At 41.6% G+C, this 140,157-nt stretch overlaps 4 protein-coding genes across 5 annotated transcripts; 1 reads left to right on the top strand and 3 right to left on the bottom strand.

The window, feature by feature from the left end:
- Positions 1 to 4,363: 4,363 nt before the first annotated feature.
- Positions 4,364 to 19,108, bottom strand: myl7 (myosin, light chain 7, regulatory). Its single transcript, XM_043681353.2, has 6 exons — positions 19,001 to 19,108; positions 10,846 to 10,921; positions 10,255 to 10,359; positions 6,918 to 6,996; positions 5,949 to 5,997; positions 4,364 to 4,676 (listed from the first exon to the last, which is right to left on the bottom strand). The coding sequence occupies exons 1-6, from the start codon at positions 19,034 to 19,036 to the stop codon at positions 4,572 to 4,574; spliced, it is 450 nt and encodes a 149-aa protein (XP_043537288.2). The 5' UTR covers positions 19,037 to 19,108; the 3' UTR covers positions 4,364 to 4,571.
- A 6,055-nt stretch (positions 19,109 to 25,163) lies between these two features.
- gck (glucokinase (hexokinase 4)) lies at positions 25,164 to 64,219 on the bottom strand. 2 transcript variants are annotated; one of them, XM_043681349.2, is made up of 10 exons: positions 64,084 to 64,219; positions 48,105 to 48,267; positions 47,075 to 47,229; positions 46,482 to 46,601; positions 46,000 to 46,095; positions 39,836 to 39,935; positions 37,023 to 37,206; positions 34,980 to 35,135; positions 29,662 to 29,895; positions 25,164 to 26,976 (listed from the first exon to the last, which is right to left on the bottom strand). In XM_043681349.2, exons 1-10 carry the CDS (start codon positions 64,126 to 64,128, stop codon positions 26,844 to 26,846), a joined length of 1,386 nt encoding a protein of 461 aa, XP_043537284.2. In that variant the 5' UTR covers positions 64,129 to 64,219; the 3' UTR covers positions 25,164 to 26,843. The 2 variants fall into 2 exon arrangements, with proteins under 2 accessions (XP_043537284.2, XP_043537285.1); XM_043681350.2 differs by lacking the exon at positions 64,084 to 64,219 and adding an exon at positions 63,702 to 64,059.
- Positions 64,220 to 68,697: 4,478 nt separating this feature from the next.
- On the bottom strand, positions 68,698 to 94,311 carry LOC122543094 (V-type proton ATPase subunit B, brain isoform). The gene is made up of 14 exons (XM_043681345.2): positions 94,161 to 94,311; positions 90,899 to 90,954; positions 85,186 to 85,284; positions 83,006 to 83,099; positions 81,967 to 82,044; positions 80,133 to 80,272; positions 79,411 to 79,512; positions 78,168 to 78,265; positions 77,061 to 77,184; positions 76,305 to 76,455; positions 71,999 to 72,081; positions 71,571 to 71,675; positions 70,821 to 70,950; positions 68,698 to 70,322 (listed from the first exon to the last, which is right to left on the bottom strand). Exons 1-14 carry the CDS (start codon positions 94,276 to 94,278, stop codon positions 70,180 to 70,182), a joined length of 1,521 nt encoding a protein of 506 aa, XP_043537280.2. The 5' UTR covers positions 94,279 to 94,311; the 3' UTR covers positions 68,698 to 70,179.
- An 8,276-nt stretch (positions 94,312 to 102,587) lies between these two features.
- slc18a1 (solute carrier family 18 member A1) lies at positions 102,588 to 138,766 on the top strand. The gene is made up of 16 exons (XM_043681346.2): positions 102,588 to 102,659; positions 103,526 to 103,679; positions 105,439 to 105,793; positions 107,355 to 107,413; positions 111,680 to 111,763; positions 117,093 to 117,185; positions 117,951 to 118,040; positions 119,513 to 119,556; positions 120,057 to 120,117; positions 121,941 to 122,036; positions 122,147 to 122,225; positions 129,575 to 129,626; positions 129,739 to 129,802; positions 133,699 to 133,818; positions 134,900 to 135,033; positions 138,185 to 138,766. Exons 2-16 carry the CDS (start codon positions 103,553 to 103,555, stop codon positions 138,296 to 138,298), a joined length of 1,572 nt encoding a protein of 523 aa, XP_043537281.2. The 5' UTR covers positions 102,588 to 102,659; positions 103,526 to 103,552; the 3' UTR covers positions 138,299 to 138,766.
- The last annotated feature ends 1,391 nt before the right edge of the window (positions 138,767 to 140,157 follow it).

Here is a 140,157-nt window from a genome sequence, read left to right as displayed (position 1 = left end):
CCCATTTTGTGGAAACGTGGGTCAGGAGAGAAGGGGGTGTTTGTCACTGCCCAGATGTTCCAGAATTCGCACACCTGGTGCCACATTTAAACGTTCGTTCCACAGCACCTCAGATGCTTGTAAGCCAGGAGATGTCTGTCTCACCATGGTCCTGCAATGTTATTCCCAAGGAAATTGCCTCAGAAAAGCAGGTTAGTGCCTTGGTTCACCGATAGGGATCTGAAGTAGAGGATCGAGTGGCGCAATTGAGGGCTGTGCTGTGCCCTGCTGACTGGCAAAGGAGGCCATATCACGAGATCCAGTCAGCCGAGACTGAGATAGTGGCCCAGAGCAGCACAGTGTCTGGATGGAATACCTCCCAGCAGGTCAAGGATCGTCAACTTGGCAGTGGTTAGTACCGCCATCTTCTTCCTGCTCCCTCATGCTGACAGGGCCAATATTCACTCTGCCAACTACACACACTTCTCACCAAGCCTCATGAATGGCAACTCTCACTATCACATCCCTTCAATGGCTGTCGGCTGATTTGTCCTCCCAAACTACAAACCCTTCCTGTCTTCTGTGCTTCCTACTCGCTCAGCGGGGACACCTCACCGTCAACTGCTCTTTCATGCATTTCTATCACATCCATTGCCCGCCCATTGCAAGAAAAATCCATCTGCACCCCCCACCCCCAAAACGATGTCATGATGTCTCTACGGCCAACATCTTCAAAGACCCTGCCATCTTGGTTATTATCTCTTCTGACCTTGTCCATCAGGCAGAAGATACTAAAGCTTAAACACATGGACCAGCAGGTTCAAGAACAGCTTCTTTCCTGCTGTTATTAGACTTCTGAATGGACCTCTCCAATTTCAAATTTAATGTTGATCTCTGTGCACCTTCTCTGCAGCTGTAACATTGTATTCCTTGCTCTATTCTATTACCTTAATGCACATTGTATGGTATGATCCACCTGTACTGCATGCAAAACAAAACTTTTCACTTTACCTTGGTACATGTGACAATAATATATCACATCAAAAAAAAACTATCTAGTATGACTGATCTGCAAGACTGACCGTGGTCAACCCATGTGTCACCTTGGCTTCAGCGTGAGGTTGAAGTTGGATCATCATAGAATTGACTTCAGGTTGGCTTATCTTGAAAAGCAACCCTTTTGATTCATCTAGCTTTGAAACATTTTTGAGAAATCCAAAATTTTAAAAGTAGTGGCATCTGTTCCTCTTCATGTGGCACAGAACTGTTCTGTGATTATTGGGGAATGGACCAGGCTGGGATACTCTTCAGAGCATCGGTGTCCACTTGTTGGTCCAATGGCCTATTTCCACACAGTAGGGATTCTATGTATTATTATGTTGTTATAAATAAATTCAGAGAAATAAGCTATTTGTGTCATTGGAATTTAACATGCATCTGGAATGATGATTGATTTCGCTCGTGTCAAGTTAGACACAAGATTGGACTCTCCGGTGCAGCTGTGACACAGCCGGTCGGGAATAATGACTAATTTTTCTTTTATTCCTCTTTTGTATCCAATATTAGTAGCTAAGGTGGTGTCATTGGAGGCAGCCATTGTAAAAACTTTTCACTGCACTCCTGTACTTTAGTACTGGAGTACACATGACAATAAAGGATATTCTATTAAACATGTAGTTGGTTTTTGACCAGTTCATACCTTGCTGGTTGCAAACAAATAGTCTCTAGAAGCAGTCCACACTCATAGTTGTAACAGCAACAGGAGTTCTCATCCCTGGATGTGGTTTGAGACCGATGGTGTGTAATTTTAAAAATAAGTCATGCAATATATTAAGATGGAACAAGATCTGTTCCCCATTACTCCCACAACAAGGAAATTGGGTCTGTAACTTTGTGCAACCTACACATCTGGTATTGTCTTTGTGGATTGTGGACCACACATGCCACTTAAAGTCTGCTTTACAGAGACATGTTACTCTTCAATTAATAATAACCAACAGCACTGTCAAATTGTCTTATCACCAGGATTTGCACTTCACTCAGTTGGACATTGCAGACATTTCACAAACATGATACAATGATTACTGATGATTTCAGTGTGGATGATGAAAATGCCTGATGAATATAAAATTGCCCCTTGAAGGGCCTGATGTTGCTCACAGACAGAGCCCACATGCTCAAAGAAAATAAAGGACTCTGCCCACTTCTGGGGTGGTTGCAGCTAATTTCAATTTTCCTATGCACATTTACAAGTTGCATGAGAATGGAAGGCAACACAAGTCATGCTTGAGTCGGAGGCTTAGCCTAGTTGTTCAAGGTTCTCCCAACAATACAGCCTTTCTTCCAAGCATTTTCTATCCTCTTCATCAGTACCAAATTTCCAAATGTTCCCACACACCAATCAGAACGATACCTTCCGATGAACATGATCCACTGAGACATGGTCTGACGGTATGGTCATTGCCAAACATCATGCTGCACTGTGTACCTTTTCAAGATACACCAACCTGAAGACAATTCTATGATGGTGCAATTTCAACCTCTCGCTGAAGCAAAGGTAGCAGACTGACTGGAATTGAAGGGTGAATTTCAATCCTGTTAGAAGTTGTCAAAGTCACCAACTGTTAATTTATTCGTTAGGAAGAAGTGAGACAACAAAAACAGAACCTCACACGTATACGAGAACTTGAAAAGACACAACTAGGCATTATTCAAACAAATATTACCATGAACATAATAGACCATCATAGTGGCAAACATCGATGTTCCCTCGCTACTTAATTATGTCCTTAAATGATCCCCGATTCTATGATGAGTTTCCCTCCCTTTTCAGAATTATTTTCTCTTTTCCACTTCAAATTACCAGGATTGAGTACCTCAGTTTCCCTCCAACAGAAGTAGCCGCTGATTAAACATCCCTTCACTTTGAGTGGACAGACTCCAGTCTGACCATGACCATTGGGAATGAAGAATTCAAGTGCCCGTGACCAAAGGCACAGACACAGACACAGAGAAATTATCACGTTAACTTTATCAAAGACATTGAGTCAATTGATTTTGTTGCTGAATCTTTCCATGAAATTGAAGTGACACCAGTTTTGGAAAGTAAAAATGGAGAAACAGCCAAAAAACCCAAATTTGCAAAATGTGTGCCGGCTGTTACCGAGGCAAGTTTGCCTGAGTACGATCAAGCCATTGAAAAAGAAGTATATTAAGCTTGGCCAATGACACAGGGTAGGAGAAAGTGAGGACCGCAGATGCTGAAGATCAGAGTCGAAAAGTGTGGTGCTGGAAAAGCACAGCAGGTCAGGCAGCATCCGAGGAGCAGGCATGAGGCTTGAGACTACTCAAGACATTCTTAAGCAGGCAGCTCAGGCCGTAACTTTGCAATTTGTTTCCTAACAATGTACAGTGAAAACTACCATGATTCAGTTAGCTAGATTGACTACTAGATTTTAAAACAGACAAAAATGTATTCACAAAATTAGACAATGAAACACAAAGAATAGAATAAAGAAGCCTTCCAGAACTCAACCTATCCAACGAGACTTAATTATGCTGTTCCAAATATACACAACAGTCCTAATAAGCAAACTCCCTTTAAAAACCAGTATAAATGGAACACATGCTTACAGGTTGAAGTTGAAGGGGAGAAAGGGAGAGAGAGTTTCCACACAGCTCCCTGTTGAACTTCCAACCAGTTCAAGATTGAAATTAACCCGTTCAGCCAGAGAGCTGACCACTTCCCTTTCTTTTTACTCCCCTTTTTCTTCACTTCTAAAACATGACCACTTTGGCCTGAAGTCTCATCTGTTTACATATGAACAAAAGGCCTCTCAAAATCTTGTTGATCTCTGTACCAAACCAGACTGATTGAAGCCTGGCACGGTTTATTACCTCTCACAAAAAAAAAATCAAGGACAGAGTATTCTTGAGCCAAGGAACAGCTTTTAGAATAAAAGGGGCTAGCTTTGTGACAGGCTTGTGCCTGAAACGTCGATACTCCTGCTCCTCAGATGCTGCTGAACTGCTGTCCTTTTCCAGTGTCATACCTTTCAACAATGGTACAGGGTGTTTATTCAGTCAGTCATTGAGTCACAGGGAACGGGAAGATTCCAACTTTGACATAGTCTGTGCCAAATACCATTCAATGTGCAAGATTCAGGATGGAAAAGTCAGATAGATTCCTGTCTCTCATTACTATCGCATGCCTCCCAGTAAAGTGTGCATTTGTGTGTGGCCAGGCTTACCCCTCAATAACAGAATCTCCAGTCAGTATCCGCAGTCTCAGGAATCATGCATAAAAACTTAGAATTATTGAATCAGAGGAAAGTATTCCAGTGAAAAGCTAACAACTTCACAACAAGAGGGGAAGGTGACAAAATGGCATGAAATAAATGATTTATTAGTGGCCATTAGCCAGTACAAGAGTGAGCGTGACAATTTGACATGAGCAGTTGTGCTTAGCTAAACATCGAAGGATTAATTGTCCAATTTGAGTTGCAGTGTTTTATTTAGAGATGATTCATATGATCATTATCACTGATGTTTTTATTAATGACAGCAATAGCCACACACCAACAACATTCAAACTATGCCTCTTCCTTCTCATCTCCATGTGTGATGATATAACATAGTGACTTATAATCAATGTTTCCTGCAACATCAATGGGAGTCACAGCAAACATCTGCTCTACCTGTGGGAAGAAAGGAACAAGAATAGAAATTACGAAAGCACTGAGCATATAACACCAGGTCACACAGCTGTCAGGGTAACACACATTTACGCAATAGAATTTGATTGGTTTTTAAACACCTTTGCAACACTAAATTTTTTTTGATGTGAAAGAACAAATTACAATTTCATAAAACTATGAAAATAATCATAAACTCTGTGCTTTTCAACTCCACTTTCTTTATCCCTTTCAATTTCAGGATATTCTTCATGCCTGACACCCTAGGTTTTATTCAGTCTTGATTAGAGAAAATCCAACTGAACCATTAGTCTTCACCAATTAGAGAACGTGCAATTGATAGCGAAGTTTCCTATCATTTAGATAACCACCCAAAGTAACAGATTGTTGACAGCACAGGAGGGGAATATTAGAAGCTCTTGCGGTGCAGTTGTCATTTACCTATCTCTATCTCTGAGCCAGCAGGCCCAGGTTCAAATAATAACATCTCTGACCAGGTTGATTACAAAATATCTCACCTGGGAATTAAATCTAGACTTTCTGGTCTGCGCAGCTGAGCACAATAGCATTTAAAAAGAGAATATTCAATCTATTCCATTTGTGGTAGCTCTCTGGACAAGCAAGTTTTATTTGTGCTCCTTATAAGTCTTCTTCTCAGAGCGTTGCACATTCTTTCATCTCAGATAATAATCTTATTGGCTTTGATTAATTGAGTCATGCCTTGGTTGATCCTGCCTCAACTATACTCTCAGGCAGTGCCTTCCAGATTACGTGCTGCATGAAAACGTCTCTCCTCATGTCTTCATTGATTCATTTACCAATCTGTGCCCTCCAGGTCCTGATGCTTTCCTCAATGGGAACAGTTTTCCCGATCTATTCTGACAGATCTCTCATTGTTTTGTTATTCCCCTTTCATCTCTCCTTTCAACTGTCTGTGTCCACTTGAGTAAGGGACAATCACCAAACAAAGAGTTTCATACTGTGAAGTTGCTCGGGCAAAGACTTGAAACAACTCAGAGTAACAGCAATTTTTTCACTCTGAGAAGGATCAATCATCTATGAGACAACCATACTCGGTAAAAATTTGCATTCCACAAGTTGGAGCCCCACCTTGTGGGCAGTTAGTTTCCCTGGAATAAGCATGTTCCCTGAAGGGTTCCGTTCCACCTCAAATAGAATTGTGGGTTTGGTCTAGTTCACCTAAAGTCAAAATGGGAAAACCTTTGAATCTGAGGTATCTCAGATGTGATACAATTTTAGAGAGCAAAATCTCACCTCATCTGCACTGAATTTATCGGCTTGTGTCATCAGGAGTCTCTTAAATCTGTAAAGCAAGAGAAAAGCATACCCAATGTTCAGATGCAAGATATTAATGTTTTTTTCTAAATTTGATCAAGAGTGGATTAAACTTAATGGTATGGAATTATCTTCGTTTAATCCACCATTAGTTCAAATGCATGAAATCTAATCAGCCTTTTCTTTATCCTTGGTCAGTGATTTGAACAAATGTAATGTGTCATTCAAGAGCACTTTTCACGTCTTCAGGATACTACATCGTCTTATGTGCCAGAGAAGTTTCTAAGGTCATCAATAAAGGTCCTGTCTTTTTACTTTCAAATTATTTGAAGTGAAAGTGCCTGTCAACTCGCAGTAGTCACACCTTTGGATCATCAGTCCATGCCCGCGAATTACTCAATCATTGACATAACTTTGTGTTGCCATACTCCAAAACATTTTATTCTAAAGGGCTGCACATACAGACAAGTGTAATCTTGAACACTATAACAACTCTGTCTCTCCATCAGTCAGTGCTTCCAACTCTCAAGGTGTTAGAAAACTTGTAGTAGCAAGACAACTAATAGCATCACCATAAGTAAACAACTGCCTTGATCGATTTATGGACACACTGTCAGTAAGTGTGGTGCTGGAAAGGCACAGTCAGTCAGGCACCATCTGAGGAGCAGGAAAGTCAATGCTTCGAACATGAACTCTTCATCAGAAAAGATTCTCCTGCTCCTCGGATGCTGCCTGACTGACTGTGCTTTTCCAGCACCACCCTTTTCGACACTGATCTTCAGCATTTGCAGTCCTCACTTTCTCCACACTGTCTTTAAGTAGCTTGTATCAAGAAGTTCTGATGCTAATCACATTATGCTGAATATCAGAAATTTACAGGAAGAAGGTATCAGCTGAAATACTAAAAGTACAGCCTCATGCAACATTTGCAGTGACTTTGCAACTCACTCATCCTTCTTGACATGCCCTGTTCCTTGGGGATCAAATAATTTGAAGGCATTTAAGATGGTTTCTTCTGGGTCACTTCCTATTGAGATAAAATAAACTTCAAATTAATTGCCCTTGCTAGCACCAGCATTTGGGCTGGAATGGCTAAAATTGCATAATGTGGCAATGAAAACAGAAAGAAAGACTTGCAGTTACACCCATAAGAACATCTCAAAACACTTTGTAGCCAAACAAATGTTTTGCAGTGCAGTACCTGTTGTGATTAAGGAAATGCAGCAACCAATTTGCACTCAGTGATGTCATGAGGTTGCTCCTTTAACAATGTTATGTTGTCCTTGTTTTTCTTCAGAGAGGTCGTATAAGACACAGACTCCGAAAAGTCTAAGTTGAAGGGTTTTAGGCCCAGTTTGATTATAGCTAACAGATACTGCCTCAGGCTTGTAAGTTTAAAAAGACACTTGTACAGTGAAAGGGGAGTGACAAGTTCTCCCAGCTCAGCTATTCCCTTGTTTGGTTTGGTTATCAAACAGTAGAGTTGTGAAGCTGTTGGATCCAAGAGAAACAGGTTGATGCTGATCCCCTCTCTTTGACTTCTCTCCTGTAAGACCTTGTTTTTGATTTTACCCTTGTGCCAAGGGACGTTTATGGGGATTGTAGCAAGTATTTGGAACAGCATCATTAAGTTGAGTTTTTGGAATTGTCAAGTTATTCTGTTCTCTTTTGTTTGTGTTTCATTCAGTAATCTGGTAAAGAAATTCTGTTTTGTTTAAAGCTAAGTAAATTGGCCAGCAGCATCCCTGCTTTGTGCGTGGGAAATCCTGTCTCACAAACGTGATTAAGTTTTTTAAAGAAGTAACAAAGAACATTGATGAGGGCAGAGCAGTAGATGTGATCTATATGGACTTCAGTAAGGCGTTCGACAAGGTCCCCCATGGGAGACCGATTAGCAAGGTTAGATCTCATGGAAAACAGGGAGAACTAGCCATTTGGATACAGAACTGGCTCAAAGGTAGAAGACAGACAGTGGTGGAGGAGGGTTGTTTTTCAGACTGGAGGCCTGTGACCAGTGGAGTGCCACAAGGATCGGTGCTGGGTCCTCTACTTTTTGTCATTTACATAAATGATTTGTATGCGAGCATAAGAGGTACAGTTAGTAAGTTTGCAAAAGACACCAAAATTGGAGGTGTAGTGGACAGCGAAGAGGGTTACCTCAGATTACAACAGGATCTGGACCAGATGGGCCAATGGGCTGAGAAGTGGCAGATGGAGTTTAATTCAGATAAATGTGAGGTGCTGCATTTTGAGAAAGCAAATCTTAGCAGGACCTATACACCTAATGGTAAGGTCCTAGGGAGTGTTGCTGAACAAAGAGACCTTGGAGTGCAGGTTCATAGCTCCTTGAAAGTGGAGTCACAGGTAAATAGGATAGTGAAGGCGGCGTTTGGTATGCTTTCCTTTATTGGTCAGAGTATTGAGTACAGGAGTTGGGAGGTCATGTTGCGGCTGTACAGGACATTGGTTAGGCCACTGTTGGAATATTGCGTGCAATTCTGGTCTCCTTCCTATCGGAAAGATGTTGTGAAACTTGAAAGGGTTCAGAAAAGATTTACAAGGATGTTGCCAGGGTTGGAGGATTTGAGCTATAGGAATGGCTGAACAGGCTGGGGCTGTTTTCCCTGGAGCGTCGGAGGCTGAGGGGTGACCTTATTGAGGTTTATAAAATTATGAGGGGCATGGATAGGATAAATAGGCAAAGTCTTTTTCCTAGGGTCGGGGAGTCCAGAACTAGAGGGCATAGGTTTAGGGTGAGAGGGGAAAGATATAAAAGAGACCTAAGGGGCAACTTTTTCACGCAGAGGGTGGTGCGTATATGGAATGACCTGTCAGAGGAAGTGGTGGAGGGTGGTACAATTGCAACATTTAAGATGGATATATGAATAGGAAGGGTTTGGAGGGATATGGGCCGGGTGCTGGCAGGTGGGACTAGATTGGGTTGGGATATCTGGTCGGCATGGACAGGTTGGACCGAAGGGTCTGTTTCCATGCTGTACATCTCTATGACTCTATGACTCTAAAACAACTAGCAAAGTTAGGGTCGAGACTACTTTCTTGCAACATTTTGAGGGGGTCTGGTCTGGTCCATAACAGCAAGGTCCCATGCATTTTGTATTTGAGTGATGCTCGTTGAGGTACAAATAATGGTGACATTGCAGGTGAGAACTACCCTGCTTTTCTTAAAATTAGTGCCATTTAGATACACTTGATGGAGCACAGAGAATTTTGTTCTGAAGTTGAAGGCATGTACAGTACTTTTAAGAGAGAATGAATGCTGTTCTGAACTGAGAGCTTACAAACCCCTGTGTCGATGACTAGATGGCAGTCCCAGAGTTACTGGAAAATTGAAAATATGTGACATTTGGCTGTGAAATAGATACCTGAGTTTTGGTTGTTATTTTGACAACAATTTGAATGTAACCAATCAGTTTAAATTATGTCCCAGGATACTAAAACCCAATTTGAATTTGAATTTATTGTTTTACCAACATCAAACCAATGAGATGATCCAATGTTGGGAATATAAAAATGTGGGCATTTTTAAAATTGGAGAGAGAGCAACTGCCATCAAGACAGATCCAAGAAATTAAGCAATGCTCTGTATTAAAAGATATCTTTTCATATGAATCATACTCGCAGTAAAAAGAAAGAAGATGATCCAGGGAATTCAGCAGCTAGAAGAGTGAAGTCACAAAAGACAACAGCAGCTGTGTGGTTTTGAAATGAAGTTGATGTAATTTTAACAAGTGTCTTACTGTAACAGCATATTGTTATTAATTTGGAGGCAAATAAGAAGCAGTTAAGAGAAAGGGGGCTTAGAGTTGTGAATAATTGTTGTTTAATGTTCACTTTTCGAGTTAAAAAATTAAATTGATGTTTTTTTTAAATAGTGGAATTTGGGAGTTCTCTGTCACTCATATTTTAACAGATGATGAGGCAAAGTGAGCCTTTCTGGTTGTTTGGTTTCATTAGTAGAGGGGTTCACCTCCTTGTTGGAACATTTCATTTTAACACTTGATTCAAAAGATGGCATTGATGTGCCAGCCTAGGTTTCATGCCCAAATACCTGGACTGGAATCAAACCCAATGACCTTCTGACTCAGAGGCAAGGGCATCTTCCAAATATGGGTTACATCACCACTGCACTGTCAGACATGAAATAAGTAGAAATAAATCTTTCCAGTGCTATTAAAAAGATAATGCTAAGATTTGAGATCCATCACATATATGAATTAGTTAATTGAATAAGCCAGTTGCTGTCAGAACGCTGTCTTTACGTTACCATTCAGTTTTTCTCCAAACAGACTGAGGAACACTGTAAAGTTCATTGGCCCCTTTCCCTCTTTCAACATCTCTTCCAATTCTTCATCATTGGTATTCAATTTACCTATAAATATATTCAAACAGGTTAATGTTCATATCACTGCAGATAGCATTTCTATTTTTTTCTAACAATTGGATCAGTGTCTTCCTGGAGAAATTGGATTGGTCTGTGGGGATAAAATCCAGTAAGCATCAGCCATGAGTACCATGGACCAATTGCAGCACTTTTGCACGATTGCCAGTCTCTCCAGCCAGTCACACTGAATCCCAGACACTATTCATCTCTGTAAATGCTTTAAAACTGAAATCACTGGACAGGGCTCTTCTGCTGCAATGATAGGGTGCCGACCTATATCCCAGGGGATCTGGATTCACATCCCATGTGTTTTGGGAGGTATGTCCCAACATTTCTGAACAAGGTGATTAGAAAATATTATCTTAAATCTTTTCATATATGTTGAAAAATCACATAATGCTTGTAATGTTTTGAAACTACTGGACAGAAAGGAAAACTGAAGGTTAATAGCAAGAACTGACCCAGTTCACTTACCCAGCTGCATAAAAGTCTCCTTCAAGTCCTGTTTACTGATAATTCCATCTCGGTTCTGATCAATGCAGCCGAAGGCCTGGGGATCCATGACAAGAGGTTTGGTCAGTAATTGCATGAGCATCATTTATCATGTGATCTTCACCAGCCTGAGAATTACCTTTACAATATAGACTGTATTGCAATCAGATCTGTCATTCCTGTGCTTCCATGTGTCCCAAAAACTAATTTTCTTGGAAATACATTGAATCCTTATCCTGCTTAAAAAACAGGAAGTCCAAATTCTTTCACCTTGAATAATTTTTACCTTTGTAACACCCTAGCATCACTTACTCTGCTTCTTACAAAATCCATGGATCTGATTTTTAACTCCAAGTCCATTTTAAGCCAGTGGATTTTAATGTCAACCAGGCAAGAAGCCTCAAACTTACCATTTGTTCCATTTGAGAAGTCTGTGTCGAGCATGAAATTGAAATCTGACTGTAAAATCTGGCCACGACAGGATGAACAGCTGTCATCAGAAATAACACTTCATTTGGATGGTCTTTGTTGACCTTGTGAACAAAACAATCAAAATTGGCCAGGAAGATCATGCTGGTCCAACTCCACCATCAGTCACCAGAAATAATGGCTCCCAGCAGTAATTGAATATATCACGCAATACCAATAGAGTTGAATGACACAATGCCACTAGAGTTGCTGATGAATTATTCTCCAGAAATTAGATTACGCAGAGACCGACAACGTGAGGAAAATTCAAGTGGTGCACAGCTTTGGGAAACATAGGTTCATAGTCTCTTGTTAGTCCCAGTAGTAGGCTGACCACTTACTGTTTCACAGATTACTCAGACACTGTATCCCAACATATTTTCTCTGATGGAAAATAATCTCTGATTTAAAAAGTCCCTGCTTTGAGTGTGTTGTTTAGGTTTCTTGGCATTGACTGAAATAATGGCTTCAACATTTCCAGAGAGGTGAGAAAGGTCCTGGAGAACTGGGCCATATAATTCTATGTGGTCTTCCTGCTCAAGATGACATTTGGCTCTTGGCAGCTCCATTCAAGCTTTCAGAGGGACCAGATGTATCTCTACCAGCTCCTGAAGGTCCTCGTCATCATGTCTGAGAAATATAGCTATACTTGCTACTATCATGCAACAATACCTGTTACCTTTTCCTTTTCTGATCCACAGTGGCTACTCATGAGACAGGCTGAAGAACAGGAGGATTAGTGACAATGAACTACCTCCAAAAACCCTTCTCCAGGACAATGCACTGGTAGAGGTGGCTAATATCACAATGTACCTGCAGAGGTCATTCATATTGGAAAATACGATCATTCAAATCTTGCTTTTTGTGCTGATTAAATATCAGTCACACGTTGATCAAGTGGACTCCTTTTACACAAGCTGATAGTTCAGCTTCTGATGTGCAGAATGCAACATTACTGAATACTGTTATATCATGTCCCCTGCAGCAATCTGGAAGGAGCCAATGGGAAAATAGCTCCTTGTGTGGTGACTTTGACAGCCACTAGTAAAGCATGGTCACTCACCCAGCAGGCAATGGGTCCTGTCTCAGGAGACTGCTAAGGTCAGTTATAGCCTGGTGAAATGCATTCTTCTCCAGCACTGCTTCAGAAATATCAAAGAAAATATTTCTTGGCTGATAGGACTAGTAGACGACTGTTCATTTCCTGTCTTATTTGGTCTAACTGCCGTTTTTCTCCTGGTAACTTAGGCAGAAACTGATGAACCTCTCCTCCAGTTGTTGGTTCATTCAAAGGAGAAGAACAGAAGCAATTCCAAGTGAGATGATGCTTATACGGACAGGTAAGGGGAGAAAATTCAAAGGAAGCAATCTGGAAATTAAGAAACCACACAAAACTGCACGACTTATAAGAGCACATGGATTTGAATGATCTGAGTGTCTGCCAATGAGTGAGCCTTCAACAACAAATTTACTGCCATGAAAGTCACTTTGTAAAGCCACTTAAGACAAAGGGAAGAGCTTTTCCAGCCCCTCAATGGCATGGACCGTGATTAGAAAGTTAGCAAAACTGGGTGAGAAGGCCAGTGATTAGCTTCTCACTGCTAAGAACACTAAATTCTATTTTCAACCAAGTGTTAAACAGCTAGATGGTGGTGAAAGGCTGATTTACATGCATTCACATCCTCATTCTTGCATCTTCTCTCCTTTTGGATATGCAGTTTCCCATTCTCTTACCCACCAGATTAAAAAAAAGGATGGTGACAATTCCAACATCAAGGTCAGAATGATGACCTGGTATCTCTAGCTTGCTCCTACTCTGACCCTCCATCCAACACCAACATCTCAGGGGACACTCCATGAGTAGTGATGACAAGCATAGCCAGCCCAGCAGGTCCTCTAAGTCCTGGTCAGCAAAGTGGGATTCCAATTACTCCATGTCTGACATGTCTGGGACAAGTAAAATGAACGTGGAGGGCAGTTGCAGACCACTTACACTTGACCAGGTGCATGGCCAGGCTTTAAAAATGGCACCAGCACTGGGAATCCGCCGAGGTCCTGACAGTGAATGGTACTTCGGCCTGCACCAAGTAGGAGAATAGGACAAGCGAGGTACCGTGGGATCTTGTGCACAATTCATAAGGTGAGTTTGGGAAGACAACATGAGAAAAAGTGGTCAGCCACACAGAAAGAAACCCTCCGTGAAATTTGACAACAATGTCTCCAGGATAGTTTTTGCTAAGATTCAGCTGCAAGTTTTACTCAGCAGTTTTATTGCTGCACAGGACTCCCGACCTCCACAGTGTGGGGTTGCCAATCCTGCATGATTAATCTGGACTGGGATTGAGGATCAATCTGAGCAACATTATTGTGTGTACTAAAAGCAAAATACAATGAAAGCTGGAAATCTGAAACAAACACAAAATGCTGGAGGAACTCCGCAGATCTGGCACCATTTGGTGTGATAGAAACAGAGTTAAAGTTTCAAATCTGCTATGACTGTTCTTCAAATAAGTGTGTGCAACCCTCGAGAATAAAATGGTGAAATTAATAATCATTTTCTTCAAACATTTATTTTTATAGAGATATAAAATTATTGAAAATAGGAAACGAATGGCTGCTTGGGTGATACTCAGTTGGCATCAAGTCAAGTTATACAGCACAGAAACCAACCCTTCAGTCTAACTCATTCCTGCCAACTATCTGTCCCAAACTTATCCAGTCCTATTTGTCAGCATGTGGCCCATATCCGTCTAAACCCTTCCTACTCATATACCCATCCAGATGCCTTTTAAAAGTTGTAATTGTACCAGCCTCCATCGCTTCCTCTGGCAGTTCATTCCATTCACATACCATCCTCTGTAAGAAAATGTTTCCCCTCAGATCCTTCTCCACTCACCTATGCCCTCTAGTTTAGTATCTTGACTGTGGCTCCTCACACCCCACTTCATGTCAGGACTTATTTCCATTCTCCCAGTTTCTCCATCTTTGTTGTATGTGTTGCCTTCAACATGTTTTCCTTTGTCTTCAACTGATGATTTGCCTGCACTATGGGTGACTGGGCCCTCCATGGTGTCAGACCCATTTCAAGCACATCTGTCCTCACCACTTCCCTTCCCAACCCAAGAAAAACAACAAGATTCCCCTCATCCTCATCTTCCACCCAACAACCTCTGCATTTAAAGGATCAATCTTCACAATTTTCCTACCTCCCGCAGGATGTCATCACTGAAAACATCTTCCCCTCCCATCTCTTGTAAGCATGCTGCAGGGATTGATCTTTCCTTTCTACTCCTCTGTCACTCTAAATTCCTCACCCCCAACCCTCCATGCCATCTTCTCACACCATTGCAGAAGGTCTGGTGTTCAACACTTCCTTTTGCATCCTTGCTGTCCAACGCCCCAAACACAGCTTCCAAATGAAGCAATATTTGACTTGTACTTTTTAAAATCTAGCATACTGCATTCGCTGCTCACAATGTAGCCTCCTGTGCACTGAAGAGACCAAAAGCAGACTGAATAACTGAGTAGTCAGGAGCTGGGGCACAAAATACACCAGGAGATAGACAAGATATACAGGAAAGGCAAAGTTGCAGTGGTAATGGGGATTTCAATATGCAGATGGACTGGGAAAAATCAAGTTGGTAGTGGATTGCAAGAAAAGGAATTTGTGGAATGTCTACAAGATATCTTTTTGGAGCAGCTTGTGGTGGTGCCTACTAGGGAACAGGCAATACTGGATTTCGTTTGTGCAATGAGGCAGACTTGATAAGGGAGCTTAAGGTGAAGGAATCCTCAGGAGGCAGTGATCATAATATGACTGAAGTTACTCTGCAATTTGACAGGGAAAAGATAGAATCAGAGATAACGCTATTATAGCTGAATAAAGGCAATTACAGAGGCATGAGGGAGGAGCAGGGTACAATTGACTGGGAGAGGAGTCTAGCAGGAAAGACAGTGGAAAGAGTTTCTGGGAGTAATTCAGGAGACACAGCAAAAAATCATCCCGACGAGAATGAAGTATGGTACAGGGAGGATGAGGCAATCAGGGCTGACTAGTGAGGTCAGGGATAGTGTGAAAGCAAAAGAGAAAGCATATAATGTGGTGAAGGGCAGTGGGAAACCAGAGGTTAGGAAGCTCAGAAAGACCAACAGAGGGCAACAAAAAAAAAGTAAGGAGGGAGAAGATGAAATATGAGGGTAAACTAGCCAGTAATACAAAGTAAGAGTGTAAGAGTTTCTTTAGATATATAAAGAGCAAAAGAGAGGCAAAAGTCGACATTGGGCCGCTGGAAAATGACGCTGCAGAGATAGTAGTACGGAACAAGGAAATGGCTGAGGAACTGAATAATTACTTCGTGTCAGTCTTCACGGTGTAAGACATCGGGAATATCCCAAAAATTCAAGACAGTCAAGGGGCAGAGCTGAGCTGGAGGCCATCACCAAGGAGACGGTGCAGGAAAAATTGAATGGCCTGAAGATGGATCTGGACCAAATTGACTATACCCCAGAGTTCTGAAGAGATTGTGGCGGCTTTAGTGGTGATCTTTTAGGAATCGCTATCATCAGGGAGGGTGCCAGAGGACTGGAAAATCGCTAACATAACACCCCTGTTTTAAAAGAGAGTAAAGCAAAAGACGGAAAATTACAGTCCAATTAGCCTAACCTCAGATGTGGGTTCTGAATACTTTGAAGTGTATGGTAAAATAGGGCAGAATTGGCATGATTTCCTCAAGGGGACGTTCTGCTAGAATTCTTTGAGGAAGTAACAAACAGATTAGACCAAGGAGAGCCAATGGATGTTATCTACCTGGACTTCAAGAAGGCCTTTGACAAGGTGCTGCACAGGAGACTACTGAGTAAGATAAGAGACCATGTTGTCAGAGGCAAGGTGCTAGCATGGATAGAAGCTTGGCCGTCTGGCAAAAAGCAGAGAGTGGGAATAAAAGAGTCCTTCTCAGCACAGCACCCGATGACAAGTGATGTTCTGCAAGGCTCAGTGTTGGGACCTCATCTTTCCACTTGATACATTAATGATCTAGATGAAGGAACTGAGGGCATTCTGGCTAAGGGACAGGTAGCATTGAGGAGACGGGAAGGCTGGACAGGTGAGGAGAATGAGCAAAGAAGTGGCAGATAGACTACAAAGGGGGAAAATGTGAAGTCATGCACCTTGGTAAGGAAGACTAGAAGCATAGACTATTTTCTAAAAACCAGAAGTCTGAAGTGCAAAGAGACTTGGAAGTTCTAGTGCAAGATTCTCTCAAGGTAAACTTGCAGGTTGAGTCAGTAGTTAAGAAGGCAAATGCAATGACTATTTATTTTGAATATGAAAGCAGGGATGTACTTCTGAGGCTCTATGAGGCCCTGGTCAGACACATTTGGAGAATTGTGTGCGGTTTTGGGCACCCATCAGTAAGGGGGGCCTAGCAAGTAAGTCAAGGACAGGCTTTCGATACCAATTGAGGGAATTGGCCACAGTCAGGCATCCAGTCAGGATGTTCAGGCTGTTCATCCATCTACAGTCCAGACAGCAGTTCATGGTCAATGCTGTGGCTCCAAAGCAGCTAGACTGGGAGGATAGGACATCTGCCCCAGAACAGTCCGGTTAAGTCACTCAAGTCTCCATGATCACTTAGCATATTTATCAAGAGAAATGAGGAAAAGGAGTTGAAGATGGGGAGGAGGCTGTTGCTATGGATCAGGGACCCCACAAGCTATTTGTCGAGATTAGAAACTACAAGCTGTACAAAAGAGGGGATGACAATTGTGAAGATTGGACTTGTGCATTTGTAAAAGGTTTATGTCCTAAGACACCGATTGGAATTTGATCATGTGGGCAGGGTGTTCTACTACGGTCAGGAATATCCTGTTCCAAGGTGGGGAGGAGCATATGTCCATACGTGGCATGTTCATCTCATTTGCCAGGTTGTCGAGGCTGGGGGGTAGAGGTGGGCAGTTAAAGGCTCATGTCAATGAACTGAGTGGAGAAATGGAGAGTTCAGAAGCCAATTGGTTCATATGAAGGTCTCTCAGGAAGCGGATCTGGATTTTAGGGGCCTTACCAACGCTTAGAAGCGGAGGCTGGAGACTCGTGGCTGAACTACATTTGTTGTCGTCGTCCATTGTCCTGAAATTTTAAACTATGCATGGTGAATGAAAATGGCGTGATCATACCTTGAGTGGGTGGTTATGTAGAAGAGACTGCAAAACCACCAATGTGAGGTTTTGAGCCTCATTCCTGATGAAGGGCTTATGCCCAAAACATCAATTCTCGTGCTGCTTGGATTCTGCTTGACCTGCTGTGCTTTTCCAGCACCGCACTCTCAACTTTGATTCTCTAGCATCTGCAGTCCTCACTTTCTCCTAATGTGAGGTTAGTTTAAGGATGAGAGAGGGAATCTCAGCTAATGGTTCAAACTGGTGTGTAATCAATGACACTGACAGTAGAGTGAATGCGCACAGTTGAGAACATGGGCCCAATAATCCCTGGCAAATCGAACATGCTGAGACAAGATTCTCTCCTCGTAATGGGCGAGAAACCTGATATTGAGCACTCTTCTACCCATCCTGGGTCCTTCCTCCTTATTATGGAAGGACTGTTTTCTCCTGCTCCGAGAAAAAGGGAAGGATTGAGAGAGGTGAAAGTAGATGGCACAGTTAAGTAAGTTGACAGGTGACTAGGTGTCCCGGCCAAATGGGTAGCAAGTGCAGAGGCCATGCAGGGTTCGTGGTTTGGGGGTTGTGGGCTGATCAAGAACAAGTGCAAAATGTTGCAGGAAATATTGAGAGTGGTTGAACCTGACCATTGGCAGGAGGTGGGTATAGTCACAGAGAGAGTGAGAGAGAGTGAGAGATAAGGCTGTGACATTTAGCCAGGCAGAATGGACAACATCACTGACCTCCTTGCCGAGCTGCTGGCCAGTCCTCCACATGAGTAAGACCGCACCTCGCCAAGTGGTGATCTCAGACCAGGCTGCCAGCGTCCGGTGGTGTGGCCTCCTCTGCCGGTCCTCTAGGAAGAGGACTCCCCTGCTTTGCACTAACCCTTCCACGAGGACCTGTCCTTGTCAGAGAATCATGATGCCTCTTTCCCCTTCTCTGACATCTTCAGAATGATTGTCCATCACCGAGCAAGGCAGCTCGGTGAGGACTGCAGATGCTAGAGCTTTTAAATAGCACCAGGCATGCTAATCTTTCAGCAGCTATCCAGTGAGACCTGAGTTAATTTAGGAATAATGAGTGGCATATTTATGCTAGAATCAGATGGGGAGAGGGTCTTGAAAAGGTAGGTGGTTCATAAGGTCTTTTTTAGAAGGCTGATTTTCACAGAGGAATCCAATTCTTTCCATTTATCACAAAAAATGTTTCCATTTGTGTTTTGGGGATATTTAGAGGGATAAGTAATTACAGTTCTCTGTTCCCAACAACTAATTATTGCATCTTGGAGAATATGTTTTGCTTTGACAATAAACCAGTCATGCTTGTTTATTTTCAATCCTAGTTGACAGATCTTTTTTGTTAAAACCTGATACAGACACAGAATTTAATGGGTCATGTCAGTAACTGTAACAACTTTTGATATCATGTTGTGACCTAAGGCATCGTGGGATGACACAACAGCCTCAATCATAACAATAATCACGAACAGTACAGTACATGGACTCCTCACCTCCTTGAACTCTTGAATTTGAGATTGTTCAAACATGGAGAAGACATTCGATGAGCTTCGTTGGTTCTGTTTGGATGAAGCTTTCCCTCGAGCTGCTTTCCTGCTTGCCTAAAATCCCCAAAAGACAATGTGACAGGAACCATTATATCTCAAAGCAGCAAACCAGAAGTCTATGTATCTGTTATAGTTATTTTGTCAGGGAATAAGGTACAAATCATTGAGAACTTCATTATTTTCATGAGAAGAGAAAGCAGAATCTATCATGATTAAAACAAATGAATGGAACAGATATTAAGATGGGTTCTATCTGCTGCTGTATCAATTTAAACAAAGTTTAGATCAAGAAAATGCTGTCTGGCATTTGCAATTCTCTCCGTCCTCATCTTAACTGATATACAATTCACTTGAACAACATTTCACAAACTTTCTCCACCCATTGAAATCTTAAGAGAAAAATCTGCAGAGATACCATTTCAAGATCAGCCATCCTTCCACTTTTACACGATATAAGCCAACTGTTCTTCATGGCCAATTCTCCCCTTCCTTAAAATGCACATTGCACCATGTTCTCATCAATCTCCAATCCATACAAAATATGAGCCATATGCCAAATCTGCCTTCACCAGTGAGCCACATGAAATCACAAAATCCCTATCGTGCGGAAGCAGCTCATTCAGCCCATTGAGGCCACAGTGACTCTTTGAAGAGCATCCCACCCATACCCACCCCGTTCCCTATCCGTGTCACCCTGCAAACCCCATGGCTACCCCACCTAGCCTGTACATCCCTGTACACTATGGGTAATTTAGCATTGTCAATCCAACGAACCTGCATATTTTTGGACTGTGGAAGGAAATGGGAGCACCTGGAGGAAACTGGGAGAACATGCAAACACCATACAGTCGCCCGAGGCTCCAATAAATCTCGGATCCCTGGGACTGTGAGGCAGCAGTGCTAACCACAGAGTCACCATGCCATTCAAGTCACAACAACCTGTTTCAGCTCATACTCAAAGTCTGTCATGATGAGTCCCTTATTCAATAAAGATTGTTGTTGACAGCATTGTCCGACTAGTATGGCACAAATATTAATAATCATATTTTTGGGGTACTGGATACCATTGAATTGCATGTACATCTTTTTTTCTGTCCTATTTACATTCCACTCTCCTTAACTGTATTAAGATCTATCAAGCAATCCTGAGTCCACCAATTTAGTTTGTTCCGGTAAATCCAAATGTCATTTACTTCTCTTTGATACATCAATTGGTCACGGAATTTGGGTATAATTACAGATATGGAGAAAGTGAGGACTGCAGATGCTGGAGATCAGAGTCGAGGGTGTTGTGCTGGAAAAGCACAGCAGGTCAGGCAGCATCTGAGGAGCAGGAGAATCGATGTTTCATTATCATAGTGATGAAGAGCTTATGACCAAAACGTCGATTCTCCTGCTCCTCGGATGCTGCCTGACCTGCTGTGCTTTTCCAGCACAACACCCTCGACTACAGTTACAGATATTCCTTCCTTTCATTCACAAACAGTTGGTGTCCATTGTTCTGCATTTTGCCAAGCCAAAGTGTAATCATTGTCGAGATCTGTAAGTCACTGTCAGTCTTTGTTATGCTGCATAAAATTTTGTCAATCACTCCAGTTCACTACATTATCTGAGATAATAGTCTCAATTGTATTGAAACCAGATAACGTTTTCAAACATAATATCATCTAAAAATTCTGCATCAGATTGCCAAGCATCTTTTTTTTTGTATAACATTAATTTATCTCTCATTGGTTTTTTTTTAAGGACGACTTACCATCTGCCTTTCAGATGTTTAATTTTTCTGAGTGTAAATGTACTGTTCACATAAGATGTGAAGAATTTATCAATAGTCATGAGAGTCGAAGGGTTTATATTTTAATATGTAAATCAAAAAAAACTCTCAGTTTTGTTCTTAAAAATCAGATGAAATACCTGTATTAGTTACTAAAGTAAAATTAAGATATTACAATCACTGTACAAATACAAATGATTGAACTCTCAAAATGACAAAACTGTTGTCACAACTGTCATGTTGTGTCTCATGGGTGAGTCTGGCAATATTTTTAAGATCTCGTCACTGCTGACGATATAAAGATCTCCCACTGCATTTTACCTCAAATCATTGGAAGTAACATACTCGACAGGAAGCATTCTCCTCTGTGTTAAAAAAAAGCTTCATCTTAGTTCAGACTGTTCCATATTTGAGGAATGTTAGGTTTGTGTAAAATATTCAATAGTAATAAATATCTTTTGGATTCTTCAATACTATGATATTCATGCCCAGCTTCTTATGGGAATAAAATCAGCATTTCTACATCAGGAACAGCACTCTGCTTGGGGAGGTGGTATCACAGTGATCAAGTCACTGGATTCAGAATCCATAGCATCAGGTAAAAGTTATGAGAGACATAGATAGGGAAGATAGCCAGATGCTTTTTCCCAGGGCGAAAAGATCAACTACAAGTTTATCAGGAGAAGTGCAGAGAGAATTTTCCACATGGAGGATAGTGGTGCCTGGAACACACTGCCAGTAGAGGTGGTGGAAGCAGGCACATTAGCAATGTTTATGGCATTTCTTGATAGGTACATGAATTGCAGGCAAACAGAGTGATAGAAACTGTGCTTGGGAAATAAGTAAGGATTAGGAATTGGCGCACGCTTGGTGGGCTGAAGGGCCTGTTCCTGTATTGTATATTGTGCAATATTTTGAGGGTATGGATCCAAATCCCACCACAGAAAATGGTGGAATTTGAATTAAATTTTTAAAAACTGGAATAAAACCCAAAGTTGATTGTTGTAAAAACCCATTTGGTTCACTCATGTCATTTCAAGAAGAAACTTTTCCGCCCTTACATGGTCTGTGTGACATGTTACTCCAAATCCATAACAATATGGTTGACTCTTAACTGCCCTCTGGACAATGAGGTACAGATCTGGCCAGCAACACCACATTCCAAGAATTAATAATAAAATCACTACAAATTTCCATTGCAGCCAAAATGCTTTTACGGATCTTTATCAAAGAGAGGCTGACACTGGGCTACATAACACTAAGTGATGACAGAAGAATGAATACTTTGTTTTCAAGGTAGGTGTTAAGGATCATTTTAAAGGAGGAGATGTAGAGATGCAGAGAGGCCTGAGAAATAATGATCAAAGGACCTAGAGAGCTGAAGACATGCACTAATGGTGGAACAATTGAAGTCAGAAATCACACAACACTCAGTTACAATCCAACATGTTTATTTCAAATCACAAGCATTTGGAAAGCTGCACCTTTGTCAAGTGAAGTCACCTGACAAAGGTGCAGTGCTCTGAAAGCTTGTGATTTTAAAAAACTTGTTGAACTATAACCTGGAGTGTGTGTGTGTGAGTGTGTGTGATTCCTGACTTTGTCCACCCCAGTCCAACATCAGCATCTCTACAGCAGATCCATTGAAGTCAGTTCTGCAGATGAGGGAAGAATTGTTGGAGTGGAGTGACCTCTAAAGGTTGTAGGATTGAAAGAGCTAAATGTGCTTCTGCAAAGTGAGTGAAAAATTATATTATTGACCCTTGTTGTCAATGCTTCAACACCACAAGGATTTAGTGTAGTCTCCACTTTGCTTCCCTGAAGGTATCAGTGTTTAATTCTGGCAAGTCTACAAACAAATCATGACTACTTAGACTTCTCAACAATATTCTTGGTGGCCACAAATCCCATCCTGTCACTGAGGTTATTGAGAGAAAACAACCAAGCTTTAAAGCAATAATGCAAAAAGAGAGCATTTAAAAATATCGATGTCAATTACAATGAAGACTTACTGTGCATTGAGGAAGCTAGACACAAATAGGGCTCAATAATAATTACCGAATTTCTGACAGACTTGTGAAGGCTGCTAAGCACATCCATTGTTAACAATTAAAACACAGTTTTTTCCCATTTCAGTGGACAAAAGAATGCATCCCAAAAGATGTTTGGAGTCAATATTTAAAATCAAAGAGATAATATAAACTCTTATAAGAGGCAAGAAATAATATCTGTTGAATTTTTCTGTTAATTTACAGTGATGACTTCAAAAATTTTCAACTTTCATTAAACGTGAACATTCTTCCACATTGACAATATGATCCTCTGAAGTAATTAAGCTCAGTTGTGTCATTGTTTTTGTGACCTGTCTAAACTGGTTTTCACAATTTGTGAGATCACTGAAACTAAAAAATGGCTATTCTGCAACCATTCCCACAAAACAACTTATTTGATTGAAATAAGATTCCTAATAGTCAAGTATTATCCTGTAAAATCATTAACAACTTTAGAACTCACCACTATAGCAAAAGTTTGCTTCGAGCTTATTTAGCTTGAAAATGTTAATCTTTAGTTAAGGTTGAAACAAAAGGAAGAATTAAAGTTCTACCTTTTTGGAAAAATTAAGAGCAAGAGAGGCAGAAATAAATTATCAAGGAAGGCAAAAACGTTTAGCATGAAGTGACCTATTTCAAATATTTTTTAACTTTATTTGATCTTGATAATTTATACCACACTAAGAAAACAATGGACTAACATATATATATAGAAATCAGAAAGATTTTTGATTACTTACCATTTTGTGGAGCTGCTATTAGAAACAAACACCAATTGGCCAAGTTGTATCAGTCTTTATAGTTCTCTTTATCTCTTCTATGCCTAAAAACAGATGCACACTGAAGGATAAACCTTACATGGAAATATGCAACCCAGTGTCAGACTGTCACAGCATCTGTGATAAAGCAAATTCCTTCTCTAAAGTCCAGATAGTGTAAAGAGGGCTGACATTCCAAAGTGACATTCATCCTTGAAGCCAACATAATTCCTTGTGTGCATTGTTCACATGCAACACCCACTCTACTGGGGCCTCACTTATGTAGTCATTGGGTCCCCATTTGGTTGGTAGTCAATTTAAACCAATGACAACTAATGATCTGCTCTGTCACTGGTGTCAACTTAAAGAGATTTTGAGATTTTTCTTGTCCTTTAGAATATATTGATGAACGTATGCCAGCACAACAGGAACAACCAGCTTCTGTCTTCTTCCCATCACAACCCAGGTGCTTATGAGTCAGATTTGGGAATTCAAGGGAATCTTCAGGTCTTCAGCACATAACCTAAGTTGGAAATCCCATGCAGGACTTAAGGAATACTACTTACTGAAGGAGTCACCTTTTGGATCAGATGTCAAAGTTGAGACCTGACTGAAGATACAGTGGAACATTAAAAGTCCTGCGATACTGTTTTGTAAATCTGGATTTCTTCACCTCCTTCAGCCCGATATAAAGCTTTTTTAAAATTACTTTGAACATTCAGATGCCAAAGCAAGAATTGTGATAAAGCTGAGGACTTAAAAATATTCAGAACAGACAGTATCTTTATTTTGCAGTTATATATTGTAAACGATCTTTTGCACTGCACTCTTGGTGAGGAATATTGTATCTCAGCACTGCACTGACTTCTTGCCACTTTGCCAGCTGCAGCATATGTTTTCATCGACAGCATTGTGCCCGTATTCCAGACAGTGCACATTCAGTGTAATGAAAGGAAAAGTTCAGACAAATATCAGGCAGAAATGTTGACACTGGACAACATCAACAGCTGAAATGAGTTGAGGAACTAGGGATCAGGACATGATTCATTGAAAAGTGAGCATAATTCTGGAACAGATGATTAAACAGTTAACATTCTTAGTCACTGCTGTCTTATCAAGTACACAGTATAGGAGTTGTTGGAAACAATCGGTCAAGAATCAGGAGGTGTGTCATTGATCAACCTCTGACATGACAGAAGATTCATGCTAGTTCACAATAACAATAAATTTCTATCAATTACTCTATAATGGAGTCAGGCAAGATTCAAGAAAAATCTGAATCCTGCTTAATTAAAGACTTACTGCTGACAGTTCAAGAAATAATGAGCTCAAAAGTATTCTTTTTTATTTGGAAGAGTAGATATTTGTCCAAACCTTTTTTGTTCAACCTGTGAGAACTTCTGCTCATCCTCAGAGTTGCTCCATGATTCAGACTGTGCAGTTCAGCAACTGGATACAAGCCAGATTTACCATAAAACATAAAATTCCCAACATGGGAAGAGATCAAATCAGACAGAAAACACTGCTTAAGTTGAATATTTATTCTTTATTTTTCACACAGCAGTATTTATTTTTTGTACTTCAGCTATCATAATATTTTAAAAGGTAAAATGAATTACACTGTATTTATATTCTTTGGTTGTCATCGGACAGAGCAATGGAAGTGTTACAGTCATTGCAAAACATAACAAGGAATATTTTCAGCTGTACACATCTGAGATTTGTAATTACAAATGGTTTGCATTAAGAAGAATTAAAATGAAGATTAAAAATTAATTTTGGCTGCAGTAACATTACATACTGAATATTAATTAAATGGTGTTTGAACAATAAAAATCAGAATAATCTAATTTTGGATAAATTCTTCAATTTATCCAAACTGCTGGGGCCTGAAAAAAAGCCAAGTAAAATAATTAAAAATTGAATTTTTTTTCTGCATTGACTTCCTTGAAAGTCATGTAACCCTAACTCTGTAAATCAACTTTTTTTTAAGAACAAATTACAACAGTTTGCTGCTAATTTCTCCAGTGTATGAATTCATTGAGGTGGTGCACTCTGCAGCAACTTTCTGAATAGTTGCGAAACATGAAGATTTGTTCCTTCAGAGAAATTACCTTTAAAGTATAATGCAGTCAGGAGCTGCGATCAGCTCCTTTCATTGAGGAGTGTGGCACATTGGTAGTGTCCCCACCTCTGGGCCAAAATATCTGACTTCAAGTCCCACCTGCTCCAGAATTCTGTTACATCATGTTTGAACAGATCGATTAAGAATATCTATCACCAGCATCGACTCATGTATGATTGCCAGTTCAATTCAAACATGGCTTTCAAAGGTTTATCTGGTAATATGGAAACCAAGGTCACAAGAATAAGCGCAGGCTTCAGGGAAAAGATGTTAATTTCGACGGTTAATATCCCAACAGAATTCTTTGTCATAAAACTTTGTACAACATGCTTTTTATTGGACTTCTGAAAAAAAAGCTTTGTTTTATGAACAGACCTTGCCACAGAATTAACAATCTATAAAATCAAAAGAAAATGAACACTTGATGACATTAATTATTCAGAAGATTGATATTATGTAGTTTTTAACATTGCAAAGGCTGGTAATCACTAGGCATTGAAATCATTCTACAAAGGGCTAAGCCTGCAGCTCCACAACTTGTGCAAGTAACAAGAAAATATGAAAAAGAAAAACAGGAAAGTCAGAGTTCAAGAAAGTGACCTGCAACCTTGCATCAATTAATAGATAGCAATCACTCAAATTTTATCTGCGGCACTAATCTAACCTGTATTGCCTCAGTTTAGTGAAAATACAAGGAAAAAAAACAAGTGATTTTCAACACAAATTCTTGAAGTCATGCTTCAGGTTGATGAAAACATTCCGAATATGAGGAGATCTATTGGGGGAGTTGGACTTTGTCCAGAACACGAACCTTACTGACAGCAGAGTGAGTAACTTGTTGAAACATATTTTGAAACTAGAGCTTGGGTTTTCCATCTGCAGCTTATTACAAGTTTTCCAAGGGACATTACATGCCATGCTTTTATCATAAGTGGACGGACTGAAGTATTTTCACCAGCGATCCATATAGAAGTCATAATTTTCAGTTTATCAGAAAATACTGCAGAATCACCAAAGGGATTCTGAAATTTATCATTTAACTTCGGTTAAATTATTCAAGATTTCCAATGTTACTGGTCAATCAGCTGGCCATCCTTCTTGCAACTGCGGAGATTAATGCTGCACCTCGACCACTGCCTTCATCAGACTGTAGAAAAGTGATGTCACAGGGAGGTGCAAGTTCTTTCACCATTTTGTGAAACCTATGTTTGAAGCTAAGGGGGGAAAATAGTGAAAGAAGAAAGTGTGGTTAATAGTGCAGGGAAAATAAAACCCTCAGCATGAAACTGTGAATTTGACGTTTGTGGGAAAGTACTGGGCACACCTAAAGACACCCTAACAATGATTTTTATTCAGCTAAAATCTAGATTAGATTAGAAATCCAGTCAGAAAGGTTGAGGCTCTATTCTCTCTGAGGAGGAGGACTAAATTCTGTAAAATTCTGCGTTCAAATTCAACCTCGACAGAGGGAGAAAAATCTCTTTCTGACATGTGAAATAGGTCCTTTAGTAATGTTGACACTGCCTTTTTGTTTATGGCACCGGAGAACTTAACAAAATAGGTTTAGTCCAGTCCTTACTTTGAGCGTACCAATATTCCTTACAACTGAGGGTGTGCTGATTCTCTCCATGTCCTTCTAAGATCAAGAGCCCACCATGGGTGAGATTAGCCACACCCACCTGAGTACTTTATAAAACTGTGCAATTCTAATGGAGGATTATTCACTGCTCAGAAAGACAGCTCTTCACTATCAAAGTCAAGTTCAGTAATGCACATTTCTGCCCTCAGGGTGATAAGCTCCACACTGGGGTCCTGGGTTTTGGCACGGGAAATGGCAACAATTTATGAATAACAAATAGAGATCAGCAGCACAAAAACAGAAAACCTGCAACCTTCAAAAATATAATTTTAAAGATCTGAAAATACAAAAGGACAGATGGTGATTCCACACACTTGCTGATTTGCTCTCATATATTTTACAGTGTTGTTAAAAGTCAGGATCTGTAGAAGTATAGAGTTTTATGATGACTCATAATGTTATTTCTGCTTTCCTCTCACAGATGCTGCCAGACCTGCTGAATTTCAACAGTGTGACAATATGGACCTTTAATATGGGATTTGTTCTCTCCTTTTTTTTGAAGAAGGGTGTTGTAAACGTAGTGCTGAGGTATCTGCTCCGTGGAAAAAGCAGAATAAAAAGCTTTGGTTTTTAAAAAATGAGACGAAAGAAACATGAGTGGGTGAAGTCGGGTGGACTCAGGCTCATACAGACCCAGGGTTTCAGTTTTACTTTCAGTTGTTGAAGTTGGGGGTTTTGGAGTTGAAGCTGACAGATACAACTCTCCTCTCTCTGCTGATGCAAAACCTTGAGTGCTTTCTCTCCCGCTAGATTCATTATCTCAGTGTTCCTTTTCCAAGACTGGAGGAGACAGCAAGTGAGGGAAAATCTGATTTGCTGAACTTGCTTTTGCCAAGGGTTGTTTATGAGATGCTTCTGTATGGGAATCGTTGAGAGTAGTCATTAAATAATATTATTTTGTTGTGTATTTCAATAGAATTCAAGTTATTCCAACTCTGCTTCTTTGTTTGTATTTTAAAAATGGAAAAAGAATAAAGGGGATTTTTTTTTTAGCCAAGTAGTTTGACCAATTATATCACATCTGGCACACAACATCTTACACTTGTTATGAAGTTGTGTAGAGTACTTGTGAAGTGGAAAGTAGGAAGCCAGAATTTGTTTGTAAAAATGAGAGCAGGGCAAGAGTGCATGGTTCCTTTAAGAGATAGTAAGTTTTTTTAAACTTGGAGATTTAAACCAGAAAATACCTGCAAGCAGCTGCAGATGTACAGACAGTTCTAAAATTCAAACATGTATCTATTGGCTGTGTGATCAGAAACCTTAGGCTTGTTTTGATATTTTGGAACTAGCTTGAAATCATCTAATTAATTTAAACCAAGCACTGAGAAACAAAAAAGCCAACTGAATTTAAATCAGATGGTTCTGACAACATCGGACCAATGCTGTTGTCACCATGGGTATAAAGAAGGGGGCAACTGGACAGAGAGAGCAAACTGCCATCTGAAGTAAAAGCTAGCCCGCCATCTGGGAAAAACAACTCACTCTTACAAAAAATCTCCATGCTCTTTAAAAATGTACCATCTATTCACAAAGGTACACAGCACTCTAAGATCATATTCCTGACACCAGAAGTCAAAAGAGAGAGTCTTTGAAAGCCCTGCTGCCATTCTGTCAACAAGCTTTCTCAATGCTGCAGTAAAGCGTGAACGCAGGAGTTGCCTTGGACACATATTCCAAAGGACTGATTAAAGCAAGGAGATGGTTATGGGAGCAATAAATAGCTTGTAACAGTCTGGCATGAAAAGGGTATAAGGCCTATCATCTCTAGAAAACTATGTGAAAAAAGAGAGAAAAACAGAAATGGGTGCTTTGTAAGATGTGAAGCAGGAAGAAAACAATTAACCAAAAGAGTCTAAGATGAATGTCATGTTCACAGGGCTAACATATTCTCTTGTACAGATGGTCTGAGTGTTTCAGAATTTTGCTTGTCAATGAAAATGAAGTGAATCAATAAACTTATCACTGTCTCAAGTGGTACAGATGTATTTCAATGACAAAGAAGGCATAACACAACATGCAATATTATTTCACATCTTTAACCAAGTATTAAGAGCAGTTCTAGAATCGATAGGCAAGTTTTACTATCTGAGAAACTTGCAACAATTACAGACCATGCCATTGGAAGATATGGGCTGCATCATTACTCCCCTGATACCAAGCTGCACATGCTGGATTGCTGTCAACACAGTCAACACACCTTGAAGAACAGAGAGTTCACAACAACTCTAAAAGATCACTATTCTCTCAGATGAACACTTACTGAGGATGAAACTTGTAAACAGATCCATCAATTCCAACTGTAATCTTCATTGTTTCCTTGTGCTTGTTCTCCCACATTCGGTTTATAACACCTGCTAATCCAGCAGCACATATATGTGCTGCCCGTGTTGAAACACTCTCACATACCAAATGGACAATATCGCAGTCTGCTTTGGATGGCAACACACCTAGTTTTGTCAGGACATTATAGATCTGCTTCTGGTCCCCTGTGTCACTTCAAAAAAAACAAAAATAAATCAATAAGAAATTGTTTTAACCTGCTTGTCACCTGAAACATGAAGTACAATGTCAGACTGAGCCTTACGCTATCATGCTGACATTTTCAGGATGCATGGCTGATCTGACCATGGTTTCTACACATTTTACTCTCAATCCCTGATACCCTTTGACTCCTTTGTTAATCAAAAGTCTATGCCTTTAAAATATTCCATGACCACACCTCCACCACTCTCTGGACAAGATGATTTCTCATATTCTTGAATAAACCAGAGATCTCCATTTGAAATGGTGCCACCTTATTTCTAAATGGTGTCCCCTGTTTCAGTCTCTCCTGCAAGAGAAAACATCCTACCAGCATCCTCCGTCAAGTCCTCTCAGATTCTTCAAATTCACCTCTTCTAAATCCCATTGAATACAGGTGCAACCAATCCAACTCTACCCTCTTGTGGTGCAGGGGTAGTGTCCCCATCCCCTGAACCAAGAAACCAGGTTCAAGTCTTACCTACACCAGATGCGTGTCATAACATCTCTGAGACAGGTAGGTTGGAAAAATAGGTGAAATAATCAAGTAAGAAAGCCTCTTAACAGAGGAAGCTGTCAAGTGAATCTTCTCTGACTTTTTCATGAAATAATGTCCTTCGATAAGGAGTCCAAAACAGGGCAAGATGATGACTCACCAATATCCTGAGTAACAGGAGCAAAAGATTGTTTGTTTCATATTCAATTTCTCCTGCAAGATTCATAACAGTGGTTAGCACTGCTGCCTCACAGCGCCAGAGACTCAGGTTCAATTTCCACCTCAGGCAACTGTCTGTGTGGAGTTTGCACATTCTCCCTGTGTCTGCGTGGGTTTCCTCCGGGTGCTCCGGTTTCCTCCCCAAAAAAATGTGCAGGTTAGGTGAATTGGCTATGCTAGATTGCCCGTAGCATTGGGTGAAGGGGTAAATGTCGGGGAATGGGTCTGGGTGGGTTGCTCTTCGGAGGGTCAGTGTGGACTTGTTGGGCCGAAGGGCCTATTTCCTCACTGTAAGTAATCTAATCTAACATTCCATTTTCACCACTTTAATAATATACTGCTTTTCTAATCTTTCTGCTAAATGAGACAAGTTATATTCCTTCCATCTTTGCCTGTTTAATTCACCAATCCATATCCTTTTACAGTCTCCTTATGTCTTCTTCACAACTTACTTTCCTATCATTTTGTCATCAATACATTTAACAAGCAGACATTCAGTCCCTTTAACCAGTTCATTGATACAGATTGAAAATAGTTGAAACCCCAGCACTGATGCCTCTGACAACCTATTTTTCATATTTTGCCAATCTGAAATGATCCAATTGTGCTGTTTTCTGTTAACAAGCCAATCTTGTATTCATGAATATGTCACCTCCAACACAATGAGTTCTTATTTTATAGAGTGACCTTTTGATTTGGCACCTTGTCAAATGTCTTCTGGAAATTTAAGTACATCAAATTCACAAATCGCTTTCATAATGGTCTCGAAATTTATGCCCTCTGGTTACTGAACTATTGAAAAGGAATGTTGCCTTTCCCTCCAATCTCAAAGACAGGAAAGCAGGATTTCTTCCTGATGAGTCGAAAAAGGCCTGCAGGATGAAATTGCTTCTGATTCCATCTCTAATGCACTCTCCCCACCCTTCCAGACCAAAGCTGACAGTTGCTCAAGCAAAGAATCTGTGCAGCTGAGTCTCTTAACAAGGATAGACTGTTGCCATGCAGCTACTCCAGGAGTTTCTGGGTAGCCTGAAAACTGCTCTGCTCTTACCACATGCCACTGATTTTATAGCTTGACAATTACCTGGCAGGTTGCAGTTTGACACACCTTCCAGGTCACCAAGTCCTGAGGTGGGACTTGAACCCCAAATCTCTACCCCACAAGTAAGGGTGCTACCATTATGGCAAATGACACTGTTTTGTTCCATTTTACTCTGGGTCTTGCATCGAACAACGAAAAATGTACTTCATGAAATAATTTATGGTTGGAGAAAATAGAACATTAATAGTTTGTGGCAGCCAAAACAAGTTTCAGAAAATAGCAGGTATATCTGTAGCTTTTTCAGTTGTACAATATTTCTGCCTTATTATATGAAACAACATGTCCTTACTTTTCAACTGTTATCATATTTAGGTTCCAGTAAAATCATGGCAAATAGCAGAACGCTCATTTCAGGTCATGAGGAATGCAATGGGAACAACACTTAACACTTTATACGAACAAATCAAGGGTTTTTAACATGGGATGCTGGTGTATCATGATATTTTTATACAATCAACACCAACGGTTATAATTTCTTAAGAAGTAGTAAGCACCAATGAACTGGTTAAATTCATCCTTGTATTTCACCAATGTATCAAGTTCATATGCAGAATAAAGTCTTGACAAGTAACACTAACCTCCAATATTTAAAGTTTTCTGATAAGGGAAATTGAACTGAAGTGTTATTTCCACGACGTTTAGTGCAAAGAAAATGGAAGAGAAGAAAGAATAGTCTGGAAATATGTAACAGAAAATGTTGGAAATTGATGGAACATATGAAATGGTGAAAGATAGTTCAACACTTTCTGCATAAACCTGTTCTAGCAAATGTGAATCTATCTTCTCTCCAAGGCTCACAGACATACTGTGTCAAAATTTTCTCTTTCTTCAACTGAAACAAACCCCATCTATCAATTCTTACAACTGTTCTTTGAGGAAGTAATGAGCAGATTAGACCAGGGAGAACCAATGGATGTGATCTCAAGAAGACCTTTGACAAGGTGTCACACAGGAGACTACTGAATAAGATAGCAAGATGCTAGCATGGATCGAAGTTTGGCTGTCTGGCAGGAAGCAGGGTGTGGGGATAAAAGTGTTCTTCTCAGTGCAAGGCTCAGTGCTAGTACCACAACTTTTCACATTATACATTAACAATCTAGATGAAGGAATTGAGGGCATTCTGGCTAAGTTTGCAGATGGTACAAAAATATATTAAGGAACAGGTAGCATTGAGGAGGCAGGGAGGCTACAGAAGGATTTCGACAGGTTAGGAGAATGGGCAAAGAAGTGGCAGATGGAGTACAATGTGGGAAAGTGTAAGCCATGCACCTTGGTAGGAAGAAAAGAGGCATGGTCTATTTCCTAAATGGGGAGAACATTCAGAAGTCTGAAGTGCAAACAGACTTGAGAGTTCTAGTTCAGGATTCTCTCAAGTGAAACTTGTAGGTTGAGTCAGGAGTTAGGAAGGCAAATGCAATGAAGGCATTTATTTTGAGAGGACTTGAATATGAAAGCAGGGATGTACTTCTGAGGTTCTATAAGGCTCTGGTCAGAACTCACTGGGACCACTGTGTACAGCTTTGGGACCCATATCTCAGCAAGGATGTACTGGCCCTGGAGCATGCTCAGAGGTGGTTCACAAAAATGGTCCCAAGAATGAAAACCTTAACATATGATGATCGTTTGAGGACTCTGAGTTGATACTCAGTGGAATTTAGAAGGATGAGGGGGGATCTAATTGAAACTTACAGAATACTGAATGGCCTGGACAGAGAAGATTTTGGGAAGATGTTTATATGGCAGGAGAGACTAGGATCCAAGGGCATAGCCTTAGAGTAAAGGGAAGACCTTTTAGAACAGAGATAAGGAGAAACTTCTTCAGCCAGAGTCTGGTGAATCTATGGAATTTATTGTCACAGAATGCTGTGGAGGCCAGGTCATTGAATATATTTAAGATGGAGATAGATAGGTTCTTGATTGTAAAGGGGATCAAGGTTTATGGAGCGAAAACAGGACAATGCTTATCATAGAAGTATAGAACCCCTACGGTGTGGAAACAGGCCATTTGGCCCAACAAGTCCACACTGACCCTCCAAAGAGTATCCCACCCAGACCCATTGCACTACCCAATTACTTTACATTTCCCCTGACCCATGCACCTAACCTACACACCCCAGAACACTATGAGCAATTTCCCATGACCAATCCACCTGACCTGCATATCTCTGGATTGTGGAAGGAAACCAGAGCACCCAGAGGAAACCCACGCAGACACAGGAAGAATGTACAAACTCCACACAGACAGTCGCGCAAGGCTGGAATCGAACCCAGGTCCCTGGCGCTGTGAAGCAGCAGTGTTAACCACTGAGCCATCCTGCCACCCAGGGCACAATGGGGTCAAGAATCTTATCAGCCATGAGTGAATGGCAGAGCGGATGTGGTGGGCTGACTGGCCTAATTTCTGCTCCGATGTCTTATGGAGTTAGAAGTAGTTGACATCTCCATACAATGGATGAGGCTGGGTGAGAGGGGAGCTTATTGGAACAGAAATAACCCAAAATACATTAACAAAAAAAACAGAACAGGAACACACAGAAATAGAAGGAGTTGACCATGCAGATCATCATGCCTACTCGAGCCCTGGAACTGATCAGTTTGAGCTGATCTTGAGCTTCAAGTCTGTTTTTCTGCCTGACATCCATTTCTACCAATTTCCTGACAGACTAAAAATCCACCTGTCCCAGCATTAAATATGCTAATTGTTGGAACATCAACAATCCCCTTCCAACAAATTCCAAAGATTCACAATCCTTTGAATGAAGTAATTTCTCCCCATTTCAGTCCTCAATGATGAGCCCTTTCTCCTGACAATGAGCCCCAATGTTTTAAATTCCCTGATCAGTGGAAACAGACCTACCCAATTCAAGCCCATTGAGAATCTTGTGTGTTTCAGTGAGATCACTTCCATGCTTTTGAAAGACAAAGAATATAGATACCCTTTCACAGCCTCTATCCACAGGGTAGCCCTTCAACCTGGGGAGCCAATCCCTGCAGCTCAGCTCTACTGCCTTAAATGCAAGCTCATCCTTCCTTAAGTATTTAAATTAAAACTGCACATAGTATTCCAGAAAACTGAATGATGAAAATATACAGGGGCCACCAATATACGAAAAAAGGGAGGCAGACTAGATGATGAGTAACATTGAAAACTTGCTGTATTTAAACTGAAATATATTCTTGATGCAGTACTGAAAACTCACATCTCTCCAATTTTGATCACAACAGCTAAAGTTCTTTGTACCTTTCTATTAGTGAGAGGAATCTTGTTTCAAAGCTGCCTTGTGTTTTCAGCAGCTGGGATGCCTCGCCATTGAAGAGCAGGTTTTGATTCACCAGTTTCAGCAGCACAAGTCGTGTTAGCTCACCCATGTATTTCCCACCAATAATCTTTTCATATCTGGTTAAGAAAGAGGATATGTATGAAATGCAGTGAATTCTTCGTCTGTCTCAAGCTCCAATAATATCCCATAGGATTTTGTTCAGAAAAAACAATATATTTTAAAAATAGCCTAAAATCAAAGTACCTTCATATTCTTCTTGTCTCTGAATGTTTTCCACAAAACAGTCAGTTTCGTTGTTTCCCTCTTCCAAAGTTGCACTTTTATCCGTGCCATCTTCAAATACCTCTGTTGTTTTGTCAATTAACCCTATCTCCTTGTGGTCAATTCACCTGTTTATGATATTTCCAGCAAAAAGCACTTGTCTTCTCTCCTCCTTCATCCAATGGAGTGAAGAGAACTCTGGACACACTCCAGCTAGAAGGATTTAGCTATTAGCAGAGACTGAAGACATTGGGCCAATTTTCAGCTCATCAAAGATTCATTGGTGATTTTAAAAATTCAAAGAGATTTTTGTCTGGGCATATTGGGATAATGAATTTTACAATTCAACAAGGCATAAACAACAGGACACAAAATTAAGATCATTGCTTAAAAAAAGGTTCAGAATGTTTTTCAAGAACATTCGGACTTGGACTATTTCTCCAGAAACAGTGGGAATTCAGAATTCAGAATGATTGTAAAAGTAGAGCATATAAATATTTGAACATTACACATTTAAAAAGACATCTGGAAAATTTAATATGTTGAAATTAACGGCCTCCTTCAGGGCTTTAGAATTTTATGAACTACCTCGTACCATATCAGACTGTACGTTGCTCATCCTGGAGCCTCAAATCCAGTACAGGAGTATGTTATTTAACCAGATGCAGAAATATTGTTGTGCCAGGAAGCAAATTTCAAAAATACTTTAGATCTGACCTTTCTGAACCTTACTGTATTGATTAATAGGTTTAAGTAATGCTTCACATTAGCACACATTTAATCTTTGCCTGCTGCATTCACCCAGTGGATACAGTAAAATACAGCAATTAGACTTTGGCCTAGTTTAATCTGCTGAAGTTGCGACTCCTTCCAACAGCTGTTCTGATTTCAAAGCTGTGGGCTGGAAACCCCAAAAGTACTCCAAACAGGTTTTGAACTTTTACCTGGTAACTGCAACAATACTGATCAAAACTATAAACACTTTAATTCAGATTCTGTTCATCTCGAGTTGCAGAAACAGCTATTAGCTGAGTTGGTAATTGCAGTTGCTTTTGACCACTTTGGGTTGATGAGTGCAAGCTGCGTAATGGCACATCATGACTCTCACACTGTTAAGATTTATTGTTGAATTATGGATCAGTGCACACTACAACCACTTGAAAAACAACCTGAAGCAGTAATGATGAAAATAAAGGTTGATGTTGTTTTAGATGTTAACGACTGAGTATAAATGTTAGGGTCTGTGAAAACTCGGTTAACCACAATATAACTGAGGTTGAATGCAAGGCCACAATCTGCCTTTGACATGGTCAGCTTAAAATTGCTGAAACAGTACAGGAGCAGCAATCCAAATTACTCTTTAAATCAACGTTTACTGAAACTGCACTATAACTGACAAAACTGTGGAAATATCATCACCAGCAATTTGCCCTGCACACCATGCACTATTATGCCTGGACAGACATTGCTGTTTTTACATTAGGGGCAAACTGAAGTCCTGAAATTGGTTAGTCAATGCCAACTTGCGCACAGCATTCTCCAAGAACTGAAGCTGTTCAAGGAGAAGCAGTGCTACCACCTTCTCAATTCAATGAGGCATGGGCAATGAAATATGGATTCTCAGAGGGAAAGGTATGCAATTCATACCTTGCATCACCCATTATACAAATTTTCCCATATTTTAAAGTGCTATACATAACATAACACGCCGTTATCGACAAATTAACTGCAATTTTACTTACAGATGATAACCTGGATTGTTAGACGTCTCATCAACAATACAGTCGTATTCAAGACGGAACTCCTCGAGCTCACCCGTGTCTCCAAAACCCCCCCATTCAGTGTTCACGCACATTCTTCCTTCTTCTCCTTCCACTAATTCCACATTTTTCAATTCCTCCATGTAACAGGCATTACAGCCAGTGCCTCAAAGTATAAACACAGGTTACACCAGATGCAGAATGCAGTCAAAGATTAAAAAACAATTATTTTCAACTACTGTGAATATGTTTCAGAGTCAAAGGCTCTTCATTCCATATTGTATTTTCTGGAGAAGATGGTGATATTCCAAGTCAGTCAAAGACCAAATTTTTCTTGTGTTGTCCAACCTCTCTAACATTCAACCTGTCATTTCATCATGATTCTTTTTCACTTTGCCATCAGCTTGGTTGTGTCCTCTCACTTCTTCTACTTTCGAACTGCTATCACGTTGCTTGCATTGCACACATTGGCAAATGCAATTATATCACCACAACACAAAAAGTACAACACAATCCTTAACCTCAACACCCTGAATAAAACAAATACATCATTCAGACCAAAATTTCTTCTGTGGAGTGTTCCTGTTGCTGCACATTCCATTGGATCTCTCATATTCAGATGACAATAAGGCTGGTAATGCTTTCTATATCTCTCTCCATCAGAGAAAGACAACTGTTATATAGCTTGAAGCTAGCAATCTTCATTAATGGTGGAGTAAGGCAAAGAAGCAGCCCTCCATGAACTACCACAGACTGCAAAAGAATTGAACTTGAGCTAACAACTGAGCAAGCTGACCTGGCTGACCCTCACAGCAAGCCTGAATTTTGCATATCTCAACTGGAGGTTTCCCTCCTGCTATGATTGGTACAATGGAATCACTATTATCCAGTGACACGGTCAATGTAAGTGTCTCAATGAAGGATGGCATCGCTTGACAAAACAGCACTTCATCAGGATTGCATTCCTGTCAACTAGATTATGCACTTAATAACTGAATTGGAGCTAAAGCTCACAATTTTGGCACTTATATTGAAGATACAGACTGGAGGCCTGTGACCAGTGGTGTGCCACAAGAATCGGTGCTGGGTCTACTGCTTTTTGTCATTTATATAAATAATTTGGATGTGAACATAGAAGGTATAGTTCGTAAGTTTACAGATAACACCAAAATTGTAGTGGACAGTGCAGAAGGTCACCTCAGAGTACAACGGAATCTTGATCAGATGGGCCAATGGGCTGAGGAGTGGCAGCTGGAGTTTAATTTAGATAAATGCGAGATGCTGCACTTTGGAAAAGCAAATCAGAGCAAGACTTATACACTTAATGGGAAGGTCCTGGGGGAGTGTTGCTGAACAAAGAGACCTTGGAGTGCAGGTTCATAGTTCCTTGAAAGTGGAGTCCCAGGTAGGTAGGATAGTGAAAAAGGCTTTTGGTTCGCTTTCTTTTCTTGATCAGAGTATAGGAGTTGGGAGGCCGTGTTGCAGCTGTACAGGCCATTGGTTAGGCCATTTTTGGAATTTTGTGTGCAACTCTGGTCTCCTTCCTATCGGAAGGATGTGGTGAAACTTGAAAGGATTCAGAAAAGATTAAGTTAGGGAGAGGCTGAATAGACTGGGGCTGTTTTCCCTGGAGCATCGGACGCTGATGGCTGACCTTATAGAGGTTTATAAAATCATGAGGGGCATGGATAGGACAAATAGACAGGGTCTATTCCCTGGAGTGGGGGAGTCCAGAGCAAGAGGACATAGGTTTACAGTGAGAGGGGAAAGACATAAAAGGGACCTAAGGGGCAACTTTTTCACGCAGAGGGTGGTGTGTGTATGGAATGAGCTGCTAGAGGAAGTGGTGGAGGTTGGTACAATTACAACATTTAAAAGGTATCTGGATGAGTTTATGAATAGGAAGGGTTTAGAGGGATATGGGCCAAGTGCTGGCAAATGGGATGAGATTAGGTTAGGATATCTAGTTGGCATGGATGAGTTGGACCGAGTTTCCGTGCTGTACATTTCTATGACTCTATGACTCTACATATCTATCACTGAACACAGCAACCACTTGTGCATGGTGAATGAGAATGTGCAAATAGCTAAAAATATAACATGGTATGGAGAGAGTTCTGTTGGTGATATCAAAAAAATCATATCTTTACAAAGTGTATACTGAGCTCTTGTTAGCTTGCAGGTTTGTTGTTTTTGAAGATTATCATTATCAACAAACTTCAATTGGCAGTGAAAAATTCCGCAATTACTATATTATAATTCCCTATTTTGGATTCAAGCGAAAGCTGCAAACTGCTGGAATTTCATTCTGGAATAGTATCACAGTTGTCTGAACCTCCTGAAAGAAACACAAGTTCTTAGATAACTGTTGCTCTGCAAATTTTCTCCAAAGGTTCGAGAATGTTTCTCAGTTCAGCATTCCAATTCATCCACATTCAACCACCACTGAGAGCCAGTTACTTTAAATGTACACCTCTGCTTCTCCACAATAGTTTGCTTGGTCTGTCCTTGCAGCACAGATTTATTTATTGGTTGTTCTTTCTTTGACTCTAGTCAGTACCTCTCTAAATATTCACACATAATACTGGTGGTCAGCATGTCTAAAACCTTCCACCAACTGTTCCAAAATTCTTGGAGCTTGCAAAATAAGTTGCATTTTCTCCTCTTGAATAGAAGTTAAAATTCTTAAATCAATTTGGTGTTGAAAAGATGGACCATCTTATCTTTTCCAATTCTGTAATGCTACAGTTTGAATTTTTGCATCGCTGTAAATTAGAACAGCAAGTTCTCCTTACCTACGATCATTCCAACCTCACAACTGTGGTCTTCATAATAACAAGAGATCATTGTTGCAACAGTATCATTCACCATGGCCACCACATCCATTTCAAAATCCTACAAATCAGAGAAAGATTCAGAATTCACCATTCATGGTGTCTGTCTCAATTTTTTTAACAGCTTCAGAAGAGCACTGAAGGATAGCAACAGACACTGAAAGCTTCTACAAGTACTTAAAAAGAATGAGACCAGTTACAATATGTAAGAACAATAAGTAATAAGCTTGGCTGACAGGGTGAAGATTTGCATCAGTGGAGTCACCACTACCAGGAGGATCTCAGCAAGACATCTTCCGAGGACATGCAGTCACCTGCACTCAAGAGCAGATTATTGTGGTCTTGGTGTCAAGGAGTGCTTTAGGCCCGAACACTGCATCACTGTATTGTTTCCCTCCTCCTGTACCCAAAGAAAAGTGGAGATGTGCTAATGTACAATTTGTTGGTAGCAGAGTAAGATAAGGCTTTGGCTTGAGAGGCTTTGGAGAGCAGCAACTCAGCAAAAAGTACAGCGAAGCTCAGGTAAAGTCCTTTTAACTTTCCTTTCTGGTTTTACAGCAGTTAAGATTGCAGTTAAGGCACTGCATGTTTCTCCTACAGAAAGTTGGAATTCAGGGAGGCTTCTATTGCCCCTGATGACTACGTCTCGGGGAACTGCACCCAGCTGCAGTTCCAGGAACTCCATGTTAGGGAGCTGGAACTGGATACGCTCAGGATCATCTGAGATGCTGTACGCTTCATAGATAAGAGTTTTAGTGAGGTGGTCACACCTAAGGTGCAGCAGCTAGGTGACCATCAGGAAAGGCAAAGGGAATAGGCAAAGAATGCAGGAATCCTTTGTGGCCATTCCCCTCAAAAACAAGTATACCATTTTGGATACTGTTGGCGGGATTGGCCATTCAGGGAAAAGCAGCAGCAGCCAGGTTAATAACACTATGACTTGCACTGGCGTACAGTGAGAAAGGGTAAAGGTAAAAAAGACCTTCGTGATAGGAGACTCGATAGTAGGGGGACAGACAGGAGATTCTGTGGCTGCAAACTGAAATCCAAGATGGTGCATTGCCTCCCAGATGCCAGGGTCCAAGATGTCTCAGAGCAGCTGCAGAATGTTCTCAAAGGGGTGGGTGAGCAGCCAGAAGTCTTTGTGCACATTGGCACAAATAACAGAGGTAGAAATAGGGATGAGATCTTGCGAATTGATTATAGAGAGCTCGGAAAAAAGTCAAAAAACCAGGTTAAAAATCACACAACACCACGTTATAATCCAACAAGTTTAATTGGAAGCACTAGCTTTTGGAGCGGCACTCCAAAAGCCAGTGCATCCAATTAAACCTGTTGGACTATAACCTGGTGTTGTGTGATTTTTAACTTTGTACACCCCAGTCCAACACTGGCATCTCCAAGTCAAAACCCAGTACCTCATTGGTGATAATCTCTGGATTACATGCCAATGCCATGTGCTCGTGAGAATAAGAACAGGGGGATATGGCAGATTAATGCTCTGATCTCCAGCATCTGCAGTCCTCACTTTCTCCTATGGCAGATGAATGCGTGGCCAAAGAGTTGGTGTGGAGGTAGGGATTCAGGTTTTTAGATCATTGGGATCTTTTCTGGGACAGAGGTGATCTGGGACAAAACGGATGGGTTGCACCTGAACTGGAGGGGGACCAATATTTATTAGATTAGATACAATGTGGAAACAGACCCTTTAGCCCGACAAGTCCACACCGACCCGCCAAAGCGGAACCCACCCAGACCCATTCCCCTACATTTACCCCTTCACCTAACACTACGGGCAATTTAGCATGGCCAATTCACCTGAACTGCACATTTTTGGACTGTGGGAGGAAATTGGAGCACCCGGAGGAAACCCACGCAGACACGGGGAGAATGTGCAAACTCCATACAGACAGTCACCTGAGGCAGGAAATGAACCCAGGTCTCTGGCACTGTGAGGCAGCAGTACTAACCACTGTGCCAAGGTGCCACCCAGGTTATTTTGGCAGCCAGGTTTGCTAATGCTGCAAGGAAGGATTTAAACTAGATTGGCAGGGCGAGTGGGATCCTCAACATCAGGGAGGCAAGTTGCACGGCTGGAAGGAGATACAATCATCAGAAACACTAAGTTGGAGAGACAGGTCAGGCAGGAACACAACAGGGAGCAAAGAATGCCTGTTGAATTAAACTATTTCAATCTAAGAGGGCTGACAGGTAAGGCCGATGAACTCAAGGCCTGGGTAGGTACGTGGGACTGGGATATTAAAGCCATAATAGAAACATGGCTAAAGGAGGGACAGGACTGACAGCTTAATGTGCCAGGGTACAGGTGCTTTAGATGGGATAGAGGTGGTGGAAGGAGGGGAGGGGGAGTTGCATTTTTCATTCATGTGAGTGTCGCAGCAGTAGTCAGAGATGAAATAACTGAAGGATCACCAAGTGAAGCTTTGTGGGTGGAACTAAGAAATAAGAAGAGGATGTTGACATTTTTGGATTTGGACGGGAGGCCCCCAAATAATTAATGGGAATTAGAGGAACAAATATGCAGGGAGACTGAGGAAACTTGCAGGAGCAATAGGATTGTCATAATAGGGGATTTTAATTTTCCTAAAATGGACTGGGACTGCCACAGTGTTAAGGGCTTAGATAGAGTGGAATTTGTTCAATGCATTTAGGAAAGTTTCCTGAAGCAGGATATAGAGGGTCCTACTCAGGAATTGGCAAAACTCAACTTACTTTTGGGAAACAGGGCAGGACAGGTGACTGAGGTGACAGTGGAGGAGAACTTTGGGACCAGTGACCATAGTTCTATTAATTATAGGACAGTTATGGAGAGGGACAAAACTGGACCACAGTTTCAAGTTCTAAATTGGGACAAGACGGATTTTGATGGAATTAGACAGGAGCTTGCAGGGGTTGACTGGAGTAGTTGTTTGCAGGCAAAGGGACAAGTAAGAGGCTTTTAAAAGTGAGATAGCTAGAGTTCAAGGTCTATATGTTCCTGTGAGGGTGAAAAGCAAGGTTGGCAGGAATAGGGAACCCTAAATGACAAGAGATATTGAGGCTTTGACTAGAAAAAAGGACGTGTGGCTCAGTTACAGACAGCTGGGATCAAGGGAATCACTGGATGTATGCAGGGAATACATGAGTTTACTGAAGAAGAAAATCAGGAGGGCATGAGATAGCTTTGGCTGAGAAGATTAGGGTGAATCCAAAGAGGCTCTTTAAGTATATTAAAGGAAAAAGAATAACGAGAGAGAGAATAGGGCTCCTCAAGGACCAAAGAGGACACGTGTGTGTAGAACCACAGGAAATGGGCAAGGTTCTCAATGGATATTTCTCCTCTATGTACCATGGATAAAGATATGAAGACTTAGGAACTTGGGGAAGTTCGTGGTGAGATTTTAGGGACAGTCCATATCACAGTGGAGGAGGTGTTGGGATATTTATAATGTATGAAGGTGGATAAATTTCCTCGTCCTGAACAGATATATCCAAAACACTGCAAGAGGCTAGAGAAGAAATTTCGGGTGCCCTGGCTGATGTGTGTGTAGCATCGTTAGCTATGGATGAGGTCTCAGCAAACTGGAGGGTATCAAATGTTGTGCAGTTTTTCAAGAAGGCCTGAAAAGAAAAGCCCAGGAACTATAGACCAGTAAGCTTAATATCTGTGGTGGGTAAGTTACTTGAGAAAATTCTGAGGGATAAGATATACATGCATTTGGAAAGACAGGGTTTGATTAGGAATAGGAGAAAGTGAGGACTGCAGATACTGGAGATTAGAGTCGAGAGTGTGGTGCTGGTAAAATACAGCAGGTAAGGCAGATGAAGGGCTTTTGCCCAAATTGCTGACTCTCCTGCTTCTTGGATGCTGCCTGACCTGCTGTGTTTTTCCAGAACCACACTCTGTGAGTGGGAGACCATGTCTCACAAAGGTGTTAGAGTTCTTTGATGAAATGACTCGGAAGGTTGATGAGGGCAGGATGGTAGACGTCTCTATGGATTTCAGTAAGGCCGTTGATAAGGTTCCACATGACAGACTGCTCTGGAAGGTTAGATCGCAAGGAATTCAGGGTGAGCTGGAAAATTGGATACAAAGTTGGCTTGAGGGTAGGAAGCAGAGGGCTATATTGGAAGGATGCTTGTTGGACTGGAGGCCTGTGACTAGTGGAGTGCCTGAGGGGTTGGTGATGGGCCCGTTACTGTTTGTAATCTATACCAATGATCTGGATGAGAATATACAGGCATGATTTGCTGATGACACTCAAACAGGCAGTATCATGGATAGTGAGGAAGGTTATCATAATGCGCAGCAGGAGCTTAATCAACTGGGGAAGTAGGCTTAGAAATGGCAAATGTTGTTTAATATAGTTAAGTGTGAGGTGTTGTATTTTGGGAAGTCAATTAAGGTAGGAGTCTCAGGGTGAATGGTAGGGCCTTTAGGCATGTAATGGAACAGGGGGACCTTGGAGTTCAGAAAGCTGTCAGGAGCAGACGAGTCCCGAATGATAGAATAAGGGAAGTTTTGCTTTATCTCTATAAGACACTGGTGAGACTGCACCTGGAAAACTGTGCTCTGTGGTGTCTTCACTGGTGGAAGGGCATATGCATTAAAGGCAGTTCAGGAGACATTCCCAGGACTGGTTGCTGGCATGAGGAGTTGTCTTAGGACCAAAGTTTAAACAATTAGACCTGTAGTCATTGGAGATGGGAAAGTAAATACAATGGAACGTTTATTTTCTGAAGAGGTTCAATGGAACAGGTCCTCTGCTGTGATTCCAGTTGATGGCATTACTGAGCAAGTAAAACTCAAGACTGAAAACTGGTTTGATAAGATAAAGTTTTTTTTTAAAAATTAGTTAACGTGTTGGTCAGTCACTGAAACATAGCAACATGAGGCTATACAGTTTCTACAATAACAGAGTTTATGATGCAGAATAGGAAAACTCAAAAAGAAACCAAATTACCTCAACACAGGACACAGTTAGAAAGATCTCAAATTAGGCATCAAAATTTCCATGTGTTTTCCTATACTATCTGGAGACTGAAATCCGAAGAAACATTTTTTTTATGTCCAACCTTTTAATTCCACTAAGCTAATTTTCCCCAGTGTTTTTCCTGTGAATTGTGGAGTTTTCCTCCATTAATGCTCAAAAGTGAGAGTTTATACTTTCTCAGCTTTCAATAACTTGCAGATTTCTGGCCAATCACTGCTGGTTTGGATATTGCTCAAATTAAACTATCCAGCTGAGGTGACTGCTTTTCTCAATCTGCTCTAAAAAAAAATCTAATTTCAAGGAAAGAAACTATAATTGCTTCTGACCCCAGTCAGGTTTCAAACTGCCCTAATACTTTACATTTCTGGATTTTCTCAACTAAAATCAACTCTTGATTATTCTGAATGAAAAACAAGTTATAAGCTACCACAGTTAAACATCTTGTTCCACTGACACTTGCAGGGGTTTGAAGTCATCTGTTCTCTGACACAGACTGGAACAGGTCACTGCTCTGGAAAGACTGACTGATCTAATTTTTAAAAATAAATGTCACAGAAGTAACCAACATCTGTATTTTGAAATCCAAACTCCAAAGAATGATAGGTATACAAATAAATGATATGCCTTTCATCGCAGCTGAGATTATATTTCAAATTATGGTGGAATCTAGCTGTAGTGACACATTAAAAAGAATGGGTCCCATTCAAGACAGAGACAAGGAAGAACTTCTACTGGAAAAGATGATTAACATTTGGAGTCCTCTTCCACAGAGTGCAGTAGAGTCAGGATTATTATTATGTTCAAGGCTGAGTTAGACAGCTTTTTAAGCAACAATGGATCAAGAGTTCTGAGACGGGCAAGCAAGAAAGACCACAATCTGACCAATAATAATTTCATTGAATGCTGAAGCTGGATCATGAACTAAAAAGAATGTTCTTGCTCCTATTTCTTATGATATTCTTTCATATGATCTCCAAAACTTATTACCATGGGAGGGGAGAAACTAGCATCGCAAAATGGATCTTGCAGACTTAACGGTACTTGTAATCCATTTGTGGGCACTTCATACCAAGAAGAGAACCTTATTTTACTGGACTACAGAATCATGGATTTTCTAAATTCAGGACTCACCCCTCGCCTTTTAATTGCATCACGAAGCAACCCCACCACATTGTTGCCCTCAGCTCCGGATGCTTTAAACCCTTTAGTCCAGTTCAAAAGGATCCCCTGTGAAGAAATATCAATGTGGTCAAATATCATGCATTGTTCTCCAGGAAGCAATATGTTTTGAGCATGTGGCAGCCACTTATGTCTAAGTGCAGAAATACAGCTAACAACTGGTGAAGCACAACTAAAAGAGTATTGTGGGTGAGACAATTGAGAAAGTAAATGCCCACAGATCTACCATGCAAACAGGGATTTGCATTCTCTGTGTTTGGGATGCATTGAAGGCCCATCCCAGACATGAGTTCAGATTCAGATGGCTTTTGAAAAACCAGAACCTTGGTAATAAAACTTTAGCATTATAAATGATCGTGACCTTTATCGTTTGTGCCCAACACTTCAAACACATGAGACTGATGTAATCTTAAAGACAATCCATGCTGTCTCACCTTGTCAATATCCTCATGACGGACGGGAAATGAGAATGTGAATCCCAGTGGCAGCTTCTTGTCTTTCATGTTGTGTTGGTCCAGGAAGTTGGAGATACACAACGCAATGTAATCAAAGAGCTGGCAGAAAACAAATAAATGATGTAAGAAACAGCTATTATAATCACAAATGACAGAGGATAGAAACAAGTGTGCAAATATGCAATTTGTTTCAGTCAAACAGTTTCTGATCTTTCTCGAGAATAAATATGCAATATACAGAAGAAACATGTTGCTGCAACTTTTTACCTGGTAGTTATCAAGATGAAAACAAGAACGTCGATGTTCAAATAAGTTTAAATTTCAAACAATCTCAACAATTTAGAACACTGGAAAAAAAATTGCTCAATGATTGTCAAGTGAGCTCTCTGATTTTTAAAGTATTCCAGTGGAGGTAATCATCGGGAATGATCGGTTCCCCATATTCCTGAGTAATTCAAAACATGTGTAAGGTTTGAACAGATTCGGAAATGCAGAAATAAAATCAAGAACAGTTGCACAAGGACAAGCAGTTAAATCAGACTGTACCACTGGGTAAGTTTATAAACTCTTACCATTTCTGCCGTGCCAGTCATGACAGCAATTGGAATGGAGTACCTCTGGTTACTGGTTATAATTTTCCAACTTCGGTTCTCATCTTCGCCTACTTTCACCAGCATCACGCGGAAATTTGTGCCTCCCAGATCCAGTGCCAGGAAATCACCCACCTCTATGTGTGAAGGACAAGGGAAGATTTGTCACTCAATGTACATGCATGCATTGAAAAGAATGCCTAATTGCAAAAGAAACACCAAACTGGCTGAGAGAAAGCATTTTACAACTCAGCTAAGAGAGAATGCTGGAATACTCAGCAAGTTGAGCAGAAACTGCATAAATAGAAGTGTTAACATTTCAGGTGAAGGTTTTTCAAAGCAACTCTTACTTTTCAAGGTTCAAAAGGAATTCTGAAACAGCTGTCCAAAATAAGAGAGATCTTGGAACAGAATTAAACAAAGAATCTCTTTCCAGTGTCCTGGACAAAACTTGTCCCTCAAACAACTTAACTAAAACATTCTCGCTGTTTACTTACTGCTGTCGTGGGAACTTTCTGTACACAAAGTAGATTATCTATTTGCCTGCAATACAACAGGGATTATACTACAATCGGCTGTGAGTTCTGAATATCTAAAAAACATGCAAAGATTCTGTCTTAATGCAAACTTTTTTGTTTTCTTTTGCAGTATGTGCAAAGCAAAATCATACGTTTGGCAGAGAAGAAGAATGGGAAAAAAAAGTGTTATACATGCAATATATTGAATGATGACATTTGGATCAGAATGCGACCTTCCAGCACTGCACATTGCTCCAATCTCATGGGACCACTGAACTGTTCAGCTATTGGGTAGCTGTCACATATTGACAATAACAATAAATCAAGTACAGTAAGCTAGAATTTGATTGTTCCAGTGCCAATGTTATAAGCATACTCAAGTTGTTCACAAGAGACTTTATACAACGTTTAGAAGGGTAGCATGTTTTCTTATAATGATTTTGCAATTAATTATGTGTTGGGTCAATATTTTTCAGCAACTTAGTTTTTTCTACCTGAGCCATCTGGTGTAGAACGTACGTAAGTAGGCAGCATCTTGACACTGGCTGTTTTATGAGTTTCAAGCCGCAGACCTTTCTCCATTTCCTGCTGTATTCTCCGCATCACTTCCAGCAACTCCTCTTTCTCAAGGTGAAATTCTGACAAAATCTGCTGCACCTAATAAAGAGCAACAGATGGAAGCTAGGTAATACATGTGGGCGGTCATGTGATGAAATCCATTTCCAGCATTCGATGAGAATATAATGTTCAGGGTACACTCAAGGCTGCAGTATTTGGCTGTCTCCAAATGTCAGTGACATTCAGTTCTGCGCAGCAATTGAGGAAGGGCTATTGCAAGGTTTATAAAAGGTCACTTAGGATAGCTCTGGAGGTAATTGAAGAGGAGCTCCAAGGTTATAGTTGGGAAAGTCAGGGAAGATGTGAGAGGGAGAGAGAGAACTGAAAACTCCATGCAAGTGTTGTGACAGTTTGCTGTGTTGCTGGAAAGGCAGCTGAACATTACAGATTCTGAGAGGAGTGAAGAGTAGTTGGATCACATTTTTGGTGTGAGGGGCAGGAAGAAATCTGAAGAGCTCATGTGCAGTTAAGGGTTGGAGTCAGGAATGAGAAGAAATCCTGAGGAGCTCAAAAGGTGGGAGGATCACTGCCTCTATGTTAGGGAAAGTCATGTGGTGCTTGGAAGAAGCCTGCAACCATTGATACTTCAATGCAGCTGGGAAATTTGGGCTTGGAAAGCTCCCAAACAATATTTATTCAATGTAACTGAGCTACGTTGGAGCAAAGGGGAAAATGTAGGAGTGGGCCTGGCTTTCTGAAGCTGGTTGTCAGCAAAGAGCTAGAATTAAGCTTGTTCATAAGTGCTGGAACACAGTTTTGGAGTCCAGGGGAACTTCAACCCAAGGAAGGATGGTGATCAACAAGAACAGGAGTGGTCACTGAGGCAGTCCATGAGAGAGCAGATATCAAGAGGGAGTTTCAAGGCCATATCTTCACAAATGAAGAATTATGATCCCTTGTGAAGTTTGAGGAGATTTCTTGTCCCATCATGACATTAATGCCCGAGGGGAAGGAGGAGGGATTGCTGTGATATTTGTGGTATCTGTATTGATGGCATTGGTTACTTGATGCACAAGGGTGTAGTTTTTCATGACAGTCAATATTAATCATATTTACCTCACATTCATTCTGGGTGTTGTACACATAATGTGTTACTGTTCTAAGGTTGCACAGTGAAGTGTAGTGTCGTTTGTTCAAAATCATTGAACCTTTTGCCTTTATTCTCTAAGCCCCCTGTATCTCACACTTTGGCTAGTTTCAAGTTAAAAGTTCCTGATCCTGAGCCAGATCAGACCAAAATTTGGTAATATGGCCTGGGAGTGTAATTGAATGAAAGAGCTTGTGCTTCACATGTAAGACAAGATTTCATACAACTTGCATTTTTATATTACCTTTTATGAAGAAAACTGTCTCAAGCCAAAATCAAGAAGAACAATTGTTACTAAGCTGTACACAAGGACTATCAAGGCAGATGTCCAAAATCTTACTTAGCGATAGATTTTAAGCAGCATCTTCCACTATGGCACTTTACGGCCTTCAACAACTTAAGACATTGAAACCTATTCTTCATTATAATTACACACTCTTTTCCCCAAAATGTTGCTTGCATAGATTTGCCTCAGCAATGCTGACCTATTTTAATTTATTAACACACACCATGAATAATGATTGTTTTCACCTCTTCTCTACTCCCATTCATAGTCATTTTGCTTCTTGCTCTGGGGACTCTCACCATCTGTTTTTCTTGTTCCCCCTCCCCCTTGTTAACAGCCACAAAATCCAATATTCAGTTCCAATTAAGAGTTGCACAGAACATGAAAAGTTAACCACATTTCCATCTCCAAAGATGCTGCCAGATCTGCTCAGATTCTCCAGAACTTTCTGTTCTTCATTTCAGATTTCTAGCAGTCACATTATTTAATGCAACAGAGTGACTAAAGCTTGATTCAATTATGCAGTCTGCTGAATTCTCAACTCCACTCAGCTGGTACATGTGCCTTCTCACAGCAAGGATATATGCATTTTGCAAGAATCTCGTTTGATGGACAATGATGGACAAAGTAAGATGCTCTTAAATTAGCAGGCAGCTTTTGTGAATCATACTGGAAAATTACTTTATGTATAGCAGTTCCTTTTATTATAATCTTCTATGATGCACACCACTGGCACATCGTTATTGAAAACTCAGCTTCGCCCTCCCTGTAATTTTACAACCTCCACAGAATTCTTCATCTTGTGAATTTTGTGATTCCCAAACTGTCTCCCACCCAAGTAGTATATAACATAAAACTAAATGCTTCTGTTAATGTTATTAATTAATAAGAATCGCACTATGCTCATGTTGCACCATCTGAATTGCTTGTAGTGCATCTTTACCTCTGTGCATAAAGGTCTGAATTCAAGTCACACCTGCCGCAAAGGTGTGCCTTAACATATTTGAACAGACTGATTGCGAAAATAATTTTTAAGAATTAATTTCCAGAGGTTCAGCTGGTCTGTGGAAGGAAATAATAGTCTGTTAGGAGAAAGTGAGGACTGAAAATGCTGGAAAGTTGGAGTTGAAAAGTATGGCACTGGAAACGCACAGGTCAGGCAGCATCTGAGGAGCAGCAGAGTTGACATTTTAGGCATAAGCCCTTCATCAGTAACATGTAGTGGGAAGGAGGCTGAGAGATAAATAAGGAAATGTGCGTGGGGCTGGGGGAGGAAGGTAGCTGGGAAGGCGAGAGGTGGATGCAGGTGTAGGGGGAAATAGTGATAGGTCAGTGGGGAAGGTAGAGCAGGTAGATGGAAGAAAGATGGACAGGTAGGACAGTTCAAGAGGGCATTGCTGAGTTGGAGGATTGGAAGTGGGAAGAGGTGGGGACGGTTGTGGGGAGATTTGGAAACTAGTGAAGTCAATGTTGATGCCGAGTAGTTGAAGGGTCCCTAGGCAGAAGATGAGGCGTTCTTCCTCTAGTTGTTGGGTGGCTTGGATATGGCAATGGAGGAGGCCCAATACTTGCATGTCCTTGGGGGTGTAGGAAGGGGAATTGAAGTGGTTCACCACAGGGCGGTGGGGTTGTTTGGTCCATGTGTCCCAGAGTTGTTCTCTGAAATGCTCCGTGAGTTGGCATCCTGTTTCCCCTGTGTTGAGGAGACCACATTGAGAGAAACGGACTCAGTAGATCATTTGCAGGAAACGCTCTGCCGAATGTGAAAAGATCCTTTTGGGCCTTGGGTGGAGGTGAGGAGGGAGGTGTGAGCACAGGTTTTACACCTCTTGCAATGGCAAGGGAAGGTGCCGGGAGTGGAGGAGGGTTGGGGCGGGTGGTGGACCTAACGAGGGATTCATGGAGGGAATGATCTCTGCGGAACACATAGGGGTAGGGAGGGAAATATATTTCTGGTGGTGGGGTCTGATAGTAAGTGGCAGAAATGGCAGAGGATAACATGCTATATTTGTGGGCGGCACGGTGGCACAGTGGTTAGCACTGCTGCCTCACAGCGCCAGAGATCCGGGTTCAATTCCTGCCTCAGGCGACTGACTGTGTGGAGTTTGCCCGTTCTCCCTGTGTCTGCGTGGGTTTCCTCCGGGTGCTCCGGTTTCCTCCCACAGTCCAAAGATATGCAGGTCAGGTGAATTGGCCATACTAAATTGCCTGTAGTGTTAGGTAAGGGATAAATGTAGGGGTAGGGGTATGGGTGGGTTGCGCTTCGGCGGGTCGGTGTGGACTTGTTGGGCCGAAGGGCCTGTTTCCACACTGTAATGTAATCTAATCTAATCTAATATCCAGAGATTAGTTGGGTGTAAGGTGAGAACTGGGGGGGTTTATCCTTATTGTGGTTGGAGAGATGGGGTTCAAGGGCAAACGTGTGAGAAGTGAAGGAGATGTGCTGGAGGGCATTGTTGATCACAGGGGAGGAGAAATTGCAGGTCTTGAAAGGGGAGGCCATTGGGGATGTCCTGGAGTGGAACTGCTCCTCCTGAGTGCAGATATGGTGGAGGAGGAGGAATTGGGAGTAAAAGATTCTGGTTTTACAGGAGGGAGAAGGTGTAGTCAAGGTAGCCGTGGGAGTCGGTGGGTTTGAAATTGTTGTCCGTGTTGATAGAGACGGAGATAGAGACGGAGAGGTCCAGGAAAGGGAGGGAGGTGTCAGAGATGGTTCATGTGAATAGCAGTCTGCTGTTGTGCTGCACTGAATATTGCAAAAAAAACCTGTGAGAAAAACTGATTGGCTCCTGCTTCTTCCTTTGCCAGATGGATATTGATTGCATTATACTCCATTCCTGTAAATGTCTGAATTTAATTCTTAGCAACAAACCATGTTTACACATGAGCTTCTTGACACACATCTGGTTGTGCTGTGAGCTGACAACGTTATTTGGTAATTTATCACTAAACAGGACAGTCAATCAAAGGTAGATGCTTGCAGCGTGATCAATTTTTCAGACTTGCAGTACAGCGGAGGTGATTATGGAAAGCTTCCAGCTGATTTATGATACCAGATGATGGCAACAATTTGACTCCTGGAGCACAGCCGTTCCTTCTGTCCATATAATTAGCTTGATACCGTGGTGATAGATTTACAATGTGAGAAACTGATTGAAGCAGTATAGTAGATGGGTGCCGTAAAAGTCGAACATCACACGAGCAGTAAACTACTGTGGCAATGCAAAAAATATTATGAATGTTTTGAGACATCGAACACAACTCATTGTCATGGTATATCAGAATTATGATTTGAAACTTCTCTCAACACTTCAGTTTCTATTCACATCACAAAGGCGGTTACTTTATGAAAGAAAGAATATATAGTTTGTGTTTTTTTCAATCTTAAGAATCCAATATGTTTCACTTAATGGGGAGTAAAGGCCAAATGGTTTTGCCATGAGACTAATAAACCAGAGACCAGGTCATGTTCTGGGGACCTGGGTTCGAAACCCACCAAAAACATGATGAAATTCAACGCATAATAATGAATTGATTGACAAAAAAACACAGCTGGTTCAGTGATGTCCTATAGGCAGGAAATCTGTCAAACTCCTTGGTCTGTCCCACATTTGACTGCAGACTCATAGTAACATGCTTGAGTCTTGACTGTCCTCTGAAATGACTGAGCAATCCAGAACTTGCCATACATGTAGCTGAACTTTTCCAGCACAGGTACAACACTGGCATCAACCAACAATGTCTGAAGTTACTCAAGTATTTTCTATACACAAGAAGTAGGATAAATCCAACCAATTACTGTCCTATCAGTATCTTCCTTCAGTGTTGCTGGGTCCACATCCTGCAACTCCATTTCAAAAGGTCAACCTACACCAAATGGATCTCAGAGACTATCACTCTGGCCCTTCCTCTTTTTTTTGCAAAAAATGGAGCTCTGCATTTCTGAGAGCACGTTCCACTCAAAACTCCCTCAGAAATGAGAAAATGTACTTGCATTCTGATGGTTCTTTCAAAGTGCAGAGCTGTTAAGGGTAAGCTAAGTGTACTTCCTTGTTATCGTAGTCAGCAGTATTCTGAAATGTAAAGTTTCCAACAGCTACTTTTAACCGCTGCTTTCAAACTATAAATCCAGAAGGCAAGTACTGTAGACTGCTAGGTACGTTGGTCCCAGGTTTCATGGTAAATCAGATGCCAGCTTGGGAGGTGCCATTTGCAGAATCCCAGACAGGTAGAAGAGAGAGGGGGTGCCACATTAAGTAGTATGGAGACAACATTCCCCACCAAATTCCCTTTGGTCACATATCTTTGATTATGGCATTGCATCAGAATCACAGTTTCACGAAAAAGTGCACAATTCAATTCCTTCATGAAAATTCAATGATGGGACAAAATCACAAACAACAGGGTCCACACCAAGGTCAACAGACCCACCAGGAGGCAAGCGCTGAAATCTGGCTCTGAATATCCTAGAACCTGCATCCAACATCCAACTGTCCACAGGAAGGCCAAAAGTGTTACAGCTGCATAAGGTTTCCCAAGTCGCCTCCAAGGCCAATATGAACTGCCACTTTTGTGGACACTGCATCATACTCTTCAGTCACACGATCTCTCTGAAAGCACTCAATTGTAAAGATTAGCACCATACAATTCAAGTGCAATACAGAGGAACGGTGTGACGACTGAGTCAATGCAGAGAGGCCTTTTATATATGAAACTAGCTGAACTGAATAGACAAGTAAATGCAACAAATGAGACCACAGGTTTCACAGAAGTAGGACTCGATCATCAAAGTTAAGTGACAATACTTTGATTTAAGATAAGTATTACCAATGACCTTTTTGAAGTGTCATATACCTTAGTTGGCAAGACATTAAATGTTGATGATCATGTTGTGTGATGGAGAGCATATGATAATTAAAAAGGAAACAGTAAATAAGTTTAGATGTTTAAACATGGAAACAGAAAGTGTTTGAAAACAATTAGAGGGATGAGAGAAACACTGGGCAGAATCTTAATGTGGGCTTTGGCATCTTGACTAAAGAAGAGTGCTAAGCCCACACTTGCTTTCAGCAAGGCCTGTTCAGCAATCTTTAGGGAGATTCCCCAGCTACACAGGGTCAACTGCAGACAGGATTAACATGCTGCTGGCCCCGAGCATTGGAAGCCCCAACTAGACAACTGAGCATGGAGAGGACTCTGTGAAGGGGCTTTCCAACCTGCAGAGAGTGTGAAACCTTCATCTCCAATGTAGCGTGGATCAAGACTGCCACAGGGCCACTTTGGGTGGTCACTCATGCTCTCTGCTGGCGTCCATTAGGACTTGTAAAACTTTAAACTAGCTGTCGACCTCTACTTGGAAAAATGTGATCCACAGCTGTCCAGCCTCTGGAAAGCTCCTTGGCAGTTGGGACTGTGTTGAGGAACAATCTCGACAGGACTACCTATTCTTTTCCAGGTCTGCAATTTCATCAGTGTCTGTTCATGAGTATCCATCTTCTTCTCAGAAGATTGACGAGCATGGATCTCCATTTCTGACTGTCCTGTAGTGCCCTAACATTTTTCACGGAGGTCAAATGGTTCCTTGAATACACATTATGTCAATTTTGTGTGTTCGCTGTCTGTTCGAGTGAAATGACCAAAATATTATATCCTTCCCTTGGATGTTTTGTTCTAATTTTGTCTTTCCTCCAGCCATCTCTCGCATTTCCTCTGTGTAGGATTTCTTTCAGTCCACATCTCAATGCATTCAGTTGGGTCTTTGCTTATTATCCATGTCTAAAAAAATATGTAACATAGATTGAACATTGTAACATCGGAACAAGGATTGAGCATTCAGCTGTCAAGACTGTATGTTCTGGATTCCAGAGATGTTCACCCCATTCCATTTTCCACATGATCTCCAATATAAGGATACATTGACTCCGAAGGAGGACAACATAAGTTTACAAGAATTATACTTGGACTTCAGGGGTTAAGCTATAATGAGAGATTATGCAAATCAGTCTGTTATCTCTATAATTCACAAAGTTGAAGTGTAATCTCATCGAAGTCTTCAATATACTGAAAGGAAAAGACAGGGTAGGTAAAAATAAACTATTTCTACTGGTTGGGGATGTTAGGACCAGAGGGTATAGTCTAAAACTTCGGGCCAGACTGTTCAGAAGAATTGTAGGGAAGCACTTCGACACACAATGGGTGGTGAAGGTTTGGAATTCACTTCAAGAAATGGCAGTGGATGCAGGATCAGTTGTTATATTTTAAATCTGAGATAGCCACATTTTTGTGAAGCAAAGCTTTGGGGACTTTGGGCCAAAGGTACATATATGGAGTTAGGCTACAAATCAGCCATGATCGCAATGAACAGCAGAACAGGGTTGAGGGGCTGAATGGCCTCTTCGTTATCTGATATTCCATATCCTTTAATGGCAGCAGTTTCCAGAAACCAATCAATTTGTCTCTTGACCATGCTCCATGATTGAGCTTCCACAGCTCTCTGAGATAGAGAGTTTCAAAGATTCATCATTCTCTGAGTGAGGAAATTCCTCTGTTAATGTCTTTAATACCATCACCCTTATCTTGGGAAAATCTCCAAATGGGAAGTATCCATTCTGTCAAGCCTGAATTTTTAAGTTTCAAATAGATCACTCTTCACACCTTAAGAGAATAGAGACACAATTTCTTCAATCTCTACTCCTAAGACAAGCTAACTATCTATTATATTCCAACTACCATGTTCTAGCTCATTCACTTATCCTATACACGTCCGCTTGAAGGCTCCTTGAAACCTCCTTACAACTTACGTTTGGTGTCATCAATAAATCTGTACATTTAGTGACAACCTGTAGCTGCTCAGACTCAGGCTTGGTTCACCTATTCCTATCAACTACTTCAGGGCTTGGAAAATCATCCCACTGTCCATTTCAAAGGGTTTTCTGATGGTTATTTACCTGTTAGAGCTGCATACCATTTGCAGCGGAATTATTCACAATAATTAGCTATATGGCCAAGGTCACTTACTCTCTCTCTCAGGTCAGCACTTTACAGAGGAGAGAACAGCAAATTATTCAAAACAATTAAATGTTCTTTCCATGAGCTCAAGTCACTGTTTAGCTTTTTTTGAAGTTTCTGCAGTTCAACATTCTGTTCACTGCTTTAAAATCAAAGCACATTTCTATCAGAATCACTTTGTTCTGTCTTCTGACTAAAACTGACTGAATTCAGAATTTCCCACGAGATGTGACTAAGTGTCTGTGTGACAAGTTAGAGCATTCTGGTTTATGGTGTGCCATGAGAGGCTGCTGCACCATGCAGCACAGTGGTAGCATAACACTGGATTGAATTTAACTGACTACGGTCAGATTATTTGTGTGTGAATGGACAGAAGAAATGAGAGCAATTCCTCAGATAAGAGGGGTGTCTGTCAGAAGAGACTGAGAAGGATGAGCTTTACCACTGGCAAGTTTATAAACATTAGACTTTAAGCAACTGGAACATACACAGCAATAACCATCGCCGACACTCACTTTGGTTTCCACCATGATCACTCAGCTCTCAATCTCATGTAGCGTGGACCAGAAGGGGCCAACAGAACTGAATTCCAGAGGTGAAATGAGAATGAGAGCTTGACTTCAAGGTAGCAATTGACTGAATGCACCATCAAAAGGCCCTTGTAAAATTGGACAATAACTCTTCCCTTCCTTTCCTTTACTTATCTGTCTCCATCTCTGAGAAAAGGCTACAGGGGAACTATGACAATGAGCTCAGGTCCGCAAATATAGTTCTTCGCACCCTGCTGCTGATAAAGCTCTTTCATATTTTTCCAGTTTCTCTGCCTCCGTTGCATCTGTTCTGATGATGTAATCTGCCTCAAGGGTGCTTATATCATGTCTTCCATTTTCCTTGACTCAGTAATCCACACCACCCCCAATTGTGACAGGGTCCTCGAAGGTGTCCAATCCATTTCCTGCATTTGTGCTCTCTAATGCCAATTCCTCCCTTCTGAAGGCCTAATATGGTTCCCCTTGTCCTCACGTTTCATGCTACTCGCATCCACACGTAACAAATAAGCCTTGACCATGTTTGCCATCATGAAACATATCTTTCCTTTTGTGTTTTAGTATTCAGAAGAAACTAATCTGTCTACAATACTGGTGGACTGGTCCATATTTAAGAACTCAGGGCCAATCAAGATGAGTACACCATTCCATTACAGAGTTCATTCACAAGTGTGTGCCTCAGATGCACCTTTTCCCTCAGTCACCCCTGCAAATGCCGGAGTGATTTTTGAGAGTGAACCCACAGAAAGCTACTGACCCCGATGAAGGTTCCAGCTGTGCACTCTGATCCTACGCGTACCAGTTGACAGGAGAATTTGCTGACATCTTTAACCTTTCCTTACTATGCTCTGAAGTCCCCACCTGCTTCAAGAAAACCACCACTGTCACGGAATAAAAGAAAACTCATGCAGTGAGCCTCAATTACTACTGCACGATGACTTTGACTTCCCTTATTATGAAGTGCTTTGAGAAGTTAGTCACGGCTCATATCAAAACTCTAGCCTCCCAGCCTGCCTTGATCCCTTGAAATTTGTCTACCATCGCAACAGGTCCATGGCAGATGCCATCTCCTTGGCTCTACCCTCATCCCTGTAACATCTGGGGAACAAGATAGCTACATCAGGCTCCTAATCATTGACCACAGCTCCACTTTCAACACCATAATTCCAACCAGACTAATCTTCAAACTCTGATTCCTCGGTCTCTGGTCAGCGCTCTGCAACTGTATCCTTGACTTCCTGATCCAATGACCATAATCAGTGAGAATAGGCAACAGCATCTCCTCCATGACAATCCTCACTGGTGCCCCACAAGGCTGAGTACACTGCCTCTTGCTATACTCCCTGTACACCCGTGACTGTGTGGCCAAATTTCATCCTAACTCTACAAGTTTCCTGACGACACCACCGTTGTAGGCTGGATCTCAAACAATGATGAGATAGAATACAGTAAAGAAATAAACTGTTTGGTGGCATGGTGTAAATCTCTCCCTCAATGTCAGCAAAACAAAAGAGCTAGTCATTGACTTCAGGAAGCAAGGTGGAGTGCATGCCCCTATCTGCATCACTGGAGCTGAGGTGGAGGTGGTCAAGAGCATCAGATGTGAAGGTCACCAACAATCTGTCCTGTTCCACCCAAGTTGATGCGATGGTCAAGATAACACAACAATGCCTCTACTTCCTGAGGAGGCTAAGGAAATACAGCATATCGGTAATGACTTTTATCAATTTTTATAGGTGCATCACAGAAAGCATTCCAACCGGATGCATCACAGCTTAGTATGACAATTGCTCTGCTCAGGACAGTAAGAAACTAGTGAGTTGTGAACACAGCCCAGTCCATCACGCAAACCATCCTTCCATCCATTGACTCGACCAAGACTTATCAGTGCATCAGGAAGGCAATCAACATCATCAAAGACCCCACCCATCCCAGTTATAATCTCTTCCATCGGGCAGAAGATACAAAAGCTTAAACACACTTCAGAAAGATTCAAGAATCGTGTCTACCCCACAGGTATGAATGGACCTCAAATTGCAAATCTAATGTTGACCTTGCTCTTTGTGCATCTTCTCCATCTGTAACATTGTATTGCTCATTCTGCTGTATTACTCGATTGCACTTTGTCTGGCATGATTTGCCTATGCTGCACGCAAAACAAAACATTTCACTGTATCTCGGCAGATGTAACAATAATAAATGAAATCGAAACCATGGTTCATTCCTCTGTCATCCCAAACGCCCATCCATTTCCAGCATTTCTCCATGCAAGAGGAGAAGAGACAACACCTGCCCCATCACTTCATCTCTCCAACTGTCCAAAGTCCCAAAACTGCTTCCAAGTGGTACAGCAACACAAGAATATTTGTTTCAATTCAACCAATTGTATTTTCTGTTTATAGAACATAAAATGTTACAGCGCAGTACAGGCCCTTTGGCCCTTGACGTTGCACCGACCTGTGAAAATAATGTGCTGCCCATCTAACCTACATTGTTCCACTATTATCCATATGCATGTCCAATGCCCATTTAAATACCCTTAATATTGGCAAGTCTACTACGGTTGCAGACAGGCCGTTCCATGCCTCTACTACTCTGAGTGAAGAAACTACCCTGAATATATGTCTTAAATCTATCACCCCTCATTTAAAGCTATGTCCCTTTGTGTTAGCCTTCACCATCCAAAGAAAAAGGCTCTCACTGTCCACCCTATCTAACCCTCTGATTTTCTTATACGTCTCAATTAAGTCATCTCTCAACTTTCTTCTCTCCAATGAAAACAGCCTCAGTTCCCGCAGCCTTTCCTCATAAGACCTTCCTTCCATACCAGGTAACATCCCAGTAAATCTCCTCTGAACCCGTTCTCAAGCTTCCACATCCTTCCTATAATGCGGTGACCAGAACTGCATGCAATACTCCAGGTGCGGCCTTACAAGTGTCTTGTACAGCTGAAACATTACCCTGTGGCTCCATAATTAAATCTCCCTACCAATAAATGCCAACACACCATAAGCCTTCTTATTAACCCTATCAACCTGGGTGGTAACTTTCAGGGATTTATGTACCAGGACATCAAGATCTCTCTGTTCATCTACACTGCCAAGAATTTTACCATTAGCCCAGTACTCTGCATTCCTGTTACTTCTTCCGAAGTGAACTACCTCACACTTTTCCACATTAAACTCTATTTGCCACTTCACAGCCCAGCTCTGCCTCTTATCTATGTCCCTCTGTAACTCACAATAACCCTTGGCACTATCCACATCTCTGCCTACCTTAGTGTCATCCACAAATTTACTAACCTATCCTTCTACGCCCACATCCAGATCATTTCGAAAAATGACAAACAACAGTGGCCCCAAAACAGATCCTTGCGGCACACCACTGGTAACTGAGCTCCAGGATGAATATTTTCCATCAACCACCACCCTCTGTCTTCGTTCAACTAGCCAATTTCTGATCCAAACTGCTAAATCACCTTCAATCCCAAATCTCCGTATTTTGTGCAATAGCCTACCGTGTGGAGCCTTCTGGATGTAGGTTTGCTTGCTGAGCTGGAAGGTTCATTTGCAGATGTTTCATCACCATCTTCAGTAACCCTCCGGATGAAGCACTGCTGTTTCCTGCTTTCTAGTAATATGTTTGGGATTCCTTGGGTTGGTGATTTCATTTCCTGTGGTGAATTCATTTCCTATGTTGATGTCATTTCCTGCTCTTTTCTCAGGGGGTGGTACCTTATCAAACGCCTTACTGAAGTCCACATACACTACTTCAACCACTTTATCTTCATTCACCTATTTTGTTGCCTTTTCGAAGGACTCAATAAGGTGAGTGAGGCACAACCTACTTTTCACAAAACTGTGTTGACTATCCCTAATCAAATTATTCCTTTCCAAATGATTATAAATCCTATCTCTTATGACCTTTTCCAACACTTTACCCCCAACCGAGGTGAGGATCATTGGCCTATAATTACAACTCCCCTTCTTAAACAAGGGAACATTTGCTATCCTCCAGTCTTCTGGCACTTCTCTTGTCGACATTGATGACATACAGACCAAAGCCAATGGCTCTGTAATCTCCTCCTTGGCTCCCCGGAGAATCCGAGGATAAATCCCATCCGACCCAGGGGTCTTATCTATTTTCAGATCTTCCAAAATTGCTAAAACCTCCTCTTTATCAACAGCAATCCCATCTAATCTTGTAGCCCGTATCTCTGTATTCTCACTAACATCGTGCTTTTCTAATGTGAAGACTGACGAAAATTATTCATTAAGCGCTTCCCCGTGTCCTCAGATTCCACACACAACTTTCCACCTCTATATTTGATTGGCCCTAATTTTACTCTAGTCATTCTTTTATTCCTGATAAACCTATAGTAGGTTCTTAGGGTTTTCCTTGATCCTATCTGCCAACAACTTCACATTGTCCCCTCCTGGGTTTTCTTTGCCCTCTCTTTACATCTTTTCTGGCTAACTTATAACTTTCAAGCCCCCTAACTGAGCCTTCACGCCTTATCCTCCAGAAGCCTTCCTCTTTTTCTTGACAAGAGCTTCAACTTCTTTCGTAAACCATGGCTCCCTCTTTTGACAACTACCTCCCTGCCTGATAGGTATATACTTATCAAGGACGCGGAGTAGCTGTTCCTTGAATAAGCTCCACATTTCAAGTGGATCCATCCCCTCCAGTTTCCTTCCCCACCCTACGCATCCAAAATCTTCCCTTATAATGTGGTTCATTCCAAACTGTGGAGAAAAAACACTGATAAAGTGGTGTCTTTGCAGAATACCTCTGTTCAGTCTGCAAACGTACCCCGACCTTTGCACAGCTTGCCATTTTAATTCTTCACCTTGCTTGCACATAGTTATCTCCTCTCTTGGCTCACCAGAGCATTCCAATTAAGCTTCACACAAGCTTGAAAAACATATCTTTTGATTTGGTACTTTACATTCTGCCGGCTGCAGATGAATCTGTTCATGATAGGGATGTGCAGGCTAAGACTGGCCATGAGAGATGCAGGGTTATAGGGTGGTGGGTCTGGATGGGATACTCTTCGCAGGATCATTGTTGACTTGATGGGCCGAATGGCCTGCTTCTACACTGCACGGATTCTATGATTGTAGACTCAATACTAAGTTCTACAATTTCATGCTATAACCTCTGTCACGACTCAGTTTCCTTCTCTTGGCAGTTTTGCAGTCCTACTCTTGATTTTGGAAAACAACTATTCATTATTCTGCCATTCACTTCTCCCTGGATACACAACTCATTTTCTAAACTGCCCATTCTAACTTCCCTTGGCTTTGACCTCCACCTTCCTCCCGTTCTTGTATCAATCTGTGTCTTCTGAAAATGTATTGCATTTCCAACTTTTCCCACTTCCGATGAAGAGTCATTGGTCTAAAACTCTGATTTCTCTCCACACAGTTGTTGCCAGACCTGATCAGATTTTTCCAACATATTGATTTCCGATCCACAATATTTTGCTTTTGTATCAAAGGCTGATGCAAATAATTACAGTTATGTGATGGAATACTCCTCCTCTTACCTTTGTGAATGCACAGTCAAGAAGCATGAAACCTTTCAGGATACAGCCCATTTGAACCCCACCCATCACATAGGAAGATTCACTTCCAATCCCACCAATGCACAATACTTTCAATGTGTAATGCTTAGAAGATGGATTGAGGAAACTAGTTGTAGCTTCTTCAGCAGGACCATCTAAATAGGCAAATTTTACTGTCTGGAAAAAGAGCTGCATCCAACAGGAACACCAACCATATCCTGCACTCTGTTTTGACTTGGAAACCTACCTTCATTGTCAGTGAGTCAAGAACCTGGAACTCTCTCGAACAGGGAGTACCTGCATTTCACGGATTACAGCAGTTCAAGAAGTTGGCTTGCCAACTCTCAAGGGTAATTATGGAATGACAACATGTCTTGACTTTCCCAGTGATAACAACATCCCATGGATGAAAAAAGAAATTCAACATAGCTTGATGGAATTGACACAAAGAGGCTGTTTGTCCTGATTGTAAAATTTAAAATATATGACTTCACATTTATCTTCATTGAACTGCATTTAATTATAACAGATGGATTATTAAAACAATCCTTTTGATTTCAAATTTAAGCACACCCAGCCTTGGCAGTGGGCATAGCAATTAAATGCTACAATATTGAAGAGATAGAAATCACAGTCAAATATCTACACAGTATTACATATTATAAAACCCCTGCTCCTGTCATCAAACATAAACAACGAAACACATATGCTGTCAAAAGTCGATGATTCGCTGCATCAGATTAGTGAACAGAAACTCAAAAAAACAATTAAATCTCACAGCAGATCCACGATTTATTCAGAAATAAACCATTTCAAAACTTTAGTGTTTTTCTGGTATTAATTGGGCAAAGACAAAATGAACTGATTCGAAAGCATCAATTTCAAAATACGACGATTGAAACAGAATCTTAAAGATGGAACAATGTCTCAAGGTCATTCAGAGAGAGTGAATTGAGATTTAAAATGTCCAGCACTTACAATTGTGATCTTTAAATATATATTCGCACAGCTACAAGAACTACACTTCTGAAGACGATGTCACTCCAACTGCCGTTGCAATTTAAGTTCTGGAAACGAATTAGGTTTAAGAAAACTATTTGTCCAAGTCCCTTTACAAACTCGCTTTCCAAAAGCAGAAGAGGTTTGAGATGCCCATTCACACAACATCCCAGGACAATTCAACTTCCTGAAAAAAACACAATTCCAAAAGCATTCCAAGTATCAACTCAAGAGAAACACTTTCATTTCCAGCTGTTTAGATGCCAAATAAGGCAAAAACAGATGAAGGTTAACTCGGTTGGGAATAATTTACATTTATGCTCTGATGTTGCGCCAGCTCAAAAGAAAGGGCCGGATTTACCTTCTGCATCCTACCGTAGTCTATTCTGGCTCCGTTACTCGGCATTAAGGCAATGTTTGTGTTTGAGGGTCTCAGCTCTGCACATTCACCAGTTCACAACTGCCGCGGAAGCTCCTTCAGCAGGTTTTTAAATCCCGCCCTGTGATACCCCACCCCACCTCCCGTCTGGTCTCTCGGAATTTTTTTTTTGTTCCCAAACTGTCTCCTCGGTAAAGTCTGCAGTGGACCTGGCTCGGTGGGTCCCCCGTCTTGCCCTCGCCATCTCACGGATGCATTTCTTGCTCCTTTTGGTTCTTCGGAGCCTCTGCGAGCCGCCTGTCACCATGGAGACGCGGCCTGCTCCCTAGAAACGGAGCCTACACCCACGAACCAGGGAGAGGGACAGGGACAGGTCCCTGGCAAGAGCAGCATCCTTGCCCCGGTGGCCAAAGTGGGGAATCTGACTCCAAGTTCCAAACACACACACAGTCCACTGCAGAAGGTGGCCTCCTTTGGCAAGGAGTGCTGCTGCTGCCTGCTTCCAGTCACTACCACTCCATATAGACACATACACACATTAACTGGCTCTGTAAGGAAACCCAACAACGACCAAACAGAAAGAGCTAACATGTGAGCCTGCATAAGGAAATTGGCAAGCATTTACACAAGTTGATCTACTGCCAAAATCATGCTTTTTTCTAAAAAAGTCTCGACTATTCAGTAGAGAAGAACAGGCAGGAAAAATGTCCCCCAAGCAGTTAGAAAACTACAGTAAGAGGTTGGCATAACAAGAAATGGTGACACACAAAAGGCCTCAGTTGATGGTACTCTCACTTCAAAATTTGAATTCTGTGTGCTCAATCACCACTCGAGAAAAGACAGCACAAATCTCAAGGCTGACTCCATGGTGTTGCACTGAGGGATTGCCATTTCATGTAAAACTTCGGAGGAGCTGATACATTCCTTTGTCGCCAGGTTGAAGTCTGGGGAAGTGATCAAAATAGCTCAGGACATCTGATCATGATCCAATTGCTTTTTGTGAAAGCTGCCTGCAAAGTACTTCAGAAAACATTGAGGTCACAAAAAGTCCTGAAAAAATGCAAGCTTTTCTTCTTTTGTGAGATAGGTAAGTAAACATGAAATGGACTTGAGTTTAACAACTACATCTTCAAGTTGTGTTTGAACACAATCTTTACGAAAGCCGAATAAATTAATTTTAATTTGCATAGTATATCGGGGAAATGACAGGTTTTCATCTCACTCTGACTTCAAGCTTCCATCATCATGTTGTCCTTATGCAAAATGAACCTTCACGTTGTTCCATTTGAAGTATGATGTCATTCTTACAAATCAGGTGCCAAAATTATGATTATTTTCAGTCTTGCAGAACAATACAAAGTTAGAATCATATTTGAGACTTGGAACTGTGCCATATACGTCATAAAATTTCTTCCAAATCCTTATGGTAGAACTCTGAAGCACAGCTCACATTCTCATACAGTTACAAAAGCAAAACAATCTTCAGTGGGAACAATGGCTTGTGACCTGTGTCTCATTTCAACACTAATTCTTTAGTTTCCAAAGTGAAATTCATGTTGGCAGTTTTCAGCACAGTGAGTATCCAAAACAATTGTCTAAATTAAAATGACTGTTGATAAAGAGTGGATTATCAAACATTTTGTTGTATTTGAAAAAGTTTGGTTGTGTCATTGTTTAATTACATAAAATATAAAATCACATTTCTTTCAAGCTACTTTCAGTCCTGAAGGATTAAATAAAATGTCAAGGAGGGCTAGAGTGCACCGTCCAGATGACAAGATTTAACGAAGGCTGTATAACTTGTTTCTATACTGTTCATCATCTGTAAGCACTTAAAACTTGACCTCCTGACATAACTTCTTTTCCAAGGGGCAATTATGCATGAGTCAGAAGCTTCATTAAGCTTTTCTGCAGGTAAAAGATGCTTGAGATACTAGTGCCTTACATGAGAATTTTATGGATTATCATGGAAAGATTAATTTGTCTCCTTTCAACAAATTGATTCTTGTACTATGTGGCCTTCATGTGAATGTTTGGTGCCGTTGTGCTTCTGTCAAAGTTGAACATGTTCCTAAAAATGGTCTTGATGCACATGAATGTAACTAATAATCAATTTGCTTATGTTGAAAGGGTCACAAACACAGATGTGAAAAATCTCTAGTTAGAAATTACAACTTCCTCCCCGACAAGTGACCTTTTTCATGATTTGTTTCAAGTTGTAATCATGTGATATTTGTATCATTGGTATTACTTTGGTGTATGAAAATCATTGAGTACTGGAATTACTTTCCTGCAGAATTCCAACATGCTCAATTAGCACAAAATAAATGTTGTTGATGATTATCATCTCCTGAATGTGCTGGGTGACATTTTTCAGTATCACTGACATTATTCGGCTTCATGAGTTTAGAATTCTTCAGTTTTTTTCTTTCGTATTCAAGCATAGTCCGGCAAGCACATGACCGACCTGTAATCTGCATTAAATGTAACAGGTAAAATTATGGTCAATTGCTATAAAAAGCGACACTTTGATGCCTTTACTCTTGACTCATCAGGATGGAATTGCAGTACCAAATTTCAAATAAATAAACACAAATAATGATCCCCATGCGAATACGTTGACCGGGATTGCACAGTTTCAACTTAAACAAAAACTCAGGACATTATTGCCTTCTCCGTGACTGTCTCTCACCGAGTCCACTTTCTAATCAATCACCACTCTTCTCAAGCAATTTAAATTCTTGCTCCTTTGTTGCAATTTGGTCCTCTTTGCTGTTCTATCCTGGTACGTACAAAGCGAAAAGTTTTGACAGCATGTCTCTTTTCCCAGAAATTGTCATGTTCAGTACAAAGCAAATATTTGACTATGCTTTACTACACCCATTTCATTTCTGCTGAAAATACGTCATCTATTGCTGAAACTATTAAATGGTGGGATTGGCTTCAAAGTCAATTCATCACAAGATTCAGTTGTGATGTTCCAGTGGCGGCTGCTGCAATTTGTTAACTAAAAATAAAGTTGGCTAGGCAAAAGTGAGGACTTCAGGTGCTGGAGATTAGAGTTGAGAGCATGATGAAGAGCTTTTGCCCGAAACGTTGATTTTCCTGCTCCTCAGAGGCTGCCTGACCTGCTGTGCTTTTCTAGTACCACACTCTTGACAAAAATAAAATTGGTCGACTTGTAAATGAACAGATCCCTAAAATGATACGTGCAATACAGGGTAAGGAAAAATCTCTATTTCCAGGAAAGAAAAAATAATCTGCTTTGGCTTTAGGAGGCAAATGTTGAATATAAAACAGAAAATGCAAGAGAAACTCAACAGGTCTAGCAGCATCTGTATCCACTTCATTTATGAAACAAAAGCAAGAATTAGTGTTCAAGAGTCTGATATGCCTTCTTAAGAACTGAAAAGGGTTGCAAAATGGTGTTTTAATACACTAACAGAAGTGGAGGAGAAGCAAAGGGAACAGATGGTGTGAAGGTTTACTGCAAAACGCAAAGGGTTTGCTAATTGGGGTGAAAGAGCAATGTATATGTAAAAAGAGTATACGCAAGGGTGAAATTAGTTCTTCCAGCTCACAGCCAAGTCAACGAGACACAGCAACAATACAGGGAGAAGAATGTAAGAAAACTGGAAGATGTTTATGGGCGGCATGGTGGCACAGTGGTTAGCACTGCTGCCTCACAGCGCCTGAGACCCGGGTTCAATTCCCGCCTCAGGCGACTGACTGTGTGGAGTTTGCACGTTCTCCCCGTGTCTGCGTGGGTTTCCTCCGGATGCTCTGGTTTCCTCCCACAGTCCAAAAGATGTGCAGGTCAGGTGAATTGGCCATGCTAAATTGCCCGTAGTGTTAGGTAAGGGGTAAATGTAGGGGCATGGGTGGGTTGCGCTTCGGCGGGGCGGTGTGGACTTGTTGGGCCGGAGGGCCTGTTTCCATGCTGTAATGTAATGTAATCTAATCTAATGTCACGAGTTCAAGCTCTGAAATTGTGAATTTCAATACACAGTCTAAGAGTCTGTCAAGTGCTTAAGTTGAAAATGAGTTGTTGCTCCTCAAGTATGTGTTGTGCTTCATTGGAACATTGTTCTGAGCCTGCTACAAACTAGTTAGTGAAATGGCTGGAAGTCAGTCCTCTGGAGAGAGCAGAGGTGGCCTGCAAAGCTCACCTCATCTGCGTTTGGCATTGCCAATGTAAAGGAGAATGCATATAATAAATGAGATTGAATGAAGTACAAGTAAACCACTGCTTAATTTGCAAAGTGTTTTTAAAGCCGAAGGACAGTGACGATGACAGTGGAGAATGGGAAGTTTTACAACTTCTGTGAGTGCACAGTTAGATGCCATGGGTGGGGTTGGAGAGAAAGTGTAAGCAGTGAAGGAAGAGTGGACTAGGGTATCATAGAGGGATTCTAAACCTTGAAACAGTCACTCAAAGTAATCATTACTTTCAGAAATCTCACCTGTTCAGACACTGTTTATTCAGTAAAATATGCTGATTTTCTCAAACATTAAAGGCTGCTTTGCATTAAATGACTTGTGCTTTCAAAACCTCAAAAATGCGGGTGCCAAAAAAATTCACCAAGTTAACACTGGTTATTGTTCTATTAACATTTATTTATTTATTTATTTATTTATGGCTGACATTTAAGTTGTTTTAGTACTTTGAATTTCAAACCAAATGATCTTCATACACATGTCCGAATTTATGGAATGCATAGAATATAACACAAATTACCAAAAGTAAACTTACAAATAACACTGAACAACTAAACAATGTGTACATCTCATCAAAATCAATGCAGAATAAATACAAGCAAAACATTTGCTTAAGACAGAGTTAGACACAACCAGAATTAACCTCTGATGTACTCACAAGGGCTATAACTCAAAGGAGAGCAAGTCCACAAGTATGAGCAGTATGATCGAAAGAGAAAACTCAATTGAAGAGAGAAGTCATTGACCAAGACAGCATGGAAAGGCTACTTTCCTAACATTGCACACTCAAATAAAAAAAGTGCTTCCAGTTTCATGCAGAATGCAATACAAAAAGCCTGTATTTTCCAAGCTATTTACCAACACATACAGTTACATATATTGGTAAAGACCACATTGTACCCCAAGTACCTTGATCGATCTCCATCCAAGTCCAAACACAGGAGAACGTTGGATCAGATCCAGACAAAGAAAAGATGGAATAAAATTGCCAGATCGCCTGAAGTTGCCGAATATGTTACAAATACATGTTCTTCAACAGAGATAATCAAATGTGTAAACCACCAGAAGTTTAAAGGGATTGCACAAAAATGCAAATTCTAAGTGCTGACAAGTGACTTCTGGAGTCAGACTTCGGGCAAAATACAAAAATACTAACTACAATGCTAACACTCCACAATAATTGTAGCAGGTACACTACAGCAACTATCAGTTGTGTTTAATAAGTGCAGCAGATGAAGCATTCCACAAATCTTGTTCGATTCAAATTCAGAAAAATAGATCAATTTCCAAAAGACCTCCTGTACGAATTCAGCAGCTGCTTCTTCTGTCCTATAAGATACACTTACATGACAGCAAGTCTTTGCACCATTGCAAAGAAATCAAACTTTTCATGTGAGAATGTGATGTTGCAAAATAACATGTTTTAATTGCTTCTGTTGTTTACTGAATATTATCATCAACTGGGATCTTTAATCAACACATTACTAAGTGGAAGACACATATGAATTATCAATTAATAGTCATGAGTTGCCGATGACAGGTAGACAACCAGCTCAGCACCTTTACCATACTTGAAAACACAATGGCAACAAATCAACCATTCATTCGTGAGCCTCTCTGAAATATTCACAAACCCACGGTTGTGACCAAGACAATCTTGCTCAGAGGCCAGCATTACCAGCAGATCTGATAAAACAGATGCTCCAAATCCAACTCAGGATGAAAGATCTCAAAATAATCACAAGCAAAATCACAAATGCTTGCTTTGTTCAAATACCAGAATTTTCAAGAGTTAAAACACCACAGGAAATGAATAGGTCACGTGACAAAATAAAGAATACATGAATGCTGCACTGAAAGTTAATGCTTTGCACCAGAGTCTCTTGGATAGAACTCTGCCAGGATGCTCTGTGGGATTCGTTTTAGCATCTCCTTGGGGAAGATTCGCAACAACTGCCAGCCGATGTCCAGGGTCTCATATACAGTGCGGTTTTCATAAGCTCCTAAAGGAATAAAGTCAGAAAGCTAAAGATTCCTTTGTGAGTAAACAAGATTTTCCAAGACTTGGGATACATAGGTAAAATTTTTAAAACAATCAAAATAACATGCAATTATTTGCACATATACATGATCTATCCTTGTGTTTCCAGGATTTCTTGGATTTTACAAATCATAGCTACGTAGGCCAGATGTCAATGATTCATCTGTCATAAGAGGCCATGCCAGAAAGCACTGTTCTCCACTGACAGGGCTATTTTCACATGGAAAGAGATTAAACAATGTGCAACATTCAATGTTACCTTCAATTTAACAGCTACATGAACTAACAGTTGAGGCAAGAGATTTTAAATACCAAAGATACCAAGCTTATTGACGATCTATTGTAAATCTACAGCGGTCATCTGACATCATGTTTTGTAAAGAGGGCAATGCAACAGATGTTTCCAACTTTGACATGAAGAACAGTCATGAGAATTCTCACGTATTGAGAGAAGCCTTACCCTGAGCAATGAAATTCTTTTCAAATTTCTGCAGGAATTCCAGGAACAGCAAGTCATCAGCAGTCAAAGCTTCCTCTCCAACCACAGCTTTCATAGCCTGGACATCCTTACCTATAGCATAGCATGCGTACTGAAGAAATATAAACACAAGTAAGGACGTCATCAGAAGACTTGGAGGATTTTGGGCATCATGCCTTTTAAGCTTGACAACTTTAAGTTCTACACAACACTTGTTAACTTAATTTCTTTGCCTGAATGTTGCCTCAGCTTGCCTCAGCGCAAGTTTGTGTGTGGCGCAGAGTTGAGCTTCATACCCCATATCCACATTAACACCAATAATCATGTCCCCACCTCAACCTCACTGATGCTAAGGATTCAGCTGCCAGAGAACGAATGACTTGAAAGCACACTCCCTCGAATAACATCAAATGTTCTGGTTTCCCTTCTTGCAAAAGTGAGGAAAAAGAGCGAGGCCATTCAGTAATTACGTCTGGAAGAACTTCTTTCTGAAAAAGGCAGTCACAATCTGGCACTCTGTCCTCTTAAAAAACTGTGACGACTACATCAGCTAAAAATTAAGCTGAATCAGTTAAGTTGAAACTTTGAACATTTGTTTTTTGGCAGTTCTATTAATGACTACAGATCCAAGGCAAGCAAATACAAACTGAAAGATAAATCAACCATAAAGGAATTAAATGGTAAAACAGGTTTGAGGGGCTGAATGACTCCTTCAGTTCCTGTGTTTCTCACCAGCTGGTTAGAGACATCTGCATGATCCTTGCGTGTCATACCCTCTCCTATCGCTGACTTCATCAATCTTGACAGTGAAGGTAGCACATTAATTGGAGGGTATATCTGTGGGGCAGCAGCACAAAATAAAATGAGGAATCAAATAACAGTGATGGGAATTCTCACACCAAAAGCTTTTTTCTTTTCAAAAAGCACAAGTAAATTGAGAAAGCTAAAATTTCATGCATATAATGCTGTAAATTAGGTTGATGGTCAGTTTTTTTTTGCTGTTTTTACTTTGTCACTCACTCATGATGATAGTTTGGCAAGATCTTTGGAAGCAGTACTTCAACCAGCGCACAATATTTTTAGTTTTAATAGGAATGCTGCATCAGGTGCTTATCCACTATTAAGATGCAGAAGTAAAAGAGCAATCTGCAAAGATTTACCTGCCGATTGTGCAACTGTCGATCAACATAGATCTGTCCTTCAGTGATGTAGCCAGTTAAGTCAGGGATGGGATGAGTGATATCTGCATTCAGCACAGACAACACCAAGAAAAAAGATTAAGTCTAAAATAAGATAGAACTCAGAGTTTAGTTGATATTTTGTGTAAAGACAAGGCAAAACTCGACTTTTGTTTCATTTTTAAGAACTTGATTTTGTAGCTTGGTACCAGGAAGTCTCAAGCACATCTGTTATTGGATGTTTGATGAGGTTTTAGAAAACTTTGAATTGAAAAGATGGGATTCTGACTGTAGGTTTGCTCGCCGAGCAAGAAGGTTCATTTTCAGACATTTCATCACCATACTAGGTAATACCTGCAGTGAGCCTCCGGATGAAGCACTGGTGGCGTCGCCCACTTTCGATTTGTGTGTTTGAGTTTCCTTGGGTTGGTGATGTCATTTCCTGTGGTGACATCAGTTCCTACGATGATGTCATTTCCTGCTCTTTCTCTCGGGAGTGGCAAATGGGATCCAAGTCAAATGTGTTTGTTGATAGAGTTCTGATTGGAAAGCCATGCTTCTAGGAATTCTCATGCGTGTCTCTGTTTGGCTTGTCCTTGGATGGATCTGTTGTCCCAGTCGAAGTGGTGTCCTTTTCCATCCGTATGTAACGACACTAGTGAGAGTGCACATGTCTTTTTGTGGCTAGTTTATGTTCATGTATCCTGGTGGCTAGTTTTCTGCCCATTTGTCCGATGCAGTGTTTGTTACAATTTTTGCAAGGCATTTTGTAAATGACATTAGCTTTGCTTGTTGTCTGTTTAGGGTCTTTCAAGTTCATTAGCTGCTGTTTTAGTGTATTGGTGGGTTTAGTGAGCAAAATTAGGGTGCATGATATTGGGGGCAAAGTACTAACTTGGATTGAAAGTTGGTTGGCTGATAGGAAACAAAGAGTAGTGATAAACGCTCCATTTTGGAATGGCAGGCAGTGACCAGAGGGGTACCGGAGGCATCAGTACTGGGACTGCAGCTTTTTACAATATATGTTAATGATATAGAAGAAGGTATTAGTAATAACATTAGCAAATTTGCTGATGATACTAAGCTGGGTGGCAGGGTGAAATGTGATGAGGATGTTAGGAGATTACAGGGTGACCTGGACAAGTCAAGTGAGGGGTCAGATGCATAGCAGATGCAGTTTAATGTATGGTTATCCACTTTGGTAGCAAGAACAGGAAGGCAGATTACTACCTAAATGGAATCAATCTAGGTAAAGGGGCAATACAGAGAGATCTGGGTGTTCTTGTACACCAGTCAATGAAGGTAAGCATGCAGGTACAGCAGGTCGTGAAGAAGGCTAATAGCATGCTGGCCTTCATAACAAGAGGGATTGAGTATAGAAGCAAAGAGGTTCTTCTGCAGCTGAACAGGGCCCTGGTGAGACTACACCTGGAGTACTGTGTGCAGTTCTGGTCTCCAAATTTGAGGAAAGACATTCTGGCTATTGAGGGAGTCCAGCGTAGGTTCACGAGGTCAATTCCTGGAATGGCGGGATTACCTTACACTGAAAGATTGGAACGACTGGGCTTGTATACCCTTGAGTTTAGAAGACTGAGAGGGGATCTGATTGAGACATATAAGATTATTAAAGGATTGGACACTCTGGAGGCTGGAAACATATTTCCGCTGATGGGTGAGTGCCGAACCAGAGGACACAGCTTAAAAATACGGGGTAGACCATTTAAGGCAGAGATGAGGAGAAACTTCTTCACCCAGAGAGTGGTGGCTGTGTGGAATGCTCTGCCCCAGAGGGCAGTGGAGGCCCAGTCTCTGGATTCATTTAAAAAAAAAAGAGTTGGATAGAGCTCTCAAGGATTGTGGAATCAATGGTTATAGAGATAAGGCAGGAACAGGATACTGATTTAGGATGATCAGCCATGATCATATTGAATGGTGGTGCAGGCTCGAAGGGCAGAATGGCCTACTCCTGCACCTATTGTCTATTGTCTACCATGAGGCCAAGAGGTCTGAGTAGGCTGGCAGTAATTTCCAAGATGTCTTGGATGTAGGGGAGAGGGGCTAGGGTTTCTGGACGTGTTTTGTCTGCTTGGTGGGGTTTGTTGCTGAGAAATCGGATTACACATCGATCCTAAGACAAGCCAAACAGAGACACGCATGTGAATTCCTCGAAACATGGCATTCCAACCAGAGTTCCATCAATAAACACATTTGCTACCTCCTGAGAAAAAGAACAGGAAATGGCATCACCATAGGAAATGATGTCACCACCGGAAATGACATCACCAACCCAAGGAAACCCAAACACACAAATAGAAAGCGGGCTTCACCACCAGTGCTTCATCCGGAGGCTCATTGAAGACATGTCATGTTATGAAATGTCTGAAAACCTTCCTGCTCAGCGAGCAAACCTGTATCCAGAACCTCAACCTGAGCTACAAATCTTCACAAAAACTTGCTCAAAAGATGGGAGTTAGTGCATTTAAGAAAAGGTGGAGACAAAAGAGACAATGCTATCACCTCATGACAGGGACCCAGGGACACAAGGGCACACAAAAATCCACAAATCAGTAAGTCAGTCCATCTTTCAGAAATTATCTCCGATTTGGTAATCTTTTTACTCTGCAGAAATGCATCAAATTGACTATGGAACCAACTTATACCAAATTTATAATTGGAATCCTCTGTTTCAACTTGAGCAATTATCAAAGTTTATAAACTGTAATAATTGTTCTATTTGTGAACACTGTTTTGCGCTCAGAAGTCAGACATCTGTAAACTCTAGCAGCCAGAGCACACTTTGCCCTCGCGTTACTCGACGGCTACACTCAGTTCTGTACCAGAACATGAAAGCAAGGGAGTTCATCTCTCCGATGAAACGTCTTGCACAAAACTTAATTAAGTTTCTTTTGAGTGCCTCAGGGAGAGAATGCTTGCTCAATATTGAATACATACACACAAGTTCGCCAGAAGTAAAACAGTTGTAATTGTGCCAGTCTTACTGAGAAGCCTGAGTGACGAGATTGGTGCTTGCGCGGATATTGCTGAGACGGATAAAAGAATATGGAGACTAAAACTTTTCCAACAATTTGGCCTGGTGAAATACATGTGTTTCTTGTCAAATAAATGTTTTATTTGTGTCTTGACAACACATTTGAAGACTCTGTGTTCAGTAACTGCCCTCCACAGTTCAAACAAATGTTGCATCAATTCAGGTTTCATACTCCAGTCTGTCATGTCTCATATGAAGATCATAACAAAAGCCAACACCTCCACGACTACATATTGTCAGGAAAAACGCAGCAGTCTACGAGAGGGCACAAACTGTTACAGACTGGGAGTCAAGACGGATCCAATTTGCACTTTTTTTTTGCATGGTTTGCCTTCTTGAAGCCTGGTGATTAGATTTTCTCAACTACTGGAGCAGGATACAGTTTTAAAGCAACAGGCAGTTTCATTATTACCCCTTTCTTGGTCAGATGGGAAACACATCACCTGTGCTGTACCTTATTATTCGCATTTTTATAAAAGTACATTATGTCATACTTAATCCTGGACATATGATTACAAAAATACATGCATCATTCCTCAGAATTTGAAACATGAGACTCAGTCTGCTTTGGAAAGCGCAATTTCACTATTAGTATGAGCGTAAACAGCAGTACTGGGAGAAACTCTATCAATGGTATAAAAATAATAACCATTTGGAGAGATATGCACTGAAGTAATCTGGCCTCTTATGTATTCTCAATCATAACTGCTCCACCATGAGGAATTTTCAGATGCCTTGGCTCCAAGCTTCAGAGTTCTGTCCCTATACCTTGCTTGCCTCCTTCAAGACATCCTTGAATTTCTTATTGTGTCTTGGTATCATATTTTTCTTGGTCCTGAAACATATCTTGGAATGTTTCATTTCATACCTAATGTGATAATATAACACCTAGCCATAACTTAGTTGGGGCACAAGTTCATGAGGATACATTATAAAAAGATTACAAACAGTCTCCTGGAACATTTTTAAAGACTTCCAGAAAATTTCAGATAATGTCTAATTAATGAAACTACTTATCCAGGAGAAGGCCTTGCTTCATAATTCAATTATCATGTCGGTGAAAACATTGCACCTAACTTTGTTATTTGGTCGATTGTTAACAATTTACCTTGTTTGATTTGTTTATTCTCTTCCGTTTGGAGGAACTTTCAGGCTACCTAAGGACCAGCAAACATTTGAAGTGACACCCACAGCAAATTTTTATTGAAGAGTATTTATCCTCACTGAGATAATGCTTACCATCATTAGGCATGGTTAGGATGGGGATCTGTGTGATGGAACCATTCCTGCCCTCCACACGCCCAGCTCTCTCATAAATGGTGGCCAAATCGGTATACATATATCCAGGGAAACCACGACGACCGGGCACTTCCTCTCGAGCTGCTGAGACCTAGCATGATTGAACAATTCGACAAAATATTGTCAGCTTGTTTACATACTGATACAGTGGGCAATTGTGGTGGGTATATGATGATCAACTGACTTGTCAGAAATATATTGTAGGAAATTGCAGAAAAGAGGAGAAATGTGACAGGTCTGTCAGCAATTCTTAAAAATCCAACCTTGAAATTTCTCTCCATATTTAAAAGATTTTCTGTTCATTAACTCTTTTTATAAATTTCCTTCAGAGATTTTGCTGCTACTGTGAACACCCCACGATGTCAGCAGATGTAGCCGTGCACAATACTGCAGAAACAACTTAAGCACATGCAAGAAACAAAACAATACATGGAAAATTCTAGGACTGCATTATCTCCCTCTGTGTAATACTGAATGCCTCAAAAACCTTCCATCAATTACCTAAAAGAACTGTTTCAATACAGTGCTCGAAGCTACTTTGGCTGGAAATACAGCAATACATTTCAGAGTAGAAAAAACCCACAGACAAATACATTCTATGCACATATCTAATATGGAATGTTTAACAAGGCTGTTCAATTGATTAGCTGAACAATATTTTTGAAAGTTTATTTCAGTTTTTTTGTCTGAATTTACCTCTCTGAGTGCCTCTGCATATGAGCTCATATCGGTGAGAATAACCAACACATGCTTTTCACACTGGTACGCAAGGAACTCAGCTGTCGTCAGTGCAAGGCGAGGAGTGATAATACGCTCAATGCTGTGAGAGATAAGTCAACATTTAGTGTAGAAATAACAAAGCTTCCAGAAATAAAAATATGCATTATCTTTCAGAAATGAGCTCCAACTTGACAATCTTTTTAGTCTGTAGAAATGTATGAAACTGATTCCGGAGTCAACTAATCATGAATAAATAACTTGAATTCTCTATTTTCTAAAAGTGAACCTAACTCAACATTTTTAAAATTGTGATGAACTCTTCTTTTTGTTAGCATTTATTGTGCTCAGAGTGGCTGCATTTAATTCTGCACAAGGACAATTCAGAGGGTCACTGATGAGGAGTTCTAAAGTTACAGGGAGTAGCGGTGGGTGGAGGTGGAGGTGGCGGTGATAGAAGCAAGAGAGAGAGAGCAACGACATGTTAGGAGTTTGCCAGTTGCTTTGCTGCTGTGAACACACTGAACTGCAGAAATTTTGGACAGGGGATTCATTAAAATGTCAAGGACTGTTGGATTTTGCTGTGCTCTAAGAACTCAGGAACTGGATGCCAACCAAGTGTGTTGGAATCAGGAAACATCATGAGGGGCTAACAAAATGGGGTGATGTTGGAAGAAGCCATGAAGGGACTGGAAGAAGTCTGTGAACATGAATACTTCAGTGAATGCTCAGAAAAAGGGTTGAAAAGCTGTCATGCAGTATGTGCTTGATGCAACTGAGAAAACTTAGACCAGGACAAAATCATTGGAGGAGGACTGGCTGGATGAACCTAGTTGTCTGTGAAAAGTCAGAGTATGTTTGTGACTAAGTAGTGGAGTGCAGTTCTGGAGTTCAAATTAAATGCATAAACAGCATTCAACTCTCTGCACAAGCGTCAGCTCAAACTGATCATATCTTCCCAACATTATGGAATGCATCATAAGGCCTTCACGAACACCATACTCTCCACTCCAACACACTCAAGTCAGTGTAATGCTGACATAAATTTACTTGTAAATGAGAATACAGTGGAAGAAAATGACTTACGTTGGATCATTGGCTAGATTCAGGAACAGACACACATTGTCCATTGACCCATTCTCCTCAAAGTCTGACTTGAAGAATCTGGCAGTCTCCATGTTTACCTTGAAGGAACAGAATTTTGTTGTGACTTTCAATTCACTCAGTCCTCTCAAAATGTTGAATTAATTAATTTCTCATGGTTCACCTCTTGGAATATTTAGCCATAATTGTGCGGGAATCAAAAAAGTGGGCTTTCAAAGAATCAAATTATGGAATCCCTGCAATGCGGAAGCAGGCCATTTGGCCCATCAACATACCCTCCAAAGAGCATCTCACCCAAACCCATCAGCCCAAACCCGATCCCCAAATGCCCCGCATTTCCCATGGCTAATCCACCTAACCTCCGCATCACTGGACGCTATTGTCAATTTAGCATGGCTAATCCACCTAACCTGCACATCTTTGCATTGCGGGAGAAAACCAGAGCACCCAGAGGAAACCCACGCAGACAGAGGGAGAACACAGACAGTCGCTCGAAAGTGGAATCAAACTTGGGATCCCGAGCACTGCGAGGCAGTGCTGCTATCCACTGAGCTACTGCGCTGCAGACTTTCTAGTCTGACTTAAAAAGAACTGATTTGAAGAAAAGGCACTAATGTTGAACCATACTTGTCTACCTGTTTATTGCATCCTCGCCTCTCAATTTTGGGTCTTCCTCTATTCTCACAATATATAGGTACTCCAAATAGATAAAGTAGCCATGGAGGGCATCATCAACATGGTGACTAACTACTCAGAATAAAACTATGGGATGTGAGGAGGCTATTTGCCTCACCAACTTCAGTGGGCCCAAAACAGAAACTATATTTTCAACATCTCCACCAAATTCAACCTTCGGTACATCATCTTGAACTCACATATTTCCCAGAATACTTCCCAGCAACTGTGTGGAGGTTCTGTCACTGCTACCTCAGTTAGGTCTGCTGCAGTTCACAAAACACATGGCAGACCTATGTGACTGGAATATATGCAGATCAACGACAGTCACAACAATATGAAAATACAGAAGCCATTCCAACTCCCTCTGCTTCTGTAGCATGTAGCAATTTTCTGGACTGTATGCCTTTTTCCCTCAGTCAATAAATGTTATCAAGGTAATTTGAACAATGAGAAACTGAACAGACCAAAGAGTTTGAGCAGTGTTCAACTTGTCAAAGGACACAATTTGGATTGTTTTGGCAAAGTTGAGAAGTCATTGAATACTTACACCCATTGCAGCAAAGACAATGGCAAAGTTCTCTTCACTATAATCCATAACATCTTTGCTTTTTCTTACGAGACCAGCTTGACGACAAATCTGGGCAGCAATCTATACAAAGAGGATGTGTCAGGATCACCAAGATTGATCATGTTGTTGTTACCACAAAATAAGATTCAGCTTACCTAGTATTTTGATGATGTCTATTTTGTGCCATTTATATGAACTATCCTCACTAAGCTTACATGTTATTTTTAAAATAACAGTCTGCAGTCCAAATGTTCAACATACCACAAAATGTAAGCTCATGCCTAACAAGCTTTTCGAGCTACGGATACACTGTCTCCTTTACAATGTACTTAGGTACATCTGGTCACAAATGACAACTGCAGAGCTGCTCCAAATAGGAAACATTCGTTTCACACAAATTGTTCTTTTTTTAAAGGTCCGCACATGTCCTCCTTCAACTATAAATCAGAGTGATAGACTGCACTCCTATCCCTTGCCATTGCTCTCGTTGGTCTTTGCTTGCCTAACACCAAATAGAACTCACATTTCTTACAGACGTCATTTGAGAAGGTAAAATGCTCCACTCAGCTGTGGTTTCAACTCAAAACAATCTGTGTACCATTGTGTGGCACAGGAGACAGCTTCTCATATCTATAAAGCTGCAGTCTGAGGAATGCCTCATCTGATTGTTTTTAGAGAGATAAAAAGGCTCTGTCACTAACCTCATTGTGTGGTAAACCAGCTGCTGAGAAAATGGGTATTTTCTGTCCTCGTGCAATACTATTCATGCCATCAATCGCAGATATTCCAGTCTGAATCATCTCCTCAGGATAAATACGACATTGAGGATTTATAGGCTGACCTGAGAAATCCCAATCATGAAGAAATACAATTTAAAAAAAACTATTTGTAACCAGCCATAAAGATGTCAGGAGATCTTGTTAGTTAAGTGTAACATTTGGTAATCATGCCCTCAGTTAAGTCTCATTTCCTCAACACTCAAAATGCTGTGCCCTTCAACAAACTGGAAGGAAAAACAAGTTATTACACAGCAAAAGCATCAGGGAATCTGGGATCTGAATAAACAATGGGGCAAATAGCATACTTTGATAAGATTTGAGTAGAACAAAACAAAGAAATAACAGAGGGGAAAACTAGAGTCAAACAAACAGAGATGAAAAGGTAACAAAAGAGATTCTACTAGGAGAGAAAAGAGAGTCAGGAAAGAAAAACAAAAATAAATTATGGAGAACAATTTTGTGATCCATAGCAATGAACCTGACTAAATTCAAGTTCAAACAGTTTAGCCGATTTCAGGAATATCAATCCTAATATTAAATAAAAATTGCCTGTTTAAGTTCTTGGTCTAACTCAGTGCAACAACTTAACTTGGCAGAGAGTGAACTGTCATTTTATGAGGGAAAGTGAAGTATGGAGCAGGTTTCAGAGATGACAAGGTCAGCAAGTGCTTCTTCCCTGCCATTGTAAATAGGAAACATATCAATGCCTGTGCAATAAACGCATCATTACTTGCTGCAAAATCTGAGTGAATGCTTGCTTGTTAAAAAATGGTCAAAATCTGGAAGTTTGTTGTCATGTATCAAATGTTCAGCAGTTTCTTCCATGAATCACATCAGCAAAGAAAATAATCAATCAGTGCACACTAACCGTCAATCAAGAGAAGTATTAGTCTCTATTTAGTGATGTTAGTTAAGGAAAAAAAGTTGATTAGACCACAGAAAGAACTTGCTGTTGTTACTTGAATCATGGCATGGGATCTCAACACTCACCTCAGGATCAGATAATCTTTGTTTAATATGTCCATCAAAACATGACAGCATGATATTACAGTACAGTAGTTCCCTTGTACCCGCAGGGGATACGTTCCAAGACCTACCGCAGAAGCCCGAAATCATGCATAGGAACAAACCCATTCATTTAATCGGGAAATTTAGCTTCCCATCAGCCCCCAGTCCCTGGTTCCAGAAGGTTCCTTATAATATGTTCAGGCCGCAGTAAACCGTGGTTAACTGAAACTGTGTAAAACGAATCCACGGATACAGGTTCACCCTGTACTCTGTGTATTAGACTCAAGTTTTCGTTTAAATATTTTCCCTCAAAGCCAAGCGACATTTGACTTGGAAGGTTTGAAACAAAGTTTACATCATCATGCTCATGTTGTTCCACAGCTTGCATAAAGTTTAGTAGTAAATATTTTTTCCACCACAAAACATAGTTATTGCCCTTGGGTTTCAGAGGAGATAACTGAGCAGAGTTGCCACTTTTGATCATTATCTACTAGGCTGTGCAAACATCTATGTGAATGTCAATGGTCGTCATGAGATTGCATTGTGATGCACCATGCAATGTACTATGTTCAGCACTAACTGACTAACTCATGGAAGAACAATATTCACAAAACCTAAGTCCCAGAAGATGACAATTCAATCACACCTGAGTCTCGATCACAGTATTCAGGGATTTGGCAGGAATAACTTTGGACAATTACTTTTAAATCTCATTACATTATTTATAGGAATAAATGTATTCTCATACCCATAATGTCCAAGTAGTCCTCAGCAAGCACAGTGGGACCTCTGTCAATTGGCTTTCCAGATCCATTGAACACACGACCTGAAATAAATAGAAAAGTGACATTTTAAACTCAAGGTTTGAACATTTTTTTTTAAATTAGTTGAATGACTGTTCAACAAGACATTTTCCCACCACAATACCAGATACAGAGAGGAACTCAGATTTGATTCATGTTGTTAAAACACAACAGACCACAATCCAGCAAAATAGAAAATATTGGGTTGAAGATGCACCATATTACACTCTGCTCATTTTGTCTAAAATGTGCGTTTGAATCCAGTCAACCTACTAATTCAGAAAGAGCTTCCATTCAAAATAGCTTCAATAGATTACATTAGATTCCCGCTGAGCAGTGAACCTCAACACACAAACTTCGGAAACTGGCTCAGGCAATTGCAATTAAAAATAGAGGAGCAAAGAAAACTGAAATCATACACTCTTTTTGAGCCAAATCATACTGAAATGAAATTTGAATTAGTGAATTCTTGGAAATATCTGAGTCATCAACACAGAAAAGTTTTAACATTTTGCACCTGATAAGAAAAAAAAAATCAATTTTAAAAGCTAACTTTCAGTTCAAAGTAAATTATCTTGTGCTTTTGTAGTTATTGTTAATTCTTAAATGCCTTCATGGTCAGTCTCCAAGTCCTTTCAGACATAATAAGTCATTCATTTTTCAAACAGAATGAAGAAAAACAACGCGTCATTGGGATTTACAGATGATTTCCCAACATTAAATTACTCTCATTCTTCGCAATAATTCACCAGGAGTGCAATCAGCACAAAGTGCACAACAGGGGGAGAACAGGCACTGGATGCAGATTACTGGCACTGTGCAGCACTACATCTGCATTTCGACCTCATCCATTATCTTACATCCACTCTCAATCACTTCCAGTTTGATTCAATACAAGAACAGCTTGTCAATCAAGACTCCAACTTGACAACCACCATTCTAAGTGCACTCGACATTCGAGGTCATGGTATCCTGGACACTTACCAAGCATATCTTCAGACACTGGGGTGCGCAGAATGTCTCCAGTGAACTCACAGCTTGTTTTCTTCGCATCAATACCAGAGGTTCCTTCGAACACCTGTTAAGCAGGTTAAAAACTTATATGTGTAATACTCCATGAGTGTTTCAACTCTTATGAGGTTCATATTTCACTCCCCTCACTGGCATGGCATATTGTGGAACGACCTCTTACAACATCTACATATTAAGTCCTCGGGTTTGTTCAACAGAAGGATTATTGACTGTTCTTTCTCTGACATCAGAGAGGATAGGCATCTGTTTGAAGTGTCAAACAATCTCGAGTGTGCCTACAGTTTTCGACTTCTGCAATTAAAGATTCCTCCCAATTGCTTAACTTATGGTCACCCCTTTGCTTATGCGGCTCGAGTTCAAGAGATTTTCACTACTTCGGAACAGCCTGATCCAAATCACTGTCATGGCGTCAGAGAGATGTACAGCATGGAAACAGACCCTTCAGTTTAACTCGTCCATGCTGACCAGATATCCTAAGCTAATCTGGTCCCATTTGTCAGCACGCGGCCCATATCCCTCGAAACCCTATTCATATACCCATCCAGATGCCTTTTAAATGCTGTAATTGTATCAGCCTCCACCACTGCCTCTTGCAGCTCATTCCATACTCGCACCACTCTCTGCGTGAAAACATTGTCCCATACATCCCTTTTATGTCTTTCCCCTCTCATTCTAACCCTATGCCTCTAGTTCTGACCCTCCACTCCCACCCCAGGGAAAAGACCTTGTCTATTTATCCTATCCATGCCCCTCATGATTTTATAAACTTTTATAAGGTCACCGCTCAGCCTCCGATGCTCCAGGGAAAACTGCCCCAGCCTATTCGGTCTCTCCCTCTCGCTCAAATCTTTCAACACTGACAACATCCTTGTAAATCTTTTCTGAACCCTTTCAAGTTTCACAACATCCTTCCAATAGGAAGGAGACCAGAACTGCACATAATATTCCAGAAGTGGCCTAACCAACATCCTGTACAGCCGCGACATGATCTCCCAACTCCTGTACTCAATGCTCTGACCAATAAAGCAAAGCACACCAAACACCTTCTTCTCTATGCTATCTACCTGCGACTCTACTTTCAAGGAACTATGAACCTGCACTCCAAGGTCTCTTTATTTACACTGTCACTACACAATATGAGGTACAGGCCCAATGTAGTGGAGTGACTATTGAGAACAATGCCTTACTGACACTCAGAAATAATTTTCCATCACAACCACGTCCCAAAAACAAAATGAATTAACCGATGCAAATTTAATACAGGTTTATCAGCAATTTATTTAAAAAAAAACAATCACTCTCAGGATGTGGGTGTTACTGGCCAGGCTGGTGTTTACTCCAACCTCAATATGCTGTCATGAATCAGAGATGGTTCTTGCTGTTGAACATGTCTGATAGCAGTAGTTTTGCCTTCTAAGTGACTTGACAAAAGGCTTCAGAGATCACTTTGAAAGCCAACTCCTTTCTGTTGCTGTTGTGTCTTATAAGGCATTTGAGTCACATTTCTTTCTCTGAACAGACATGGATTCTACCGGTTTTATGACCACTTTTACCAGTACCAGATTTTCATTTCCAGATTTCACTAGAAATTGAGTTCAAATTCTGAAAATGCCGTGACAGGTAAGGAGACTCGACTCATGCATCTGAGTCATGGACTTTCAGTACTAGGCTATGGATTACTTGCCCAGCCATACAGCAAACAAACCCATGTCAAATGTCACAGAACGACAGAACAGAAATTACCTTTGTGGATGCTATCAGCCTTCCGACTGACAACAAACAGACCAGGTGTATGGCTTAAGCAAAGAAGGGAGCCTCAAAGAAATCACACAAAATAGGGAGAATCAATATTCCAACAAAAATCTAGAGTTCACACATGAACAAGGAAACTTGCTGAAACAAATGTGAGAAATTCCACAAGTTATTCACAAATACTCCAGCACAATCAATTTAGAAACAAAGAAGTTATACCTTTGACTTTAACCTTACTTAATCACCAGAGACCTGATCCTCTCTCCCAATGCTGACTCAACTGCTGTGCACATCCCGTGGCACAATTTGCCACCCTGATCAATGTTAAACTTCTGTTATTTATTCACCTGGGTGCTAACAGTTTGAATGCTTCATCATACCTGAACCACTGCCTTCGAGCCACTCACTTCCAGGATCTGTCCGCTGCGTTTGGTGCCATCTGGCAGCGTCAGGTGCACGATCTCAGCATATCTGGGAAACTGGAGGTAAAAGGTAAAGAATCTGGTACTTGTAAAAGATGGCAGATATTTCACATAAAACATTTTACACGATTGCATCTGGTATTCCAGCAAATTCTAACAAGTATAATTCAAATTCACATGATTTTAATAGTAATTAAAATAAATTACCAAGAAAACTGCAATACCATTTTAGTATTGCATTTTGGGACTATGAGGCCTCATTGATCAAGTTAAATGAAACACAAATTCACAAACTGCCAAGTTAGTACTGAAACTTAACACATTCTTTAGATTATTAATGAATGCCTGCAAATTACTTGTCTATCAAAATAATACACTGTGGTGAAACGGTTAAAAATTATGTCCCAATACATGTGTGAATCTAACCGGAATGGAGGTGTTGCTTAGTCCCGTGTGAATCTTCTTATCTGTATGTAACCAGAATGGAATGTGTTTTTTAGCCTTGCTCTGCTGTTCACATGAATGTTTATATCTGGAAGGGAGTATATCAGCTGGAAAAGTCTCCAGTTCGGTGAGTCTGCTCCGGGGTTACGTTTAACCGCCGAGCGTGGGTTGTTGGCAACCGCTCTACGAGAACTGACGGCTCCCAGTTTTGGTAACATGTAGAGTGAGTATAAGCCAGACCCGTTGTTTGGACCTGGTTGTGGCGACGATGCGGGGAATAAAATGCCCATATTCTAGCAGACTCGCCTCTTGGTCGTTTGTTCTGTGTCAGACTACTCTCCTACGAACCTGACCTTGAGAATTTTTTAAAACATACACCATAACTAGTATACTGTCACATACGAACCGAAAAATAATCAGAAATCACCAAGATATAGGTAGAGATCAATGAGATAGCATTTGTAAAACTACAGAATCCGACTGTGCAGGAAGTCAAATGCTAACTTGTGCCTGTGCTGCTTCTTTTAAGAGGTACCCAATTTCATTGTACATTCCAGCTTTTATCCTGTTAACTGCAAAAAGCCACTCTCTTCAAGTACATGTCCAATTACCTTTCCAGAGTTTGCACTCAATATGATTTCAACACCATTACATGTGGTACTTCCCAGATCTAAATTTCTCTCTTTTCGTTTGCTTATCATGTTAAATCAAGAACCTCTTGTTCTTGGCCCACTCAGTGAAGTTTCTTCCTTCTATCTTTGTTAAAATTCCTCATTCTTTGTAATAGTCTATTAAAATGCTCTGCAATCTTCTGTCTCCAAACAATTCCAGATTATCCAATCTATTTCCACAGCAGATGTCTCAAAGGCCTGGTATCATTATTGTAAACTTCCTCTGCACCCTCTCGAAGGCATTGACAACAAGCCACAAATGCACATAAAATTCTTCATCAGTACTCAGTCAATGACCTATAAAGCTTTAGCTCGAATTCCTGCTGCCTGTATACTTGCTTAAAATCTTTGTCAATTTACCGTGTCATCCTCAAAGATATGTTGACATGCACCTTTGCTCTTCCATCCACTCACAAGCCTGTCAATTAGATGATATTGCATCTCCACATTGTTCTTTCCAAAACGTTTCACTTCTCAATTGCCTACCATATGACAGCTCATTTCTTTAGTGTCAAACACCTGACAGGTCTGCAACTATCCCACTTACTAGTTACTATATTGCCAGCTTCTGTTTCATTTGAATTTCAGAACTATACTCCCTTTATCCAACCCAACACAAACAAACATATCAGCAAAGCAATGACTGTTCTACTATCCCCTGGGACTTTGCCCTAGTCAGAGGAACATCTGTTCAGCACAACTCTCTGCAACATATCCTTTTACAATTACATACCCAAATTGTATTTGCTTGTTTAACATCATGAGCTCAGATTTCCCAAGACAGTCATTAACTGTCAATTTACTTCAGTGAACATCTTTGAAAATTAAAAAATTGTTTGCATAACCACAATGAAACCTGTTACCAAATTTTATCAAAATTTGTCAGCCAGACATAATTTATTTAAACTAAATCTCTGCTGTCTATTCCTTATTAACTCATAGCTCTCTAAGAGAGAATTAATTTTGTGCATAACAATCATCTATAATAGCTTTCCTAGCATGAATAAAAGACTGACTGACTGACAATTATCACTCTTTAAGCAGGGATGGAACATCTGCATTCCACCATTCCTCGATTCCAAAGGAGAACTGAAAGGATGTGGAAGTTTATTCTATCACCACCAGTAACTTACCCAGCAATCTCTCAGGTCGCTCACCTGGGTCAGGTGACTTGTCCAGTTGGAATGATGTCATCTTATTCAGCAGGTCCTTTTCTCAAGATTCATTCATTCATTCATTCATTCATTCAGCACACCAATCATGTGTGAACAAGAAAAATTTCCCATTTCTCATTAATGGTCACCATGATCACATAACATAAAACCCAGGTGTCTCTAATGAAAGAATTGCTCCCACAAATCCTTTCTGATAGGTAATCTAATCTAATCGAATCTAATGTTTAGTTCTCATTTCTGCCTGAGTTTAATCCAGATCTGTACAACTGCATGAGATTTAAGTTTCATAGCATAACTAATGTGGCAACTTACTTTTGTAGATCACCAATGTTATATGTAACACTCTTCGCACTTTACATTAACATTCCATTGCTGTGCTTATTTGGTTCCTCTATCAAAATGTGCAATATTCTTGCTTCAGTTTCTGGTCATCTCTCTTTGTTTTCCATGCCACTTATCTCTCTCTTTTGTTTCTGCACCCAACCCTTCTCTCCACTAAGTCAATTTGAACCCTTTCCCCTAAGATGAGAACCATTATCCTCACTCTGTTCAAGGTACGACCTGTCTCATTTACACATATCCTTCCTGCACCAGAACCTGCAGACCTTTCTCCCACAGATATTCAACCTGCACTAGCAGTAATGCAAGAAGCACCACCTTTGAGATACTGCTCAATTATATTCAGAAATTCTGTCCAGAAGAATTAAAATCTTGACTGCCCAATGTCATGAGTTCCAACACAAAGCCTTAACCTGGCGCCTGGGAGACCTCTCTAATTCCTAACAAGTGTCAAATGAATTTATACAGTTGTGGCAATGTGTAGGTGAGTTTCTTAGAGTTGTCTCGAGGTCACCAAACTCTCTCAGATTCAACACTGAGTTTAAGTTCTCATATTCATAGGATTTGAACAGCCCAGCAGTCATTGTCCATCCCAAACTGCACTGGATTTGGTGGTGTTAGGATGCAGGAAACATGATTCAGCATTGAGACATAGAAGCCATGAAGTAACTGCAATATATGCCCAAGACAGTCTGGTGTGTGACTTGGTGGGTAAAGGAAGTGATGGTACTCTCTTGAACCTGTTACCTTGACTTGAGAGTTTAGGTCACAAGTTCTGGAGGAGCTGCTGAAAAGGCCTTGGCAGATTGTCACAGTGCATCATGTGAAGGTTCAAAACAATCATATCACAGCAGAATATAGATTTAATACAACTTACACAAGATTTTCTGAAAACTGAACGAGATTCAAAAATAAAATGAAATACAGGGCTTAAATATTTTTTGAAGTAACGCTAAGTAAGAGAGAAGCAGCGATATACATGAAAGAGAATATATTCATAATGAGGTTTAATGGACATAAAAAGATGTTTATAATCAAAATAACATGATTTGAAATGATGAATAATGTTGGATGACAGAATCCAAACTGTGCAAAGAAAAAGGAAGAGAAAACCTAAGTACAGAAGAGCACAGAGATCAATTATTATTTTAAGATATTTTAATTGCACATGGTTTTAGACAGCAAGCACGTCAGCAGCAAAACCAGAGCAAAGGAAATAGAATTCCTAAAACATGCAAATGGCTCCTTCCTCAAAAGTATTTTTTATACATTTATAAGGAAAAGCACCGTTAGACTTGATTATTTGATTCCAATTAAATTAGCTGTAGGAGACAAAAGGGGCTCAACATATCAAAAATAGTGACCATAGTATGATGTGACTGCAGGTCAAAATAGAATATTGCTGCAGAAATAAAGATAGAACAAAGCAGATCAAACTGAAGATGACTCAGAGCACTGAGTTTGAAAGGCAACTGGGAATACAGAATTTGAAGTCAACACAAGAATTTTTAAAAGGCAAGCTGCAAAACTATATTAATTTGTTCAATGAATGTTAATGGCAAGGCCTGAATTTCTTGCCCATCACCAAGTGTCCTTGAAAATGATTAGTCACCTTCGTGGAAGGAGATGCTATTAGTACAATCACAAGAAGGGAGTTCTAAGATTCTGGTATATAGTGACAGCAACAAATTAGCAATGGTTCCAAGTTCAAACAAAGTAAGACAGAAAAAATATATTGCAATGAAAATCAGCATTATTTCAAGTTTCAGATTACCATTAATACATAGAGATAAAACCGAAACTAAACTTGTCAGTAAATCATGGATTAAAAAAAAACTACACTTTGTGACAAGGTTGCATTGTCCTTGGTTTTTTTGAGGAGGAATTTTAAAGTCAGTGGTGCTGAAATGACTGAGACACTGCCCAAGTCAAAAGGGGAGACCTTTAGGTTTTTTCGAAACAGTTGGACAATTGAAGGGGAGTGGCCTCTTTTCCCAGTTCAGGTTTTTCTAGTTTGGTTTAGTTTTAGTTTTAGCAGGCAGTCAGAAGCTACTGGTAGCATAGAAACAGTGAAAAGAGGTTCCATGCTTCAACAGAGATCTTGCCTGAACTTTCTCTCTGAAATGCCCTGCCTGTGAGAACCTGTGTTTTAATTTACCCATTTGCCAAGGGGCGTGTTTATGGGATGTTGTGGGAATTGGAAAAGCTTTGTTCAGTTGTGATTTCGAGTTGGTTGGATTTTCAAATTGTTAAGTTTTTCTAAATATTATTTTCTTTTGTTTGTGTTTCAACTGTCCTGTGTAAATAAACTGTTTTACTTAAAGCCAAGTGGTTTGGCCGGCTGCATCACTCCTGGGTTATCCACTTACATCTGCCTTTTAAAAAAAGGCAACGTTAGGGTCTGGGCCAACTTGTTCAAATATTTTGAGGGGGTCTGGTCTGGTCCATAACAACTTCGATTGCAGGAAAACTGGAAACGATGGAAAAGCAGAGGCATTTATGTCCAAGTCACCTATCCCAAAAAAAAGTTTCTGAAATGGCAAAAGATAGGGAATGTAAAAATGGAACAAAAAGTGAGTCAGGCACAGATTTTTACTCTGCTTGGTGGGTTTGACAACATAACATTTCAATGAAAAGACTTCAAAACTTGAAACATTATCTGACAGAAGGAATTCAGGGGATGATTCAAAAGATTACATTATGAATAAATGGGACAGACAACATACATACCGACTGTTTCCACCGACTGAGTTGACTTGAGCAACGGAGACATAAGATTTAAATATAAAAATATTTCAGAAAAAGTGAAGAGGAAGCTTTTGTTTTTGGAACCAAGATATTGAGAGGTTGTGGAATTGGTGACTTAAGCACAGGCTATGCTGACATTTTAAAACAGATAGGTGGAAAAGGAGAGAGGGATCTTGCAACAGGGCAACTGCCCAAGATGAGAACAATTGTTTGCCTGTCGGACATCCAAAAATTGGATGTGATGAAACAACTGAGAGATGCGAAGCAACTTGACAGAAACATTAAGCTCTGTACCTTCACTTGGTCCAGGATTACCAAGGGCCCATTAACACCAGATACAGTCTTGTAAGCTGCAAAGTAAAACGCTGCATTAGTTGTTATTCTGACATAACTGAACATAGAATTTGATGACTAGGCTGCAGAATCAGTGTTAAATTTGATCAACTTTAAATTTATATTTCCAACATGCAAACTTGCACAAATTGTAAAGGCTCAAGTCAAGTTTTGCAGCACCTGACATTTTATTTGCAACGTTTTGCCTGTATGTTCTGAATAATGAGGAAGAGCTGGTTTTGTGTTTTGGGATTTGTGTAAGATATTTTAGGACATTGCTTGTAGGTATTGCTTGTATCAAAGCAAGCCCTTTGGCTTGACCATTAAAGACCATTCATTACACTGGTACCACTGGAAGTAGTGCACAACCTATGGGCTTGTAAAAGGGCCAACAGAATCAGAGCATCAAATCATTTACGATGCCAATGTGACCCTCAATAAAAATTAAATAAGCAACTCCAGCTCCAAGAATACTCTGAACAAGTAGATCATCAATGATGTTAATGTTGAAACAGGAGGAGAAAGTGAGGTCTGCAGACGCTGGAGATCAAAGCTGAAACTTTATTGCTGGAACAGCACAGCAGGTCAGGCAGCATCTAGGGAACAGAAGATTCGACGTTTCGGGCACATTCCTGAAGAAGGGCATGTGCCCGAAACGTCGAATCTTCTGTTCCCTAGATGCTGCCTGACCTGCTGTGCTGTTCCAGCAATAAAGTTTCAGCTTTAATGTTGAAACAGAAAAAGCTGTAAAAATAGGTGGTAAAAGAAAGGTCAGATTATCCTCTTTGAATGTGAGAAAAACAAATCTGAACAGTTCCTTAATGCAGAGAGACTGGGAGCTGTGGAAGAGCAAGCTATTTCAAACTTTCTGAAAACAAGGCACAAAAGACTAGATGGTAGATACAAAGTGAAGTTGAAAAGGTGAATAAAAATGTTGCTCTTTCTACGAAGGGGCTTGTCATGCAAAGAGACAAAGCTATGCCTCAATTATGTAGAATTTTGGTCAGATCACATATGGGATTCGGTCAGTTCAGGCAACCAAACCTCAAAATGAACAAAGCAGGGGTGCTACAGAGATTTATCAGAATTATAGTTGAACGTTTCTACTTATGGTATTCAGGCAAATTGCATATATTCCAATTGTACACTTTTGAGTTTCGAGAGTTCAGGATGATCTCAGCAACATATTTTGATTGAAGGGCAGATGCAGAGAAACAATTTGCTCTGCTTTAGGAATTCAAAATAGTGTTAAAACCAGCACAAAGCCACTTAAGGACCAAATTGGGAAGCGTTTTCAAACAAAGTATCATTGAATACACTCAAATTCACTCACTGAAGATGTCAATTAGGCCAACTCAAATGTTCAAAACTGAAATCAACTTGTCATTTTATTCAGCAATGAATACAAATCGAAGTTGAGTAAATGCAACTGAAGCACAAGTTAAAGTGATAAATGATCCACTTCTCTTACTATGTTGGGTTAAGTAGAATTATGATTTTGGATTTCATAGATCCATGTTTTTAATTCATAAAAAAGGCCATAATGCCGTGAATTTATGACTCCAGGCAAAGCCAGCAATTAAATGAATTCTTGAGGAAGATTCTGACCAGAACAGCAAGAGATAAAGCTAGAAGGGAGATCCTGGGCAGCTCAGTGAGTTTCTAAAGAAACGACAACCTCTTCCATGAAAATTCTCAAATCCCTCTCGAGGTTTCAGCTGTTTTTGTTTCTGGTTTTTGACAGAAGTAACCTCATGCATTTTGCCATGCAAACTGCATTTCAATCACCTACTGCCTCAGACAGTAAAGGGAAAAGTCAAAAGCCCACCTTTCTTTTGTGGCGAAGCAGAAATTGAGTGAGGCTGGGTTTGACCTGTAGGCAGGGATATGGACAATTCACCATAAATGATGCTGAAGTCTTCATTGTGCTATTCAAAGGTTGGGCATAAATTTTGCCTATAATTTACCTGCAGTGGCATAACAAGTAATTGAAGAAGACCTTAAGGTACGTGTGCAGACATGTGTGTAGTCACAAGTCTGTCACCATTGTGCAGATCTGAAACAAGTTGCAAACTGGAAAATAACTAACCCTCGGACTGAAGAGACTTTTTTTTTGGAATTTTCACATCAAGTGTCATGCAATTAAATCTCCAGTGTGTCACAAAAATAAATGCTTGAGCCTTTGTTTTGACACCGCAGCAGTGAAAAATGTACCTTCCTGACAGTTTGCAAATTCAGTCTCCCACCCTTCAACTTTGTGGGAGCATTATTTTCCCACACATGTGCAAATGAGTCTTGTTCACCCTCTTAACTTCACCTCAAAACAGTATGCAAATAATTGTATCCCATGTCACAACTCCACAGTTTATTGACGATAGAAAACTTGGAAATTTTCATTCCGTCAGACATAAGGTGGTGCAGTGGATTGGTCTGGGGGGGTTGGATGTGGGGTGGGGGTGGATATGGTTTGGGTGGCAAGGTGGATGTGTGTTGTGAGGGAGGAGGTTGGATTTGGAGTGGGTGGGTGCAGATGTGGGGTGGATGCAGTGGCGTGGGGCAGATGCTGGGTGAAATGGGGAGATCAGGGTGGATGCGACAGCGAGGTGGATCTGGAGGCGGGGTGGGGGAAGGTCGTTTCAGAGAGGTGGAGGGGGAAATAGGAAGGGCTGACAACAGCCACACGGACTGAAATGCTTCAGAAAAAAATTAAATATACGTTTAACTCATATTAATATATATGATACCAAGATGCGAAGCTGAAAGCAATCATGAACTTTTCAACTGCTTCCCAGCGAAGGGAACTTACAATGTATGTATAATGCTGCCGTGTCTGTCATAATTATCGGATGTGCATTCATTGTCTTTTTGTTTTTGTCCGCCTCTGGTGTCACGTTCATTTCCTAAACAGTTTGAGAATAAGTGACTCAGACCACTCTACTCCAGAGACAGAGAAATAAGCCCAGTCTGTCATCTCGGAGCTAAATTTCCCGCCCCCGCGCTGGTAACTAGCTCGTTCTGTGTTTTGTTTCGGGTCTGGTCCCCTTCCTTTGCCAAGCAGTGTGCGTGTGAGTGACTGAGTGGACATGGGGAGGGGGGGAAGAGGGTGACATCCTCCTGCAGCTTGTTGTTGCTCCACTCCCACAGACAGGGCCGCACGGTTCCCCCACCCCACATCCTCTCACCCCCCCGGTCACCCATTCTCACACACGTGTGGAACACTCACTCAGCCGCGGCTGCGACATGTAGTCCCTGCTGACCGCCTGGGCGTGTTCTCGGCCCCCCGAGCCCGTGATATCGCCCATGGCTCCGTTCACCAATCGCCCGACCCCCTTCGTCGCCATCTTGTCTCTCACGGCCGAGGCGACGGGGGAGGAAGCCACTGCGCACGCTCCCTCACGCATCTCCGGCCCACGGCCGGCAACACACCCAGTGCGCACGCGCACAGTGCGGTCCCCAGCTACTGCAGCCGTGCGCATGCGCCTGTTGCTGTCCTTGGTGCTGGAAATGATCCCGCTGTTTTGATTTGGCACTGAAGGACTGCCCCTTGTCTTCAACAGGCATATGAGCTGGGCAAAGATTTCAAATGAAAGGGGACAATGTCGGAAGCACCCCCCCAAAAAACTTCATCACTTCGGATTTGAAACCATTAAACCCTGCTTTCCTATCCTCCCCATAGATCCCTCCAGACCTGCTGAGTTTCTCCAGCAATTTCTATTTTCATTTCAGATTTCCAACACACGCAGTCGTTTGTTCAATACAAGATCGTGCTTTTTTATGCCTTCCTTACTGTAAAACTCAACATTTTCTTGCAACTGAGCATTAGATCAAGGTTGTAAATGTGAAGCATACAAACTTGCAAGGCATTATGTGAAGAGGCTGTAATTCAGCCAATCACTTGAGTACTTGTGTTGAAAGTAAGCTTATTTATCATACGTTTATCTCCTTCTTATAGTTTAGATTAGATTAGAATAGATTATTTACACCGTGGAAACAGGCCCTCCGGCCCAACAAGTCCACACCGACCCGCCGAAGCGCAACCCTACAATGAGTAATCAGACCCACTGATTCTTGTGTCACTCTGTAGCAGGCAGAAAATGCTTTCACGTGTGGTCTAAGACTTGGAGATTAGATTCCCTACAGTGCGGAAACAGGCCATTTGGCCCAACAAGTCCAAACCGACCCTACAAAGAGTAACTCACTCAGATCCATTTCCCTCTGACTAATGCACCTAACACTATGGGAAATTTAGCATGGCCGTTTCACCTGACCTGCATACCTTTTGGACTGTGGGAGGAAACTGGAGCACCTGGAAGAAACCCACACAGACAGTCACCCAAGGCTGGAATCGAACTCAGGTCCCTGGCGTTGTGAGGCAGCAGTGTTAACCACTGAGACATCATGCCACCCACTCTGACTAAAAATTGGAAGAAGGTCTTTCAGGACAACAGTGAGGAAGCAGTTAAATCTCAGAAATTGACAGAAGTTTGGAAGTTACATCCACACATGATAATTGATACTGAGTCAATTGTAAATTTTAAATTTGTGCTGATCAGTTTCTGTTAAACACTATGTAGAATTCAGTTTCAGATCAGCCAAATTTTCATTGATGGTAACTAAGGCTGTCAGGGCTAAATGGCCTATTTCTTGTCCAAAGTTCCCTTAAACACAACACATGTTTTCAAACTTAGTAGAAATTCAGAGAAACACCAATGTTTTCAAAATTAAGCAGCAGTCATCCAAAAAGCTGGCCACTCCATTGACTCAGAATTCTTTCTGTCTCACAGCAGAACCTGATTACAATTTATTTTTGTCCATTTCCAAGCTGCAGCTAGCCAGCTCAACAGGCTGATTGATTGTCAGAAGGACAGGCCTTCAGCACCAGCCAGAAGTTGAGAAATGCAGAGGAGGTACAGTGATATCAGAAAGGTGCAATTTGGGGAAAAATTAATAGCCCAAAACAAATCAGAGGCCATGGTGAGATTGAGAGGACAGGGTGGAGAACATTATGGACTAGTAGTAAAATCAGAGGCTAGTGTTCAGGGAAAGCGGGAAAAAATTGCAGGCCACAGAGGAGATTGGAGTCTGGCTGATTGCAAGGATATGTGATCAGAGAGAAAAATGGAAAGTTCAAGATGTTTCTGACTAAGTTAGATCCAGCAATTAAGGTAATCTACTTTCTGGATCATACAATTGTCACTTCTCTTTTGTTGCCAGCTTTGAGAGGGTGTTTTGCATGTGGAATGAACTGCAAGAGGACATGTTAGATGTACATAGAGTTACAACATTGAAAAGACATTTGGATACGTTCATGAACAGGAAAGGATGAGTGGGATATGGGCCAAGCACTGGTAAATGCGACTCGTTCAGTTGGAGAAAACTGGTCAGCATCAATGAATTAGACTGAAAGGTTTGTTTCCATGCTGTATGACTCCTTGACTCTAGAAGTCAATGCAACCTGGCCAACCAAAGGCTACATTTAAAATGATGGTTTCTTGAGACATAACCATTACATGTCAATAGACAATCAACATCCTGGCATTTTTGTTTTTGATGGTTAGACACCTCAACCTCACCACTGTCTTGCCTCCATAAAATCTGACCATGATCAATACACTTGAACACCTTCCAAAGCTTCTGGTGAAAGAAACAAAGTGGAAAAATGGAAATGGCATTTCTATATAATTGGACATTATTATAGGTGGTTTTCTGTCACATTCTGACCCTTATTTACCAACTCTATGTGGTTGCTTGTTGTGCATCAAAAGTAACTACAATTAACATGGTAATCCATTATTATAAGGCATTTGGGATATCCAAAATATATCATAACTTACTGTATAGATGCTGTTCTATTTCACCTTCACAAAATGTTGAGCCCCTACTGAAAAAATATCAGTTCAAACATATAATCCTCTGATCCTCGCAATGGGATCCATTATATGAGAAATTCTAACTTTCTGTGTTAGCCTTCATCTGCACTAAACCTTTAGTTTAGGCAAGCAAAGTCTTGTGATTTTGTTTTTCCTCTTAAATCACGCTGTCTGTAATCCAATTCTCTCAGTAACAATTCTTTCAAAGAGGGGTAGAAAAAAAATTTCTGTGCACATTGATGGCATGACCATTGACAGCAAAATTAGCTGCTCAGCCTACATCTGATATTCTAATGGTCTATTTCAATAGCAACAATGGCTTCTGCACAAAATATATCAAGGAACAAATTAAGAATAGTCAGATGATTGTCCTTTACAATGTAAAACTAATGAAAGTTGTGAACTTAACCACAGGATGGCAGCAATATGTGCAGCTACGTAGACTGACATTACTGCAAACTCAAACTATGTGAATCACAGACTTGTGTCCTTTTAGTATGGCACAGCTCTTCCAAAATAGCACTCAGTAATCAAATTTGCAAACATTTTTACCTCTACAATCAGATCTCAGACTTATTCTTCCAGTTTGCTCTTATTTTAATCCATGTACAGATTGCAATGTGACAGTTATTGATCTCACATGACACTCATGGAAGCAGAGGGCTTGAGGTACGTTCTAAGATGCAATACTGTGAATGGCTGAAGAGTTTAATTCTCAAGCAACAGCCTTCAGAACATAGAATGATTACAGCAATAATTATTAGATTACTAGCCAGAATATTTATTATTTTGTTATGAGAAACTAACATCGAACTGTAACAGGAATTTCTCTTGGTTGTATATTAAAATGAGAAACTTACAAGTATGGCAAAGTATCAAAATGGGAGGAGAAAGTGAGGACTGCAGATGCTGGAGATCAGAGCTGAAAATGTGTTGCTGGAAAAGCGCAGCAGGTCAGGCAGCATCCAAGGAGCAGGAGAATCGACGTTTCGGGCATGAGCCCTTCTTCAGAAATGAGGAAAGTGTGTCCAGCAGACTAAGGTAAAAGGTAGGGAGGAGGGACTTGGGGGAGGGGCATTGGAAATGCGATAGGTGGAAGGAGATCAAGGTGAGGGTGACAGGCCGGAGTGGAAGGTGCCGGGAATGGAGGTTGGGTTGGTGGGGGGTGTGGACCTGACGAGGGAGTCACGGAGGGAGTGGTCTTTTCGGAACACTGATAGGGGAGGGGAGGGAAATATATCCCTGTGGTGGGGCACCCGATGTGGCCTCCTCTACATTGGGGAGACAGGCCGCCTACTTGCGGAACATTTCAGAGAACACCTCTGGGACACCCGGACCAACCAACCCAACCACCCTATAGCTCAAGCTTATGTCAAGCTTTGTGGCTCACTGCAGCAAAACATTGAGTCCTTGAAGACTATCTATAAGAAACTACTTAGGTAACAAAGGAATTCAGATGTCTCTCTCTCTCTCTCTACAAGATACAAAAGTTTGAAATGTAGAAGCATTCAGATACAGAAGAAGATGCAAAGAGAAGAACATAAATACATGAGATCAGCAACAGCCATATACCTGATCCCTGGTTGGTCAAAAAAGGCATGATCCCCACGAGACAGAAAATGATTCAGGAGATCTGGAGTTAATTTTCTAAGAGCCAGGATAAAACAGACACCTGATCAGTTCCACGGGGTGGAGAAATTTAGAAACAAGAACAAAAACAATCAAGAGATATGGAAGGGAGAGAAAGAAACAGAATCAGAAAAGAAGAACCAGAAAACCAAAACAGTCACTGTGCACTCCCTGCCCAGTCAGAACACAGGAAGAATATATCCCATTTTAGATTCTAAATCACTGCCTGAGATTATTTCAACAGAGTACCTGAAAACGTAATAGGGCCATAAAACCATAAGATGTTGGAACAGAAATTGACCATTTGGCCCATTAAGTCTGTTCTGTCATTCAATCAGATCATGCTGATCTTATAATCCTTAACAACATTTTGCTGCTTAACCCATAGCCCTTGATACCCTTACTGATCAAAAATCTGTCTGTCACACCTTTGAATACACTTAACAACAGAACCTCCACAGCCCTCTGTATTAAGAAATTCTTCCTCATTTGTGTCTTAAGTGTGCACTCCTTATTCTGAGGTTATGCTGTCTGATCCAAACTCTCGCACAAGAAAAAACAACCTCTCTGTGTCAAGTATGCTAAGAATCTTATGTATTTCTATCAGGTTGCCTCTCATTCTTCTGAACTCCAATGAGTATAGACCCAAATGGCTCAACATCTCCTCATTAAAAAATCCCTCTACACTCAAAATCAGCCGAATCCTCTGGACTTCCTCCAATGTCAGTACATCATTCTTTAGATAAGGGGACCAAAACTGTCTGCAGTGTACTATGTGTGGCCAAACTAGTGCCTTGCGTTGTTTAAGCACGATCTTCCTACTTTCATAAAACCTTTCATTTTTATTTCCTATTTTCAAGCTCTATCTCCTTTGAACTGAAGGCCAAAATATGGCTAAATCAGAAGAAATGAGATTCTCAATGTCAGATTCTGCAACAAGGTGTTGAATGGAGAGACATGAACCCCACTAATGAGGGGTGAGAGGCCTATTTGGTCAATTTTACATGCAGTTACTACCTAATCTTGCATCACTGATATGAGTATCTTTTTGCCTCATGTGCTCAAAAGAAACTTGACAGTGAAAATGCCTGACCTAAAGTTAGAGCAAGTGCCTGGTGGATCCAGGTCACTGCTTGATCCTCAGACCTTCATCTATTGAATCAGTTACCAAAGTTTCAGGTTATGTTTCAATGACATTGTGGGAAAAAGATCTGCCACCCTGCCCACCCACAGCATGGCCTCATAAAAAACACATGGCCTGCAAAACACAGAAATCAAAAGACATATAGAACACACTCACAGTGCCCCAGCCTTGGCCAAACAGGCTAACTAAGAAACCAGACATGGCCAAGCTATTCCCAGACCAGACAATACACTTCCCAAACAACCTTCACAATAAAGCTCCCAGGCCTGATTAACACTGCGGTCCTAAAACACTCATGACCACCTTGGCATTGATGGGAGGGTTGTGCATGACTATGTTTGACACAATTAGAAATCACACACCAACAGGTTATAGTCCAACAGGAGTATTCGGAAGCACTAGCTTTTGAGGCGTTGCCTCTTCATCAGGTGGTTGACCTCGCTATTTGACCTCATCCTCCGACTCTCCAGGGAAAACAGCCCCAGCCTATTCAGCCTCTCCCTATAGCTCAAATAGCAAGGTCAACCACCTGATGAAGGTACAGAATGACCTTATGAAATAATGAGGGGCATGGATAGGGTAAATGAGCCAAGTTCTTTTCCCTGGGGTGGGGGAGTCCAGGACTAGAGGGCACAGGTTCAGGATGAGAGGGGAAAGACATGAAAGGGACCGAAGGAGCAACTTTTTGTGTGCGTGGAATGAGCTGCCACAGGAAGCGGTGAAGGCTGATACAATTACAGCATTTAAAAGGCATCTGGAATAGGAAGGGATTAGAGGGATATGGGCCAAGTGCTGGCAAATGGGACAAGATGAGGTTAGAACATCTGGGCGGCATGAACACATTGGACTGAAGGGTCTGTTTCCATGCTGTATGACTCTGTGACCTGATGAAGAGGCAGCACCTCAAAAGTTAGTGCTTCCAAATAAAGCTATTGGACTATAATCTGGTGTTGTGTGACCACCCTTTGACTCCCCTGAAGCACAACCTCTGCTTCCTTCCACCCTCATCCAAATGACAGGTAAATGAAAATGAGTGCCACCACAAACCAAGTGACAGCAGTAAGTGTTTCATTCGCTAAGGAAGGGGAATCCATTTTTGTGCAATGTATGGCCCTTCAAAGAACAATAGCATTAAACATTCACCTGCACAGTCTGCGTGAATGACATCCATTATCACAAATGCTGAACATTGACTGATGATATCAACGAAAAGTCCTGACCGAAGCACTTTTGACCACATCACTGAACATAATGAATCTATCCTACTAATGGTAATGAGGCACAAGAAATGTCTTGTGGCCTGAAAGATTCACCCTCATTGCCAAACTAGCAATCACTTTCCAAGGTCATATTGTCTGCGCAAATTGTAGGACTGGCTCACTGCGCACCTTGGGCCTTCAAACGTCCACACCATTATCCTCCATATGTTGTTGTCTTTCTTCATCATTGCTGCTACATGCACAGTCAGATTCTGCATGTGTGCCAACAGAGTTGAACAACAGATATTTGGTTCAGAGCAATGATCTGCAACATCCATGGAGAGGAATCTCAAGGGCCTACTTGACAGGGAGTCACCATATCCCAATATTTTGAGGAGACATTTTGAATGTGATTCATGTGTGCAGCTGAATGCTAAATGATCATTCAGCTGAGGAGATCCGCAGTTCCCGATGTTGTCCACATAGTCCCCAGTGGATCCAGCCACCAAAGTGATCCCTGATGCCACTGCACTAAGAATTGCTGCACAAACAGTTGAAAAACACATGCATCCATCAGCCCAGGACCAGCATGAATCTTCAGCAGATGTGCAGCCCAACCCTACTGGATGATAATTATCAACTGACAAACAGGAGGGTTTTTTGTGATATGAAGGCTGCAATTTGCAAGGTCTCTCTTTGGTATGTTAAAGATTGGCAGCATAAAATGAAGGATGAGTACCAGATTTTAGAAAGATCAGAATAAAAGGCCAAAGCTGGAACCATGGAATTACAAATGTAAAAATCTTCAGGAGTTTACGGGAGAAAGTGAGATCTTGGGCTTAAGATGGCAGCCTATCTCTTTCATCTTATTGCCAACTTTTCTCCTTTATCCTTGCTGGATTACCTGACGTATGCTGGAGTTTTGTTTTGCTTTTCCTCATCAAAATGTTGCTGCAGTCAATCAAAGGCAAAAGGAAGGGAGAAGAGGGAGGTCAGAGATAACAGCAGCCCCAAAGTTATAGGAAACTCAGCCTCAGTGGAAAACAGACTGAAAAAATTTGGAAAAAGATCAAGATGACTGGATAATGAGATAAACAGTACAGTGGAATCAGCAAATGGTGGAAGCAGCCATTACGTCAGACGCTTCAACTTGAATTCTCTGCACTGGGAATATTTAGTGACATTAAGTTATCTAACAGAACATGGGGTTGATGGTGCTTTTAAAGATAGCCAAGATAATGATTATCGGACACTGGGCAACCCCACAGTTAATAACTAACAGATGATCCCCAGCAATAACCAAGGGCAAGGCGATTATGGTCTCCAGTCGTTTGTCAGCTTTCCCAGAACAGACCTTTGCTTGATTTTAAATGTGACGTGGAACACTTTGTCTGCACCTTGACAGACTCTGTTTGAATTCTTATTATGAACCAAAATTATAACATTCTCAGTAGCCTTGTCATGTGACATGCAGCTTTTCCTTGCTCTGTCTTCTTCAATGGTTATCTTCTGCAAAACATAAACTTGTCACGATAAATTTGAAGTTTTCAACAATTGCCTCTTCCAGATGCTGCATCCCTTAATGAACCAAATACAGGAAAACAAACTGCATTGGTTTGAACAGCGATTATCTTGAGCAAACAAATCACAGTAATGTTAAACTCTCCTTGTTCTTTGCAAATCAAATGAAAATATTTGATTCATTTCCTCCTACATGACGCAGGGAACCACAGTTTTGTAGGCTACATTTTGTTTGGGATCCTTTATTATGTTCTCCTCATAAAATCATTTCTTTATATTAGTCTGAACTGAAACTGTGCAGACCAAACGAGAACGACAGCAGTCTGCGAATTCAAGGGTCACAGGACATTGTGGAGAAGGTAAGTGGAACATTGCTAAATGATGCAAATTCTGAAATAAAATACAAGTGTCTGATAAAATTTAGAGATGGTGATGATTGTAAGGTCAGTTTTAGATTTAGCCTACTCATGATGAGGACGTATAGAGGGACAGTTAACAGAGGTGTTAAAAATGACAAATGAGATTTGATAGATAAAAATAGTTATCATCACCAGGAACATATCAGATGGATTTAATATAATTGTCAAAATAATGATGGGAAAAATGGAGAAACTATTGATAGTTTGATATAATGTGGAATGCACTGTCTGAAAGAGTGATGAAAGCCAATTTGAAGAGCTCCGAGAGTTGGCCACTAAGAGTCAATTCAGCCAGATTCTCCGAGCTCACGGCTCACTCAGGTCGTGAATCACTTGTCTTCGCATGCAGCAAGCCGGGGCTAAGCAGAACATTCAGCCCCAAATTATTTCTGTAACATCGCAGTGTTTGCCTGGCTCAATTGTTTCTGCTCTTGCCTGAGTCATAATGCATTAACTCCAGGTTCTTCTCACCACTATGATGCTCCTATCAGTATCGATTGTTTATGGAAAATAGCACCATGAAAATTACACAACAAGAAGAGACTGACTCTGACCATGCTGATGCAGATCAAAACAAAACATTTCAAGAATTATTGATGGAATGCCTACCTGAATCCCAGCCAAAACTTAACTCTGTACACAGGTTTCTGTCAAGTGTGGGGATGTGACAACCTCAGCTTGGAATGAATAGTTCTGTTTAGATTTGTCTCAATACACATAGTTATCTTGTGGCAATTCATTCTGTGAGCTCGGCACTATGGTTGGGGTAACATGCACCTGATGATCAATGTGCTGCGTTGTTTCAGGTTGACAACAACTCACCTGGGATCAAGATGGTGCCATGGGGAAAGGAATGCAGAGGATGGCAATGGCTGAAAAAGGAAAGGCAGTCCAGGACAATGGTGCTTGTTATTGTTTATATTGCACTTTTTCTGGACTATACCCTACTAACTGTTATTGGTAAGTTCAGGTCTAATATTATTTGTGGACAATTGATTAAAAAATATAATTCTGGTCATCAGTAGAAGATAACAATATTGAAGTGCAGAGGTTGCAAGAGAGTCAGAGGGTTGAATTTCTCATGCACTGAGGGACCATGCCTCTTATTTACTGAGGGATCATATTTCTCACATGATGAAGGGTCAGATTTCTCACTCATTGATTGATACTATTTCCCACACACTGTTGAACTATTTACGTTACACATTCACAATACAGATGAAGGAACTGAGAGCATCGTTGATTAATTTGCAAATGAGTGGAGGGACAAGAAGTGTTGAGGACACACAAGGACTGCAGAAGGACTTGGACAGGCTCGGAGCATAGGGAAAGAAGTGGCAGATGGAATATAATGTGGAGAAGTGTTAGGTTATGCACTTTGGTCAGAAGAATAGAGGCATGAACTGTTTTCTAAACAGGGAAAGGCTTTGCAAATCTGAAGTGCAAAGTGACTTGGGATTCCTAGTTCAGGATTCTCTGAACATTAAGGTTCAGTTGTCAGTCAGGAAGGCAAATGCAATATTAGCATTAATTTTAAGAGGATTAAGATACATAAACAGGGAAATCCTGCTGAGGCTGTATTAGGCTCGGGTTAGACAGTGTTTGGAATACTGAGAATAGCTTTGGGCCCTTATCTGAGGAAGGATGTGTTGGCATTGGAGGGTATTCAGAGGAAGTTTACAGAAATGATCCCAGGGAATAAAGGTTTGTCATATGAGGAGTGATTAATGATGCTAGGTCTGTGTAGAATGATGAGAGAGGATCTGATTGAAATTTACAGAAGCCTGGAAGAGTGAACATGGAGAAGATGTTTTCACTCATACGAAAGAGTAGGACCCTAGGGCGTAGCCTCAGTCAAAGGGACAACCCTTTAAAACTGAGATGAGGTGGAATTTCTTCAGCAAGAAGATAGTGAATCTGTGGAACTTATTACTGCAAAAGGCTGTGGAGGCCAAATCATGGCTTCCACAAGGCAGAAATAGATAGATTCTTGATGAATCTCTCAAGGGATCAAGGGTTAGGGGGAGAAGCCATGAGAATAGGATTGAAAAACATATCAGCCATGATCAAATAGCAGACATGATTCGATGGTCTGAATGGTCAAATTCTGCTTGTATCTAATGGTGTTATGTGCTGAGATTTTCACAAGCTTTATCCACTCATAACAGCAGTGAATGGTAAACTGTTCCCCTTCCTCCTCATCTATTTGTATTTGCCACTCCCTCCACACTCCCAGCCAAGAGACCAGCTGGGCAATATGATCTCAAGCCTTACACAGTATCTGTTCTGAGCCACTAAGGGAAGGTCCAGGTTGAGTTACTTGCCAGGTTTTTCTCAAACAATATTCCTTTGCTTTGTCTCGGTATCTGTTTGACCAACTTCCAGAAGAAACAATGTGGGAAACTAACTTTGCAACCCACAGTCTCTGACTGTAATCAGAACAGCATTTTATGTTTTTTGGCAATTCCCAAATTGTAATCCTGAATATGTAAAAATATGCACTTTGATTTCTTTCATAGTATCTGCAAACATCATCTCTATGTTGTCAGAAAGAGCCATTGCCCTTTGTACTGGAGGCTTCAGAGAGCTGAACCATTGTCACAGAAGCAGTTGTTTAACTTTTTGATGGCTACAAAGCAGGAGATTAAAGTGCACCACATTTCAGTTGAGGGAATTATAATCTTCACTCAGTATGGATTGAATGTTCTTTCTGTTTCAGTACCCATCATCCCTAATTTCTTGTATGAAAAACAGAACTCAGAAATGAATAGGTCAGCATCATCAGAGCAGCCACCAGCTCTGTCCTCCACACTCTCCCCTGGCCTCTCAGATTCCAGTGGTGGCCAGTTTACAATTGAGAATACTGCAGCAGCTGACAGTCAGACTCAAGGATTTAAATGGAGAAACATGACTGAAGCTGCCATCCCAAGCCTGAGGCCAGGAACTGGAAGAGCCCACTGCAGTCGGAACAAATCATTCTTAGCAGAGGAAAACGTTCGTGTTGGCTTGTTATTAGCTTCAAAAGCGATTGTGCAGCTCATCGTGAATCCATTAATTGGCCCGCTGACCAACAGGTGAGTGAGGAAGCCTTCAGGAGGCAATTGAATCTGGGTTAATTCATATGTACTTGGCACCTCACTGCATGGACCAAGAGTATACCATGCTGTGCAAGGTGCCTTAATGTGCAAGACCATGAACCTTCCAGCTTGGTCTTCAGCTCTCATTTATCCACACAGCAGACCATTGATCTAAAGTGAAAAAGCATCTGTGGCTGAACCTTCTCTCTTGCCAACCAAGATAAGACAAACAGTGCAGAAGGTTGGGGGAGCATCGTGTTTGCCTTTCAACTGAGGCCATGGTGCCCACAGTCGTGAGACCTGGCAGGAATTTAACTATTTCCTTTTCACATTTCCTGCCATTGTTACAACTGAGAATTTCCAGTGGAGTTGTTGTACCTATGCTGTCTGAACTACTGAATACAGCTTTCAACCGGGGAGTTCTGAGCTATTTGTGTAAGACTGCACTTTGTATTCCCATTTCTCTTGACTGCAGGTTGCACCTTAAATCTGGCTGTCCGAAAACAGAGTTTTCCAAAAATCATATCCTGCTTTTATGCTCCATGAATCAAACTTAATTGCGTAACTTTTGAACAAAAAACTACGTTGAGCAATTCAACTCGGTATGGCTCCCAGATGAATTATTGGTTTCGTGTGCTGATCTGTCCTGTATAACCTTTGACCCCACCCAACCAAGCTTGACCTGAATTGCCCATTTCTTGAACCGCCCAAGCCCAAAACCAGCAGTATCTGAAATCAGGCATAGCCTCACTCCTTAGGTTGCAGGTATGGAGACACTTGACCTGCAATTCTCGAGTAAAAGAGAAACAAGGTTCGTAGTACAGGTACACAATCCTTTATCCAAAACACTTGGGGCCAGCTGGTTTGCGGAATTCGGAATTTTTTGAATTTCAGAATAAGTGATACTTCAATGGTGAAATTTTGAAAAAAGTCTTACCGATAGCAGACTCACTGTGAGTAACAGACCCTGCGACTGAATTGAGGCCTGCCAGTGCTGGGCCATGCCCACCCATGTCGCATCTAAGTGACACGCATTGAGTGGGTGTGGAGTTGGGTTAACTGTTTGCACGCCAACAACCTTGTTAATGAGATAAAACTTCACAAAAAAACCTTTGGATTTTGGAGCTTTTCGGATTTCGGGAGTTTGGATAAAGGGTTGTCTACCTGTACTTAAAACTTCTCTCAAACTGAAATAAACAGCATAACATCTTAATTCTGCTGCAAGCTGAGGAATAGGTGAGCTCAACAGCATAAATCTGGAAGTGAAATCATTTTATTCTCCTTTCCAAGTGACAACAGTCAAACAAGTTCATCTTCAGGATTTGAATCTGAAATTAAAAGGCTTCCATTCCTAAACAAGCTGATCAGTTTGTCCAGTCAAAACTCTGAAAACTCTACTTTTAACACATGACATTGAACTTTGCCCAAATACAAAGAATACAACTTAATACATTGAGATCATTTCCCTGCAAGGAGCATGGGAATTTTCAGTTAAAGTAGCTCCTGGGTAATATATCTTTTTTCATTCTCTGCATCAATTTTATTTTCTTTTTTTCAGGATTGGATATCACCTTCCTATGTTCACTGGTTTTGTGATATTGTTTATGTCAACAATAAGTGAGTACAGATTGAATTACTCTGGAAGTTATGCCGGGGACACTGCAAGCCAATAGTGGGGCATGTTTCAGAACTCATTGTTGAAAAGGAATGTTGTCAGAGGCTTGTAACAAAGTATTTATTAAATTTGTTTGTGGGATGTGGACATTGTTGGCTGGGCTAGCATTTATTGCCCATCCCTAAGTACCCTTGAGAAGGTGCAGTGCACTTCTTGCACTACTTGCAGTCTATTTTTTTGGAGCTGGACACAAAATGTTGTGAGGGAGGGAATTCCAGGATTACGGCCTTGTGACACTGAAGGAACACCTATATTTTGAGGTTTAGATGGTGAATGGCTTGAACAGGAACTTACAGGTGGTAGTGTTCCTGTATCTCCTGCTAACGGGCAGTGGTCATGGGTTTGGACAGTGCTGAGATCGATAGGTTCTTGAGTATCAAGGGAATCAAGGGTTACAGGAGAAAGTGGTAGAATGGGGTTGAGAAAATTATCAGCTATGATTGAATGGCAGACCTAACTCGATGGGCTGAATGGCCTAATTTCTGCTCCTATGTCTTATTTTCTCACGTCTAAACAGCCTAGGCGAATTTATGCTGTGTATCTTGTCAATGGTACAGAATGCTGCCACTGTGCATCAGTGTGTGAATGTTTGTGAATATGGTGCCAATCAAGTGGACTGCTTGGTCCTGATGGTGTTGAAGTTTTAGTGTTATCAAAGCTCCACTCACTTAGTCAAGTGGAAGTATTCCATCACAGTCTTGACTGGTGCCTTGAGGACTGTAGAAAGATATTGGGGAATTTGGTGGTGAGTTATTTGCCGCAGGATTGCCAGCCTCTGATCTGCTCTTATAACCATTCTATGTATACAGTTAGCCCAGTACTGTTTTTGGCGAATCATAGCCTCAGCATGTTGATAGTAGGGAATTCAGCATTGGTTTTGCTATTGAATGACATGGAGCAAAGGTTAGAATCTCTCTTAGAGTCACAGAGTCATAGAGATGTACAGCACGGAAACAGACCCTTTGGTCCAACCCGTCCATTCCGACCAGATATCCCAACCCAATCTAGTCCCACCTGCCCATATCCCTCCAAACCTTTCCTATTCATATACCCATCCAAATGCCTCTTAAATGTTGCAATTGTACCAGCCTCAACCACATCCTCTGGCAGCTCATTCCATATACGTACCACCCTCTGCGTGAAAAAGTTGCCCCTCGGGTCTCTTTTATATCTTTCCCCTCTCACCCTAAACCTATGCCCTCCCCGACCCCAGGGAAAAGACTTTGCCTATTTATCCTATCCATGCCCCTCATAATTTTGTAAACCTCTATAAGGTCACCCCTCAGCCTCTGACGCTCCAGGGAAAACAGACCCAGCCTGTTCAGCCTCTCCCTGCAGCTCAGATCCTCCAACCCTGGCAACATCCTTGCAAATCTTTTCTGAACCCTTTCAAGTTTCCGATAGGAAGGAGACCAGAATTGCCCGCAATATTCCAACAGTGGCCTAACCAATGTCCTGTACAGCCGCAACATGACCTCCCAACTCCTGTACTCAATACTCTGACCAATAAAGGAAAGCATACCAAACACCTTCTTCACTATCCTATCGACCTGCGACTCTACTTTCAAGGAGCTATGAACCTGAACTCCAAGGTCTCTTTGTTCAGCAACACACCCTAGGAGCTTACCATTAAGTGTATAAGTCCTGCTAAGATTTGCTTTCCCAAAATGCAGCACCTCGCATTTATCTGAATTAAACTCCATCTGCCACTTCTCAGCCCATTGGCCCATCTGGTCCAGATCCTGTTGTAATCTGAGGTAACCCTCTTCGCTGTCCACTACACCTCCAATTTTGGTGTCATCTGCAAACTTACTAACTGTATCTCTTATGCTCGCATCCAAAGTTATTTAACAACTCAAACATGGATATTGAGCAATTTTGCTGCATTTGGACATGGAGTGCTTCAGTATCTGAGGAGACACAGACAGTGCTGAACATTGTACAGTCCTCAGCAAACATCCCCACTTCTGACCTTATGAAGGTGAGATGTTCATTGATAAAGCAGCTGAAGATGGTTGAGCTGAGGACACTCTGCTGAGGAATTCCTGCATAGATGTCCTGGAACTGAGAAGACTTACCTCCAATAATCATAGGTGGGTGGGGGAGAATTCACAATATGAGATAATAAGCAGGAGACTTCTTTGTCCATCTTTGACATCCACCACACCACCTCTTTCCCCACGCCAATGCTCTAAACCCCTCCCCCCTCCAAACCCAATAAATACAAAATCCCCTTTGTCCTCACCTACCATCCTACCAGTCTCGGCATCCAACACATCATCCTTAAACACGTCCACCAACTCCAGCTAGACCCAACCACCAAGAATATCTTCCCCTCCCCACCCCTCTCTGCCTTCCGCAAGGACCATTCCCTTTGACAGTCCTTATTTTGTGCCACTCTCCCCATCAACCCCTCTTAACCCCCAGGTACCTTCACTTGCAACTGGAAAAGATGCAAAACCTTCCAGTACACCACCACCCCTTATCTCCATCCAGGGCCTCAAACAGTCCTTCCAAATGAGACAGAGGTTCACGTGCCTCTCTTCCAACCCAGTTTACTGCATTAGTTGTTCCCGATGTGGTCTTCTCTACATCAGGGAAACCAAACGTAAAGTTAGGGAACAGTTTGCTGAGCATCTCAGCCAGGCCCACAGGGGCCAACTGGACCTCCCAGTCACCACCCGTTTTAATTCCCCTTCCCACTCCCTTTCCGACATGACCATCCTTGGCCTCCTCCATTGCCACAACAAACCAAACTGTGAATTGGAAGAACAACGCCTCATCTTCTGATTGGGCAGCCTGTAGCCCGGAGGACGAAACATCGGGTTCTCCAATTTCCATCCCCTTCCCTTCCCCCAGAACCCTTCCCTGCCCCTCCCCATTCCTTCCACTCCTCCCAGTCACCAACCAGATTCATTTCTCCCACTGACCAACCAGGTCGTACTCTCTCCCTGTCTTTACCACTCCTCATTTCACTACCGTGTCCCTGCCACTCCCTTTGTCTGCAACTCCCTCTGCACCACTCTAAGTCCTGAAGAAGGGTTACACCTGAAATGTCGACTTCTCCCCCTCCTGATGCTGCCTGGCATGCTGTGTACTTCCAGCCTCCTGCTTGCCTACCTTGAATTCCAGCATCTGCAGGTTTGTTTTGTCTCTGTCTTTGACCTGATGCCATGAAACACCTTGGGATCAGGAGTCAATGTTGAAGATTCCAGTACAAATCTCTTGTGACTGTGTCACCACCTATGCTGTATCTGTCTTGCTATTGGGACAGGAAATACCCAGGGATGGTGATGGTTTTGTCCAGGTCATCATCAATAAGGTGTCATTCCAGAATATGACTATATCAGGCTGTAGCTTGAATAGTCAGTGAGACAGCTCTCCCAAGTTTGGTACAAACCCACAGATGTTGGAAGGGTGGATCAAAGAGGGTCAGTTTATCATAGAGTGCACAGAACCTCTACAGTGTGGAAACAGGCCCTTCAGCCCAACAAGTCCACATTGGTCCTCCGAAGAACAACCCACCCAGACCCACTCTCCCCACCCCACTATCTTATATTTATCCCTGACCAATGCATTGAACCTACACATCCCTGAACATTTTGGGCAATTTAGCATGGCCAATTCACCTAACCTGCACATCTTTTGGATCGTGGGAAGAAACCGGAGCACCCGGAGGAAACCCACGCAGACACGGGGAGAATGTGCAAACTCCACACAGACAGTCGTCCGAGGCTGGAACCAAACCAGGGTCCCTGCAGCTGTGAGGCAGCAGTGCTAACCACTGAGCCACCATGTCTGGTACCTTTGTCAATGATGTGTGGTCCATCGGGTTTCAATCATTTTGTGCAACATCTGTAAGAATTCGTAAGATTTTGAGATGAATTTGAATGTTGCAAACTGGCTAATAAATGACATGGAGAAATTGAGTGTGTTCAGTATTAATTGTTCCAACTCAGCAGCTGTCCATCAGTTCTCCAAATTAATAAATAATTCAATGGACTAAAAGAAGAGAGGAGGGTAGAAAGTTATGGAAATCAAAATACTGCAGCATTGATTTTATTTCCAAACTATGAGGTTCTTCTCACTGAATTGAGGAACTGTATCCTTCCCTGCTATGGAAGATGGCAGTTTCACTCTGGAATGCCCAATCAAATTCTTGGTCTTCCCATTGACACTACTTAACTTTCCTCTCCTCTTGTTGACAGTGTACGCTTTCTCGAACACCTACTTCTGGTTATTTGTTGCTCGAGCTCTACAAGGAATTGGCTCGTCGTGTTCTTCAGTAGCAGGTATTTCTGATGGGTATTGAGAAATCCCTGGTGAAAGGCAAGGTAACGTGCAGAAGAAAACTGCAGGACATCAGAGACTAGTAATTGAATGATACTGAACTGGAGTCTTAAAGGTTTTGAAAGATAGAAAGGGGAAAATAATCAGGGATGCAATGCATTTTGAAGTCTGAGGGAAAGAGTACATTTGAGTAGCAAAGTGAGTCTAAATTTCAACACACTGGAGCGATAATTGAATTGCAGCATTGAAGTTGGCTCCTAGCTTCTGGGACAGGACTTTCCCCTCCCTGCAGCAAGAAGTGAACTAATGGGGGGAGTTGACTATGGAGGGAAACTCATTGCCTTCTCACCACCTCAACAATTATGTTCTGGGCAAGAAGTTCCATTGGGAACTTTCTCAACTCACCAGCAATTACAGTGCTCCCATTGTCAGTCAGTGCCACTTCAGGGCCTCAACTCTTTTCCTTCCTCATCACCAGCCTTCCTGGCTGGTTAGAAAAGTGATTAATTTCCCAGCTGGGAAACAGTGGTGACATATCTGCGCTGTTGGGGCTTGGGGTTTCAATTGTACAATGTGGGGCCATTTGGAGGCACAGATGGAGACAAGGTGGCCTCTGAAAGCCAAACTATTGCTCTTGCTGCAACCCCTCTCTACCCACAATCCTCACCTCAAAGTAAAAGGAAAGAAATGATTCATCTCCTTGCCACTGTATCCAAAGGAGTGGATCACAAATGGTGGATGACGGAACCCGGGAGGCCTCTATTAATCAGCAGTTTGTGGTGACCCCAGTCACCAATATCAAGAGACAGATAAGGTGAGATACTCAGCTGAGTTTTCTCAATGGTCACATAACACGTTTGCCTGCATATTTCAAAAATCCCACGGTGTCTACAATGACCATTCGAAAGGATGATCCAATTAGTGCCATGTTTTCCTTATCGCCAGGCAACTTTCTTCCATTGCCTTGAACAAACTATTATTGAATCCACTTCCATCATGACAGGCAGGATAATAGCTTGTTGGATGCTGTATATGGGGAAAGAAAAAAACACAAGGGGGAAATCTACAGGCATAGTCATAGAAATAAAGTTATAAGTGAAAGAAAAATTGAGAAAGAAGTGACTGAAAGATTGCCAGCAGATAACAAATGTGTTTCTACATTTCCAAGAATGTGAGTTGGATTAAGGTGAAAAGAAGCTGAGAAGACTTTTAATTAAGACATTCAAATCATGAGCATCTGAACAGAGTAATGGGGACAAACTGTTCTTACTCATGAAAGAATCAAAGGAAGGGAAAATATTTGAAGTTATTGATTAAAGAAAAGGGAAAACGACATGGGGAAAAACATTGTCACACTGCAAATAACTTGATCTGGATAAAAACAGAAAATGCAGGAGAAACTCAGCAGGTTTGGATCTGAACTGAGTTCTGATGAAGAGTCGTGTGGGACTCGAACATGAACTGCTTCTTCCTCCACAGATGCTGCCAAACCTGCTCAATGTCTCCAGCATTTTCTGCTTGTATTTCAGATTTCCAGCATTCACAGGACTTGGCTTTTAGTAGTTAGACCTGGAATGCTTGAAGGTATGATGGAGGCATCAAAAGACAATGAAACTGTTATCTGTGAAGGATAAATATGCAAGGCTGCAGGGGAAGGATGGGGAGAATGGTCCTTAATGAATTGGTCACTCAGAGGGCTGCTGTAGGTCCACAGGACCAAATGGCCTCCTTCCAGATCTGTTCTCTGATTCTGTGCTGAAGAAGAGTTACATTGGACTCACAAATGTTGCCGATCCTGCTGAGTTTCTCCAGCATTTTCTGTGTTTGAAACAATTGTGTTTTCGATGTCCTTCAAGTTTCAAACAATTCTTTTATGAGCAAACACCGCTGCATTCTAAGATGACCATAGATTATAAGCATGTAGTGTAAGAAATTGATGAAAGCAGAACGAGATCATCAGTCAAAGAAAGGAAATGGTTGATCACTGAACAATTCCCAAGATCCACAAGCCTGACCACCCTGGCCGACCCATTGTCTCAGCATGCTCCTGCCCCACTGAACTCATCTCTACCTACCTCGACACTGTCCTATCCCCCCTAGTCCAGGAACTCCCCACATACGTTCGAGACACCACCCACGCCCTCCACCTCCACCAAGACTTCCGTTTCCCCGGCCCCCAACACCTCATCTTCACCATGGATATCCAATCCCTCTACACCTCCATCTGCCATGACCAGGGCCTCCAAGCCCTCCGTTTTTTCCTCTCCAGACGTTCCCAACAGTACCCCTCCACCGACACTCTCATTCGTTTGGCCGAACTGGTCCTCACCCTTAACAATTTCTCCTTTGAATCCTCCCACTTCCTCCAGACCAAAGGGGTAGCCATGGGCACACGTATGGGCCCCAGCTATGCCTGTCTCTTTGTTGGCTACGTAGAGCAGTTGATCTTCCGTAATTACACCGGCACCACTCCCCACCTCTTCCTCCGCTACATTGATGACTGCATTGGCGCCACCTCGTGCTCCCGCGAGGAGGTTGAGCAATTCATCAACTTCACCAACACATTCCACCCTGACCTTAAATTTACCTGGACCATCTCTGACACCTCCCTCCCCTTCCTGAACCTCTCCATCTCCATCAGTGACGACCGACTTGACACTGACATCTTCTACAAACCCACCGACTCCCACAGCTACCTGGATTACACCTCTTCCCACCCTACCTCTTGCAAAAATGCTATCCCGTATTCCCAATTCCTCCGCCGTATCTGCTCCCAGGAGGAGCGGTTCCACCATAGAACACACCAGATGGCCTCCTTCTTTAGAGACCGCAATTTCCCTTCCCACGTGGTTAAAGATGCCCTCCAACGCATCTCATCCACATCCCGCACCTCCGCCCTCAGACCCAACCCCTCCAACCGCAACAAGGACAGAACGCCACTGGTGCTCACCTTCCACCCTACCAACCTTCGCATAAACCAAATCATCCGCCGACATTTCCGCCACCTCCAAACAGACCCCAACACCAGGGATATATTTCCCTCCCCACCCCTCTCCGCCTTCCGCAAAGACCGTTCCCTCCGTGACTACCTGGTCAGGTCCACGCCCCCCTACGACCCACCCTCCCATCCTGGCACTTTCCCCTGCCACCGCAGGAACTGTAAAACCTGCGCCCACACCTCCTCCCTCACCTCTATCCAAGGCCCCAAAGGAGCTTTCCACATCCATCAAAGTTTTACCTGCACATCCACTAATATCATCTATTGTATCCGTTGCTCCCAATGCGGTCTCCTCTACATTGGGGAGACTGGACGCCTCCTAGCAGAGCGCTTTAGGGAACATCTCCGAGACACCCGCACCAATCAACCACATCGCCCAGTGGCTCAACATTTCAACTCCCCCTCCCACTCTGCCGAGGATATGGAGGTGCTGGGCCTCCTCCACCGCCGCTCCCTCACCACCAGACGCCTGGAGGAAGAACGTCTCATCTTCCGCCTCGGAACACTTCAACCCCAGGGCATCAATGTGGATTTCAACAGTTTCCTCATTTCCCCTTCCCCCACCTCATCCTAGCTTCTAACCTCCAGAAACTCGATCCCCTGACCTGTCCGGACTTGTCCGACCTGCCCAGCTCCTTTTCCACCTATCCACTCCACCCTCTCCTCCCTGACCTATCACCTTCATCTCCTTCCCCACTGACCTATTGTACTCTATGCCACTCTCTCCCCACCCCCACCCTCCTCTAGCTTATCTCTCCACGCTTCAGGCTCTCTGCCTTTATTCCTGATGAAGGGCTTTTGCCCGAAACGTCGATTTTGCCTGTCCTCGGATGCTGCCTGAATTGCTGTGCTCTTCCAGCACCACTGATCCAGAATCTCTGAAATTGTCTACCATGGTTGAGAGCAGAGTCATTGTAAATCACAGGAAAGGCAGAGTTGAAAACAAGTTAGAGGACACGGCATTAAGCAAATCACACACAGAGAAAATGAAAAAGACAAAATTAAAACCTTGCCTCCTTCCAATATCAGAACATTATGCCATTCCATTCATCCAAGTTTTCAAGAGCAGAATTCTTTATGTGAGAAACCAACACAACATGAGCACCAGTGAAACAACCCAAGACTGGAGCAATCTGACAATCATGGATTTGGCCAAACTTTCAGATTTCTGGATTATTTCAGATTTGACAGTACTTACTTGTGAAAAATCACGACTGTGAGTGCAATGGTGCAACGTTGATTCTGAGAGAATCATCATTCTTTGGGAAACGCTGAATGAGCAAAGTTTTAAAAAGAAAGTTGAATAAGAAGAATGAAACCACTATTTTAGGGGAATCTGGATAAATGCATTGTTAAGATGATGGGAGGGAATCAACAGGACTGGGGCCCAGAATATGGTGGCACATTGACTCAGTGTTTAGCACTACTGCTTCGCAGCACCAGGGACACAGGTTTGATTCCCGCGTCAGGCAACTGTCTTGTGTGGAGTTTGCACATTCTCCCTGTGATCTGTGTGGGTTTCCTCTGGGTGCTTTGATTTCCTCTCACAATCCAAAGATGTGCATGTCGGATGAATTAGCCATGCTAAATTGCCCATAATGTCAGGCGCATTAGTCAGGCGTAAATGTAGGATAGGGGAATGGATCTGGGTGGGTTACTCTTTGGAGGGTTGGTGTGGACTTGTTGGGCCGAAGGGCCTGTTTCCGTACTGTAGGGAATCTAATCTAATCTAATCAAATGGAGGAGGGTAGGACTTATTTCCTGAACATATCTTTTCCATCTGCCTGCTTCAGCAACAATTAACTGTATGAGATTTCAGAAGCTAATAATAACCTGGGTGAAATAATGAAGAGAAGCCAAATAGATCGGACCATTCAGCATTAAAATATTGGTCTTCTGGTTCAGAATATTCTGAATATTCAGTTCTGAATATTCAGAAGCTTTCAAAAATGACAGTGCAATGGTGACAAGTTCACTGAAATTCTACACAACAATAAAGTCAGAAGTCACATGACACCAGGTTATAATTCAACAGGTTTATTTAAAATCACAAGCTTTTGGAGAGCTGCTCCTTCGTCAGCTGGACTCCAACTGATGAAGAAGCAGCGCTCTGAAAGCTTGTGATTTCAAATAAACCTGTTGGACTATAACCTGGTGTTGGGTGATTTCTGACGTTGTCCACCCCAGTCCAACACTGGCACCTCCACACCATAACAATAAAATGGGCTGACAGACTAAGGATGAGTTCCAGTTTTGTGAGAAGTAATGGATGTTGCTTGAGTTTTTTCTTTATGACTTAGTGATTGTTGGACTAATGGTTTCTTTCTCTGTAGGTTTGGCAATGTTAGCCAGTTATTATACAGATGACAATGAAAGAGGCAAAACCATGGGCATAGCACTGGGAGGCATAGCTGTGGGGGTGCTTGGTAAGTAATGTGTACATTGCACGTAGATGAAACTATGTACTGTTACATTTGTACTGTCAGGCATGTAAGACAACTCTTTTCACTTTACCTCATTACACATGACAATAATAAATCAAATCAAATCAAATCAAAAAGAGCAACAAACATTCTCAGATCTACTCCCATACTGTCTCGTTCCCAAAGAAGGATGCTCAGTCAAAAGCCATACCTTCGGTCCCTTTGTTTAAATCTTGACCTCAGCAAGTTTGTTCAAGGAAGTGCAGAACCTGGGAAGACAAGCCAAGAGGTCAGAATCTTGAAATGTTCTCATTCATCTCTGGAGCTTTAATTATCAGCAGCAGGGACAGGGCAATACACAGGACTGAATGGAATAAAATTAACAACCTTTTGGCCATTGATTAGATTCTTTGCAGTATGGAAACAGACCCTTCGGCCCAACAAGTCCACACCGACCCTCCGAACAGTAACCCACCTTGACCCATTCCCTTGAGTAATGCACTTAACACTATGGACAATTTAGTATAGCCAATTCACTTGACCAGCACATCTCTGGACTGTGGGAGGAAACCAGAGCACCCGGAGGAAACTCACGCAGACACGGGGAGAATGTGCAAACTCCACACAGACAGAAATTGAACCTGGGTCCGTGGCACTGTAAGGCAGCAGTGCTAACCACTATGCCACCGTGCCACCCATTCACTTGTGTTTGCAGCTGGTTCTTGGTAAGTTTCATTTGGATTCATTCCAATTTTTCATTGCTTGCAGTTGGAGCACCTTTCGGAAGTGTGATGTATGAATATGTGGGAAAGTCATCTCCTTTTCTGATTTTGGCAGGCTTGGCTTTAATCGATGGAGGTCGGTACAATTTTAAATTGTGAAACACTGCTGATTTACTGAAAAAAGACAGAATGTTCTACATTTCATGTGAATTATTTGTTTTGTTAAATTATGAGGCAGAAGGTACATTTGGCCTAACCTGGTAGCCACCCATATTAGTGTCTGGATTAGTGGTGCTGCCTGAACCACAGGCAGCATCCGAGGAGCAGTAAAATTGACGTTTCGAGCAAAAGCCCTTCATCAGGAATAAAGGCAGTGAACCTGAAGGGTGGAGAGATAAGATGGAGGAGGGTGGTGGGGGGGAGAAAGTAGCACAGAGTACAATAGGTGAGTGGGGGAGGGGATGAAGGTGATAGGTCGGGGGGAGGAGGGTGGAGTGGATAGGTGGAAAAGAAGATAGGCAGGTAGGACAAGTCATGGAAGGTCCAGGAAGGGGAGGGAGGCGTTAGAGATGGTCCAGGTAAATTTAAGGTCAGGGTGGAATGTGTTGGTGAAGCTGATGAATTGCTCAACCTCCTCGCGGGAGCATGAGGTGGTGCCAATGCAGTCATCAATGTAGCGGAGGAAGAGGTGGGGAGTGATGCCGGTGTAATTACGGAAGATCGACTGTTCTACGTAGCCAACAAAGAGACAGGCATAGCTGGGGCCCATACGTGTGCCCATGGCTACCCCTTTGGTCTGGAGGAAGTGGGAAGATTCAAAGGAGAAATTGTTGAGGGCGAGGACCAGTTGGCCAAACGAATGAGAGTGTCGGTGGAAGGGTACTGTTGGGGGCGTGTTTTACCCACAGTAGTGTCATCAACCCTTCTGGAGACAGTAGGAGATGATCTTAGTCAGAGCCAGTTTGTTTTCTGAAACAGCTGATACTTCAACTGTGGGATGTTGCCAACCTCAGTTAAAGCTGCTCCTGTGGCAGCAAGGATTCTGCAAAGTTACTATTTGACTGGCACAGAACAAATCTGCTATTCCAAAGCAGTCCTTTTAAATTAGTTTCTTTGTGTACAACTTGACCAATTGGTGAGTGGATTGTCACTGAGGTCAGTAATTGTGAGTCTCCACTACAGCCATGAAATTAAGAAGGCGTCAGAGCAGAGTCAGTCTTTTGCCCAAGATCAAGATGGGCAGCGAAAGACAGGTTTGAGTGCAGGTCACATCCCTGCCCCCTTTGTTAGGTAATTGTGGAGGGGGTAACAGTTTTAAATTGGAATTGCAGAATCTAACTCTTTGCTTCTCCAACACTGAATGGGCTTTCAAAACACCACCTCGAGTGATCTTCCTTTGTATAATCTCCTCTGTCTCGAAACATTTGCATGCTTGAAAAAAGACAGAATAGAACAGCACATGAAGAGATTTTACTTTGAAAGGCAATTGATGTCCCTGAATCCCTGAATGAACCAGATTTAACTCACAATTTTCTTTCCTGCTAGTTTTTCATAACTGCTAATTTGCTTAAATTATTGAATGCTGAATTCCTTTTTCTATTCACCCAGCTCTCCAGCTCTTCATCCTTTCTCCCACTAAAGCTATTGCAGAGGTGAGTGACCAGTTTTTCTTTCTTCCTTCAGCACTCTTTTGATACCATGGAATCCCTCACAACAATAAGCTGCATTCATCCAGCACCCTAAAACAACAGAATGACAGGGAGACAATATCAATCTCAAATGTCATACCTTTCAATTCAGAAAATGAACATTAAATATCTGTAACAAGGCTGACTGATCTCACTCTTTCCATCTGGAGCTGCAGAACAGAACTAGTAATAGAGTTGAAACATGATTGAGGAGGTCATTGAATATTATTTTGGCATTCTATCAGGAATTTATAATTTATCTGAAATATATAATAATTATTTAAACGAGCAATCCATCTGTTCATTCTCAGAACTTGTTTTCAGCCCTGAATATTACAAGAGGATTTGTACTTCAATATGAACTATTTACAACAGTAGCATTTGGTCTCCTCTGTCAGAATTCAAGCTGGCTTTGGATGGGATGATAGCTTGACCGACTGCTATTTCTGTTGTTCTGATTACAGAGTCAGAAAGGATCGTCTCTGTTAACATTGTTGAGAGATCCCTACATACTGATTGCTGCCGGTAAGCAGATCCATTGTTTACACATTATCCCAGGAAGGATTGAGTTTTCAGAAATATTTGCGTGACTTTTGATTTAGGATGGTTTTCAGAAAACCTGGCTTCTGAGACACTCTGCAGATTTCTTCGTGAGCGAATAAATTATAGATGTTAATCTAGAAAATGGATAAGAAGAGAATTCTTTCACATATGTGTGCCTCAAAGCATGTGTCTCCAGAAATTTGTTGTCGGAAAGTTTCAGTGATAGTGATAGAATTAGAATACACAAAGTGAAAATTATGATTGTGTCATGGTTATGCTAGTGGACTCGTAATCCAGAGCTACAGCCTTACAATTCAGGGAAGTGCTCATCCAAATTGCCATCATTTTCACTTTATTCTTTACTCACATGATTTGGACATTGCTGGTCAGGCCAGCATCTACTGCTGATCCCAAATTGGAGACAACACCTTAACAGATAACCACACTGGTGTGGATCTGGAGTGAAATGTGAGCTGAGGGAGGCAGGATGGCTCATTTCCTTCCCTGAAGGACAATAATGAACTAGTATGTTTTTTACAACAAATCAGTGTGGTCACATGATTGCCACTCGCCTTGCTTTTTTTGTTCAAATTACCGATTTCTGTTGAATTCATCACTGCCACTGCTGTACATGAATTCAAGACCTCAGAATATTAGCCTGGGTTTCTTCATTCCTAGTCCAAGGATATTACCAACACACCAGCGCCTCCTTTAAACTAAAGCTGTCAGATTGTTGGAAAAGGTCTTCTGGTTCACAGATAGCCATTAGGGAAGGAAATCTTCCATCCTTATCCAATCTGGTTTCATACATGACTGTGGTCCCACACCAACGCAACTGATTTTAAACTCCCCTCTTAAATGGCCCAACTGGGTCTGATCAAACAGCTCACAGTGGTTCAAGAAGAAGGAGGTCCACTGGCACCTTTCCAGGCCTTGCCAGTGACTCCTGAGAATAACTTTTTAGAGGAACACATTACAAGGGAATATCATTTTTGATTTCAAATGATTGGGTTGAAGAGTGGCTGGCAATTTGTCGTTCTGAGGCACCAAACTAGAATACTGGGATAAACAGAGCAAAAAGGTGTACGAGGAGGCTCTTTGGTCCAGGGAGCCTGTTTCACTGTCCAGTATGGTCATGGCTGACCTTCTCTCTCAATGCCATACTACTGCTCTGTCTCCAAACCCTTGACACGTTAAATGTCTTTGAAACATCGAAAACAGAAGCAAGAGAATGGTCGCCTGATACATTTAATGTTCAACTGTTGAACCTTCTCCAATGTTCTAAACACAGTCCTTTTCTTAGAAATTCATTTCTCCTTTAGCTGCTATTAATTGTGTGCACATAAAGTGTATCCAAGCACAGTGGTGAGATATAGAAGGATTTAATTACTTGCACTTAACTTTAAGTGCACAGGTAAAGAAAAATCTTAACGAATGGAGCTTATTTGGTTTCTTTCTCATCTGAAGGGGTGAGGGTGAATTTTTCATTTGCTCAGATTTCCAACATTGAGTTGTCAAATGCACATTTTAAATATTTCTTCTCACAGAGGGTTATGAATCTTCGGAACTCTCTTCCCCAAAAGGCAGGAAAAGCAGACTGTTTGAATATTTTTAAAGCAGATAACTTTTGGTTAGCAAGAGAATGAAATGTCGTCAGAGGTAGGTGGGCGTATGGAACTGAGGTTACAACAATATCTTATTCACTGGTATAGCAGGCTCAAGGACCAAATTGCCTTCTCCTGCTCATAACTCCTTCGGGCAAATGCATGTATTGATTGAAAGTTGGGCCTGTTATTTATTTCAAGGAAGCCTGTGCTTCTCAAATATGGCCATCGCAATGCTGGACCAGGCGCTACCAATCTGGATGATGAAGACCATGTGTTCTCCTAAACTGCACTTGGGTATGTTGCCACAAATATCAAGTTGAAACCATTGTCTGTGTGGATGTGAAAGGCTGAGGCAGAGTCACCTTGTTTGCCTTTTTCCTGACCTGGATGTTCTCTTCTGGCAGGTTTGGCTTTCTTGCCATCCACAATCAGCTACTTGATGGGCACAAATCTCTTTGGTGTTCTCGCTAACAAAATGGGCAGGTAGGAGCAATTTGGGATGTATGTATCAAGTGCTCCAGAGATGTTCTTCATATCCTGATATTTCAGAAACAATAACATCCTTTTAGATGACTTTCATACTGTGGACTATCTCTAGCAGGAACACTTCAGAAAGATTGATTTAGTTATCAGAGGCTGAGGGGTGACCTCATAGAGGTTTATAAAATCATGAGGGGCATGGATCGGATAAATAGGCAAAGTCTTTTCCCTGGGGTGGGGGTGTCCAGAACTAGAGGGCATAGGTTTAGGGTGAGAGGGGAGAGATATAAAAGACACCTAAGGGGCAACCTTTTCACGCAGAAAGTGGTGAGTGTATGGAATGAGCTGCCAGAGGAAGTGGTGGAGGCTGGTACAATTGCAACATTTAAGAGGCATCTGGATGGGTATATGAATAGAAAGGGTTTGGAGGGAAATGGGCCGGGTGCTGGCAAGGGGGACTAGATTAGGTTGGGATATCTGGTTGGCATGGATGGGTTGGACTGAAGGGTCTGTTTCCGTGCTGCACAGCTCCATCTCTATGACTTTGGGATATTCTGAGATGGGCAAATGCAGGGCAGAAATTCAAGTTCTTTCCTTCTCATTCTGATCTGTACCCCTGGACTTTGCTCCAAAATCAAAAGCTCTCCTCTTAAGCCCTCCCCACATATTTTGTTCTGAAGGTGATGACTCATGCTGAATCACACTCCAGTGCTGACCAAAATAGTCTGAAAGTGAGTGGTAGCATCACAGCTAATTCCATCCTGGACTCAGATGCACTTCCCAATAGGCAATCACTGGTCAGCAGGCCAACACAGGAACCCAGGCTTATTTGCTTTCCCCTGCTCAGAGCCAGGGATCCAGAATTCCATTGTACCTATCCTCAAATCCCTCATTCCTGCCATCCGGCAAAGTCTGGGAATGAACCTCGCAGCCTTTTTGGTTAAACATGCTGAGCTGGAAATTTGAGTGCAGAGCTTCTTCAAATATTGTTGCATGTTCCTGCTAATTACAGTTTACAACACTGTTTACAGAAAAGTGAATTTACATTGGGTCAGCTGTTGGTACTAACCTGGTTTGAGTGAGTTTGATCTCCTACTGCATTGTTATTCATCAATCACAATGAATCATTGCTGTATCTGTACGAATGGTACAGATTTAACTGCTTCAGCAGAAATTCTTATCCTGCACAACAGAAGACTGCTAGCAATGGTGCAATTAAAAATCTGGCATCTGAAAGAAATCAGAGCGTCCTGACTAGTCCAAGTGTTCTGTTATCTGCACTTTGATTCCATTCCATCACCCAGAGTGTGTTTTGCCACTGAGGAATTCTGATAAGTTTATGGTGAACTATGCACAACATAAATGCAATGGTCAAATTAGTATAGCAACTGTAACTCTCACATTATTTCATTTGAAGAAACCCCTTCTGACAGATCTTATAGCTGTCGAGAGTGTAGTGCTGGAAAAGCACGGCAGGCTAGGCAGCATCAGAGGAGCAGGAGAATCGACGTTTCGGCCATAAGCCCTTCATCAGGCATGAGGCTTGTGGGCCTGGGGGGCTGAGAGATAAATGGGAGGGGGTGGGGTTGGGGGGAAGGTAGCTGAGAAAGCAATAGGTGGATGAAGGTGAAGGAGAAGGTGGTAGGTCGGGCGGGGCGGGTGCAACGGATAGATGGGAAAGGTGATTGACAGGTCAGGAGGGTGGTGCTGAGTTGGAGGCTTGGGACTGGGATAATGTCGGGGGAGGGGAAATGAGGAAATTGTTGAAATCCACAATCATGCCATGTGGTTGCAGGGTCCCAAGGCAGAATATGAGGCGCTCTTCCTCCAGGCAACAGATGGTAACGATTTGGGGGTGGAGGAGGCCCAGGACCTGTATGTCCTTGATGGAGTGGGAGGGGGAGTTCAAGTGTTCAGCAACGGTGCGGTGGGGTTGGTGGTGCGGGTGTCCCACAGATGTTCTCTGAAACAATCTGCAAGAAAGGGTCCTGTCCCACCGATGTAGAGGAGACCACATCGGATGCAACAGATACAGTAGATGACATTGGTAAAGGTACAGGTACATTTCTGTCGAATGTGGAAAGATCCTTTGGGGCCTTGGATGGAGGTGAGGGGACTGGTGTGGGCGAAGGTTTTTCAATTCCTGTGGCGGTAGGGGAGGTTCCAGGAGTGGGGTGTGGGCCGGCGGGGGCGCGTGGACCTGATGAGGGAGTCGCAGAGGGAATGGTTTCTCCAGAATGCTGATAGGGGTGGGGAGAAAAATATATCTCTGGTAGTGGGGTCTGTTTGGAGGTGACGGAAGTGGCAGAGGATGACGCAATGTATGCGGAGGTTGGTGGGATGGAAAGTGAGGACTAGGGGGTTCTGTCCTTGTTGTGTTGGGAGGGGTGGGGTTCAAGGGCAGCGGTGCAGGAAGTGGAGGAGATGCACTGAAGGGCATCGTCAACCACATGGGAAAGGAATTGCGATCTTGGAAGAAAGAGGCCATCTGGGATTTTCTAAGGTGGAACTGGTCATCCTGGGAACTGATGCGGCGGAGGCGGAGGAATTGGGAATAAGGGATGGGATTTTTACAGGAGGAAGGGTGGGAGGAGGTGTAGTCTAGGTAGTTGTGGGAGTAAGTGGGTTTGTAGTAGATGTCCGTGGTTAGTCGGTTGCCGGAGACGGTGATGGAGAGGTCCAGGAAGAGGAGGGAGGTGTCTGAGATGGTCCAGGAAGGGGAGAGAACTGTGAAGCTGTATAAAATGAAGGGACTGGAGTGCATTGTTTATGTTACATTGCTGATACTTCAGAGGCTAGGTCTCATTATCCAGAAAAGAGAGTTCAAATACCATGGTATTATTCAAATTCAAAATCTGTAAATGAAAATGTGATTACAGTAAAAATCCAACTGGTTTTCTAGTTAGGGAAGGAGGTTTGCCAACTTACTGATCTGCCTTCAGTCACACACCAAGGTAGATATTGCTCAAATGTCCTCTGACATGATCCAGAAAACCCCTCCATTGTTCGATCTGGGCAATAAATGGAAGTGTGGCAATAATAACATGTGGTATTCAACATTTTAAATGTAATTAACATGGAGAGTGGGTGCAGAGCTCAGCAGGAAATTAGGAATTGTGACCAAAAGCTGAAGGAACATGTTTGAAACAGCTACCTCATGTAAAGCAACTTTAGTAGAACCTCTCAAATTGCTTATTGACAGGCAGAACCATGTGCAATTAATGGCAAATCACTCCAGTAGATTGAGACCTGGCTGAATACCTGTAGGCTGAAAATTGCAGTCAATAGATTTGGATCTGCTTGAAGACTGCTCGCCAATGTTGTTTCTCATTAACTAACTTTACTGTTTACCAAGTTTATCAATAATCTTGGAGAATAAACCACAAGTTGTGAATGACCCCAAAATGTCTGTGGGAGTTGGAACTATGGAGGAGCTTGAGCACAGAAAGCAGATCTTGTTGGATAAATGGGCTCGTGTTTACCAAATGATGTTTAACTTCAGGACATGCGGTGTTTCTCATTGGGTAGATCAAATGCTGAGTATATTACCACAGAGGAACAGAATTAAAGACAGGTGAAGGAAAGAGATCTGGGCGTTTTAGTGTATCTTTCCCTGAAGATCCATGAGCAAAGTGTAAAGTTAAAGCTATTAAACAGATAGCAGTTCCTCAACAGAGTACAGTTTCAACAGAGTACTTGGTATTTCTGTTCTGATTTTGTACAAGACAAGAGAGGCAGCAAGATCTGAGAGCTGATGTCTCAAGGCATTAATAGGTAAGCCAGTAGGTGATTGGTCAGTAGTTTGGTGAGCTTGACATTTGTTTCTCTCAACTCAGGAAGTTGGTTGCATGAGGACTGTATTAAATTTATGGCTTAATGACTTAAATTATTTCATGAAGCTAAAAATAATTGTTAGGGGAATATTTCAAATCTTGAAACTCTCATTCTCAGAGAAAATACAACAAAGCTGGAAGGGCAGGTGCTGTGCTGCAGCTGAAGCATGTAGGAGCTGCTGAACTGCAATCTGATCCACGGCAACCACATTGGTCGTAAGCACCTGCATTTGAGAAACTTCAACTCAATGAACTGGAGCCCAAGTTTTGGACACAATAAACCATGTGTGTTCCAGGAACCAGAAAACCAACCTACGTTTTCTACCACTTTGTCGATAGTCAAGTACAGGAGAGTCTAACTACAATTGAAAGGGATATGGGAATCTGGAAAGTTGCACTGAAGAAGCCACAGCCCTTGCACTTGTCTAATAGGTGCGAGGTTCTTGCATCCTGTGTGGGAACTGGAGGAAAGATGAGCAAAGTGACCACACCACTGTGATACAGAGGGCCATTCAAGTTGAGGGACTACAGAGAAATATGGTCATAGAAAAGGAGAAAGGTGTGACACCATTCTTGGCAGAATGAAGCTTAAGTCCCGTAGGGTATGTTGCCAGTGTTAAATACATCTCTTGAGAATTTAGAGTGAGAACAGAAGGATCCAATTGTTGTGGTTGAACATAATACCAACCACACACGTAGGAAGAAACTTCTGCTGAAAGAGTATAAGCAGCTTGGGGTGAAGTTAAAAAGCATGCCCATAAAGACAATAATCTTCAGATTACTCCCCAACCATAAGCAAATTGGCATTGGATGAAAACAAAGGTAAATTAAATCAGAGAAATAAATGTGTGGCTCAAAGATTGGAATACTGACACAAATACAGGGGAAACAAGAACAGTTCTATTGGGATAGACTTCATCTAAACTGTGCAAAGATCAGTGTCCTGGCAAATCAAGTAATTTGGGTTTAACTGTATTCAGATTAAGGAAAATTGAAAAACTCCATAAGAAAAAACAAGGAATAGTAACTTCTCACTTATAGGTGTATTTTTATTCCTGAATGACTTTCTACACTGTCAGAACCCAAAGTTTTACCATGCCAGAACTCCAGCTTGGGGTTGCATCAGGAGCAAGACCTTTCTTGATTGGAGCATGGATTCCAAACTGGATGTAGCATTTCTAACAACCTGCAAGTTTAAATATTAAAACTATGGAACATTCTGATACATTTCTCAGAAAAGGTTACCTGATAAAATTTGGTTACAATCCAAAAAAGGAGATATTAGGATAAAGCCCTCCAAGTAGTGGCTTTTAAAAAATGTATGAAAGGAGAACAGAGAGTTAAAAGTAGGAGAGGAACAGACTTTAGTATCTGAGCAGCTGGAGGCACAACTACTAACACTGGAGCAATTTAAGCTGGATACACAGGATTCAGGACTGAAGGAGCACAGGGGTACAGTCATAGAGATCTTGGAATGCGTTAAAGATGAAAGAAGTTAGTCAGATAAGAAGTATAAAGCATCGATCTAAGATGGTGGCTGAGTAGGATTCCTGAGACAGAGCTCATCCACTCTGTCCATTTCCTTTTTTTTTTGCCTTTTGGTTTTTTTCTCTCTCTTCTTACCAATGGCTGGGGTGAAGCTGCATGGACTCATAGACTCAGCACGGACTCCTGGCCTTGAGGTGAAGTCACCACGGACTCCCAGCCTCATGAGGCTCAACGTAAAGCCAGCGTGGACTCCTGGCCTAGAGGTGAATCCAAAGCAGACTGCTGTCCTTGGGTGAAGCCAACATGGACTCCCAGCCTTGACAGTCTGGAGGCAAGGCTCAACACAAACTGGAGGGGAGGTCCTGGCTTGGACAGGAAGCGAGGCCTGACATGGACTGGAGACCAACGCAGAGTCATCTGTTCCATCTTCTCTACCTGGCAGGACTGTAAATCTGAACTTTTTATTGCTTTGTTCTTCTAACTTATTCCTAAGAATCTGCAGCTAGGTACATTTGAACTGAAGATGGTGCTGCAAGCAGTGACATTGTGAACTTTTCATTGCTCTCACATGATCAGATGTGACAATAAACCTAATTCTAATTCTGATTCTATAAGTCATGGAGTTTTTAATTAGAGTTAGGGTTAGTAAGTTTGCCAATGACACGAAGGTTGGTGGAGTTGTAGATAGTGAGGAGGGTTGTTGTAGGCTGTAACGGGACATTGACAGGATGTAGAACTGGGCTGAGAAGTGGCAGATGGAGTTCAACCTGGAAAAGAGTGAAGTCATTCATTTTGGAAGGTCAAATTTGAATCTAGAATACAGGGTTTATGGGAGGATTCTTGGGAGTGTGGAGGAACAGAGGGATGTTGGGATCTACATCCATAGATCTCTCAAAGTTGCCACCTAAGTTGATAGGGTTGTTAAGAAGGCATATGGTGTGTTGGCTTTCATGAGCCGGGGGATTGAGTTTAAGAGCCACGAGGTTATACAACAGTTCTATACAGCCCTGGTTAGACTGCACATGGAATATTGTGTTCAGTTCTGGTCCCTCATTATATGAACAATATGGAAGGTTTAGAGAAGGTGCAGAGGAGATTTACCAGGATGCTGCCTCAACTGGAGAGCTTGTTTTATGAAGAAAGATTGAGGGAGCTAAGGCTTTTCTCATTGGAGCAAAGAAGGATAAGAGGTGACTTGATAGAGGCGTACAAGATGATACAGAGACTTTTCCCCAGGACAGAAATGGCTATCACAAGGGGACATAATTTTAAGGTGATTGGAGGAAGGTTTCTGGGAGGTGTCAGAGGTCAGTTCTTTACAAAGAGAGTTGTGGGTGTGTGGAATACACTTCCAGCGGTGGTGATAGAGTCAGATACATTAGGGACATTGAAGTGACTCTTTGAATAGGCACATGGACGACAGTAAAATGAAGGGTACGTAGATTAGTTTGATCTTAGAGTAGGATAAAAGGTCGGCACAATGTCAAGGGTCAAAGGGTCTGTACTGTGCTGTACTGTTCAATGTTCTGTACATGGGCAGGAAAATTTTAAAATTAAATTTATGGTGAGGAAGAGCAAAAACCAATAAAAATCGGCACATACAAGGATGAATGATGAATGGATCTTGATGCAAGCAGAGATAAAGGCAACAGATAAATATGATCCTTCAAGCACAATTCCACAATTATTTCAATTCAGTGCAGCTGCAATGATTGAAAAGGCGAAGGTACAAACTTCATTTCAGGGCCTTATTCAAGTGAAAACAATCACACTGTTACTTCAAAGAAATATGGAACAACAAGGCTTCAGTGATAGGAATACGCTCCCACAACAATTTGGAATAGTGGAATCAAGGGTTATGGAGATAAGGCAGGAAGAGGATACTGATTAGGAATGATCAGCCATGATCATATTGAATGGCGGTGCAGGCTCGAAGGGCTGAATGGCCTACTCCTGCACCTATTGTCTATTGACTATAATTTGCATCTGTGTGTACCTTTTTCAAAATGCTTTCTCTCTGTGTATTTGCAGGTGGCTGTGTGCCCTGGTTGGAATGGTACTTTTGGGGATAAGTATAATCTCTGTAAGAAGTTTGGTTTGATTTTCAGTTTATTTCACTTGATACATTGTACCATTTTAATTTCAGTTGAGTGTGCAATTTTCTTGTCCCTAACCTTGTTTCATTTATGCCTTAGGTTCCTCTGGCAACCAACATTTTTCTGCTCATTGTTCCCGGATGTGGAGTAGGTTTTTCACTGGGTTAGTAGCAGGCCACTGTGAATACATCTCAAGTCAGAAACAGACTTGCCAGTTATCCTTCAATATCTATCACCTTCCTTGCAGATACCTAGTTAGGTCTTCACAAAAATCATGTCTCTCACATTTTAAATCTTAAAAGTGCCAAGTAAAGGGAGGCTGAAAGATAAAAGGTGAAAAAGTATCCATGGCTTAACAAGGAAGTGAAGGAAAATGTATAGGTAGAAAATACATCATACTGCAAAAGTTAGAAGCACTCTGGAGGATTGGGAGAACTTTAAATATCAGCAAAGGGTTGCTAAAAACAAAACCAAAAGGGCTAAGATGGATGACAGAATGAAACTAGAAGAAACATATGCACTGATATGAAAGCTTTTATAAGTGTGTAAAAAGGGAGAGAATAGTAAAAGTAAATGTTGGCTCTTTAGAGGATAAAAGTGGGGAAGTCAGAATGGGTAACTCAGAAATGGCACAGGCACTAAGCTGATACTTTGTCTTGGTTTTCAGAGTTGGAAAATAACAATTTCTTCCCAAAAGCTGCAGTTACTACAGAGGAACTTGGTGAAATTACTATAACTAGGGAGAAGGTATTAAGTAAACTGGCCTGTATCCTGGCATATTAAAGGAGATGATAGCAGAGATAGTGGATGCATTAGTTATGATTTTCCAAAATTCCTGGATTCTGGAAAGGTACCAGTGGATTGGAAACAGGCTAATTAGACATCCTTATTCAAAAAAAGAGACAGGCAAAAAAATTGGGAAAATATAGACCAGTTGGTTTGACCTTGACAGTGGGGAAGTTGTTGGAGTCAATCATAAAGGAGGAGATAACTGAACACTTGGAAAACAAAGCTCAATTCACCAATGTCAGCACAGTTTCATGAAAGGCAAATTGTGTTTGACAAATTTGCATAAGTTCTTTGAGGATGTAACCAGCAAGATTGATAAAGGGGATTCAGTGATTGGTGTATATCTAGACTTCCAGAGGGTATTTGACAAAGTGTTGCATAAAAGACTGATTCTGTATGAATTGCAGGAAGTGGGTATGCAGGTGTAGCATACAATAAGCAAGGCAAATTGAATCCCGGTATTTATTGTAAAAGGACTGAATGATAAAAGTAAAGAAGTGTTGTGACAATTATGTAAGGCGTCAGTGAGATCACATCTGGAATATTGTGTCCAGTTCTGCTCTTCTTACTGGAGGAAGAATGTGGTGGGACTGCAGGCAGTTCAGAGGAGGTTCACAAGTTTGGTTCCAGGGATGAAAGGGCTGTTGTGTGAGGAGTGTTTGAATAGCTTGGGCTTGTACTCGATTGAAATATATGAAATGCTAAATATGATTGATAAGGTGGGTGTTGAACAGATGTTCTCCCTTATGGACAGTGTTAAACAAGAGGGCACAGATATAGAGATGAGGAGAAACTACTTCTCTCAACGGGCTGTGGAACTCACTGCCACAGAGTCCATTGGAGGCAGAATCAATCAACAAATTCAATCAAGAAATAGATACGTTTCTGATAAGGAGCGGGATAAAGGGTTATGGGGAGCAGACAGAAAGTTAAGACCGGGATAAGATTAGCATGATCATGCTGAATTGCAGAGCGGGCATGAAGGGCTGATAATTCTGATGTTCCTATATTCTGATAATCGAATCATTCATTTAAAATTAAGTACGGTTCAGACTTGTTGAGAAGAGCAGCAGAGGCCATAAAGATAAGTGTCATGGAAAGAATGCAAATCAGAAACTCTGAAGGAACTTCTTCAGCAGCAGTGGTGAGAATGTGGAAGTTGCTCTCACAGGGAGGGGCTGAGATGTAGTTCAGGGAGGTTATTCACCATAAGCACGAGAGAAGAGAACAGAATACTATCTAATCTCATCGTGTTCGATGAGGAAAGGTGAGAAGAGGCTCAAGGGAAGCAATTTTAGGATGGATATTAATCTTGATATCCTGTGTATATCATATAGTAAAAAATCATTTTTAAGGATAATTTCTTTTTGATTTCGACTGGCTCGAAGTCAAAAATTTACCGTCACCTTCATGTTCACAAACGTCCCTTCCAGCAACTCCAATGGTTTGATTTACAGCAGCTCAAGGGCAACTAGGGATGGGCAATAAATGCTGGATCAGTCAGTGATACCCACATTCTGTGAAGGAAGTTTTAAAAAGCCTGATCGTATGGCCTCAAAACGACATTGGAACAATGTAATATTGTGCACCGTATGACAGTGCACTCCTCTTGTTCTGAAACCCCTTCTCCAATGTAAGTGCACACCAGTTTAACAATGTGATAAAAAAATTCAAATGCATGACAGAGGGGAATTATAAAACACAAGATGGGACTGAGCCACATAATGAGGCATGAAGACCAAATGCTTGATACAAGAGGTAGGTTTTGGCAAGAGTGTCTTAAAGATAGAAAAATGAGGACAAGATGTGTAGGAAGGGAATTTCAGACTGTCACAGAGACACTGAAGGTGCAACCACCAATGATGAGGCAACTAAACTGAAAGCAAATCTTGAAGATGTTAGAAATCTGAAAAAAAAGTGCTGTAAATATGATATGTTAAGCAATTAGGGTTCACAAGAGGTCAGAGTTAGAAGAATGTAGATAGCTCAGAGGGTTGTGGAGATGAAATGTTTCATAGAGTTACGGAGGGGTAAAGCCTTGGGACCAGTTTCAAAACAGTGAACATTTTGAAATTCAAGATGTGTCCTGACAGGGAGTCAAAGCAGCTCAATGAGCACAGGGCTGAAGGGAAATGGAATGCAATGTGAATCAGAACAGGGACACAGATATTGAAATGCCCCTCAAGGTTACTTTCATACAAATAGCAGTTACTGTGGTGTTCCTGGGAGTGTTTTGGCTTTACTGAGGAGCAACTAGAGCTGCCCACAACAATGGAATTGCAGCCAAAGTAAGAGTCCAAGAATATTTTTCACTTCGATCCCTGAGGAAGTTTTCTGAGTTCTGAGGAAGCTTCAACTTGAGTTGGAATCTCACATTTGGAGAAGTCATGAGTGCATATACCAGGAACAGTGTTAGTCTCCAAGTCTGAGGGTGGGAATTGAATTGGTTGCCAATGATGGCACCGAGCTTGCTGACACAGTGCAAGTGAATGTGCAATCCAAAATTGGTCAGGCTTTAAAATGATCCTTCCAGGAAACTCCAGTGATGAAATTGCCTGTTCCACTTTCAGCTGGAGACCACCTTGCCAAACAGGAAGGGAGAAATTTATTTCAGGAATTATAATATCCCCGAAGTCCAAAAGTTTAACAGCCTTCTATTTTAATGTCAGGTCCTCACTAAATTGATTCAAGATGAACCTTGGTCCCTTTAGTTTCACAAGTTAAGCTGAAATGGAGATCGGAATTGCACAGAACTGTGCTGAAATCCTTCCACTAAGGGAGACCTAAAGAAAAGACTGACTCCCTAGATCGCAAGTGGAGGTTACCCAAAGCTGTTCAGTGGAAGGTTTGGGAGACACACTCCCAAACCCCACATATACTTGATACGATACAGCTTCAGTCGGATCCTGGATTTAGAAATTATTATTGTGCATGTTTATGGGTGGCACGGTGGCTCAGTGGTTAGCACTGCTGCCTCACAGCACCAAGGTCCCAGGTTCGATTCCAGCCTTGGGTGACTGCCTGTGTGGAGTTTGTACATTCTCCCTGTGTTGCATGGGTTTCCTCCGGTTTCCTCCCACAGTCCAAAGACGTGCAGTTCAGGTGAATTGGCCATGCTAAATTGTCCATAGTGTTAGGTGCATTAGTCAGAGGGAAATGGGTTTGGGTGGGTGATTCTTCGGAGGGTCGGTGTGGACTTGTTTCCGCACTGTAGGGAATCTAATCGAACGTTGCAGCCTGAATTCTGAGTGTGTCTTTTGATATGACCAGGAATGACCGATTCCTCCATGACTCCCATTATGGGTTACCTGGTGGACATTCGTCATGTATCTGTGTACGGCAGTATATTTGCCATCGCTGATGTGGCGCTTTGTGTAGGATTTGCAATCGGTAAGTCAAAATGATTGTCTTCTTTGATGCATGTTTGCTTAAATGTAAGTCTCTCAAGCTCTCTGAAAGCATCCAGTGATAAAGCTGAGGTGGGCTGTTTGCTTTCCCACTCCAGCGGTCTGAACTACTGCAAATTTACACAGTTCCTCACAGTGTATCAACCTTCACTTCTGCAGCTTCTCAATTTTATCCAATGATGATGTTCCGACATTTCCTCCAATTCTAAGTTTCTTGTTTTTTTTCACGAGGGCACGGCCTCTTGCTGAATGACTATTCCATTGGTATCTGAGACTCCTCTGTCTGTCCTTTGCTTTTCAAGTGTTGTCGAAGAAAGAACCAACAAGGGCACAACACGTGACCTTGTTGCTGCTTTCTTGGATGCTAAAAGACCCATGTTTTCCTTATTCAGTGTTTGCCTGCCAACACTGCAAGAGGTTGAAGGGACCACTTACCTGCATCACTGTAGAGTTTTCAATTAATTTTCATATTCATTAGTCATGTCAAAACACCATGGTCAAAGTGTCAACTCCATTGATACCCCACTCAGTGCCTCCCTGCAACTCAAGGTTGACACCACACCTCTCACTCATTCTTAGTTTTCTGTTTTGTCATCAATTTCTTCCACAATGCCACAGTCTATCCTGAATAAATTTTAATTTAACTCATGATTTTCCCTGTGAGCTATTGTCATAAGGTTTTCTGCAGATCCAAATACGTCAATAACCTGCACAGTTTTGTTTCATTTTTCTCAAACAAAATCGAACCGCTCCTGTCCCTCGCAGACAGGTAATTAAGTATGAAAACTGTGTGCATTGTTGTCATCTAATACAGTCTAAAGGGGTGCGTGGGACATAATAGTTTAAGGGAATGGGTAATGAATGCTATTGAGTTTAGGATTAATTGGGTGAGAATTGTTTGTATAAATATGGGAGCTAATAATCAGTGAGTATGAGTTTTGTGGAGTCTGATGACTGAAACTAAGTTCTCAACTAAGGTGTGGACTTAGAATCTGTTCAAAAGAAATCTCAAGTATAACATGCTTGTCTCACATAAAAAATGAAATGTTGTGCTTACCACCCAGGCCCCTCAATGGGAGGAGCTATTGTCAAAGCAATTGGATTCCATTGGCTCATGGTCATCATCGGAGTTATTAACATATGCTATGCTCCACTTTGTGTCTTCCTAAGAAATCCCCCGAGCAAAGAAGAGAAAGTGGTAAGAGTCATCATATTATAAAAACAATTTCCTTCCAGAAGGTGTGGGGAGAATGGAAGGATCGGAAGAAGGGAAGGATGGAGACGAGGAAAGATGCACAGGAAGGACTGAAAAGAATGCAGGAAGGAATGGAGGAAAAGAAATAAATAGGAAGGAAGGAAAAATGGAAAGGGATGAGTGCTTTTTGGAAAAACAAGTTGTGTTTTTATAGCAACTTTTATCACCACTTCATCACAGCTAATGAACCACGTTTGAATTGCAGTCATTGTTGTCGTGTAGGACACTATGCAGATAATTTGTACACAGGAAGCTTTTACTCATTCGTTCAGGGGACGTGGGTGTTGCTACCTGAGCCAACATTTATTTCCCATCTCTAATTGTCCAAAAGGCTGTTGTGAGTCAATCACATTGCTTTGGGTCTGGAGTCCCATGTGGGCCATACTGGGTAAAGATGGCAGTTTCCTTCACCAAAGGACATCAGTGAACCAGATGGGTTTTTCTGACAATTGACAATAATTTCATGGCTATTGGACTCTTAATTCCAGATCAACTCCCAAAAACAGCTGTGTCATCATGGCCAGATAACCCATTTCTATGGTGTTAACTGTGCAATAAGTGGGGATAACTCTACTGTTGTTCTTAGAAATAGTTTGGTGGGATCCTTCACATTCACCAGAGAAGGTAGGCAGAGCCTTGGTTTAACGCCTCAAACAAAAGGGGACAGGTCAGCCTTGAAATGACCCCCTCTCCCTCAGGTGGTGCTTAAACCATCACCCAAGGCTGGTGAGGGCAATAGAGGAAAGAGTAACAGTGAATGAAGTGAATGAGTTTGACAGCAACCAATAGGTGAGTGGGAGCAAACAAGATTGTTAGGATAGAGGCGAATGAATGGGGAAGTTAGGGAAGAGCAAATGAATAAATGAATGAAGAGCAAAGCAGAAGTGAGCTTCAAAACCAGTCAGAATTCCGCTCTCAATTCACTGGCAGGTTAGCCTGACCTGTGGTAAGATTTTATACTCTGTGAAGAAAGATGAGATTGCAAAGTACTTGGAAGTGCGTGGTCAAATAGGGTTGAGTCAGGCATGGCTTCGTTAAGAGGAGGTCATGTCAGACAAATCTGTTATTGAGGAAGTAACTGTCAAGTTTGACGAAGGAGAGCCAGTAAATATGATCTATTTGGCCTTCGACAAGGTACAGTACAAGAGGCTGCTAAGTAAGATCAGAGCCGATGGTGTTCGGGGCAAGCTACTGGCATGGATAGAGGATTGGCTGACTGGCAGAAGACATAGTGTAGAAATAGGGTCTTTTTCAGGATGGCAACCAGTGACTAGTGGAGTTCCACGGGTGTCTGTGTTGTGACCACAACCAATCACATTCTACATTAATGATTTGGATGATGGAGCTGAGGGCACTATTGCTAAATTTGCAGATGATGCAAAGATAGGTGGAGGGGCAGGTTGTGTTGAGGCTGCAGAGGGACTTGAAAAGGCTTGGAGAGTGGGCAAAGAAGTGGCAGATGGAATACAATGGAGGGAAGTGTAAGATTATGCACTTTGATAGGAAGAATGGAGGTATGAATCATTTTCTAAACAGGGAAAGACTTAGGAAATCTGAAGTACAAGGGGACTTGGGAGTCCTAGTTCAGGATTCTCTTGAGCTAAACTTGCAGGTTCAGTTGGCAGTTCAAAAGGCAAATGCAATGTCAGCATTAAGTTTGAGAGAGCAAGAATACAGAGCAGAAATGTACTGCAGAGGCTGTACAAGGCTCTGGTCAGACCATATTTGGAATATTGTGAGCAATGTTCAGCCCCATAACAAAGGAAGGATGGATTGGTGTCGGATGGCGTCCACAGGGGACTTACAAGAATGATACGTGGGATAAAGGGCTTGTCATATGAGGGGTAGTTGAGAACTCTGGGTCTGGCTTGAGTTTAGCAGGATAAGGGGGTCGGGGGGGGGGGGGCGGATCGGATTGAAATTTACAGGATACTGAGAGGTCTGGAGAGGGTGGATGTGGAGAAGATCAAATAGCAGGAGAGACTAGGACCCAAGTGCGTAGCCTCAAAGTGAAGGGATGACCCTTTTGAACTGGGATGAAGACAAATTTAATCAGCCAGAGGGTGGTCAATTTGTGAAACTCATTGCTGCAAAGTCTGCAGAGGTCAAGTCATTGACTGTATTTAAGACAGAGATCAATTGGTTCTTGGTAAGTAAGGGGATGAATGGTTATGGGGAGGAGGCAGGAGAATGGTGTTGAGAAACATATCAGCCATGATCAAAGGTAAGAGCAGACTCAGTATGCTAAAAGGCCAAGTTCCACTCCCATATCTTATGGTCTTATGGAAACCACTGAATGGTTTTCATTCCAGACATATCGAGGGATATTTTTCCAAGAAGAGAAGGCTGACTTATCTCTATGCTGGTCTGGCTTAAAACCCAGTGGGGTGATTTTCTGGTTAATGTATTCCTGTTTTCTTGGGATGATCAGATCATTCCACAGTCCATTAATGTTTAGGCCTCAGTGTATGGTCACACCATTGGAAAGAAGTTTCAAACAAACCAAAATTCACAACACATCTCTGATAAATGAATAATATTGTTGGCTGAGGATCAGATGATCTTCAATTCGTCCCATCCTCCAATGGTTTAGATTCTTTTGGGTTTTTTCGGATGACCTGTGAGATGAAGGCTGTTTCTCCTACAGATAAACAGAAAATATCTCCTGGTAGTATTCAAAGGTGAGCAGGGGAGTTACCGAAAGTATCCTTGCAAAATGCTTATCCCTCAATCCAAATTGCAGACCACTAGGTCACTGTCACATTGCTGTTTATAAGACCTTGCCTTGAGCAAATGGTCATGTTGCCAATCCTGGAACAATGACTCCACTTCAAAAGTGCCTCATTGGTTGTGAGGGGTTTGAAAAAGTTCTGAGGTCATGAAGGACACGAGATGAATGTGAGTTCTCTCCTTTTGAGCAGCGTGAATGCACTGGATGCATTCCTGGAAGAAGACTGCGATATTGATATATGAACATCTGTAGATAATTATTCAATCCTCTTTATTCATGGAAACATGAGTTTATTTTGGACGGGTAAAACAGGGTAAATTTTTATTGGATGTCCAACACTAACTATTTTGCTTTTATCAACAGGCAATTTTGTCTCAGGACAATGCTGTGAATACTCATCATTACACCGCTGAGCGGGACAGCCTGGAATTCACTGCAATAGAGGGTAGAGATGAGGAAGCAGGGAATAAGGAATAAATTCAGAATAAAGGCTAGTATACCGATGGTCAAAGGCCCATAACTCCTGTGTTCATTGAAATCCATTTAAACAAAAGCATACCTTCATTCTATTTGCCAGGATCTCAAATCAGCCAAGCTGCATTACACAACATGGCAATAAAGATACCATCAAGGAACCATTGTACTGAAAAAGGCAGAATACATTAGATTGTAGGAACTCTGTTGATTCTACACTGAAACAAATTCTTCCAACAAGTCAGCAGTAATGCTCCACCAAGCCTCCTCCCACACCACTTGATTGAAATGGATCGAGGTTTGCTCGCTGAGCTGGAAGGTTAGTTTTCAGACGTTTCATCACCATACTAGGTAACATTATCTGTTAGTTTCTGGATGAAGCACGTGGCATGACCCACTTTCTATTTATGTGTTTAGGATTCCTAGGGTTGCTGATGTCATTTCCTGTGGTGATGTCATTTCCGGTTCTTTTTCTCAAGGGGTGGCAAATAGGATCCAAGTCAATGTGTTTGTTGATAGAGTTCCGGTTGGAATCTTGTGCATGTCTCTGTTTAGCTTGTCTTAGGATGAATGTGTTGTCCCAGTCAAAGTGGTTCGGGTTTCTGGACATGTTTTGTCTGCTTGTTGGGGCTTGTTGCTGAGAAATCGGCGGACTGTGTTCACTTATGCAGAGCAGAGGAAAATCACCCATTCAGTGTATTCAAAAAGAACAGGTCCCTAATGAATACAGTCCGCCTATTTCTCAGCAACAAACCTCAACAAGCAGACAAAACATGTCCATAAACCCCAGTTACTCTCCCTGACATCAAAGACATCTCAGAAATGACTGCCAGTCTATTCAGACCTCTTGGCACCATGGTAGCCCACAAACCCACCAATGCACTCAAACAGCAGCTAATGAATTTGAAAGACCTATGCAGACAATGAGCAAAACTAATGTCATTTACAAAATACCTTGCAAGGACTGTAATAAACACTAGATTAGACAAACAGGTAGAAAGCTAGCCACCAGGATACATGAACATCAACAAGCCACAAAAAGACATGACCCATTCTCACTCATATGCTTATATACAGATGAGGAAGGACACCACTTTGATTGGGACAACACATTCATCCTAGGACAAGCCAAACAGAGACACACAAGAGAATTCCTAGAAGCATGGTATTCCAACTGGAACTCTATCAACAAGCACATTGATTTGGAGCCCATCTACCACCCCTGAGAAAAAGAACAGGAAATGACATCACCACAGGAACTGCTGTAACCAAACCAAGGAAACCTAAACACATAAACAGAAAGTGGGCCATGCCACCAGTGCTTCATTGGAGGCTTACTAATGATGTTACCTCTGAACCATCTGAAAATAAACCTTCCAAGTCAGTGAGCATACCTACATCCAGAACCTCAACTTGAGCAACAAATCTTCTCAAAACTTGCTAACATGATCTAAACCTTCCAACATTTCTTTCTATTCTTTCTTCTGAAAGCAGTTATGCTGTTTTCCCAAAGATGCAATTGGTCAATTTGCTTCAATTACTCCAAATGGGAGAATGTTCTACACTTGAACCACTCTTCGGGAATTGTACCTTCTCCAGAATTCTTGAATGGTTTTATTAGTGGCTATTTTCTATTCATGGCCCTATGTTTGGATGTTGTTTGAGGCAATTATCCTTAAAGGGTTAACTCTGGCACCTTCACAGAGCTCTGTTCACTAGGATAAAAGTGACCATTTCTGTCTATGGGAGGAGCTGGTAAATTCTAGTTGTCAGTGTGTTGTCTACCCCTGTTTGTCTGACCTCTGCTGTTAACAACCATGTAACTTCGCCAAGTTTGGTATCTCTTAGAAGATAATCAAATC

Source organism: Chiloscyllium plagiosum, unplaced genomic scaffold (assembly GCF_037043375.1).
Source record: "Chiloscyllium plagiosum isolate Xiang-an unplaced genomic scaffold, Cpla_swu_hap1 HiC_scaffold_48, whole genome shotgun sequence".
In the NCBI taxonomy this organism is placed as follows: Eukaryota; Metazoa; Chordata; class Chondrichthyes; order Orectolobiformes; family Hemiscylliidae; genus Chiloscyllium; species Chiloscyllium plagiosum.
This window is presented reverse-complemented; position numbering and strand designations above follow the sequence as displayed.

Coding starts and splice junctions, on each gene's coding strand:
- myl7 (XM_043681353.2), bottom strand. CDS start 19,036: ATGTTTGAACAATCTCAAATTCAAGAGTTCAAGGAG. Junction 6,997..10,254: donor GTTTGGAGAAAAACTGAATG/GTAACGTAAAGA, acceptor TTATCTCAATAG/GAAGTGACCCAGAAGAAACC. Junction 5,998..6,917: donor GGGCATGTCAAGAAGGATGA/GTGAGTTGCAAA, acceptor CTTGCTTTACAG/ATTTAAGAGACTCCTGATGA.
- gck (XM_043681349.2), bottom strand. CDS start 64,128: ATGCCGAGTAACGGAGCCAGAATAGACTACGGTAGGATGCAGAAG. Junction 29,896..34,979: donor TTCCTCTCACTAATAGAAAG/GTACAAAGAACT, acceptor TTTTTTTTGAAG/TGACACAGGGGACCAGAAGC. Junction 26,977..29,661: donor GTTTACAAGTTTCATCCTCA/GTAAGTGTTCAT, acceptor TTCCCCCCTTAG/CTTCAAACATAGGTTTCACA.
- LOC122543094 (XM_043681345.2), bottom strand. CDS start 94,278: ATGGCGACGAAGGGGGTCGGGCGATTGGTGAACGGAGCCATGGGCGAT. Junction 90,955..94,160: donor CATGTCGCAGCCGCGGCTGA/GTGAGTGTTCCA, acceptor TTTACTTTGCAG/CTTACAAGACTGTATCTGGT. Junction 72,082..76,304: donor CCTAACCATGCCTAATGATG/GTAAGCATTATC, acceptor TGCTGAATGCAG/ATATCACTCATCCCATCCCT.
- slc18a1 (XM_043681346.2), top strand. CDS start 103,553: ATGGTGCCATGGGGAAAGGAATGCAGAGGATGGCAATGGCTGAAAAAG. Junction 118,041..119,512: donor CTTGGCTTTAATCGATGGAG/GTCGGTACAATT, acceptor CTATTCACCCAG/CTCTCCAGCTCTTCATCCTT. Junction 129,803..133,698: donor TGGAGTAGGTTTTTCACTGG/GTTAGTAGCAGG, acceptor TGATATGACCAG/GAATGACCGATTCCTCCATG.